Source organism: Lycorma delicatula, chromosome 3, assembly GCF_047948215.1.
Source record: "Lycorma delicatula isolate Av1 chromosome 3, ASM4794821v1, whole genome shotgun sequence".
NCBI classification, from domain to species: Eukaryota; Metazoa; Arthropoda; class Insecta; order Hemiptera; family Fulgoridae; genus Lycorma; species Lycorma delicatula.
In genome coordinates, this window is record NC_134457.1 from 38,350,647 (window position 1) to 38,494,825 (window position 144,179).

A 144,179-nucleotide genomic window follows, 5' to 3' on the forward strand; every position below is an offset into this window, starting at 1 on the left:
CGCTGGAGGCCTCATCCTAAATATCCTACATCGTTTCCTTCTGAACTAGCTAATTGAGTTTGCGGAAGCATAAACTTTGCGCCTAGTTCTACAATTTAGAGCCAATTTGTGCATAAATATTTCATAATATTTGAGGCAATTGAATAATAACATACCACCAAAAATGTTATACACAATAATGAAATTTATTCCTAGTTCGCTTAGTGAATTCAACTTTCAGTTCATACCCCTGACTTGGATTCATTTATGGACTTTGGTTTTGTCTACCAGACAGAGGCAGACAGTCCTCTTACTCCCACTTAGCTCCATCACGCAGTAAAAAAAAAGCAGAGTCCCGCGTGACATTTACTTTCACTTATCACCATCGTTGAGATGCCGCTATACCCCACCCCTACTATTCCTTGTAAAGGACTGAATGCCCTCGGCAGTGCAGTCGCCATCCCCCCCCGATAGTGATTCTTGCTCATTCCATCACAACACACAGGTGAATTTCTATGGGATCCTTAGCCATGTAGGAATTCTGGGTAACGAACATGTGGATTCCGCTGCTAAAGATGCTTGTGGCCAGCCGTCTTTCTCCACTCTAGTTACAAATACTGATTTCATCAGTTTTATTAAACATACACTTCAAATAAGATAGCAAGATGACTGTACTGCTACAGCGGATAATAAACTCTGACACATAAAAGACCCGGTGTTACCATGGGACTTTTCATGCAGGAAAATTCGCTGAGAGGAAGTGGTCCTGTGTTGATTGCGATTAGGACAAACCAAAGCTACTCACAAACACCTGATGTCAGCAGAGAGTGCACCACTGTGCGTTCGATGCAAATGATGCTTGACTGGGCACCACATTCTTATGGACTGCACATGCTGTGTGACCTTTCATCGCAAATGCTGAGAGACATACGGCACGTCCTAGGAATTAACAGGAATATACTTAAGATTTAACCCGTCAAAGTTTTGTTATTCACGTTTGCATTTCTTTTACTGTTTCAGTTTTATTCCTATTATTATCTTAGTTTTTATATTAGTTTTAACCATATTTTGCTAATATTTCAATATCCTAGAAGAAGTCTTTTATTATTTTAACCTTAATAAGCCTAAATAAGGAAATCTTTTAATTTAATTTTAAATAAATCAGAAGATCTTCTAGATTTCTGGTTGATTTATAAAAAATAGAAACTAAACCATAATACTCTTCTAGCCCATTTGAGCTGTACACTGAAAATAAATTATGTTGTCTTTTGATGTAACCGAATATTATTGTTTTTTGCAGTAATAAATTTCCTTTTTGGAAGAACTTATATTTTAGCAAAAAATAATACATTCGTAGATTTAAATGCGTGGAAATATTAAAATTATAATAAATTCAATATACGTAAGTCATATTTACTAGTAACAAAGATATATGGTGGCTCGTTTTCATTCCTGAAAACTTGTTTTGACTTTTTGCAGAAGCTCCAAGTGATAATATTATTCTTCAGACAGAAGTTTACGAATGAAACAGAACAATATAACTTGATCTCTTTGCAAACAAAATCAGTCTAATCATCTAACAAGATGACAAAAATGTGCACTGTGGACATTTAAGATAAGCTATAATAATTAATACTATTATTTAATTATTGGAATATTATTCAACTGATTAATTTAATTGTAAATATTTTATCCTTCTGGAACTCGCATTGTATTTTGTGCAACAGGTTTGATACTTTTTGTAGTTATAAGCGCAAAAGTGATTTTTTAACGTTTTTTTGCATTCCTTATGTGGTTCCTTGTACGTAATATGTTGTTACCAGATTTCACGAAAAATTCATACTTTCCGAGATACTGGAATTTAATTGGAGATGCATGAGAATGTTGTTTAAAATACAATGCGTGGAGTACCGATGTCACGCTGGAATGTTGTAAATAAACATTTCTTATGAACTAATAAACATTTTTTATTAAAAGTTTTGATTATACAGAGTGGAGCATAGAAACGGGAAATTTTGAATTTGATGATGGCATCCCCGTATGTGTACCATAAGTGGGAGAAAGACGTCAAACTGCAGAGCAGTAACGTACGTTTAGTTAGTTATGATGGAGCAGTGGAATGGTGTAAAATGTGTGGTTGCCGTAAGGCTGTTTTACCGACATGGTGACAATGCGGCAGCTGCTCAAAGAGTGTTTCGGCGATTCTATGATATCCCGACTCGCGGTCAAGTTCCTTCTTCACGCGCAATCAAAAGTTAGGTTCATAACATTGAAGAGACCGGTTCGGCTTTATAAAAAACCTAGTGGGCGTGGTTTGTCTGTACGTACGTCAGAAAACGATGCCGTAAAAGATGTAGTGTTAAGGAGGCGTACTTGTCGTTGGATGCGGAAAATTGCCTCATCATTGGAGCTCGGACGTCGGATTGTGCAAAGAATATTCCATAACCTGAAATTTAATCCTTATAAGATTCAAACTGTCTAACAACTGAAACCTAACGATTGTGTACTGCGTCTGCGATTTTGTGAAAAACTGTTGTCTAAAGTCAGTGGCAATGCTAACTTTAATGAAAATCGTTGGATGTCAGATAGCCTATTTTCACTTAAATGGGTACGTGAATAAGCACAGCTTCTGTTACTGGGCACAAACAACCCCTGCCCAGCTTTAGCAGCGTCTGTTACACAGTGGTAAACTTACTGTACGGTGTGCAGTTTCTTGTCGTAGGGTGACAGGCCCTTGCTTCTTTGAAGTTGAAGGGGACTCTGCTGTCATTGTGACGTCTCAACATTATGCCGACATGCTAGAGACATTTTTTGCTCCTAGGCTCCAATCTCTTGCAAATCTTGACCTTCAGCAAACCTCATTTCAAAAGGACGAAGGCATCTGACACACTGCCTGACAGTCTATGGCGGCAGTGAGACGTTTGTTTGGGGGTTCGTATAATTTCAAGGACTGTTAACATCGCTTGGTCGCCCCGGACTCCAGACCTTTCAGTCTCCGATTTCTTTTTACGGGGAACATCTGAAGAGCGTTGCGTACCAGACTAGACCAAGAAACCTTGCCCGGCTCAAAACACTGATTGAAGAGAAAATCGCCAACATCCCGGAGAACACATTACACCGCGCAATGCAACATTTTCAGAATCGACTTGCTGAATGTTTACGGATAGCACTAAGCGAAATAATTTTTAAAAAGTAATGTATTTAATTTCAACTCTTGTAAAACATATTTTCAACATCAAATAAAGGTTAGTAAGTTTAACTCATTTTTTCTAATTATTTAAAATTCTCCCGTTTCTCTGCGCCACTCTGTATTAGTAATTACACAAAGATACGATATAATTTTTACGATACAAATATCATTTGATGAAACTTAACATTTTTTATTAAGCAGTCAAATTTTATTAGTCATATATTAATCTCTTTTAAGTACGCGTCTTTGATTCATACTAAAATGCGCGTAATATTTACTAATATTTTTGTGAGTAGTCGAGTTAAATCTTTGGCGCGAGTTCGTGAAGGGTAATAGTTAACTATAATTAAACGTAACTTGTTTCTATAAGTTTTAAATTCATACCTCTTCTTATTCAGCCAGCGAAATGTACTTCACAATATATCAAGAACTACTGATTTCATTACTGGCCTAATAACAATCATTTGTAATACTGTACATACAATTTAATTATCATATAATTTACTGTCAATTATTTTGATGTCCTAATCAAATGTTTATTTTTCATATTGTTCTTAAAATATGCATCTGGGAACTGTAACGAATGACTGAGACAGATAATCAATATCAGGCTATGAAATCAGAATGAGGTCTTAATAATGGCCGTGTCAGTAATTTATGAAATGTTGCCTTTAATAAATAAACAAATATTTTACCAGATACATATTTATTTTACTGGCATCATAGCTCTAGAGCTATTTTGCAAGAAGGAAAGTATGATAATCAGTCAAAAAATTGTTTTTCATCTCTCGTGTTTCATGATCCAAGGACCCCCCAAAAAAAAAAACCGTTTGGGTGTTGTGGTGGGGTGGGGGTGGGGTAATGTATGTATGTTGGAATGTTTGAAGCTTAATAACTTTTAACTGGATAAACTGTGTTTGATGAAATTTGGCACAGATACTTGTGCTTACGAGGCAATTTGTTGGTAAAAGTTTGGGGTCAATATTTCGAGGAGGTGGAGTAGATTAGATAGTTTCTTTGGATCAATTTTCTCAAAAATTTGCTAACATAACGCCACTATATATATATATAATATATATATATATATATATATATATATATATATATATATATATATATATATATTTATATATTAAGTTCAGTACAAGCTTATTTTAAAATAAATGTTGCCCCTAAATTCCTCTTTCCCAAAAAATCGAAAAAAAGCTGTGATTTTATTTCTTGTATATTTTTCAACCAAATTTTTTTATGTCCTTTTTTCTCTTTTTCTGTTTAGCCTCTGGAACCACCATAAAGTATTACTTCAGAGGATGATATGTATGAATGTAAATAAACTGTAATCTTGTACAGTCTCAGGTCGACCACTCCTGAGATGTGTGGTTAATTGAAACCCAACCACCAAAGAACACCGGTATCCACGATCTAGTATTCAAATTCGTACCAGTTCCAATCTACTCTTCTTTTATCTAACTTCGAAAAAAATATGCTACGGTCTAATTTATTTGTATATAGAAACTTTGGTGTTATGGTTAGTATAGCTAACATTTTACGACTTATAAAGTGGCAAATCACAGTTATCAATCGTCGGTAGATAACTCGTTATGAAAGTATAAAAGGCCCAAGATTTTGATTCAAATAAAAAAGGCCAAAAATAAGTTTAGGTGGACTTGAATGGCGAAGTACAATAATAAGTGTAAAAGGGAATAAATCAAAGGCACGAATAGGCCTGTTTTTTATTCTTATATTTCCGAATCCATTTGGATATAAGTTGTAGGGAAATTATTTGTCAAATAATTTGATACAGAAGAAATCTTAAAATTTAAAGATATTAAAATTATTTTTTTCTGTAGTTTTTTTAAAAAATAAACTCAATTCGTTTGAAAATATAAGTTAAATTAAACCTATAATATTACCTTTATTTAATAAAATCTAAAAAGCAAAATTAGAAGGTACCTTACAAGATTTAGATATATTTGAAATTGTTTTATACCATCTAAGGTATCCACCAAACCCTGTCGAAATAACTTATTTACAGGAAAAAAATTGTTACCTGGACTTTTGTAAGTAGAAATGGTAAAGGGGTTTATAATAAACGTAAAAAAGATAAGTGCGTGAGCGGGGGTGGTGGAGGTTTGATTTGGGGGGCTGAAAAGGGATGAAAAATGGTATTGCGATTTCCGACGAAAGTTGACGTCAAAACAGTTTGTGGTTATTTAAGACACATAAAGGTATACTTTCACAAAGTTTCGTAAAAATTAAATTATTTTTGCGGAAATGAAAAGTAAAAAACGAAAAGATTTTTCTCGGAAATTTTGAGGGTTTTGTTAAAAAGTGACCTCTACAAAAGTTTTAGATTTTTGCATGATCTACAACTTTTGTATTGGAAAATTTTTTCAACCCCCAACCCCCAAACTCACGCCTCCACCACCTCCGCTTACGCGTTTATTTTTTTACGTTTATTGGTCCCTTTACCATTTCCACTTATAAAAGTCCCAGGTTACTTTTTTTTTAAGTGTAATTTGGTTGAACTTTATGGTTTGTTCACAATTTCGTGAAAGATTCACTATACTGCTTAATACCATTAAGCAGTATAAAATAAACGTTGATCTCTAGGCCGATAATAAAATTGTTCCACTAACATTATTAATAGAAATATTTCTTAACTTGCCAAAATTTAATTTTTTTTTATTTACTGTTATTATTTTTTTTTTAACCTCCGGAGCCACCGTTAGGTATTTCTTCAGAGGATGAGATGAATGACAATTTTGTAGCGTGTGAAATTGTCATGCCTGACCGGGATTCGATCCCGGCACCTCCGGATGAAAGGTGTCGGGTTCAAACTCACGGTGTGACCGGCATTCGCTTGAAAGGCGTTACCTCAGCCGCACCTATGAGTCGTGTTAGCGACTAAACCCTCCTTAGCTTGGGGCATTCTCAGGCCCCCCATCGGGGACCCCCTTGAATCGGCACCAAAACTTAATTTGAAACAATAAATTAATTTTAAGAAAATCTTTTAAGTTATAATTTTTTACCGTGTTACTCATTTTTATAGTAATTTATAGCAGATATTATTATGAATGTTTTTACCACTAATTTTAAATAAATTTGTTTACCAGGAGTTCCAAACAGTGTTTGATCCGTTTTGTTTTGTCATTCCGTTTTTGTACAAAGTTCTTGACTGTATTGTTTGCTATTTGTCAAAATAAAAATGTGTATATTTTACCATACCTTACCAATTTTACGACTTTTATAAACTGGTAAATCACAGTTGGTAGCTAAATCCTTCTGGAATTATGAAGGACCCAAGATTTTGATTCAAATAAAAATTACCGAAATAAGTTTAGGTGGACTTGAATGGCGAAGTACAAGAGCATACTTTCAGGATTATTTTTTTAATATGGTTAAATTGATCCGGTAAGTGTTATCGAAAAATGATAATCGCTCCCTAAATATGAGTGCTTATATTAAAAAACACAATTATACAACTTTGAACATCTAAATTTTGTTTCATAGAGTGATGGATGATGCTTGACGTTTAAATATCTTTTAGTAAAATAAAGTGGATAATAATGTAATACAACATAATATTATTACGTTAAATTTTCATTTCATGCTACGTTAATTTAAACTGCTTCTAAATTTAATTAATTTAAATTGAAAAAGTATTCTATTATCGACAAAATTAAATTAAATTAATTGTTAAAGTAATTAAGAATTGTCTGTTGTCTTAAGTTATTTTTCAACTGTTACGAAAATGAGATTAAATAAGGCGGTTAAAAAAAATTGCAAGATTTTCATAATTTAATAAGTTTTAGAGAGGTTTTCTTAGTTGACAGCAATTACGAGCGGCGTTAGGGGGTGATGAAGCGTGTTATGAGGGAGCTCAGGTTTTATGAGTGAGGTGGGTCTGCTATGAAAGCTGTTTGTTTCTATCGTACACATAACCAAACCCGCTGTAGCATTTAACCATGTCATGTATACTGGATCTCATCACTTTTTGAATACATCACGTGAACCAATATCTTGCAGATTATTAAATATGTACATTATCAATTTATATATATATATATATATATTTTTTTTTTTTTTGTCTTCAGTCATTTGACTGGTTTGATGCAGCTCTCCAAGATTCCCTATCTAGTGCTAGTCGTTTCATTTCAGTATACCCTCTACATCCTACATCCCTAACAATTTGTTTTACATATTCCAAACGTGGCCTGCCTACACAATTTTTTCCTTCTACCTGTCCTTCCGATATTAAAGCGACTATTCCAGGATGCCTTAGTATGTGGCCTATAAGTCTGTCTCTTCTTTTAACCATATTTTTCCAAATGCTTCTTTCTTCATCTATTTTCCGCAATACCTCATCATTTGTCACTTTATCCACCCATCTGATTTTTAACATTCTTCTATAGCACCACATTTCAAAAGCTTCTAATCTTTTCTTCTCAGATACTCCGATTGTCCAAGTTTCAGTAGTTCCATATAAAGCGACACTCCAAAGATACACTTTCAAAAATCTTTTCCTGACATTTAAATTAATTTTTGATGTAAACAAATTATATTTCTTACTGAAGGCTCGTTTAGCTTGTGCTATTCGGCATTTTATATCGCTCCTGCTTCGTCCATCTGTAGTTCTACTTCCCAAATAACAAGATTCTTCTACCTCTATAATCTTTTCTCCTCCTATTTTCACATTCAGTGGTCCATCTTTGTTATTTCTACTACATTTCATTACTTTTGTTTTGTTCTTGTTTATTTTCATGCGATAGTTCTTGCGTAGGACTTCATCTATGTCGTTCATTGTTTCTTCTAAATCCTTTTTACTCTCGGCTAGAATTACTATATCATCAGCAAATCGTAGCATCTTTATCTTTTCACCTTGTACTGTTACTCCGAATCTAAATTGTTCTTTAACATCATTAACTGCTAGTTCCATGTAAAGATTAAAAAGTAACGGAGATAGGGAACATCCTTGTCGAACTCCCGTTCTTATTACGGCTTCTTTCTTAGGTTCTTCAATTGTTACTGTTGCTGTTTGGTTCCTGTACATGTTAGCAATTGTTCTTCTATCTCTGTATTTGAACCCTAATTTTTTTAAAATGCTGAACATTTTATTCCAGTCTACGTTATCGAATACCTTTTCTAGGTCTATAAACGCCAAGTATGTTGGTTTGTTTTTCTTTAATCTTCCTTCTACTATTAATCTGAGACCTAAAATTGCTTCCCTTGTCCCTATACGTTTCCTGAAACCAAATTGGTCTTCTCCTAACACTTCTTCCACTCTCCTCTCAATTCTTCTGTATAGAATTCTAGTTAAGATTTTTGATGCATGACTAGTTAAACTAATTGTTCTGTATTCTTCACATTTATCTGCCCCTGCTTTCGTTGGTATCATGACTATAACACTTTTTTTGAAGTCTGACGGTAATTCCCCTTTTTCATAAATATTACACACTAGTTTGTATAATCTATCAATCGCTTCCTCACCTGCACTGCGCAGTAATTCTACAGGTATTCCGTCTATTCCAGGAGCCTTTCTGCCATTTAAATCTTTTAATGCTCTCTTAAATTCAGATCTCTTTATTGTTTCTCCCATTTCATCCTCCTCAACTTCCTCTTCTTCCTCTATAACACCATTTTCTAATTCATTTCCTCCGTATAACTCTTCAATATATTCCACCCATCTATCGACTTTACCTTTCGTATTATATATTGGTGTACCATCTTTGTTTAACACATTATTAGATTTTAATTTATGCACCCCAAAATTTTCCTTAACTTTCCTGTATGCTCTGTCTATTTTACCAATGTTCATTTCTCTTTCCACTTCTGAACATTTTTCTTCAATCCACTCTTCTTTCGCCAGTTTGCACTTCCTGTTTATAGCATTTCTTAATTGCCGATAGTTCCTTTTACTTTCTTCATCACTAGCATTCTTATATTTTCTACGTTCATCCATCAGCTGCAATATATCGTCTGAAACCCATGGTTTTCTACCAGTCCTCTTTATTCTGCCTAAGTTTGCTTCTGCTGATTTAAGAATTTCCTTTTTAACATTCTCCCATTCTTCTTCTACATTTTCTACCTTATCTTTTTTACTCAGACCTCTTGCGATGTCCTCCTCAAAAATCTTCTTTACTTCCTCTTCCTCAAGCTTCTCTAAATTCCACAGATTCATCTGACACCTTTTCTTCAGGTTTTTAAACCCCAATCTACATTTCATTATCACCAAATTATGGTCGCTATCAATGTCTGCTCCAGGGTAAGTTTTGCAGTCAACGAGTTGATTTCTAAATCTTTGCTTAACCATGATATAATCTATCTGATACCTTGCAGTATCGCCTGGCTTTTTCCAAGTGTATATTCTTCTATTATGATTTTTAAATTGGGTGTTGGCAATTACTAAATTATACTTCGTGCAAAACTCTATAAGTCGGTCCCCTCTTTCATTCCTTTTGCCCAGCCCGTATTCACCCACTATATTTCCTTCCTTGTCTTTTCCAATCTCCAACTATTATTAAATTTTCATCTCCTTTTACGTGTTTAATTGCTTCATCAATCTCTTCGTATACACACTCTACCTCATCATCATCATCATGGGCGCTTGTAGGCATATAGACGTTAACAATCGTTGTCGGTGTAGATTTTGATTTTATCCTTATTACAATGATTCTATCGCTATGCGTTTTGAAAACTCTACTCTCTTCCCGCTATATATATATATATATATATATATATATATATATATATACAGAGTGATTTAGGAGGATAGGGCAATACGTTGACAACTCATTCTAGAGGCTAAAAATAAGAAAAAAGTTCATATAAACATAGGTCCGAAAATGCTTCGTTAGCGAGTTATACAGGTGAAAGATTTCGCCTGAGTTTCAGTTCCTCCTGGTAAATTAAGGCTTTCTGAGATTCTGGGAAGGTCAATTAAGGGGCAAATTCAATTGTTTCTTATGGTTTTTGAGCTGAGAATTGAAATAGATAAAAAATAGGTCCCAGAACTGTATATCTCTTAGTTTCTAAGATATCCCATGGAAAACGCCAAAAATAGGGTAAAAAAAACACATTTTTTACGTTTACGTACAATAACATTGTTATATTGGCAATAAATCATACTTTTTTAAACATAAATTGTAGAGAATTTAATTATAAGAAGATTGATGTAAATAATGTCAACAAAAAAACCAAATAAAATTTTAAACATGTCGACTCTTATTAACAACAAAACCGACGAAAACAGGTTGGTAACACTGATTTATTTCATCACAATTTGTTTAACTACTACCCATTGTTGTCAGTTAATTGTGGTAATGTGGTAAATAACCTTTTGCTGATCAATCGTGTTTGCAATATTACGTCGAATTCTTATCGTAAAAATTTCATAAAACTGTTAAGAAGTGTAATTTTGTATTCATTTTACAGTGCATAAAAATCAAGTCTGTTAAAAAAAGTGAAATTCTGTTTAGTTTTGCTTTGAAAAATACCGCGTATCTTCACTAATGCCGAATATGCCGACATGATTTTCATCTATGGATTTTGCAGTCGAAGTGCTGCGGCAGGGGTTATCGACATAGTAATCCTGGTCGTGTTGTACCAAATCGTAAAGTATTTATTAGAATTTTTAATAATCATCTGAACGACAAGGAAATCATGCTGATAAAGGTGAAAACATTCTGCAGATGCTTCAACGTAGTCCGGCAACGAGCACACGATTAATTGCAGCACGGCTCAATATTTCACAAAGTAGAGTTGGAGGACATTAAATAATAATGGATTGCATCCTTTTCATATTCAGAAGTGCAACATCTCCAGCCTGGTGACTACGCCAGCCGGCTGCAGTTTTGTCTATGAGTTAATAGGAATCAACATTTAATTCAATTTATACTATTTTCGGATGAAGCTACTTTCACTCGTAACGGAATAAACAACACACGGAATGCGCATCGGTGGTTTGAAGAAAACCCCCATGCTACAGTGGTAACAAATTTCCAGCAACGATTTTCAGTGAATGTTTGGTGTGGTATCATAGATGACCAATTAATCGGTCCTTTCATACTACAACATCGTGTCACAGGGAGAAATTATCCGGAATTTTTACGTAATGAATTTATTATATTGCTGGAAAATATTCCCTTAGCAAAACGAATTGAAATATATTACCACCTTGATGGAGCTCCTACACATTTCACTAATAAAGTAAGGCAATGTCTAATACGTTTATTACCAATATATTTTATTTCTTTCAAAGAGATCTAAAACATTTAATCAGATATGTCATATGCCCTCTCATAGTAAAGATATATCATGTTAATTCTGTTGTATCTTGAAAACTGAATTTTTAATAAAAACAAAATTGGCAAACTGATTTAAAGCATTTCTACTTTTTACTTTAATATTTTCCATTTCAATATAATTTATAAGTGGCCAACAAATATTTTATATATTTGTCTGGTAAGAGTCAAGTTTGTTTCTAGGATTAGAATCAATTCCAAATATAAGTGAACCATGTTGAAATATTTAACAGAAATGCACATATCTGGTTTTATATGATTATAATAAATAAATTTATTTTATTTATATGCCATAGGCCAATTGAAAAATCAGGCGTTTTGCAATGGGCTCTGCTAATTGGAAATTATACATATAATGTAACCAAACTTAACCTACGCTCGATTCGCTTGCTAACCTAACTAGTGAACGAATTGAGTGTAGGTTAAGATTGGTTAGATTATAATTATAAGCAATATTGCAAATATTTTATATTTCATTGTTCAATTAGCTCGGAGCTTTGCAATAAGCCTGACTATTTAATTGACTTGTGATGTATAATAATATATATGTCATATATATATATATATGTCATATATATATATATACACATGGCTGGCTGAAAAGTAACTTACTCCTTATCCTCCTAATTAATAACTTATTCCTCTTTAATTTTTTTATAATTGAGATAATTGGATGTGGTTTGCTGCATTCTATCTTGCTTCGAGGACTATTTCAATAAATGCATATTATTTCACTTTCTGATATTTATTTGGACAGCAGGTGGTGAGGGGCGACTCAAAAATTTCAAGTAGGAGCAATGGTCATTTGATATTATCATTCTAAACAGTCATTTTGATATTTCATTCAAAATTAGAATGATATAAAGAAGAAGAATGAAGAAATTAAAATAAATTCTGATTGTCCAATGCAAAATGGCAGCTAGCAGTATGTTTCAGATAGATAGCATTAAAATTGAATGCTCCCCTTTAATTTTTTTGTTATTTGAAGTATTCTGATTCTTTACCTCTTTGCAAATTTTTTTCGATGAGAGAGACTAACTAGTAAGCCCCAATTTAGAATATTTGGCCTTAAGGAATGGTGGTGAGCAGGGGTAGCTCAAAAATTTTAAATAGGACATATGGCCATGTGATAAGTTATTTTTAAAGTTTTTGCGAGAAATAAAACCGTATCAAAAAATTAAATTCTTGTCAATTTTAACTAAAATGGCAACCACAAATATCAGTACATTAATTTAAAATTTAAAAAATTAATTACTTAAATGTTTCAATTACTTCTTTTAATTAAACTTATAGTCTTGGAACTTATAAGCAATTAAATAATAATTATTCTACTTGTTTTTTAACATTAAAATTTTATTTCCTAAGAAAAGTTTAAGGAAGTTATTTTTATTTCATAAGTTGGCAACATTATCTGATCAACAATTTAACATAAGGTACATTTTTTAAAAAAATTTATGTTCATTGTTAATTTTGTGATAAGTAATTAACAGTTATTGATGTGTAATTGCGTTACTGTTATTTCTGAAAGAAGTTTTATGTTTTTGTTACTAAGTTTAAAAACGTTTAAATTACAAAGGTCAGAAAAAAAAATCAAAATTAAAAAAAAAATTAGATTAAAAAAGTTTAACTTGACTTAGGAACCTGGTTTTGTTTTTTAACTTAGTTAAAAAAATCATAATCTATTACATAACCATATGTCCCATTTAAAATTTTTGAGCCACTCTGCACCCCTTGAGGACCAAATATTCTAAATTGGGACATACTTAGCCTAGCCTCTCCATCAGAGAAGATTTTCATAGAGAGAATTGAAATAGCTCAAATAATAAAAAAATTAAAGGGGAGCATACAACTGTGATTCTAGCTATCTGAAATAAACTCATTGTCTGGCACCATTTTGGATTGAGCTATCAAAATTTAATTTTAATTATATCATTTTTGTCATATCATTGAACTCTAAAAAGATATATCAGATGACCACTAATCACATTTGAAATTTTTGAGTTGCCCCTTCTCCTTCCAACATAAATTCAGTATATGTATATATTTATATTTAATGTAATGTGTATACATATAATTATAATGTTTTCAGAATGGTGTAATTCAGCTAATCTCATTAAAGAATAGGTCTCAGCTAACTATGATATCAAGTATATTTTTCTTTCACTTTAATATAACTGAGAATGAGGATATACAGATATATACGTGACATTTGGTTTAATAATATTTGATCGTTGCTTCACAGATGCTCCATATTCATTTTTTGAGAACATTGCTAAATGTACATTTTCATGAAACTTTTCAGGAACTGTTTTTTTATTTTTCTTTCTTTTGTGACAAATAATCTCTATAAATAATGTAATCATTGCTAAAGCTAATCCAAACAGCGTAGCTATAAAAACTCCACCTGCAAGTAATAAGAAATATATAATTATTGATTTTTGTGTTAAAATCTAAAGCATTAAATTTGTAGGATTGAATGTTTGTAGTATATATATGTTTCATTCAAAGAAATCAATATTGGTTCTTGTTGATTTTCATGTCTGACTTATCAAGTTATAATAAGTGATAAATTCTAAGATTTTTATATCTTTCTACCACAAATGGTACAAATTTAAAATAACTTTATTGATAGTTCATTCATTATGTATATAAAAAATCTTTCCTTATGTTAATATATAATTTTATTTAGGTGTCTTCTAACAAAAAAAAAAAAACACAATTTTAACATTGAAATATCCTGAAAGAATGTACGAATGATATATATGTATGAATGTTGGTTTTTTTTTTTAATCTATATCCAGACTAAATGATCAATTTGGGTGAAGTTAGGCTCGTGCCTAATCCTAGTTTATTACTAAATATTGATCGTTTTTAATTTTGATTACAGCCAGTCAAGGGTACAGAAATGTTTGGATTGACTTCATAGGACTTAAAAACTCAACATTAGCCAAGTAGTAGGTAAATTTTTTTAATGTAATTTAATGATACTAAGTTAAGGTACTTAGCTAAGGTATTTTACGATAGTGTTTGGCCTTATTCAAACCACCATAAAGAAGGAAGTCTAAAAACTACTTCCTCTTTGAAATCAAAAAACTTCTTTGAAATCAAAGTCACACTTCTGTAAAAAGTATAGGGATTTCATTACTTTAATATTTCACTTTGGTATGAATTAACCGGTTTCATTCAAGGGTATGGTTTAATAAGCCTAATTTTTGCAGTTATTGTTTTACTTGATTCTTCAGACTGAATCAATAGATTTTTATGAAATTTTGCACGACTTCTGAATTTGGATCATTGATGAAATTTGGTTATAATTGGTCAAACGGGTGGGGAGATACAGTTTCTATTGATTCCTTATTTCAAAATTGTGCTCAAAGAATAGAATGAGTTTTTTACATATTTCAATATTAGAACCCAGATCTGGATAAAAGAATCATCTCAGATTATACAGGCATCTGCTTGATTACAATAACAAATTGAGCATTACCGGCCATGGAAACTGGTAAAATATTAGAAAAAAAAAACAGAAGAAGCAGTTCTGCTTCAAATACAAGTATTGCACTTAACTATAAAAAAAAAGCCTATATACCTCTCACTAATGGGATTATGAATTAAGATGCGCTATTAGATATTTTAAAATCTAAATTGTTTTATTAATTAATAATATGCTATTGGAAGAACTAATATAACTTTTCATCCGGTGAGACCAAAGGAAACTGAAATCAGCTGTGAATTGGCTCACTGATGACAAATTTGATACTTTAGATTGGTAGTTAGAAAGCCTAGATTTTAATCCCAAAGAAAATTTGTGATTCCATTAAAACAAAAACTACTGATTAAGTGAAGCCACCAACAACACACTGATTAACATTATTTGTAAGAAAATCAGTGAGCAATAGGAATCCATTACCGATAAAAAGTAATAAAATTACTCTAGATTATGCTGAAGTGAATCCATAAAGTTATTAATGTTAAGATCTTATTAATAATTTTGCTTCTAAATAGTTTTTGATAGCAATTTGCATAACTTTCCTGATGAAATCTGGAAGCTTATCAACTCTCTCCTGGCTTTTTAAAATTTAGTCTCTAATAGATTTTATATTGATCAAGCTTTTGAGCTGTATACTAAGTAAAATTTATAGTTTTCTTGTTATCTTTTTTCATGTGTGCTATTTCTATGAAATCTTCAAAGTTTGATTCTGTTATTGTGTGAAGTATAAAAACATTAATCACAATGTGCAAATTTTACACAGCCTTTTAAAATCATTATTTCAAGATACTTGAACAATATGGAGTTTACAAATATAAGTAAATTTGATAAAACTATCAAATATTAATTTTGTATGTTATTAAATATTAATTTTATTTATTTCATTAATTATTAATGACAAAAATAATTTAAGATAGATGCTATTAACAACATTTCCCCAGTATCGCCATTTAAGAAGTAAATGCATAATTAGTTATGAAAAAATCTGGGAAAACAATTTTCCCATATTTTGAAAATGACTCAATAATTTTTTCAATTGATTTCACAATTCATCAAGCTACGTATTCAAGCTTGATTGATTACAAGCTTGATATATTCATGAAGCTAAGTATTCATCAGTAAACTTCAGATTACTTACCTTAAGTAGACTGGATACTTTTATATAATTAGTGTACCATACATACCAATTTAGTACATGATTTAGTTGAAAAGAGTTGTGTAATTTTTAAAAGAGCAATAATGCTAAATGAGCAATTTTGCCAAAGCAAAATATGGTCCATAAGTTTGTAAAACTTATAAATAATAATAATAATTATTATTAGTTTTTTGTTAAATGATGGCAACGTATGAAAGGTAGATTATCTTCAGTCATCAAAAGAATAGTTGATACTATTTAAAAATATTCCTAAAGAGTACTTTTACTCATTTCTGTTCTTTTTATTCATCTTTATAATGCAAGGTTAATATTAAACTGCCTGTCTGATGTTAAACTTTAAATTAGAGTAATTTGTATCAAACATGATAGAAATTTTAATTTATCAGTGAAAATGGTTTTTATATACATAAGACTGTTGCACTGATCATTAGCCAGTCATAAATGGTGAAAGGATTTTTTGAAATTGCATCCACTGTTTTTAAAATTTGGTGCTATTATGCCTTATATACCTTGTTCTGAAATAATTTTATTCTTAATTCACATCCTTTAATTTCTATGTTTCCAAGAAATTATATTATAGAAGAATCACAAAACTAAGTTTAAGACCCTGAGTATAATTTTAAATTTTGTTTTGTGCAATTGAATATTTTTTAACTTTATGAACATTAGAAAAAATATGAATGAAGGATAAGTAATCAATAACTAATAAACTCACATTAAAAGAAACCACATTCCTTAAAAAAATAGTTAACTAATTTTGGTTGATTTTTGTGTAACAGATTGCAGTTTCTAATATATTGAATATTAGAGATAGATTTAATGCTTGTAAGAAAAAAAATAATTAAAATACAATTTAAAAAGTATAGGCAAATGCTGCTTTTATTTTAATACAATCCAATCAATTTATTACGTGATGTAGAGGAAAATTGAAAGTTTTCTTCTTTAAAACAACAGTAATGCCAAAGCAACGTTATAGAGCCAGTGCCATAACTTTTGTCTCTTGTCACTTCAATCACAAAAAAAGTTTTTTTATAATAAAGTAAGTGTTTGAAGTGGTCTGCATTCAGATATTTTCTGAAATGAAAGAGCTAGACATTTTTTTTTTGCAAAGTGAATGTCTTAGATAAATATTATAAAGGTACTATTTTTTTGTAAAATCTAAACCTAGTGAGATGGACTTAACCATTCCTTTCTGAATTATACTACTTTTTTATATTCACCATATTTCCTTCAAATTCATTTAGTCTTTTTGTATTTTAATCTTTGCCTTTCTTTACAGATTTTACCTTCCACACTTCATTCTAACATTAAATTAACTAATTTCAGATGCCGCCAAGCTGTTTCTTCTTTTTAAGAAATATTACCACAAAGTTTTCCCTCTTCATCAATACATTTCAAAATCTGTGAGCATATAAAATTCTGGTATGTGTGTTAAGGTATTTTAAAACAATTACTGAAAGGACAGTAATACCTTCCTAGATGAAAAATTATTCTTTACTCTAGCTTTTCTTTGCATATCTACAACTATATTATCTGCTTCCCAATGGAACACAAACTCCTTCACAAATAGCAATTTCTTTTGATTTAAAGAAAACTCAAACTCATAGTTCTGTTTTTTATTTAGATCATATAAAATAAGAAGTTTATCAATATAAGTTACTGATTTTACCTTTAATTGTTATAAATGAATGCAAAAATAAGGATCTTACCTAAACTTTCTAAAGTAATTCCTTCATTATCATCAATGTTATTACAGGTACCTTTATTCGAAGAGTTCCAGTATTTTGCTGTTAATGATTCAAAGAACCGAACTTTTTGTAAGTCCAAGATTCTGAAAATATTTCAAAGATGATTTTAACTCAATCTGCTCAGTTTTTTAATAAATATTGCGTAAAAATTTATAAGCTTATATAAACTGTGCCTTAACATGAAGGTCATTCAATAATTAACTCCATAAATAACTGTAGAGAACAGCTGGATTGTGAGTTAAGACACTTTCAGAACAAAGTTAGTAACTCTATGATGACTTTTAATCAGTTTGGGTAAAATTGTTTTGTTTATAACTACAAAATCTCATTTTACAATGGCAATGCCCTCTTAAAGTTTGCATGCAGTGATCACACTTCGCTTTCCAAAGGTGAAAGAACATTAACATTTACTCTCATATGAACAAAAATTATAGACAGAGTTATATGAACTACAAAGTTGTTTACAATTTGAAAGAAAAATTTTAAAACAAACTTCAGTGATTTCCAATTGAAGTTTCAACATCAGGGGTTGAAAATTGCATAGACACTCTCATCCAAGAAGACAAATTGATTTCAGTTGAGATTAACAAAAAATTACAATTAAGTGTTGGTACAGTTCATACATTGTCCCCAACAAGCCCAAATACTGTGAAACAGGAGAGCTGACAGATCACCATAAGGAGACAAGATTTCATATGTTCATAGAGCTGAAATAACAATATCAGCAGGAAGGTGATGTGCTATTTTTGGACAGTATTCTAATCTGTGATAAGACATGGATTCACTATTATAAACTCAAATCAGAAACACAGCGCATAGAGTGAAAGCATATGAGTTCACCTCTCAAGAAAAAATTCTGAACCCAACCATCAGCAGGAAATATCACCATGATGCACTGGTGTGACATGCTTATCCACAAAGTGAAGCCAACACTATTAAAAAACCCTCTGTATCTCAGTACAAAGACATCATTCTGCTTCATGATAATGTCTGGTCTCACACAGCTCAGGTAACTCAAGACAAAACAATCAGCACAAAATAAAGCAGCAAATTGCAGTTGGAAGTATTACCTCATCAAACACACTTGGCCCCATTGAATTTTTGTTTGTTTGGTCCACTCAAGGTGATGTCACATGGTAAGAAGTTTAACGCCAATGATGACATGAAAGAAAATGTAGTGGTAAATTGGCTCCAACATCAAAACAAAGATTTCTTTTCAGCAGGGATTGTTTATCCTTGCTGTATGTAGTAAAAATCCATACAACTGTAGGGAAACACAACAACTGTGGTACACACTTGTCCCATTCAGAAATGGGACAAGTGTGTATCTCTTTTGCTGGAGATTGTGTTGAAAAGTGAAAAAAAAATATCACATTGATTAAATAAGCTGTTTTATCTCCAGACTTATCTTTGTCGAATTATTGAATGACCCTCTTATTAAACATATTGAAAAGAATCCTGCTCTTGATTTTATGTTATTTTAATTTAGAGTTGTGGCTACTCTGTCAACTATTGGACAAACCTTAAGATGCTGTAAAAAGCTACCTGAATGTAAAAAGAAAACATAATAGATTCAATCAAAAAGAAATATTTTGTTGAATAGTTACTTTATATAGATAGAATATACAGAAAATCACCAAACTTTTTATTTAAAGGCTACTGAGAAATATTAAGTTATAAGAAAAAAAGGTTTTTAGAAAGTTTTAATGTATGAATGTTTTATTGTAAATGCTGTAAATTATTTTTCTTATTGTTAATTAGAAATATTATTACTGGAAAACCAGATGAAAGAAGAAGGACAGGAAGACTAAGAAAGAAATGGTTGGATAAAGTGGAAAGGTTTAAGGAAAATAGGAGTGAGGAGATGGAAAAAGGTAGCTGAGAATCAGGGTGTTTGGGTCAGGGTCTTCCATAGACTGTAGTGTTGACTAGTAGGTAAGTTACCTAGAGTAATGAGAGAATGCTTAAAAAACTAATTTTGTTGTGTTAACATTAAAAATAACGTAAAATATTAACTATGAAAAATCATTCATCTCAACTAAGAATGAAACTAGACATTAATTAACATGGAAATCATAGGCTACTGTAATGTTAGTTTTACTTAGTAAAGTAAAGTTGGTCATCAATTTTGAACTGCAAAGTTAATATTTGAATAAAAAAAAAATTAATCGATTATATATTGAGAGGAATTTTAAAGGTTTTCAGAAAACAGATAATATTTTCATGTAACAATAAATGCTGCTATTATTGAACAATGACCAGGAATTATTTTTTAAATAGTAGATCTCAGTTAAGTTATTAATGCTTTAAAGAAGAATACTGGTTTGTAACAGATCAGTACAAGGATCAATAAATAAATATTTTAGTCTGATCACTACATATGGACATAAATATAAGATAAATAGTGACGTGATTAAAGACCATATTAGATATGTAAAAATAAACCCATGAAAATAATGTTAAGGAAAATACATTAAATATAAAAATTTCTACAAACTAATTCACAATGCAGAAAGCACTGCTGATATAATGTTAAATCATGTAATATAATGTTAAAAGATCTGTTTTAGTGGATCAGTAATTTATTAAAAAATTGCAACAAAAGCATTAGCTCTTTGTAGTACGTCAATGATCCTTGCTTTGTTGCATAAAAATAGTTGTGCATCCTGGTTTGATGAAGATTGATTTTTTTAAAGGTTTGTAGAGAGAGGGAGGTATCAACTGATGTGATAACAATTGAAAACTGTCCCCATAATTCCTCAGCTCATACATTATAGTACCAAACTCAGGCTACCTTAAAACATCTAGGAAACACAAAAGAATAATTTTTTTTTACTAATAGCAAAGCTTTCCATCTCATAATTACAGTAAAGTAAATGAATATTATCTTTCAGCTGATCATGTAAAAAAATAAGACAATGATGTATATACCTTCTGCTGATTTCTTCACTGAGTTGACTGCCTTGCTGTACAGCTATACCATAGGGTTGTTCTGCAAATACATCACCTATTTCAGTCAAATTGCAGTTTTGGGTAATTAAATATCGAATCTCAGGTGAGTCATGGATCAGTGCAAATTCCCCTTGTTCACTTTCTAGAACCTGTCAGTGTATTTTGATTTAATTATATAATAAAAGATTTAATATTAACAAAGAAATATTAATAAAATTCTTATGCTAATTTTCTTTACAGTTTTTCTATTGGTGAAGTATATAACATTAATTTCAAAAGTATATAATATTAATTTTGGTGAGAGGGGAATTTTCCCCATGAGAGGGGAAAGTAAAATTAATAACAAAACTTAAAAAATATTTTTATGAAAGGATATTTTATCATTAAATACTTTTTACAGATTACATCTGTTTCTGACATTTAGAGTGCTTTTTAAACTGTTAAACATTTTTACTTGTTCAGCTTCTCTGGTGAATTTGGATACTGGTGTGTGCAATGATTGTACTTGGTCTGTTTTTATTTCTGATTATGGACATTGATCTTGTCTGTGTGATTATGATCCCTTGTATGCAATTGACATTCCATATAATTTGAGGCAGAAAAGGTGATAATGTGATTTTAGAATCTATCTGTTTCACTTGACTATGACAAATCATGGTTTTCAGTAACAGATTCATATTAAAGAGATGTTCATCTGCAATAAAACCAGATGTTCATGTTGTCAGTCAGTGTGCACAATTGCTAGGTTTACATTTTGATATCAGACTCACTGGAAGCAGCATATTGATATAGTTTGTTAGAAACAGTAATATATCTGATGATTAAACCAAGGGAAGAGCTACGTTAAATGGATTTGATTATTGTTCGTCACGCTCTTTTCTGTAGCTATGTTATGTAAGATTTTTAATATGGGGTCTTGCAATTAGCTATGTAGATGCTTGAGCATCAGAAGATTAAATTGAATTTCATACCTGTTGTTACAATACGTTCATTATACGCCAATTCTTCATCGTTATATTTTTATCATTATAATTATTGACCATATCTTTGGTCACTGTATCTTCTTGTTTTTTGGATACATCTACAAGTATCTAGAAATTAGCTAGGAAAAAATTTTACTGAATATTTTGTCTCATAAAATTCTTCAAAATAAACTGAAATAACTCATTCTAGATATTGTTTAGAGAGTGTTTGCTGGACATTATTCTAAATGTAATGCCATAATAAAGTGTTAATCAAGCATTACTTTGTAATGAATGAGATTTTAGTTACAGCCTTCATTGGCGGTAGTGGTACTATTCCTAATCAACAGTGTGTATGTTAGTTTATCATAAATATTATCTTTAGTGTTGCATAATACAGAAGATATGGATTCTGGACAATGCAGTGATAATCTGTTTACATTATGAGACTTGTAAGAACAACATATGGTCTTAATTCATTAAAGATTAAGTTTACTCATTTACAGTAATCAACAGTTAACACTGTAAATAATGATTCTGACATCCCTGATATCTTTATTAATTGGTGCTAAAATATATTTGTTTATGGCAGTTCATATATTCAAAAATATTTTGAGGTTTTTAATAGTTAAAATTAAACCGTTTCTGTGAAAGAATATTTTGTATTATTTTTTTTACAGAATGGAATTTACTCTTTCAATTTATTTCTGTGTTAATTGTAATCATATTGACTTTTCTTTTTTACTATAGAAATTTTCTGAGTTTTATTCTTATAAATGTAAATTGTACATTCTATTACATTTAAGTAAGTGAATTTGAATTTTTTCATGTATTTCTGAAAGTTAACAAAATGTAATTTATATAAATGTTAAACCTTTTTAATCCCAACAGAAATATTAGGAAGAGGACCTGTTCTTTCAATTGCTTGAAGAATATGACCATATTGTTCTTTAATTGGATAATCCCATACACGATATTGTGTTTGAACACTTGAACTATCAAGTGTTATTTCTTTCCACATTCTGAAAAAGTAAGTGAAAAACTGATCATTATTATTATTATGACTATTATTTACAATTTTAATTTAATCTAATCATAAACATGGAGGATGTCTTGAAGTAAAAGACATCAGTATAATTATTTATCAGTTTTTTCCAGTGTTATTTAAATTTTATGTTTATAAAGAAACCAGTTTATAAACACTATTAAGATCACTCATTCATATTTTTATTATGTTTAATTCATGTGTTTTCTGACTGTGGTTTTATGACATAACATAAGAGTTACTTATTTTATAGAGTTGGTTATTTTTATTAATTTTTACTTCCTTGTATGAAGTAAAGGAAGTATGTGATCATGAAAATTTTCAGATTTCAACGTTAATATCCATTTTGACCATCCCTGAATCCATTTTGATTAGTTTTGGTGTGACATCTATACATACGTACGTTGTATCTTGCATAACTGAAAAACGATTAACCACAGGATGTTGAAATCTTGGATTTAGGACTGTTGTAATATCTATTTGTGCACCTCCCCTTTTGATTGCAATTGACTGGACCGAAAGTGTCCAAAAAAGGCCAAAATAAAAAAATTTGGATTTTTTCTTAACTGCAGTAATAAGCCCTCTTTGAGAGCTTTTCAACGATATATCTTTTGTGGTACGATTTTTCATTGGTTCCAGAGTTATAGCCAAATAAAATTTTAATTAATCAAATATTTGGATCTTACAAGGGGAAGGCTCAGGTCCAAATCAGACTTCATTTCCTTTTTTTTTAATTTAAATATATTGATGTATTAATAATTATTATCCTCTGATTATAAAAAAAAATACGATAAATAATTCAATAACAAAAAAAAGAAGAAAAATATCATACGTTATTAATGAAATAAAATTGTATGTACTTAATAAAAGTGTATATATAATTTAATAGGCGTATAAGGAAGTCATTTAGTGTAAACATTAGATTTTTTAAATGGTAAAGGATATGTAAATAAATTACAGTACCTTGATCAGAGCAGTATTACAAAATTAGTAAATAAAAAGGAGTAGTTATAGTTTTTATTAATCCATAAAAATTATAATTATTTAATGGCATTATCTGATAAAAATATCTGAGAACACACATTACAGGTACTCGTTAAGCAAGTATACAAAACAGTTCAGGGTTATCTAAATAATATTATTTAAGAGGATCACGACATGGGGAAAGTTGAAAAAAATCAATTTTTTTATTTTCGCGTCATGACCTCTGTTTATTTATGAATAAATGTAATTATTTTGCTTGTAAGTTAAATATTAATATTATTGCAAGCTGTTTTTTTTTTGTGAATTACTGGTGGACAAAAATTTTACTGATTTTTCTTGAGTTATTTTTGCATAAATAAATCATTTTTCTTTATAGTTTGTATACAACATCATACCTCATTTTTCGTATTCTAGAACGTAGCTCTGTTTTGTAGTATATTAGGCCTTGTTATTTTGCCGTCATTAGTTTGTAAACAGAAACATATCCAAAGGCGAGTCTTTTGGTTTAGTTAGATTTATAATGTATATTTTAGTTTAATTTTTTAATAATTGATATATATATCTGTATCGGTCTATTAACAAAATAAAAAAATTGGAATTTTTTTTGTTGGTAGAATAACCTTGGTTTTTCTATCAAAAAAAATCAACAACATGAACTGGTTGTTGCACAATTTAGTTTAAGTAAATGGCGTATAAGATCTAATGAGAAGCACATTATTCAGATTTTTGGATAGCCATGAGCATTTTTTTTGTTACTTTTTAATTATTTTTCAACATATTTAATTTTAGCTTGTTACACCTATTTCAAAAGTTTCAAGGTTAAGCCTTCTGTTATTAAAAGAAGAAATTCCATGATTTTCTAAAACCTACAAGATATTCATTTTTTGAGACTATTTTATTGTTTGATGAAAATCTTCGTACTGCATACCTGCCTTTTTTCATGTTTGGATACAAGAATAAGTCACGTGGTACTAGATTTGGAGATGAAGGTAGTTGAAGAAATTTGTCATGGTAATTTATGTGATTTTGCTTGTGTAAGCCGATTAATGATGAAAAGGTACTATTTTCTTTATGAAACATGGTAGTTTTTACTTGATTTGATTATTCAATCATTAAATATAATGATTCTCCTGTGTTTTGTTTTTCGTTTTTCAAAATATTCTATTTTTATTAATTCTTGGCTTTTCCAAAAATTACAAGTCCCCACTGTCCAGAATTCGCATCTCCATTGATGTTACAGGACCACCTGCATCTTATAAGCTTTTGCCTTTTCTAATGCTCCCGGCCATCTTTGATAGAACTATTTATTTTACTTCGAATTGTTATAAGCTGTAGAAATATCTGTCTTGTAACTATCAATCCTATACATCTAGTATTGCACCAAAGTGATGGTAAATTTTACCATTTCTCATCAACTACCTAAGACCTGTATTGCATAAAAAGAAACTCAAGCAAAGAATAGGATGCCTGATCATAGTCGTATTGTTATGTAGTCACTGTGTTCAAAACAAATATTTAATCGTTGCATAATACTTTCTTTTACAAAGATTATAACTTACTTCCTTAAAATGGGTATAACAAATAAATTAATCAGTTGGAATGGCCTGAAATTTTTATAGAGTTTTTAAAAAGTTTAATACTTGTCAAGAAATGTATCACTTAATTATTATTACTTTCATCTGTTGCAGTTCTGGTTAATTATCAAATTCCCCTTGTATGTGAAGAATTTTTTACAGTTTCGCTTTAAGAAAATTGTATATTATTTCACTGTATATCTTGCCCAATTGATGTTTTTACTATAATAAGTAGATCATTATAGCAAAGTATAAATATTTTTTGTTACCTGTACAGTGTATCTTCTGCATTTTTCATGTTCTGAAAATATTTTTGAGCGTCATCATTTTCAATTACTGTATAATTTATTCTTGATTGTCTTGCTAATTGATCCATTGACTGAACAGGTGACTAAAATGAGAAACAATAAATCACTGAAATATTTTAATATTATTATTTATATATAGCACACTCATATTATAAATATTTTAACTTTAATATTGCAATAAAATATTAAATAATCCCCTTCCATCATTCTTATACATACAGCAGATTAAATTATTTGTCATAATATTAACTACAAGTGGGGATATAGTCTCTGCCAAATTTTAAAACTTTACGTTAAGATTTAACATTCATATTCTTAATTTCATATCATTTTTTTTTAATTGCATGTGTAAAAGGACATAATATGATGGTTTGGTACTTCTGGAAACACGATGTTCATTAAAAACTAATAAATGATTATTTGATAAAGGAAGACTACATCTTGTATTTTATTGCTTAAGTAGATTCATTGATTAAGATTCTTCAATAAAATTATTTCCTGAAATTACCAACACCTGCTGTTACCATCTGTATATACTAATAACAATAATAATTTATTTCTTGTTTAACTGAATACACAATAAAAAAAAACAAAATACAAGTTAAACCCATATATTTATAAAAGAAATGGTTGAATATAATATTTTCCTTCTTATATAGTTAATGCAAAACAAAGTTATTGTGTACACTACACATCTATTATGAATCTTTAGCATTTAATAATTTTGCAATAACAATTATTTTTCTTAAAGTAGGCATACATTTAATGAATAGAACTTATTTACAAGGCATATTCATAAAGTAAGGGCCATTTGGTCATTAAAAAAAATTAACTCATGGGAAAAGGTTTTTACTTAACAGTTTTTGTTTACTACATATCTGCTTCATTTTTCCACATAATTGCCACTCAGGTCTAAGCACTTTTCGTAACGCTACACCAGTCTCTTTAACCTCTCTGCATAGAAGTTCGCCGCCTGGGAATTGAACCAGTTGACAATGACAGTTTTAAGTTCCTCGTCGTTTGCAAACCGTTGTCCACCAAGCTACATTTTCAAATACAAGAAGAGGAAGTAGTTGCTAGGTGCAAGGTCGGGACTACATAGAGGGTGGTCAAAATTTTTTAGACTAAATTCTTGAATCTTGTTGGTTAAGGCAGCGGTGTAAGGATGCGCATTGTCGTGAAGTTGGATTACACTGGACAAAAAGGTCCTGTATCATCGATTTTGGATTACACGTTTCAGTTTGATGAACATTTCGCAGTACATGTCAGCTGTAATTGTTGATCCATGTTCCATGAAATCAACCAAAATGATGCCTTTTTGACCCAAAAAATGGTAGTCAACATTTTTCGACTTGAGTACAGAGATTGCTTAAACTTTTTCGGTTTTGGGGAACTTGAATGGTGCCACTGCATTGACTGTTGTTTCGATTCTGTGTTTGTGTAGGATATCCATGTCTCATCGCCTGTAACAATGTGGAAAAACAAATCATTTCCATCTTGTCGATAGCAGTCCAAAAATGCTCATTCGCTGCACATTCTTTACTCTTTGTGTTGGTGAGCATTTTCAGTACCCACCTTGCACACAATTTGTGGTATCCTAGCTTTTCTGTGACAATTGTGTAGATAGAGGTGCAACCAACATGCGGAAATTCATCAGCCAAAACATTAATCGTCAATCACATCACAGTTTTTGGTTCACTTGTTCAATGATTTTGTCAGTCTGAATACTGGGCCTGCCACTCCACTCTTCATCATGCACATTTGTGCGGCCATTTATAAAGTTTCTACACCATTGTCTAACCTTTCCTTCATTCATTACTGTAGGTCCATACACTAGCAACAACTCCTGATGAATTTCAGCAGCTGAAGATCCTTTTGCATGCAAAAATCAAATCACGTTGTGATTTGATTTTTCCCAACTGGCGGGAGAAACAATTGACGTAGGCATTGTGATCTGCATTCACTGCCAGGCAAACGACTACTTAATCAAAACAAAAACTGCAGTGGCTTCATAAATAGCCAATAGATGGCCCTGCATGTGTGAGACTGTGTTCAGACTCGCTAATATCTAAATATAAGCTGATAGCCCTTACTTTATGAATTTGCCTCATACTTATATACAAGATTGTTCAATTGAAGTCATTGAATACAGTTTTCCTTCTTAAACAATTGACTAAACTGAACAGAACATACCAAAAAAAAGAAAAGAAAGTTGTCACAAATGTGTATGTAGAAAAAACAAAGAAAAACCTAGAAATTAGGTACCCTTGATATTTGCCTGTGTGGGAGTTATCATCCTTTACAATTATAAAAAACCAGAAGGGAATTAATTAATTAACAATTCATAATCTCTCTGTGTTTGTACATGTTATGATTGTGTTTTCTGTTTTCCCTGAATTGCAAACAGTTGTGCTGTTAAACAGTTGCTCTATAGGCTTGACATGAGGCTTCTAATTGGGATCAAGATTATAGTATATTAATATTTAGTATGTGCTTGAGATCTTGTTTGTTTTCATAATATCAAACTTATTCCCAGCTAGAGAATAAGTTCTGCATTATCTTATTTTAGTAGCCATTGCATTAATTCTTTTCTAAATTTACTAACCTTGCTAACATATTTGGTCTCTGTAGGTAGTGCTCCAAATATACAGAGAGTAACATAAAGGTAATCTACAATACATTTCTTTATTGGGTCTTGGGAGAAGTGTTTCACTCAAAGAATGCAAACTGTACTTGTAGATAAATAATGGTGGCCACTTTTAATAAAAAAATATTTCTAAAGTTTGTAAAAATATAGATATCTCACTGGAAACATATCCATTCTCTGAATAAAGGGACTGAAGGATGAGTACGAGATTTATGTGCCATTATTTTAATTATAAATTTCTGAACTATCAGATTTAAATTTAAACTATTTAATTTCCGATTATCAGTGGTTTCATTTCTGTGAGGTATGCTCCTCTTTATATCTCAATTTCATAATGTAATCTACTTTATACCAATGCATTATATAGCTTATTCATCACACAGCTTGGGCCCAAGCTACACATTAAATATAATTTATGACATATTATCAATAGTTCCTTTTTAAATTTGAGATTGTTGATACAAATTCAAATGTGAATGAATTGTAATGCTAAGGTACTTGGCATCGTTGGTTTTTAATCTCTCTACAACTACATGAACAGTTGAGCAATCCATGACATGCATTTTTGGAGGTAGAGACTAAAGTATCCTCCTTGAACACGCCTTGAATACCAGTATTTATAAGCTTATTTAACAAGATGTATCATACTGTATCGCACAACTTCCTCATATCAATGAAGAGGCTCTACCTTTTTGTTAGTATTTATTCTTTCATATCATTTCTAAAAGATTCAAAATAACAGCTATGTTTTTAGCCTCTTCCTTAATCCAAATTGATATTTACTTAGATAATTTAAATTAGTTAGATAGCCTAATCTAATCAGTTTTTCAAAAACAGGTAAAATCAATAAGTTCGTAATTGTTGGGACAGTCTTTCTTCCTCATTTGTAAATCGGACCAGTAAAGGCTTTTTTCAGTTGCTAAAGGTAAACACCAGTGATCATGTTAAGATTGTAAGTAAATGCTAAAACTTATGAGAATTGCTTGGCTACAGGTTTTGTTAATTCAGTTTTCAACTCACCAATACCCGGGCTTTCTTTGACTTTAGATATGTAATTATAATTTCTATTTTAGAAGGTGAAGTTGGGAAGAAGAGCATTGGAGGATGATTGCTGAAATAATAAATTTTAATGATTGGATTGATCTAGTAGTATTGTAGTGATTTATTCTACTACTTTGAAATACATTAGATATATTTACTAAGTGATCATTATATTTATTGGTTACTTCTAGGTATCGGTTATAATATCCTCATTTTCCGTTTGAAATAGTTTTATTTCTTTGTTAATTTTGTTTTTGCAGATAAGATTGTCAGTTAACTTCTACCCTTTCCTACAATTCCTTTTTACATTGCTAAATGTTTGTTCTCAATAACTGGCCTCGACAGCGATATGTAATGTTTTCGCTTGTTGCGATAATTATGTAATAATTATAAAGTCTTTCATGAAATTATTATTTTAATACCTTTTTGTACGATGCATTTTTTCCTGAACACTAGCAAATTGCTGTTCAGCCAAGGCTTTGGTTCCTGCCTGACATTTTTTGCTTTTAACGCTATTTTTTTGCCTGCTGTTACAACAAAATTTTTAAACATATTGAGAAAAGTATCGTATGCTAATCAATATCTTTAGAAGCATTCACACTGATCCAGCTTGTCTGAGATAGCACATTTTTAAGAATTTCATATCAATTTGGTTATAATGCAATACTTTATTTATTGAAATAGGGGAGAGTGTTACATGTAGCATTATCACTAAATGATCTGTCATGTTATAATGTTTAACAGTGGATCTAGGATAAATGTTTCCTGTTAGCTTATCAAAATGAATATATACGTTATCAGTGTACAAAACCCCTGGATCAACCGATTGAGGTGGATTCTTCAGTAACCAATTCCAAGCTAAGCCTGGACTAGGTGAATTTATACTTATTGTTCAAAACTTTGATTTTAAATAAGTCCACACCCATGTATATAGGAATCTTATCTTTTATAGAAGAGAGATAATCATTGAGTTCACTAGTAAACATATTGATTAGTAGATTGTGGAATCTAACCCACCGGGTTGGTCTAGTGGTGAAAGCGTTTTCCCAAATCAGCTGATTTGGAAGTTGAGAGTTCCAGCGTTCAAGTCCTAGTAAAGGCAGTTATTTTTACAGGAATTTGAATACTAGATCATGAATACCGGTGTTCTTTGGTGGTTGGGTTTCAATTAACCCCACATTTCAGGAATGGTTGAACTGAGACTGTACAAGACTACATTTCATTTACACTCATACATATCATCCTCTGAAGTAGTATCTGAACCGTAATTACCGGAGGCTAAACAGGGGAAAAAAAAGAAGAAGATTATGGAATCTGTAGAAAGTAATGAGATAGAATTTAGAATTATTAACTTCAAAGTTAATTTTAATGCAATCTGCAGAAATTAGTGTAATTTTGGGTTGGATGAAAAGTGATGTTTTTAGATTCAAAGTTAACATGGGATATGAACTGAACTGATCTCTCAAATTTTAAATAGTCCTCATAAAGGAAATGAAGATGTTATGAAATGAGCAGTATATGATCTTAACAAACAAGGTAAGAAATGCATACATTTTTATGGTGGAATTTTTCATTTGAAGTTTAGTTAGTTTTATTTTCAGCAGAATCTGTAAGATAATCAGTTAAACTAGTTGGAATATTGATGATTTTATTTTTACTTGTATCAACACATTTTTGCTTGTATTTTTTTGTATCAACACATCTTTGTAAGATGTCATATCATGATAAATAGTTTTACTTACTGGCACCTCTTTTCTTTTGTTTCTACTTTTTCATTTTGTGTTAGTGTTCTTCTTGCCTTTGTTGGTGTTCATTCTCTTTTTTTTCTTTTCTTTCTAGAATTCTTCACATGATTTTGTTTTTGTCTGAATGTGTTTTGGTATGTGATTTCATTTTTTATTTTTTCTACTTTTAGATCTTCTTTGACCTGTTTTAAATACTTGATAGTTGTCTCTCTTTTGTTATTCTTGATCTAAGATTTTCTTAGTCTTTTTTTGTTCATTCTAATCAAGTGTAAGTAGAAGGGAAGAATGCAATTCCTTGGCGTGTGATAATTTGTCTAAATTACCATTAATTTGTCTACTTAATTAATGGTAATGTTCACTATTTTTTTGTAGTATCCAACTATTTTCTGCTTTTTTGGATTCTAATATTAGATTGATAAAGTATTAATTTTTGTTTGATTATTATTTAAAATCATAAAAATGTTTGCCTTGATTTTTTTTTTAGAGGAGGGGAAACCTTTTATAGGAACCATGTTGTTAACATTTTGAATGTCATGTAATTAATAAAATAAAATGTAATTTAAATAAAATGTAAATAATATAGGTTAGTTATTAGTAATATGTATTAAGTGGTGGGGAGATTCTCCCTTTCATTATGCTAGTCGCCTAACGACAGAGGCTCCGCACAGATGTGTGTAAACATTAAACTTATACGTATGTTATACTTTATACTTTGTGTTTAACTTTTATACTGTATACTTTATACTTACTGTTATCTCAACCTTAAATAAACTGTGAAACTTAAACTGTCTGAATTTAAACTGTGGATCTTATTCCATATTTGCCTATTTTATTAACACATGTGGTCTCATAACCATATTATTGTGGGACTCTCCCCTGCTGACCTACCCACTAAACCCCCCTATCTACAACATAGGATATCGGGCCGACCTTATGATATTACAGCACCCCATGTCTCTTGTCTTTATCCACACCTCCATTTCTTGCCATATTCCTTGGAACTTTCAGGTATCGTGTGGTTTTCACTCAATTTTTCACTCTTGGGGCCGGGGACTTGCCCCAAGGAGACTCAGAGGACATGTGTGTATTCACTCCTGGACATCTTCTGCCAGCTTAGTTCAGATGATCTTAACCAGCATCATAGATACCGCGAGCCACAATCATTCGGTAATTTTGAGTACTACTTTCGGCACTTACACTTTGATGTGTGGGTACCCCCGATGTTGGCCATTATCCGACTGATTGTGAGAGCCGTTTTTTCAGCTTTGACTAACACTTCTTTTACGTGCCTCTGAATCGTGGCGTTCTTGTCTATACACACTCTGAGGTATTTTCATAGGGTGGATTACTGTGTTACCGACCCTAAATGAAATCGAGGTGAGCTTAGCCTAACCGAGACTGGTGTAGGCATAGTCTGAAGTAGACCACTTGGGTTTTCTCTGATGAAAGCTGAAGCCTGAACTGCTAGTAAGGGAAATTTCCCTTACTAGTATGTGTTCTTGTAAGCATTATCTAAATAAATTTTCTCAGAGTTAGATTCTTTAAAACATTGTTACGTAGTATAATAATTGGCAATTTAACAAAAAACATTGTAGATATAGTTTGGGAACTATTTTTAAATATAATTTTCAGGCCTAATTACACAAAAATACATTATATGTAGTTATGTATAGTTTTACAATGTTTTAGAGAAATAAAACTGATACTAAAACTGATAATAAGGCTAGTTACAACTACTATTTTAAGGTTTGATCTTACGTTAAAAAATGAACTTAATAATAGAAAAAAAAAATTCTTACTTATATCTGTTGAACTAGTTAAGAACTTTCAATTAAAAAAAAAAAAATATATTAGACTGACCTGCATTCTTTCAACAGTAAGAAAAGCAGCAAGATTGGCTGTAAATGTGGCCAGCATTAGTACAACAAACAACCAGTAAGCTGCTACTAATGTTCTTCCACTTAATGCCTTTGGTGCTTCACCTCCACCCTGAGGTGTAAAAGAAGTTAATGCAAACCAGAAGCTTTCTTTCAGTGTGAAATTCCTGCTGGTAAAATAATCATTAATTTCTATCTCATAAAGATGTAATAAAATATTTGTATTTTTTTCTGCTTTATCAAAAATGCTGTTGAACTGAACTTGAATTTTTTTAAATTATATTATTTCTTAATGAGGGAATTTTACTTAAACAATTTTTTAAATGTTGGTCCCAATATTAAATTATTTTTATGAAAAATTTAAAAATAAGCCAAAACTAGCATCTTTTCCTTATTTTTGTGAAAAAATTACCGAAAAATGTTAAGGTATAAATATTGTAAAGTATTTCTTACAAACATATTTTTGTAAAAAAGAAATTGATAGTAATTGTAGGCTGAATTTTCAATAAAAATGATAATATAAAAAAAAAAAAAAACTACGCTGTGTAGTATTTGTACTAAATCAGTTGCTGATATTTATATCAAAATAGTTTCAATTAACTACTTACATTTATTTCAAAATAATTTTAACTAACACTGTTGTTCCATAAATTAATAAATTACTGGTACTCACAAAATTCAGTTTTTTACATTAACTGTTCAAATTGTTAATAAACAGCCTCAATACACGCAGGGGAAGAAAAGGTGTTCCACGAACATTGTTTTATAGGATCTAGGCAAGCAACATAATATTAAGCAGTAATTGAATGTTCCCTGGAATTAACTAAAGTCACTAATCCTTCTAAAACCAGAGCACTAGAGGAAGAAAGAAAGGAAAGTAAGAAAATAGAAGAAATACAAAAATGATCCTTTACAAGGTAACCCCTGGTGACAACTTCAATGAGTATTGAAAGTCTATCTGCAAATAAAGAGATTTTATTGAGTGATATATATAATTTTAGCTTTACAAGAAACCCATAAATGGTCACTTAATAGAGATAAAAAATCAGTGGAATGAAATTAGTTATTGGAAGACTGCATGATCAATTGGGCAGCACTATTATGACATATCAGAAATTATTCAGCACAAAATGGTGACTGCCATCTGCAGTGGTGTTGAATTAATGATTGGAATTCTAATAATCAAAGTGAATTCATATACAGTGATCTCAATATATAAGCCACTGAAGTTGGGGGAGTAGCCACTCAATGGAAATTTTAAATTTGATGAGCTTAATACCTTCCAAAACCAGAAGATTAAGTTCGACATTGGTGATTTCAATTGACATATTACATCATGCTGGTACTATGAAAAAGATCCAAATGGTGAAGAGCTTGAAAACGTTAGAACAAAAGAAAGTAAAACTAATCTATGACCCAAAGCTAATATAATTTTTTAACTGCAGCAGATTGCAGCAATGGTATAACATGTTCATGAGCACCATGATTTCTCAGCAAGTTGTCAAACGTGTAGAAGACCCCCATTTGTCAGATTTCAACACGGAGACATAACCTCCATAATTACAGCATCAGTTAGACAAGAATACACTTTTGAAGAAGTGGAGAATAAGTTGAATAACCCATTGGGTTGGTCTAGTGGTGAATGCGTCTTCCCAAATCAGTTGATTTGGAAGTCGAGAGTTCCAGCGTTCAAATCCTAGTAAAGTCAGTTATTTTTACATGGATTTGAATACTAGACCGTGGATACCGGTGTTCTTTGATGGCTGGGTTTCAGTTAACCACACATGTCAGGAATGGTCGAACTGAGACTGTACAAGACTGCACTTCATTTACACTCACACATATCATCCTCATTCATCCTCTGAAACATTATCTGAATGGTAATTACCGGAGGCTAAACAGGAAAAATAAAGAAAAAAGGCAATGGAAGAACTCACCAAGTGTTATGATTTAAACCACCACAAGCTGAATCCTAGTAAAATTCAAAAGCTGTGATTAATGTGGAAAGTAAATGAGCTGGAACACTGTACTATGACAAAATACTTGGGCTTGAAACTCAATAAGATTGTATTTAAGCAACGCTGTAGGGGCACAAACTCAAATTCTGTACTACAAAATTATCAGGAAACTGAAAGCATATCATGGTGTGCCTGACAGGGCATCTTCCAAACCTTAGCCGTGCCTCTCAGCTGTGAAATGTGCAGTGCTAATGTAGAGAATCTCAGTCATATGAGACAAGTGGATGCAGCAACTGATGAGATGACTTGAATCATTTCTGGGTGTCGCTAGACCTACACCTATTGGGAATATCTATTCCTCATGTTACAATCGCCCCACCACAAATACAAAGAGATGTAGAGACAGAAGACAAACAAAAGAAACAAAATACAGACTCCTGTGACCTTCTGTTTGGTCATGAAGAACAACACAACTGCTTGAAATTGAAAAAAATCTTTCTACATTTTTGCAACCATTTATTACCTCTTCCAAGGCATGAAAACTAGAGATGTGACAAAATCTAGTTCTGCAGCCCCTATGACTACAAGAAATCTCAGCCAAGCTCACATTTGCCGTATCCTCCAAATCAGTGATTCTCAACCTTTTTTTTTGCTAAGAAATACTTTCTAATATTTGAACATTTTTGTAGCACCTAAATTTCTGAACAATAATTTAAAATTAACAGTCAGTTTTTAATATGGTCATTGTATTTGTTGCTATTTTATAAGGCATAATACAATTTTATTTTAATGAAAAATTTAAGGTTGGAATTTTTTTATTATTTTAATTATATTAGGCTGCATAAAAGGCAGTGTGACTGAGTTCATTTTCCCCATTAACAAGTTTTGATCTTTTTTCAATTTCACATTTTTTAACGCCAAAAATCCAAATTTGTATGGATTTGTTGTAGAAAAAATTGTAGTAAAATTACTAAAGCTATGCTTGATACAATTAGTGATATCCAAATAGCATAAATTGACATTTCGGAATATTTTTTTTCCAGTTTCTATCTGTCGATAAAGAAATGGGTTTCTCTTCTTCATTCAATGAGACTAATAAAAACAGAAAATATATCTGACAAGTATGCAAATTTAGCATATTATATTTTGTTTTTTATAAATTCACAGAAAAGAAGATTTTTTCTTTAAAAAAAGCTGTTAATTCATTTTTCAGTTCAACTATTCATAATAAAACTTTTCTTTGTGATAGCCATCTAACCTCATTATGCAATAATAAAGATTCATGTTTAGATTCCATCACTTGGCACAATTGTGTGAATAGGTGACTTTTTAATGATCTTGACTTTATAAAATTAACCATATTAATTGTTTGATTAAAAACTATTCTCAAACCATCTGAAAGGCTTTTGTCATAAGAGCTTCTTGATGTAAAAAACCAGTGGGCAAATAGAATATCTGGATTCTGCTCTTTTACCATCTACTAATAATTTTATTGAACTAGTCATACACAGAGCACCATCTGTGCAAATTCTAACACAGAAATTCTATGAAATACCTATTTCATCAAAATATGAATTATTTCACAAAAAATATTTTGTCCTGTGGTTTAATCAGATAATTCTTGACATCACAAAAAATAATTTATTATTGCATTTTCTGAAAAAAACGAACAAATGCTGTTAATTGAGCTTTTCCAGAATATCTGTACTTTTTAAGTACTTTGGCAGTATTTTATTCGGTGTTACATGAAAGATCAACAATTCTTTGATGTACTTTTTAATTGGAAACTGGTATTTTAGAAATATCAACTTCTGCTTCATTGCCTAGAATGGTTTTAACAATTTTTCAACAAGCAGGTAAAATTCTTTGGCAATTTCTTTGGCAATATTATAAAGTTTCATTTTTAAAGCAATCAATTCATACATTTAATAAGAAGCAATCTGAGCTTTTTCGGAAACACTTAACTTTCTTTCAAAAAATTTGGCTTGTTTTACTGATGTTGATATAATTTTTGAAAATTATTTTTATCATTTGATATAAGATTTGCATGTTTAATATTAAAGTGATATTTTTATTTTCTTGGTACCATTGCATTGTTTTATAATTTTTTCACATATGACACAAAGAGGAATTCTCCAGTCCACGTGAGCCCAAAGTTCAAATAATCTTCTGTGTATTGACGATTACTTATACTTTGTAGTTTTTATTTGTTATGCACAGAGTTTACTTTTGTTTCCTGGATTTACTGTTTCTGTTTCGCATTATTTTGTTTTTTAATTACAGATTTATCCACTTTAAATTCTTTAAAAAAAAAATCAAAAAATACATATATATATATATATATGAAATCTGAAACAAGTATGAAAAATATGAATAGGTGTACGTACTTTAAATTGCATTAAGTTCAAAAAGGCAAGGTTGAAAAAACATTGGTATTTAAAATGAACATAGAGTAACTGAGTATATTTCTAAAAGCAAACTTGTGAGAACATCAACAATTGGTGGCTTCTTTCAATATGCAATGCATTCCTCGAATAATAAACTATACAGCGACTGCTTTGAAGCTCTGGCCAATCAAATTGTATGGCTTAGTTGCCATCTACATTTTTATGGCACTACATCAAAGGTTTGGGCACACTAATGTGCTGCGGCACAGTGGTTGAGAATGCTAACTCACCTACAAACAGGTGTGATGGATGGAAAAAACTTTGTTAAGTGGCGATGTATTGAAAGGGACACAATATACCACTGTTAACTGATCTAAGACTACAAAAGCCTTCTAGGATGCCCTCTGATTACTCACTCCTGGACTTATAATGACCTGATAACAAGCAACGACAAGGCTATCGACACCTCAATTTTGTAGGAAGAATCCAGCAAAGATTTAATTCTGGACATGAAAACTAACTAGTATACCCGTACTACTTACATTAAACATGCATGTTGTGTATTGTTTTAACGTGAGATGTTACATCACACACACACACACACACAAAAGTTACAAGTATATATAGTATTATACTATTATATAGTATTATAGCATATCTAGTATTATATAGTGCATTACTGGATTGGTAATAAAAACAGACAGCCAATCCTCAGCATAATATTTCAATTTTTATTGAAAATATAACCCTATTTACTTTTCTGCAAGGTATAATTGAGTTGCTTACTCAAATATACTCTCTAATAAATATTCTACAGGATTTATAGCAATCTTTTTTTTTCAAATTTAGTAATTTTTAAAAATAAATGTGAAAAGTTACAATTTTTGGCTATTTTTCTGTAAAAAGAAACAATTGTAATTTAGCTCATAAATTGGATTACCATAAGAGTGCTATTGTTTAATTTTTGGCTGGCATTAACATGAAAACAAAGTTGCTGGATCCATGTTTTTATAAGTTTCTTTTTTCATTATTTTAAGGAGATGTATATTCTTGTAAATTTCAGCAGGAATCTTATTACTCTTTTCATATAATAAATATTCTATATGAAAGTAAGGGTTATTCCAAAATTGACTTTTAACCAGTAGTTGAAATAAACTGTTGTTGAGCTCCTGGAGCACATACATTAGCCATAATAAGTGCATCATTTTTCAAGACCACCTGTAATCCATTATATTCAATTCTTGTAAAGCACTTATTCAGTGAAATTTAGAATTTTTCATTGTCACTGCTGACAGCAGTGTGCTGAGATTTGTCTTTTGAAACAGACGAACACTGACACAGTTCATATGTTTATAGCAATGATAGTATAAATGATAGTTCTGTGGAAGACGGTGCTAGAAATTTTTAGATAGATGAACTGATAGACACAATGATGGGAAAAGAGCAAACCTTCAGTAGTGATTAATGAACTCATGAAAAGTTGAATAAATCGTACGTTATAACAAATTGTTTTTTCAAATTTGTAAACTTTTAAATGAATTTCCACAAATTTTAAGACTGATTATACAAATCAAGTGAGGGTTTATCCAGGATTAGGATTTTTAAAAGTATTATGTAAGGCAACTTCCTTATCCTGGTTTTACCTACACTAAACCTGGATGTGCCAGGTTTACCATCTAGTGAGAAACAGTAGGTAAGCTGTATAAATGTTACTAGATATAATAAAAATGATTATTTATTTTATTAAGTGAAGGTATACCGTAAATTACTCAACATTTTTTATCATAAAGCAGAATCAAAAATAAAATGAAAGGTAATAAGAAACTTACTTAGTGCTATTTAAATTTACTAAAAATTTATAAATAATAAAACAATTTATTTACAGTACAGTCACAATAATTTGAACACGTATGGTGTCAGATTCATTTGAATTATTAAATATTATTTATAATATAAATTATTGACTTAATAATACATATTCTGCACCATATATTCTTTTCATTTTATAATGTTATCACTATAGGTTACTTAGCCTTGAAAAAAATCTTGCTTTTTGTGACATTTTTATTTTTAAAGAAAATACAGTATAGCAAATACTGCCAAACTAATGAAAGATTGTTCTCCATAGCCTAAGGTGCTTAACTGAATTACACTAAACTGTACAATACTAAATCTGTGTTTCTTCATTAGTTATACTGTTTTCACTGTCATTTTTTTTTGTCACTTCTTACATCTTACATCTAGATAATAATTTCTTCTTTGGTTAGATTTTTGTTGCATTGTCTTAATTTGCTGAAAGCTATTGATCTACCAACTTCAACTCAATATCTTTCAGTAGTTATGAACCTTTCATCTATTGCAGTCAAATTGTTTATAATATGATGTTTGTATAATTCTAAATTTTTTTTCGATGTGAGTAGATTTTATTTTATTTTTTGTATCCTAATATTTTAAATAACATTTTAATTATATTAAATATTTTTTCAAATAATATTTTATATCCTACAAATAATATTGTATTGATGCAATAAAACTGAACAGTGATAAAATTAATTTAATATTTTGCGTATTCTAGATTTTTTCTTTATAAAGAAATATATAAAAAATGGTAATTTTTTTTTTTTTTTTTTTTAAGAATAATGGCGTTTAGATTACTGAGGATTCGGATTACTGTGACTGTACTGTATTAAATTTTAAAATCATACCTGCAAGGATAAGGATATAGTTGTTTATTATTCTGTGCACTGTATGGAGAATATTTGTCAAGAAACCAAATCATAATGCCTGTTATTGTAAGTGATGCTAGAATACTTAGCCAGACCTCTAATCTTAGTACAGTCATAAATTTGAATAGAGATGTTTTACGGACTGGTTTCCTCATTACTGAAACAAATTCAATTGGTGCATATTATTTCACTGTTAGTAAATGTGGATTTTTAAAAAACTTAATGAAATATTAAAAAAAGAACAGATTGGATTAATTGTATAATTATAGTGTTTGTCAGGTGCAGAAATGCAATATATGCAACAATTTGTTGCAAAAATCTAAATTCCTCCTTAAAATAGTGTAGTCATTCTTTAGAATAACAAGTATCCATAACAGATGTATTAAGGAAAATTTGAAGTGATTTCCAGTTGCTTTCTTCATTTAGTTGGACATTGTGTTGGACAACAGCAAATCAAGTCAATCAAAATATAAGTGATATCAATGCCTGTATGTGACATCACTTTGTTAACTAGAAAAATTGGCTGTATAAAACAGCTTAACCATCAAGAAAGGAACTGACTGGTGCCTGTTATATCTCTGTACATAGCTTATTTAATATAATCATAAAATGATTGGTGCAGAAAGTGAAAACAAAAAATTAATGCATTCATTTCTACTTGGTAACAATATTATATACATTATATCATATCTGCTCAGTCTGTGATAACTTCATTTCATCATCCTCTAGTTTACTACATGGTAACAGGTCCCTTATGCCAGTTTTGCCTCCTCCATCCATCACTGTCTCAAACTTTTTTCTTCATCATTTATAATATCCAATCTTCACCTCATTTATTAACTTTATCCTTCATTCTCTTTCTCTTCCTTCTGACCCTTCCATTGCAGTTAAGACTCTATTCTCTCGACCCCATGGCCTAACTAATTTTCAGACGAAAGATCTCATTCGTCTGTAATCCAATTCATTACTTCTTCGTTACTCACTTTATCCATCGATCTTATTTTCCCCATCCTTCTCCATATCCACATCTGAAAAGTTTCAATTCAGTCCCTCTTTCTCGTCAACCATGCTTCAGTTCCATATAACAAGATACTCCCCACAAAACAATTAGCACTTCTATGTTGAAATAGAATAATTTCCATTTATAGAAATTTTTTGAGTCATTTCAAATATTTATGTTCTGGTTCACAGATATCATTGAAAATACAGGACAACAAACTTACATCATCTAGAAATTTCTTTAAATTTTTTGTTTTTTTTTTTATTAGTGTGAAACATCAACATTTGCAAAAAACTCTGATACCCAAAATTTTGGCCAATCATTATACTTTATACTTTAGATCTATGCTGCTGCAGCAGAGCCAAAACCAAGAAAATTAAAATTATATAGCAGTTTTTTTTTTTTAGACAATTATGTATTTTGAAGAGCTAGCATATATTGTGAATTTTTAAATGTGAACATATTTCATGTAGATTGTACGTGTATTAAATAATTTTGGTGAAGTTAAAAAAAAATGACCAATTCTTGTTGTACTACATAATTTTGGCAGGAAGAATGCATTTTATATAAAGTATTAGTAGTATTTATATAGTATTAGTAGGAAGTAGTGAGGTTCGGTGGGAAGAGGAAGGCGACTTTTGGCCAGGTGATTTTAGAGTAATTAACTCAGCGTCAAATAATGGGCAGGCAGGCGTAGGTTTCGTGATGAACAAGAAGACAGGGAGGAGAGTGGAGTATTTCAAGACGCATAGCGATAGAATCATTGTAATAAGGATAAAATCAAAACCTAAACCGACAACGATTGTTAACGTCTATATGCCTAAAAGCGCCCATGATGATGATGAGGTAGAATGTGTATACGAAGAGATTGATGAAGCAATTAAACACGTAAAAGGAGATGAAAATTTAATAATAGTTGGAGATTGGAATGCAAGCATTGGAAAAGGCAAGGAAGGAAATATTGTGGGTGAATACGGGCTGGGCAAAAGGAATGAAAGAGGGGACCGACTTATAGAGTTTTGCACGAAGTATAATTTAGTAATTGCCAACACCCAATTTAAAAATCATAATAGAAGAATATACACTTGGAAAAAGCCAGGCGATACTGCAAGGTATCAGATAGATTATATCATGGTTAAGCAAAGATTTAGAAATCAACTCGTTGACTGCAAAACTTACTCTGGAGCAGACATTGATAGCGACCATAATTTGGTGATAATGAAATGTAGATTGGGGTTTAAAAACCTGAAGAAAAGGTGTCAGATGAATCGGTGGAATTTAGAGAAGCTTGAGGAAGAGGAGATAAAGAAGATTTTTGAGGAGGACATCGCAAGAGGTCTGAGTAAAAAAGATAAGGTAGAAAATGTAGAAGAAGAATGGGAGAATGTTAAAAAGGAAATTCTTAAATCAGCAGAAGCAAACTTAGGCGGAATAAAGAGAACTGGTAGAAAACCTTGGGTTTCAGACGATATATTGCAGCTGATGGATGAACGTAGAAAATATAAGAATGCTAGTGATGAAGAAAGTAAAAGGAACTATCGGCAATTAAGAAATGCTATAAACAGGAAGTGCAAACTGGCGAAAGAAGAGTGGATTGAAGAAAAATGTTCAGAAGTGGAAAGAGAAATGAACATTGGTAAAATAGACAGAGCATACAGGAAAGTTAAGGAAAATTTTGGGGTGCATAAATTAAAATCTAATAATGTGTTAAACAAAGATGGTACACCAATATATAATACGAAAGGTAAAGTCTAAAAGATTTAAATGGCAGAAAGGCTCCTGGAATAGACGGAATACCTATAGAATTACTGTGCAGTGCAGGTGAGGAAGCGACTGATCGATTATACAAACTGGTGTATAATATTTATGAAAAAGGGGAATTTCCATCAGACTTATAGTTAATGATACCAAAGAAATCAGGGGCAGATAAATGTGAAGAATACAGAACAATTAGTTTAACTAGTCATGCATCGAAAATCTTAACTAGAATTGTATACAGAAGAATTGAGAGGAGAGTGGAGGAAGTGTTAGGAGAAGACCAATTTGGTTTCATGAAAAGTATAGGGACAAGGGAAGCAATTTTAGGCCTCAGATTAATAGTAGAAGGAAGATTAAAGAAAAACAAATCAACATACTTGGCGTTTATAGACCTAGAAAAGGGATTCGATAACATAGACTGGAATAAAATGTTCAGCATTTAAAAAAAATTAGGGTTCAAATACAGAGATAGAAGAACAATTGCTAACATGTACAGGAACCAAACAGCAACAGTAACAATTGAAGAACATAAGAAAGAAGCCGTAATAAGAAAGGGAGTCCGACAAGGGTGTTCCCTGTCTCCGTTACTTTTTAATCTTTACATGGAACTAGCAGTTAACTAACAGTACAAGGTGAAAAGATAAAGATGCTACGATTTGCTGATGATATAGTAATTCTAGCCGAGAGTAAAAAGGATTTAGAAGAAACAATGAACGGCATAGATGAAGTCCTACGCAAGAACTATCGCATGAAAATAAACAAGAACAAAACAAAAGTAATGAAATGTAGTAGAAATAACAAAGAAGGACCACTGAATGTGAAAATAGGAGGAGAAAAGATTATAGAGGTAGAAGAATCTTGTTATTTGGGAAGTAGAACTACAGATGGATGAAGCAGGAGCGATATAAAATGCCGAATAGCACAAGCTAAACAAGCCTTCAGTAAGAAATATAATTTGTTTACATCAAAAATTAATTTAAATGTCAGGAAAAGATTTTTGAAAGTGTATGTTTGGAGTGTCGCTTTATATGGAACTACTGAAACTTGGACAATCGAGTACTTGGACAATGGAGTATCTGAGAAGAAAAGATTAGAAGCTTTTGAAATGTGGTGCTATAGGAGAATGTTAAAAATCAGATGGGTGGATAAAGTGACAAATGAAGAGGTATTGCGGCATATTGATGAAGAAAGAAGCATTTGGAAAAATATAGTTAAAAGAAGAGACAGACTTATAGGCCACATACTAAGGCATCCTGAAATAGTCGCTTTAATATTGGAAGGACAGGTAGAAGGAAAAAATTGTGTAGGCAGGTCACATTTGGAATATGTAAAACAAATTGTTAGGGATGTAGTATGTAGAGGGTATACTGAAATGAAACGACTAGCACTAGATAGGGAATCTTGGAGAGCCGCATCAAACCAGTCAAATGATTGGACAAAAAAAAAAAAAATAAAGGGTTGTGGGCAAAATAATCAGAAAATCATTCTTATAAGAATGTATAACATTACTTCTGCTTACCAATACTAAAACCACCTTGTTCAAAGTATGGGGCAACGAAATCGATAACCTCTTCTCTTTCAGAAGTCATAGTTAATTGTGCCATTATGATATCTGTTTTCTGAAATAAAGAAAAAAGATTATTGATTAAAGGTTTTGTAAGTACTGTAGCATGCAGATTAATACAAACAAAGAGCATTTTTTGTTTAATTCTATGTTGTGGCTACACTGTTTAACCAAATCCATTCTTTAAGTTGTCTCTGTAATGTGAGATTATTGTTCTTTCATTATTTTGCAATTTTCATGTTAGAAATAGTCCTTTGTGAAAGTTGATTTCATTTTTTATTACAAAATCCTATTTTTGTATTTTTTTCTGTATCTTGAATATGTAATTATGGACATAACCCCAAGAAAGCATTTAGAAATTGTTTCTCTTTCTGAGCATACCAATGTGATAATATGACAAAATAGCTTCTGAGTGTGGTATTGGACTAGGTTGGTCAGTCAATGCTATTTTAAAACTTACTCGTACCTTTTCACCTCAAGGAAAGGCAAATGTGGCCATAAAAGAAAAACTACTCCAACACAGGATTGGTTATTGCTGAGAAAAGGTAAATCTGATCCAAACTATCTGATGTAAATTTAAATAGAGAATTAGCAGCTAGTGGAATAAATTTATACATGACAACTGTTTAGATACCGATTTCTTGCAGCAGGACTGAAAGCTCACTGGTCAGTTAAAAAGAAGCTGTTAACACCAGCAATGTTAAAAAGGCTCTTTTGGGCCAAAGAACATGCTAACTGGACAAAAGAAGACTAGAAAAATGTTATGTTTTCAAATGAGACACATTTTTATATCCAGGGGCAAAGCTACCAAACTTTACAAAAAGCATCAGATGAAAATGCATCTCTAAGTTCATACCCAATAATCAGTTAAACCTCCCCAGAAAAAAATTTTTTGGGTTATTTAACATTTGAAAGCTTGTTCATTACTTCCAGTAGATGGCATGTAGAAAAGTATTGGATTTATCAGTATTCTGAAGGATGGGTTGTGACAACTACAAAATAAATTCTCACAAGGCAATGGAGAGTTCCAACAAGATTTGGCGCCACACCAATTATTGCCAATAAGTCGAAAAAGTTATCCTGTGGCCAGGCAATTCCCCAGACTTAAACCCGATTTTGGGGAATAGTCTAAAAAAGACTCAAAAAGTAATCATGCCACTAAAATTGACCTCATTAATCTTTTCAGGATAAACGTTCCTAATCCTAGTTAATGCTCAGACTAGGTTATTTTATTAAAGTTACCCATCTTTATGTAGTTATTCTCTATATGATTTTTCACTTCACATTCACTAGGGATGAATATTATTTTAATTCATTTAAAATTTAAAACTATTTTTTTTTAATTTTTTGTAAACAAATTTTAAAACTCAATTTTTATTATTGAAAAAATTCGGAAAATTGGAAAAAGTGGCAAAAATGGCTGTTTTTACCTGTTGCCAAGTTAGAAAATAGTCTATTACGCAAGAAAATTTTTTTTTTAAATATAAAAAAATATTTTTTGGCCACTACAAGGTGGGTAGTTATCATACACAGATATCAAAATGAAAAATAGTGATTCACTGATCATTTTTTGAATTAAAATGGAATACCCCAAAATGAAGATGTAGGAAAACAAAACACAGCAAATAAATAGCAAAACATTGGCAGAAAAATACTAGATTTTAAACCAAAATAAAGCAAATTTCTTTAACTCTTCCTCGTGTTCAATTGGCATTCCCTACACGATTCTCAGAATTAAAATCTTTATAAATTTTGTTGCAATGTTTTTTGTTTTTTTTTTTTACTTGCAATTTAACAAAGTTATTTATTGTACATTAAATATAAAAAAATGATATTTTGTGATATCAGTTTTTTCTGTTTTACGATAAAATTTTCTCAAAAACATTTCTAGAAATACAGTTCTGGGACCTGTTTAATTCAATTGTTCAAATAAAAAGCCACATTGAAACACCAAATTTACTTCTTAAGTTCTAAGTATCAATTTTGTTTCATTTTACCTTTAAAGCAGAAATCGGGGAAAAACTTTTCACAATTAATAACTTAAAAACAAAGCATTTCTGGACCCATGTTTATGAAGTTTTTTTTTTATTTTCACTTGTAGAATATGTTTCTAAATTTTTTGCAATGTATATATTATATACACATACCTTTTTTAAATTTATGTACCTTGGGCCTTAATCATTTTACTATCTTTAATGCGTAACTATTATTTTGGTGGATTGAAATTTTGGATGCAGTACTATTAATCTAATTTATTTTACCAATTAGCATTTTAAACTTATTACTTTGATATTTAAAAAAAAAAGTAATAAAATGAATACAAAAGCATTTTATTGGATTTTTGTAATAACATTTTTAGTGATGCACTGTGTTAAACAAAAGAAATGATTTTTACTTACTCCAGTACTAAGGTCACCAATAACGCCATCCCAAGAACCATCAGGTGCCCTTGATCCAAATTTATTATTAATTACTAACTCATATTCAAAATTCATATCCTTTGCAAGTTGTTTTGTAAAATCAATGCAGTATCCTTCCCAGATTTCTGCTCCATTACTGTCAATCTTAACTTTTCCTGTCAGTGGATCTCTTGATGGATATGCCCATGGAACTGACTAAAAAGAAAAAGAGAGATTTTTTTTTCATTTTAATAAAACAGTTATATTATTTATTATATGAAAGCATTTGTCTAAGTATTATTTTTTTTAATTGTTTTATTTCAAAAGACTAAACAGTTTCCTTTGCAGTCTGGTCCTTTAATTACAACATTTGTAATATGTAGGTAGGCATTGACTGGTAAAGTTAAAGTTTATTATAACTGACCCTTTTTGATAATAAATAAAAAAATGACACTATACATATTCTGATTTGTATTTTATAGATATAGAGTATAGATTATGGTAATAATTTTAGAAATGTTGGATTATTTTCAAATGAGCAAGAGATTTTGAATTTTTATGTAAGTAGTAATTTGTGGAGAGCCAATAGAAAATCTTAGAATTAGTTAATTATCATCTAAAATCAATGTTGATTACTTAATAAAATATGTCAAAATGAGAATATGCCAGTACACTAAATCAATAAATTATTTTTCCAATTTACAAGATAAATGTTATAAATCTCAGTAGAAAATTGCAGACGCATATCATGAATGAAATTATTAAAATTTAGTTTTAATAAAACCAAATTTAGTTTGGTAGAATCGAAAATGGGTGTCTAGGAATGGAGTTTTAAATGATCAACTCTGCTTTAGAAGGGATTATTCTGGAGTAGGTAACATTTTTCATTTCTTCTGTGTAATTAATATGATTTTTAATTATAAAAGTAAAAATGTATGTCTTTTTTTGCAAAGTTTAAATCAGCACTTGACTATGTAGATTGGCAGACACTTTTTTGTAAATTAAGTTTATATTTAAGCTGTAAATCTGTGAAATTTCTGAAACAGGTTTATTTAGTAATATTGTTTTTTGTTTGTTTTAATGGGAGAGGAAGCTGACAGAACACTTTGAAATACTAAATGGCTGCTTTGAAAAAAGGGTGTTTCTCCTAATCACTTATTTTATTTATTCATTCCTAATTCACACAATGAAGTTAGGAGAAGGGTAAAATTTGGTAAGTTAATTAAATTATTAGAGTATTATTGTATGCAGATGATTTGGTGATGTTTCCAGTCATATAAATACTTTTTTTTATAGAGGTAAATTTGGAGTATGTAGAAAAGTAATATTTGTCTCAGATATGAAGAACAATCATGCCCATAAAATTATATTATGCAGATGTATGTTATGTTGATCAGTATTGACACAAAGTCACACAAAACTATGTGAATAATTATATATTTATGAGGGGGGGCTGGAATGTAACGCACAATCACTTATATCTTGTAAATGGAAAGTGCAAATACAAATCAAACAAATACAATATAAAAGTAAATTTTACTTGCTACAAAAATTTTAATTATAATCTTGCTTGTAGTCACCATTTATAGATACAAATATCTCTCACTGTCACTGGTGAACCAATTTACTCATTCTGTCAATGAAGAATACTGGTGGTCTTTTCTTGATCCACATCACTTCATTCTTCAGTTCATCTTCCATAATGAAATGAATATCCTTAGTATCCCTCTTTCATTGTGGAAAGAAATGAAAATTACAGGGTGCCAAATTTGGTGAGTATGGAGGGTGTAAAATAGACTCAGATTTCAATATCAGAAGAACCTCGATAGTTGTAAATGATATATGGCCAAGCTTAGTGTTGCAGAATTATCAGCTCTGTGGATAGTCATACCTGACTCACACTTCTAAGATGTTTTAAAGTCTCTGTGTTTCGCATCGAATTTACTGTTGACCCAAGTAATCAGTCATGTACCACATGTTTGGAATCACAGATCGCTGATAAGAGATTGTTTAGCAGAGGGTTTATTATTGGCTTCATTATTTTTTAATTGTGGTGAACCAATGATAATCATCTATTATCTGCTATTTTTCATCACCATAAATGTCTTTAAGATGACAATGTATTCCCTTTTTTCATAGTTAAACATTTGATTACTGCCTGTTGTTTTACACACGTTGATATAGCAGATGTACTTTTCTCCATAACAATGGCTACTGGCAGAAAATGAAAGGGCATGGATCAACAAGTTCTGGAATGTTTGTAATAAAGAAATAAAACCAAAAGATGGCAGTACCTATTGCTTTGTGCAACATTTTATTCTCCTGTTACGTTCCATTGCGCATTACATTTCAACTGCCTCATGTTTATGCAGATTTTATTTTACAGCTGAATTGCAACATAATAAATAAATAAGTTCTTTTGATCTCAGCAATACATAAAGTTAGCAGCATGAATATTTTACAAAAAAGTGAAAAAAAAAAAAAAACGCTGCTTAGAACACATCAAATCATTTAGCTTCATAAAAACTGTAGTATTTAGAAGCACAAGACACAGTTCATACATCTGTATCATCTAAAATCATGTAAATGAACTTTCCTTAAAAATGGAAATGTTGGCAACCAAACCAAGTTATGCATTACATTAATCTACTTAAACTGGTAAAACTATAAAAGAAATGCAGTGATGCATAAAATAGAATCAATTTTTACCAAAACAGATAAGAAGCCCTTGAATGTTTATATAAAATTGTTCTGTTTGCATGTCTAAATTGGCCAACAGTATACTGCTTAAAAAATAAAAAGGACATATAAAACCGTAGAACATGAAGTTAACCAAATCCAATGATACCAACACAAATTTAACAGCAACCCATTAATGAAAAAGATTTAATTTCAACATATTCAAACATTATGGAATGTAAAAAAAACATACAACAATAATGTACAAAATGAACTAAACTCACTGCAAATGTAACACATATTTCATCCATATCATCTATCTATCTATCTTATCTTCCTAACTCATAAAAACTGCCAACAATAACATCAGTAGTAATTTTTAATATTTATAATAAGTTTTTGTAGGGACCAAAAATATCACATTAAAAGCTTATTTGTTCTACAAATAGTATTTTTTAATATATATAAAGCACCAAAACACAGTAATTAGGTAAAACTTATATTAATTTCCAATATCGATTTTCACAGGATCCCTCATCTTCAATTGGTATTGAATTCTATTGAAACATATTCATTTTATAATTTGTCAAAATTGTTTTCTGTTTTAAAAATTTTGAAATTTATTATGAATATACATGCAGATTCTGCTATCTAGTAGTGGAATAATGTAATATTTAAAACATAGTTTTTCCTTTGTTCTATTGTCATTATTGCCTTCCATTAGATTGTATTTTTATTATGTTTTTAATTAAATCGCTATCTTCGAATGTGGTATAATAATTTATCACTTTATATATCTGTTTATATTTATAAATGTAATATTTCTCAAGTATATTCATTTTTTTAATCATTATTACAACATTAAAAATCTCTAAATTATTTCTGTAATTAGTAATACTATGTTTGCATTCTAACAAATGGTCAGCTACATTAAATATATCTCTTTTTTTGTGTGCTGTGTAATTTTCAATAAATCCTTTTTTAAATGATAAACAGGTTTTACCAATAAAAATATTATTCCATTTGATGCATTTAGTTTTGTATAATCCTCTTTTATTTTTATTTTTAAATATTTTATACCGTGATAATTTGGGTTACATGCTTTTTATATTATTTTTATTACATATGTTAATAATTTTTCTTTATTATTTTATTTGTGCAATTGTATTTTAAGTATAAACTATTAATCTTTGTGTTATTTTTCTGTTGTGTTTTAGTATAATTATCATGGCATTTTTTATATATTGTTTCTATAATTTTATCATAAAACCATTAAATATTCTATTAGTTTTATTTCATCTATTCCTTTTGAGTCTATTTTTATTGTTTTTTTTTTATAATGAATAGCTCTAAATATCATGTTTATATATATATATTAATTTTTTGTGACCATGGGTTAGAATTTAAATGTATTATAATACTTTTTTTGTGGGTTTCCAATAAACTGATGTTTGTATTATATTGTATATGTTTTTATTTTGATATCAATATAAAAAAAAAAATATTTTTCCGTTGTCTTCTATTTTGAGTAAATTAAAATTTTTTATTGTAATTAAGCTTATTTAAAATTATCAAATGTTCGTTATTTATAGTAAGATTATATATGACTAAAATATAATCTACTTATATTATGCACAATAATAGTTGCTGTGTATTTAATATGCTATGAATTATGTTATTTTCAAAATTTTGTGTAAATATTTCAGAGATACTTTGATAGCAGTTTTAGCTGATCCCAATGGTAAGCTTTCAGTTTGTGAATAGCAATTATTCTATATATAAATATTTTTTGTTAAAATATTTAGGCTTGTGTTTCACTGTTAACAAGTAGAATTTTATATTGCTGCACCAAATTGAGAAATGTGGTTTGCTGTTAATATTTTCTTTAAGTCGTAATTTCAGCTCCTCAACAAACATGGGTAGGAGGTATGTGAAGTCCTTTCTACTTTTTGTAGACCTGTATCTGTTGTTTATTACACTATCCAATTATCCAAAAATAAATAATAAATTTTAATTAAACTATGTACTTTCATCCTGTATACTTCTGTAACTATCATTTTCTTATCAAACTCAAGTTTTTATTTTTTCCATAGGACATATAATAAGAAATGCCTTGAAAGGCATTTCTGTTTTACTGCATATCAAACTGATGACTTTCATTTAACATTCATTAATTCTTTGATCTATTCAAATTTTTATGAAATATTATATTATAATTCTTATTATGCAAGATTTAAAATTAAAAGTATTTACTATGAAGAATAATTATACTGTAATTAAAATTTACCTTTGATGTCCCAATTCGAAAAAAGCGTTTCACTGGATTGACAACCAGTCCTGGGGCAGTTTGAAGACCATTTTCTGTATCCCAATTAGCCAGTTTGGTATCACCTGCAGGATTATCTTCTAAGGAAGATGGTCTGCTAGGTGTTACTGTGATTAGAAATTCTAACTGAGGATAAATTTCTAAAGAATTAGATGAAAAATGTATTCCCGGATTTCTGTTTACCTATGCATGTGACATAAAAATTATTATTTACTTATTTATATTAATGATTATTATTTTTTTATTAAATATTGATTTAATTTGCTGTCACCTAATAGCAAAGCATACATTATTTAGATAGAAGCGATAATTATTAGTTGTTTTATTAATGTGAATATTCAATAGTAATATGGGTGTATTCTTTAATATATGTGGTCATTGTCATGCTTATTATGTTATAGCCATTGTCTGTAACCAATCAATATGTTGAACTAAAAAAAAAAAATTTATTAATGGTATAAACTCTTATTTATGATATTACATCCTACATACTCAATCAACGTTTGTCTTTATGTTTCAGCATTTATTTTATTTCAACATATTTACCAAATCATAATTATCATTATTAAATCCATTCTTTCTTCTCCTTTTGTCTTCTTGACTATAGTTTTTATCTTCTAAATGTTCCTCCATTACTGTACTGGATGTCTTATAAATTAATCCCTAAGCAAGCTTATTACTATAAGAATCTGACATTCTATCATCTTAAGAACTCTTCATTTTGAATTTTATTGACTGACCTAATTTTCAGTATCCTCCTGTAACACCACATTACAAAAACTCTCAAAACTCCTATTTTTCATTCCCATAAGATGTTGCACATGAAACTTTTTTAAATTTCTTTCATAATTGATCAATATTTGAAAATAGCAGACTTCTTTTGTGCATAAAAGCTCACCTTGCTTTAATGAAAAGCAAGAGTAAAATTTACTCTTGATATCTACTGTACTTGGTTCTTAGTTTATTATTTAAATAAAATACTTCAACTTCTGATGTTCAAGAGATGTGATAATTTAATTTCTGGGATGAGCAATATTCTTGCCTTTGTAATGATTTGGGTAGAATCATGTAAGTTGTGATAATAAAAAGTATCTAAATGTCAAGGTGATTGACTGAAAATGTGCTCAAAAACTATACCATAAAAATGCTCTAAAACAATCATATGCTTTTGACTGGCAGATTAGATTCAACGATAAATAAAGTGTGGTTACCAGAAATGGGCAGCCAAAAACAAAAATAGTAGATAGAAATGTGAATACAGTACAAAATTTATTATAGTCTATATTTGGTGGTGTAATTAATATGAAATTGAATGATGCTGAAAAATTATGTGACTTCAGAGGAAAACATTTGAATTCTGTTGATCATGTGTCATTAAAATTACAAATCTTAGAACATGAATCATATCACCTTCTGGTCCAAAAATTAATTATTAGGTCATTCTCCTTATTTACCAGACTTATCCTTTATAATTTCTGCTTTTTCTCCCAAAATTAAAGACTGCACTGAAAGAATAAAGAGTTTCTGAAATTAATAGTATCAAGCATGATAAAAAACTAAGATGTATTTCAGAAAAAGAGTTCCAGACCTTTTTCGACTGTCAGTTCAAAACGTATGTTTTTATAGGTGCATTCTCTACTTAATTTCTCATTATTCTTCTTTCTGCCATTCATAGTTTGTTATAATCTTATTTATTTTTAAACTGAGTTTCTCTTATAATAAATCCATGCAGCTCAGAATTTCTTCAAACTTCTTGTTCTTCATAAATAATATTGTCATCAATGAATCTTATCTTTGTTTTCCCTCCTTACAAGTTATTCTAATCTTAAATTTATCCAATTCCTGTGTTACTTTTTCTATGTATGTTCAATTCTATATTCTCTTTGAAATTTTAAAGTGTTCCATTCTAGATCATTTAATGCTTTCTCCATATCAGTAAGACAGTTTTATTCTGTTTTAGTCTACTGACTTTTTCAAACCCAGAATGGTCTCCTTTATAGCTGACCTCTATCAGAAAGTGAACTATATCTTGTTCATCTGCACCTTGTTCTACTTCACATTGTATTCATCTGTGAACTATACTAGTGTAATTTTTGTGCATGGGTTGTTAGACTGATAGTGCAGAACATTTGTATAATATTACTTTTTTTTTAATTTGATGATACTTCTTTCTCCAGTCTCAAAAAATTGAAATGCTAATCTTTATATCCAGCCCTGCTTCTCTTAAACAACAATAACAACTCTGATGGTACATCATCTACCTTTACCGCCTAATTCCAATTATTATTTTCCAATTACACTTAACTTAATATCAATTTCTGTTATTTTATGATTATTAAAATGTAACATCAGTTATTATCTTAATAAAAAATAGCATACATTTATTTTTCAAAATGTTGCTAATAAGAATCATATATACAAACAAATTTTTTTAACATTATGAAGAATTTTTGTGGATATTCTATAGTTAGTTGTCTCTTGTAAAAAAATTCCTCTTGATATAAACCTTGAATTCTGAAATTCATGTACTTTTTTAAGGTTATCCAACAAACCTTATTTTGATGGTTAATGTTGGGATTGTAGTTTTTTAAGTGATTAATTTACCATGTAAGCTTAAGATTTGTGTGTAGGAAATTTATATGTTATGTTTTTAATGTTTGAAAAATTATCTTTACAGGATTCTAACATATAATCTTTTGGTGAATGAAAAAGACAATACTATTTTGCCACACATGTTGACAGTGGGCTTTATTATTGCTTTAGAAAATTATAAATGAATCTTGTGCATAAAATTCTTCTCTTCGCCATTATAAATCATCCAGTAAAGTCTTATTGAATCCCTAAAACAGTCCTCTAAATTCTTACTGATTGTAACCATTAATTTAATTGTATTCCACGTAACGTACAAACCAATATAGAAGTACAGTAGCATTCCGATTTTAAAAACTTTCACCCACTTCATCTTTTTACCTTAAAAAAATGAAGTGGGTGAAAGTAAAATTAATGTGGCTGATAATTAAAATTAATTTTTAATTAATTTTAATTATCAGCTACATTGTATACAAATGTTAATTATTAATAGTTTTATTACCTGAGATACAGAATTATAAAACTTTGTAGCTAGATTGTTTGGAGTTTTTATTTCTGCTAAGAGACAATCAGATTTCAGTGGTTCAGTATAACTTTTATTTTTTATCATATCTGCAAACACTTCACCTATTGTCTTTGATAACAAACTAATAAAAGCTGGAGTTACCTGTAATTCATGTAAATAAAATTATTTATAGTCATAATTTATGGTAAGATTTTAAATTACACATAAACAAGCATATATAATAAATTGCTGAGTCTTTCCCCAACACTGGGACATTAATGGCTAATAGCACTGTATATTTAACGTAGGTTTTGAACATACCTTAACAAATTCTGGACAGGCACAAGTTTCTGGCAGTTGAGCTAGTGGGCAGCAAACAGTTTTTTTCATGACATATTTTGTTATTGATACTGATAGAAGCCCTGTGTGAAACTTTTCATAATTAAAGTCAGTAAATACTAAATTCCAGCGGTCGTCCTTCTTTAGTAAATTCGCTTCCATTGCCTGTAAATTAAATTTCAAATTTTATTTTAATCTGTAATAACAGACTTAGAGATATATTTTATTTTATTTACTTTTCTACTAGAACTGTTACCCAAGTACTATTTGCTGCCAGACGATCTTATATAAGTAGCAATAAAATATATGTACTTTTTTTTAATGACTATTTTTTTTTATTTATTACTGTTCAATACGAAACATAATATAAGTAACAAGAAATGTGATCAAAATAATCTAATTACAATAAATAAAATTAAAAAAAGAAAAAGTGTCAGACAGAGGAGTGGGTAACAAAGAGAGTGAGTAAGTTACAGAGGGAGAGTAAGAGAGAAAATGAACAGAAGTTTTAAATAGAAAAAGTTAAATAGTTATTATTTAATAAAAAAAGAAGTTACCAGATGTAGCATAACTTTTCTGACAAAGCTGGGAGAATAGTGCTACTCTGGCTACCAAGGGCAAAACTCTCGAAAGAGGATAAAAAATTGTTTTTTCTCTTGTATACTTATATTAAAATATTTAAGTATTCAAGAAAATAAATATGAAAAAAGATTATTTTACTTTTGAGTAGAATTTTGAAATATGAGATCTATGGTAACCGTATCTCCTAACTCAATTGACCAATTGTAACCAAATTTAAATGGCTCAATGAAGCATATCCAGAAGTTATCGTACAAAATCTCATAAATCTGTTTCATAAATATCCAGTTTTTATGAAAGGATGTTTGAAGATATTAATTATAACGATAACTGACAAAAATAGCAAAAAAAAAAAAAATAGTTCTAATATCCCTTATTCCTGACTAGCATACAGCCTTTTTGAATTTTTCTATGTTAAAATTGTGTTTTTTTTTTATTGACGCAAGACAGAATGTCAAGCTCTGCAAAAACCAAATTAATAGAATATGTAACAACATTAATCTTTATGCATTTTTAATACTTAAAATGAATATAAAATTAATTAAATATCACCATTTACACTTACTTGAGAAAATATATTGTTGATATGAAATGTGTCTGCAATAATGACAAGAAATGATGGCATGGGAATCATATTTGCTATAGTTTTCGTTGTTGTTACATTTAAACCATTTAAAGCTAGTACTCTGAGACGAGAGTATTCTACCAAATAATAAAGGCTTTGCTCCAGCTCTAAAAAAAAATTAGTAAATATAGATAAATTAATAGAAATTTTATTTTATTTGTGAAGTTATTATTATTAATAGAAAAAACTGATGAAAATCACAGTATAATTTACTAACTGAAAGCGCATTCATGTTAAGAAAATTTTGTGTTTTTAGTACTAAGTGTTTGAGTACATACTCATATAATCGTTTAAAATAACACCATAAAATCATGTATTGAAGATATATGTAAAGACTTTTTACTAGTACAATATAGGCATTTTCAAAAAAAAATTATTTAGAAATCCTAGACAATATTTAATTTTCAGTTTCTCATATTAACTACCAGTAACTATTTTTCTGTATTCAAGTTTTAAATCATAACTAGTTATGCTCATTACTACTGAGTTATGAAAGTCAACTGAAAACCAAAATAAATAAAACATTTTTGAACATGAAGAAAATAAACTGTTAAATTCAGCCAAAATATAAATTCTATATAAATTTGTAGCATTCTACCACTCTGAAGTGAAGTCAGCTATAAATAAATATTTATGTTAATATTTATTTTAGTAACTGGATTTGTTATATCACATAAGTTTTAAACATAACATAATTTTACTAATGTAATTTCATACATATTTTACATAGAAAATTAAAAATTATATAATTATTTTTATAAATACTTATAAAATTATTTATGTTCTTCAATTTACAAATTATATAAAAATTATATTCTTACTTAAGAAATTAATGATTACTTACGTATATCATTTTCAAAGATTAAGACAGCATCAGTAGCATTACGAAGTGTAGTAAGAGTATCATCTACAACATGCAAAAATGGGTGAATTGATACTCCAGCTCTAATGTAAGGTACCCCAGCTGCCTGAGACAGCAATTTACCCTGTTTCCAGCCAGTCCAACTGAAATCCAAAATGAGGCTTACACCTGTTGCAAATTCTCTGCAAACTATAAAAGATTATATTATTAATAATCCCCTTCAAAAACAACCGTTCATACTAATTATTTTATATACATATAATCTCTAACAAAAATTACCATACACATCCAAAATGATTAGCAAGTTCAATATAAACTTAGCAGTTTACATAATAAGCTACTTTTTGAATCCATTGATTCATCAGATGTTTAAATAAGATATCTCGGGTAATATAAAATTAATATTTGGTGTGTTTATGGCGGTTTTGTTGGAATTATTAATTGAAACATGCTGGACAACATGATTAATAATAAAAAATATATATATATGTTTGTCTTTTTCATATAAGTTACACAGTATTTTTTTTTTTTTGTCTTCAGTCATTTGACTGGTTTGATGCAGCTCTCCAAGATTCCCTATCTAGTGCTAGTCGTTTCATTTCAGTTTACCCTCTACATCCTACATCCCTAACAATTTGTTTTACATATTCCAAACGTGGCCTGCCTACACAATTTTTTCCTTCTACCTGTCCTTCCAATATTAAAGCGACTATTCCAGTATGCCTTAGTATGTGGCCTATAAGTCTGTCTCTTCTTTTAACTATATTTTTCCAAATGTACAATATATTACGTACATTGTATGTATATATATTATTTATATTGTGTATGTATGTATTTATATTCAGTAGTTATTTTCTAAACTCCTAGGGGCCAAAATGTACTTGTGTCTCTGCCAAAGACAAAAATGTTTTCTTTGAATCGTCATAATATATTGATTGCCTAACTACACAATTGTCAATAGTTATGAATATGCCACTAGTTTACTGAACAAAAGGACATAAAAGAATGTATGAATGGTTTAAAGAAAAAAAAAATTATTTGGGTTTATTACTTGCAGACAAATTTTGAATAAAAATATACTAACCCAATATTTGAAACAATTGAGTTGTGCAAAAGTAGACAACTTATTAGTTGAGGTTAGAAACCGTAATAATCATGAAAATTCTATGATTTATAATAACCATTGTTACTTTTGTTTAAGTTGTACGTTTTTTAAAAAAATAACTGAACTGTAATGTGGTTTCTTTAATAGAGAAATTTGCTATTATTATTTTAATGTCATTATGTAGGGTAAAATATGAATTTTTTAACTGATTTCTTTTTTCTTTTTTGTACGAGAAGGAATTCCTCATGAAACGTTATTACCCAAATGTATTATGTAATAACATGAATTTTTTAATACAATCTCATGTATGTTACATATGTTATTCTTGTTACATGTTAAAGTACTTGTCTTTTTTTAATGATAAGTATTTTAATTTAATCTCACATTTGCCTTTACATGTATTTTAACCAGGAACATAAGGTGGATAAAATCGCAATGAAATCCAATATGGCAACCAAAATTTTAAAATAAGTTAAACTACAATATTATATGCAAAATCAATATGGCATTGGTTAGGATTCTCCTAATTAACAATTTTAGGGGAAAAATAGATGGATCTTTCTTTGTATCTGTTGATTAATTTTTAAATAATAGTAATTAAAAAATTAAATACCCCTAGATTTTCTGCATTCCTTTCAATGTGCACATAAATATGTGCTCAAATAATTTTCAATAAAATCTTTTTAATTATTTTGTAGTTTTTTTTTTTTTTTTTACTTAATATCTACATGTATTTACTTTAATATTATTTCATGTAATGATATAATCAAGTAATGATCTGAGTACATAGTCTAATTGAAGTTAGATATGGGAAGAGTTTTTGTATGAAAATCTTTTGGTGTTATAGGAAGGCGCAGGGATTGCAAATCGGGTAATTTGATAGTTGAAGGTTATAAGTTATTGTAGATGGTCATGGTTGGAAGAGGCCGTACGAAGGCGATGGTAGGTAGTGTAAATACACTAATAGAAGTGTGCGCCTAAGCATTTGCATTGGTGGTATCCTGACAGAGGCCAAACTGATGACTGTGTTGTGTTATCGTTTAGAGGGTCTAAAAGACGACTTCTGGTAAAGCCCTTCAGGGCTAGGAAAAGAGCAGGTTGTGTGGAAACTGGGATTGTTACAAGGCAGGTGGTGTCTTTCCTTACAGGGATCAGGATGATTATTTCATGCATTTGTATTTTGAATAATTAATATGAACTTTTAATTTCATGTATTTTTGTTAATAATTATTTATGTATTTTGTGATGCTGCTCTGTTGAAGGTTTTACTATAATTTCCCTTGATCCTTTCTGGCAAATGCTGGAAGATTCCCTTATTATCTATGGAGTATCATATTTTTCAATTTCCAATGACACACAATTTATATATATTAATTGTATATATATAAAATGTATTATTATGTACTAATAAGAATAAATGGTTTATTTAATTAGTGATTCACATATCAACAAAATATGAGTAATTATGATCCCCTGGAAACAATGTGTATACGTTGCCAAAGTCAGTGTATAGATACTAAATTTTGATGTTTCTTTTTATCAGGTAATTTAATGTTTACATTACAATCTTTTTTTAATTTTGTTTGGAATAATTTTATATTTATTTAGTATATGTTTTAAAAATATTTAAATTATTACTTAATGTGTTTAGTAGACATAAACATATAAATATTTATACTGATTGAAGCCAATGCTTGTGTAAAAATAAGTTTTTTTGTGATCTTTCTATTGATATAAGATTAAATAAATACTTGGCATTTTTATATTTAATAGGTTTTCATTAATGCTTGACCTAAAGCCTGTATTCCCTTAAACTAATGTAATTTAACACTCATATATGTCTAACCGATATTGAGCATTCTTATTACTTCCTTGTACAAAGTAAAGGAAGTATTGTGATCGCAAAAAATTTCGGCTTTCAGATTTCAACGGAAATAACCATTTTGACCATCCCTGAATCCATTTTGACTAGTTTCGGCGTGACGCCTGTATCTCGTACTACTCAAAAACTATTAGCCGTAAGATGTTGAAATTTTGGATTTAGTATTGTTGTAACATCTAGTTGTACACCTCCCCTTTTGATTGCAATAGACTGAACCAAAAGTGTCCAAAAAAATTGGATTTTGGACTTTTTCGTAACTGAGTAATAAGCCCTCATTGAGAGCTTTTCAACGATATACGAGGGCTATCCAGAAAGTAACTTATGTTTTGAAATAAAAAACTAACCAATTAAAAAAGAAATGTTATTATATATATTTGAAAGGGACAATCTTAAACTATTTTTCTACATATTCGCCATTTAAATTGAGGCATTTATAACGATGCACAAGCTTTTCAATACCATCTCTGTAGAAATTTGCCGCTTGTGATAACTAAGCTTCCCCGATACAATTTCATGCAGTAAACTTCATGAAATTTGGGGTAAATGAAGCGAGAGTTCCATAATAGTAATGTGGCGATTTTCACGAATTTTTTCGTCGATTTTTATCATCAGTCAGAAGACTAGGTCGACGCTGTGGTCCTCATCATGAACATTGGTGGGCCATTTTGAAACTGAATGCACCATCACTCATTATTCCATCTCACAAAGTTGCCGATGAATTTCAATTGGTTTGAGGTTTTTTGGCAGTAAAATGTAATCACTGAACGCACCTCACAACTCAAGGGATTTTATATTGAAGCGCAAATTTCAATAATTCGCAACGAACAAAGTAGAAAAATCGCAGTCCACACGTTATGACAGCTTTATGTGTACCGAGTTAGAAATGTTTTGACGCCAAGGTGGCGGCTGTATCCCCAACTATCTCTACGCTAGGTACAAACGTAAGTTACTTTCTGGACCGCCCAGAAAGTATTATCATAAGTAATACTTATTTTCATTGGTTCCAGAGTTATAGCCAAATAGGATTTTAATTAATGAAATATTTGGATTTTACAAGTGGAAGACACATCGCATCGATTCGAATCCGACTTCATTTCCTTTCTTTTTAATTTAAATATATTGATTTATTAATAATTATTAATCTCCGATTGTAAAAAAATTTGTGTATGTAATTTAATAGGCGTATAAGGAAGTTATGTGATGTCCACATCAGATTTTTTTTTATATTAATGGTATGCAAGTAGATGGGTTTATTAGATAGGTTTGGTTGAATAGAGAAGTAGATTGCATGTCACCAATTTCAAAATTACAGCAAACCCCAATACTAAAGTGTGGTAAAACTGTCTTATTACCAACCAGATGACTGGAAATTATTTTAAAAATAAATGTAACATTGTAAAATATATTAACCCACAAAGTAGTTGCGATCCTGCGCTATGGATAAACTGATACTTAAAAGTAAAAGCAGTTTAATATACATATATATATATAAAAACACTACACTTTACGCAATGGACAAAATTTATAATACGAGGGTTATTTTTTTTCAAGGTCCGATCGGTCACGAAATTAAAACCACAGTAAAAATAAAATTTTTTTTATTTGTAACAAGTACTTACACAGTTACGCTATTTCTCTACATAGTCCCCGCTCCGATTTAGACATTTGTCGTAGCGTGGTACCAACTTTCCAATACCCTCGTCATAGAACGGAGCCGCCTGCGTTTTCAGCCATGTTTCTATGCTGGTCTGCAGCTCGATGTCTGTGCCAAAATGTTGTCCTCCTAGCCAGCGTTTCATGTGAGCAAAGAGGTGAAAATCGGATGGAGCCAAGTCCGGGATGTTTGGTGGGTGATCAAACACTTCCCAACGAAAACGCTGCAGGAGCTTCTTTGTTACAGCTCCAGTGTGCGGCCGAGCATTGTCACGGAGAAAGACAGTGCCTGATAAGAACATTCCTCTCCGCTTACTCTGAATTGCCCTTCGTAGACGTTGAAGAGTCACGCAATATGAGGCTGCAGTGATGGTCGTGCCACGTTCCATGAATTCCACCAAGAGAACTCCATTTCGGTCCCAGAACACAGTAGCCATACTTTCTGTTGGAGAAGGTTCGCTTGAACTTCTTTGGTTTACTGGGAGAATGAGAATGCATCCACTGTTTGGATTGTTCTTTTGGTTCTTCAGTTTCGAAATGGACCCATGTCTCGTCCCCTGTGACAATTTTGTTCAAAAAATCATGTCCTTCATTGTGGTAGCGCTGGAGAAACGTTAGGGAGGCGTCTATTCTCATTATTTTGTGATGGTCGGACAGCATCTTTAGAACCCTTCTCGCACACAATTTGTAGTACTGAAGTCTCTTACTCACAATGTTGTAGAGAGTTGACCTTGAAATTTCAAGGAAACGAATCGTTCAATACAGAAATTGTGAACCGACGATTTTCTCGAATTGCCTCATCCACTCGCTCAACGAGATCATCGGTTGACACTCGCTTCCTTCCCTGACCGCCTGCATCATGGACATCTATACGTCCTGCTTTAAAGTTCCTGCACCATTGTCGCTGTCATTCATTGAAGTTTCACCGTACACACTTATTCGTCGATGAATTTCAGCTGCATTACAACCCTCAACTTGAAGAAATCAAATTACCGCACGCACTTCACACTTGGCGGAAGATGCTATTGTTGTACACATTTTTACGTGCTAGCTGCGTGTTCAGAACTAAACGAAGTGACGCTGCGTGATTGAAGACCATACTAGAGACGCTGCGCAATACATATGCGCAAAGGTTCATCCGATTTTTACGCGGGTTTTTATTTCGCGACCGATTGGACCTTGAAAAACAAATAACCCTCGTAAATTGGTTTCTCTTTTTAAGAAAATTAAATTGTAAATTACCACATAAAACTTGCAACAAACTTAAAAAACCTTTTACTGTAGTAAAAAAACAAAACCTCCCTCTCATTTATAAGGTTAGTTGTGACCCACCCTTTGTAAAGGACTGGTAGATCTTTTAATACATGTTTCATAAATAATTTAAAACACTTGAACAAATCCTTACACACACAAGTACAAACAAACTATAAGTTATAAAGGGTGGTACAGAGGAAACACATGTTTTTCACTACTGAATAACTGGTTGTTTTAATTATAATAAAAAAGGTTTACATTAAATAATAATATTTTTATTGCATTTTTGAAATCAACATATCTTAATTAGGTTCAGAAAATAATATCAGATGACAATGTTAGGTTCAGAAGATGATAAGTCCTTCTTGTTGGATGCAGATTCAGAGCCTCTCCTCAAAGTTCTGCGTGGCTTTATCCAGCATTTCACTCGACACAGCTTCAGTTTCTTGACGAATGGAAATTTTCAGGTCTTCAGTTGTATGTGGCTTGTTCACGTACACTCTTGATTTCAGGTAGCCCCACAAAAAGAAGTCACAAATCGATAGATCGGGGTAATGTGGGGTCCAAGAAACATCCCCGAAGCATGAAATGACATGTCCAGGAAAAATTTGTGGAACCACTTAAATCGATGCTCTCGCCGTGTGAGCTGTGGCACCATCTTGTTGGAACCACATTTCTCTCTTGTTCAGTCGATGCCTTTTCACTTCTGAACACAGAAAGTTGTTTAACATGTCAATGTAGCACTCTGATGTCACTATAAGAGGGTTCCCACCCTCTTCAAAAAAGTAAGGACCAACAATCCCTATCTTGGACAAACCGCACCACACTGTTACTTTTGAGCTGTGGAGAGGTTTTGGTGTAGTTCACATGGGTTCTCTGACGCCCTGTACCAACAGTTCTGTTCATTAACATAGCTATCGAGCTGATGGAAATCGGCTTCGTCATTCATCATTAAGGCGTTGCATCTTCCACAAGAAAGGCGTTCATTATGCCATAAAATTCTTTGCGTTGCACAAAATCCCTTTCAGTTAGCTGCTGGACGATCATTAGTTTGTGTGGGTGAAATTTGAGATCACCGTATGAGATACGATGCCCATACGATGAAGCAAACGACGTGACATACCCAGTGCTACAACCTGTCACCTAGCGGATTGTTTGGACTAGCAAGAACTGCCTTTCTCACTACGTTTTCCGGAGTTCAAACTGAACAGGGAAGGCCATGTGGTTTTTTCTTCAACACAGATCCAATACTTCTAAACGCCTCAACCCATTGAAGTATGGTGTTTTGATCTGGAACTGTACCTCAACGTTCAACATTAAAATTTCGATGGAAAAAAATGTTGAACCGTGACCTCAGAATCATTGTTTCTAAAAAACTGCTCTACATCATACACACGATTTTCTATGCTCCATAGCGAGTGAAACTACGTAGTCAAAGCTGACCACCAGAGGTCACTGCAAGTCAATACCCCATTTGCTGCTGAGTACTAGCTGTTTAAAAAACATGCATCTCCTTTGCTCCACCCTCTATTGGTACTTATACTATTGGTTGTTCATATGCACAGCAATTCAAATTTAAACGTTACATGTAGTATATAAAGGATTATAACTCCTTACGTAGAATAATATGAATTATACATATACCTCAAGCACAAAATACTCCTCTAAATGATCTGTCATAATTTAAAAGACATCTTGCAGTCCATTCACAGATTCAAAGTTTAAAAGTTCTCTTCACCTTATACAACCATGTTTACTGTATAATTTTACCTAAACTAATTCCTAAATTATTATAGGTATTTTAATCTAATGTCCTTCAATATTAAAGAGGGTTGAACAGTTAAGGATATCTGTTCATAAACCATCACTTTGTGCTACATACAAAGTGTACCTTCTTAATAAATATTTAAATAATACTTATATAACCTTATAATACCTTTATAATGCAGTAATATTTCTTTAGATGAGTTTAATACTACATATTAAATGTTTTAAAATAATAAAATTAATGGATTAAAATCCCTCAAATGTGTTTGTTGTAAATTTATATTACTAATTTAAATTAGTAATATCTACTTTAAATATCAACTTTAAATTTTAATTTAAAGTTATAGAGCTTTCATTGACAATAATATAGTAGAATTATGATTCTATTATAAACTAAATTACGTGGGATCTTTTTATAAAATACAAAGTAATGAAAAATTATCAATTTATGGTTATAAAAATAAAAAATTACTGACCTTGATGAAAAGTAGATTCCTCATCTTGTCTTGATAGAGAAATTGCTTGCTCTGATATTAAAATATTGTTTCCAATTCCAGCTTCTGTTTTGTTAAGAGTATTTGAAAATGTGGCTGCCAGAATGTCATTTTCTTCATGTATTACCACTGCAGAGTGAAAGAGACACAATTAAAAAATATCCCTCCATTTTTTAATTTCATTACGCTTGTTGAGAAAAATAAAAGTTTGTAAAATGTAAATAAAAATACATTAATTTCAGTGGGACTGTAAATTTATAACCTACCTGTAAAGACTAGTCTAAATTTAACTTCTAACTTACCAAAAAAAATTGGGACAATATATTTACATAAGATAAATACATATTATTTTTTTTCATAATCACTACCCATTCATTTTGTTGTGAAACAAGCTTTTAATGATAGTTATTGAAAAGTTCTATCATTAGGTTTCCAGTCAGTTATTAACCCAATTCATGAGCCCCTCATGGATTTCAAAACATGGTAGTTGGTTAAATATTCATCTCAAATCACATGACAATTCCTGGGTATAGGAGGATGATTAAAAAGTTTTCACCTGAATTGCTCAAGTAAAGCCTGTGTGTCATCTACAGAGTGGATTGGTTCACTGATGTACGCAGTTACATCACCTTTTATGAGCATTCCATGTTATTTGTATTGGATCAACTTCTAAAGAATTTTTAATGTTACATTATATATTTTTCATGTTTCTGTGGTCCCAGTTAATATGAATTATCTTAGCAAAATTCTTTGTGATAGTAAAACACTATTGCCATGTTTTTCAGTTCCTGCTTCCAATTTTTAAGTGAATTTCTTTCATCGAACTCTCACAATGCGTCTTCAAAGCTTTTATCATAAAAACAATGTGACCTCTGGTTATCTCAATCATATTGTTTTCTTCAGCTTGAAAAATACTAAATTGTACCTCATAATTAACAGTAGAAAAAAAATATCAGCTTCCATCATGCTTCATTTATTGTAATTTTTATTTAAGCTGAACAGAATGGATGGCAGATGGCCTTGTAACAAGATTATAAGTTACTGGTTGCTACTGCGCAAGTGCCTTGATGCTTTGTGGACCTGTCTTATTTTCAACAGACTCGGTTTAGAATAGCTTCATAATAAACTTTATAATAGCATCCTGTTTATGTTTAGAAGTAATCTAACATGGTTAACTGCTTTGTTGTCTCTACTAAGGACAAGTTAAAAATGAATTAATTTCTTTTTTTTATATAAATTATAAAACTAAAATTAATAATATTCTAAATACAGCTTTCAGCAAATCAAGTTCTCTTCTTAACACTTAATTATGTGGTTTCACCTATTGGAGATATCATTCATGGTTTCATCTCTTTTATTTCTGTCATTTAATAGTGTAAACAAGGAAGTTACAATTCTTCCTATTAAGATGTTTAGTGTTGTCAAATTAAATTTTTTTATGATAATGTCAGAGTAATATAGATTATAATAACACATTGTAATGATCTATTACCAAAATATTTTACAAATATCCAATCATTTCTTTAAGTTCAAATTTTTTAACCTGCATTAAACAAATAATTCTATTTCATTATAATATATGAGTGTATATGTTTTGAGAAAATTTTGAAATGCTGTACTATGATTAGATTCTCTTTAACGTGAACGGAGGAGTATTTATCAGTTATTATTCATAAAGAATTTTTGATTTTACCCGTATTTATATTATTGATATATTCTTTACTTTTTTACTAATTTTTAGTAGTTGGAAATGTAATCTTATTTTGTATTATATGAGGCAGTGTTCATCTCTAATTCTCTATCCTGGGCATTTTCATTTTCACAACCATTTACTTCACTTACCAATTTCTTTTTCACAAGTACTGTGAATAAGAAATTGCCACTCAACTTGGGTCTTCCTTTCTTTCTTTTCACTGCTACTTTTAGTAGCAGGATAGTCATTCATTTCTCTGGTTTTGGGTAGTACACAATTAAAATTTCTGAATTTTCTGTTTGAATACACATGGTCAAATACAAAAATTGTATTGAAATTCATAAGATAACAGTTGCAGATTATGCAATGAAGAACATTTTTTTTTTAGGTTATGTAGGTTGTGTAAAAAATCAACCAATACTTGCTAAATTCTTAAAAATAATTTTTAATAAATTATTATTGAATTTAAAGCAACTATACAATGACAACTCAGTCACAAACTGTTAATTTTAATTTTCACAGGATTAGAATAAAGTTTGTATGTTCAGGAGTATTTATGTATTATTATTGTAGATGTATAAACCCATTGATTTTAATTTAAATTTTAGAAGTCGGATGCCTGACTTTCCCAAAAGTAGTTTGGCATTTTGTACAATCTTTAGATTACAAGCAGAGATCTTGGATAGCCACATGTACAGGTAGGCAGGAAGTCCTTTTATACTGTAATAAATCCAGCTTAACTGGGCTGTACTGCTGCTAGTTCTCACTATTGATATCACTAATTGTTGCTGGAAAAGGTGAGGAGGATAAGTCATGGTGGGGATCGTCCAATGTCTTCATGGTAGGATGATATTATTTGTGGTTGAATATGGATCGATGGTGAGTACGAGTGTGTTCACTGTCAAAGATTGTTTGTTAGTTTGTGTGCGGGTCCACTAATGTCCACAGACTGGTACAACATTGGAGAATATTATTAATGACTTCTTTGTGCATTTCCCAAAATGCACAAAGAATGTCACCTTCAAGGTAAACATTACTGAGATGGGAGAAGTAGGCTTATGCAACAGGAAGTATTCTTAATGCACTATGTAGTGGAAGGTCGAGCACTTGAACAGAGACATGTGCTGATGTGGAGGCATCAATTCAACAATCACCAATCAAATCAGTGAGTTAGTTGTTTTGATGTTTACTAAAAGGTACCACTGAAGAATCATAGATGAGGATAAGGAATTGGCTAACACAATTTTAATATAACATACTTAAGAAAAAACAAAGGAGAATATGAAAAAATTGGATGAATAACCTACAGAGCAACTGCCTCTGATACGGGTTTGTCTTAGATAGGGTTGTTTACTGTCTTGTTTTGCATGAATAAAATAAAAGATTATCATATTATGCATCTTTGCAAAACATTTAATATAAACTGAACTTGTTTATAAAGGAAATTAAATTGCAATACAAAAATATTGCAATTATATATTTATCATAAATTGAAAATTCTGTAACCATTATTATGACTTTGTTGTAGAAGGTTTTGTTCATATTTTAATGGTTATGAACATCTTGCTGAATCCATCAAGTTCATATTATGAAGATTAAACCACATTAAATCTGACAAAGATTGGAAGCTAAATGAACAGTAGTACAATTTACACATAATAGAGAGTTACAAATTGTCCAGGATTAATATAATGTCTCAGACTGTAATGACAGGAGAGTAACATGTATATATAGGCAGAGAACCCAGCTAATAAAGTTATATACTGTGTATAGTAGATTTTCATTGTAGATTATGTAGAAAATTATTTCTATAATTTTCAATTTAATTAAAAATGAAATAGAACAAAACAAATCTTTGTTCCCAACACAACACTTCTATTATTAATAAAGGGGATGTCTGTAAATCAGATGATCAAAAATACACCTGGCTTATTTTATCAAAAATAGAAGTGTTTTATGTCAACAATTTATTATATATGAAATGAAAATATTATGATATTGACAATTATTTGAAAACATCATGATGATGGTTATTATTTTGTTTCACAAGAATCTTGTGTTTGTAACCGATTACTTTGTAGTGTGACTATGACTTCAGGCCACCTGTTCTCGGATCTGTTCTTTAAATTCCTGGAGGTTGCGTGGTGGTGGTGGTATGATTTAAAGTACAGCAAAAGAAAAATTACATGCTTGTAGATTTGGTGATCTTGCATGCCACAGAATTTCCTTATTCTTTGAAATGACATGACTAAATAACAACTTCCTTACAACTGCAACAGATGCCCTTGAAGTATGGCTTATAGCTTAAGCTTAGTATGGATTTGTTGAAATAAACTTTTTGATTATTATCAGGTTGATTGTCAATGAGTTAATTCAGGTCAAAGGAAGTTTGCTAACATGTAAATGTTGTGAATTTACTGCAACTGCACCCCCACCACCATCCTCAAAGAAATATGGCCCTATAATTTAAAATAATGGAATACCATACCAGACTGTCTTTGGCTCTACCATACTTTGACTCTATGGAATGACTTTTTATGTAATCTGTGAGGATTTACACTTTTGACCAGTAGAGTAAGTTTTGCTTATTGACAAAGGTGGAAATGAGCCTCATTTTCATCGTCAAACAATTGTTTAGATGGTTTGGATTAACATTCATCATCCAAATGAAACCGAATAAAAAGCAAGTTTGTTTGTATGATTCACATCATTTGGTGCATGCTTGATTTGAATCTTAAAACAGATGTTACTGGAAGTCTTAGTGTAAATACCTCCTTATACTGGAGTCAAAAATGCCAAGTTGTAGTTAAAAAATAAAAATAAACATTTAATATAGTTAAAAAGATAATTCAAAAATGCTTAGTTGTAGTTTTCTGTACTATTGTGCTGACCAGGAAGAATTTTGTCATAAAGCAACCTCCACACTCACAAAAGTTTATGGCATTAGAACACTTTTAACACTCTTCTTTTCAGTGTAGAGTCTCTTTCCTTGAAGATTTTAACTGATATTTTTATTGCATGGGTAGAATTACAAGGAATATTTAAGTGATTCATAAACACTCACTGCGTGGTCATGGTCACATATCTGTCATTGTTTTTATAATATGCTTTAACAGCAAAAGCAAAGTGTACACAACTCCATATCCTTATCATGGCTGAATGGTAAAACAAGGGCTATAAGATAACCCTTGAGCATATCTCCATTCTCCTTACTCTTCGATGGTAGATTTTACATGTGTTACCATATCTCCAGATTTGCTGCTGAACGCATTATGTAATAATATTGTATAGAATTGTTTATAGAATATTAAATTAAAATATCCTGTTACAATAAAAATGAATAAAACTGCAGTTGTACCTGCTCTACTACAATAGTAGTTCTATTGTATCTTGCTGGCTATTATGTCGTGATAATAGTGTTATTTTTAAATGCAAATATAAGTTATGTAATTTTTATTGCCAATTATCATGAACAAAACATCATACATTTTTATGTAAAATTGTACTTTGTTCATGACATGTAGTAAGGACCACCACTTATATTCTAAGGACCTATAAATTCTTGTAAAAAAGCATTTTATTTGCAACAGTAAAAAGAAGTTAAATTACTGCAACTACAATTGCTTAAATAGTCTCACAAATTTTAATCTATTTTTTAAAATTAAATTTTGTTGTTTTGGAGAAACCAAAATTAACTAATCAACATATTTTACTTACATATTTTTACTTTTGTTTCGCTGAATACTTTTACCAAAACTATCAATATAAAGTATATTTTCACGTGTAACATTTTCACCATTTAAATCTGAAACAATTGCATAAAACAAAGTTTTAAAAAACTGTTAATTGTCAAAAAATTACTAAGTATAAATGAATTATTTTTAAATGGATGTGAATTAGAAAATAAAAACAGAAATATCCTGCCAGTATTTAAAAGAAGTCTTAGATGATGTTATCTCTAATATTAATTTAATTAATGAATCTTTAAACAGTGGATAACATTTCCTAGCTGTCAAAAAACTTCCTTTATCATTTCTCTCCTTGAGAAAGATTCAGCACTTAATTAAAAAATTATAGGCTAATTATATTATTGTCTGTATTTTCGTAAGTGTTTGAAAAAGATATAAAAAATGGATTTTATATATGTCAAAATCTTCTGAAAAGTAAACATATTGACAAAACATTCACTATAGTTATTGGAAAACAAATTGTCTACTAACACAACTGACATTTGTCAGTTTTAGAAAACATTTTAAATTGCACAGATAAAAAGTTCCCATTTTCAGTTTTTTACAATCTCAGTAAAACATTTGATTTAATTCCTTGTTTTTTATTATGAAAAACTTAGTACCAGTGGTGAAAGAGGAGAAACTTACTACTGGTTTGTCATACTTTACCAACTGTGTATTACCATGTGTATTCTCACTTCAAAATGCAGTACATGCAGTACCTTAGGGAAGTGTCCTTGGTCTGTTGTTTTTCTTATTATTATTAATATTCTAAGTTGTTTCAGTTGATGTAACAATCATAGAAAACCTTGGAGAACAAGATATCAGATAAACAAGGTATTACTAAATTTGAAGTAATGAATGAAAACAGAAAGTATTAAGGGGACCTGGAAAGTAAAAAAATAATTTCTTGTTTTTTGCACCATATGAAACAGTGTAATTGTGTGAACATTTTGAATCTGAAGAATTTAATGTTATTAATATTGTTTTGTGCTAATTGTGTTTGTACCATTGCTAAATTGATTACTAAATACATGGTGCTTTGTTTATGTACGTTTTGTATTTACTACATTGGAAATTATAATTCTGTTTGAAGTTGTGGTATTTTTTTTACATAAGTTTTGTTTTGAGGTGCTTTGTTTTGTGTTTTATTTTAAAAATGCCTAGATTTAGCAGAGTTTTTAATAAAAGAGTAAACTACAGGAAGAAGAGACATAAGCTGAAAAAGAAAGCTGTGTGGGCAATGTGTTTTCATAAACTGTCAACAGAGAAGAAACCGGCTCATGGTTTGGGCCTTCCTGGTGCAAGATATAACAAAGCACTCATAACTGGAGGACAATACCAGCATAAAAATAGAATTCCTGGAACAGTCATGGAAGTAATAAAGCCCATATTTAGAGACCTGGCAGATGATATTTTCCTGAAAAATGTACACGTGGAAAAACGCAGAATGTCAATGAATGTGTGAACAATGTTATATGGACAAGAGTTCCTAAGAACAATTTTGTTACATTCAGTACATTGGAGTTTGATGTATATGATGCTATAGTAGCATTTAATGATGGTAACATAATTAAATGTGAAGTGTTGTTATGATGTGGCTTGTTGTGATGAAATAGGATGGTGGATCTATGAAAAGACTGGATCTTGAAAGAGTAAGAAATTAAGAGAAAAAGGTTTCACAGTTTGAAAGTGCCAGACAGCAAAGAAGATTCAGAGGGAGGACCAGCCTCTAATACTGGAATGTATTGAAGTAATGACAATTTTTTTTTTAATTTTTGCCTTTTTCTGAAAATTTTTTTTTTTTTTTTTTCATTTAAGGAACATTTTCTTTAGAACTGCTGGATGGATTTTAATAATTTTTTTAATTTGCTCAGCTAGGTGAGTTACACCATGCTGAAATAATGATATTAGGGAAGAGTGTCGCTTAAAAATATGGGAATTCAAAAACTGTTATAAATTTAGTTTCTTCTAGTACAAGATACAAAAATTTATAAAAAATTGTAAAACAATGTGTTAAAAAAATTCATTATTTCAGAAGGTGTACAAAGGTACTAGGAAGCTGTAGTAAAAGTTTCATAATGTTTGATACATTCAATCATGACAAAATGTACCTTATGTTAACATTAGGTTCATAGGGATTCCCTTAAAAACAAAATCATAAAGAAGAATATAGGAGCGATAAAGGAAAAAATATTAAAAAATATACCCAAAATGAATTTGGTATAATGATGGAAATTATTACTGGAGGGTTTATGAATTTTGTGATCTTAATAATTTAAAATTTTTATAGTAAAATGTTAAGGTTTTTAAATTATTTTTTTGCTGTATGTTTAGTTTTTAATGGTTAAATTAAACTGTATTTTTCATCAGATAGATAATGAAATATTTTTTTTGTGATCGGTTTAAATTGAAAGAAATTGATTTGAATTATGGAAATGGTTTTCTTTGTCTTCATATAAAATTGGCTTTTATATTTAGGTAACATGAAAATCTTCATTTATTATTCATCCTGTTATTATTTTCAATCTTATATTGTTATAGTAAAATAAATAATTGGGCCTGTAGACATTTTAAGCATATATTTTGCAAGTCACTGAAATATTGACTTTAGTATAGAAATAAAATTTCTATATTCAAGTATCTAATTAGCTATATTCATTTATTTATGAAAACTTTTGATTGATAGCAACTTCAGTTTGATTTAATAATGAACAGTCTAATTGATAACGAAGCTTTAATAAATTGTCTTTTTCCAGATTATCTTTTAAATTTGTTTTGTATGTAAAACTTTGAATTAATTTTTTTACTTTTTTATTATAATTTTTATTTATTTATTTACTTATTGTGTAATTTCCAGCCTTTTCTAAATTTTTATCAGAAATTTTTAACAATAAATTTTGTTTTTATAATTTTTTTCCATCACCAAAAAAGAGTTTGATTTTTATTTACATTAAATAAATATTTTTATGACAAATACAGCAGTGTACTGTTTCTAAATAAAATTGAAATATTTTAACTTCCCTTTTTTCATTCAACTTATCTTAAACTATTTTATTCATTATTAAATTTTCCACAAGATTTGTTTGTAATTTTTATGTGTTAATTACCATTTAACAAAATTATTGTATGTCAAGAATAAAAAATGCAATTAAATCCGTCCTTAAAATACTAAATATTAAATAAAACAAAACTTGAAAAATTAGACCCGTCACTTAAAATAAACCTTTAAAAAAACACGCCCGATTAGAATCATCCAGCAGCAAGGGACTCTGTCCAGGTTCTGTGATCCGTAGGGAGAAATAAACTCTCGCCAACTTTGCATTCCATTCCATTCCAAGCATAAAAAACAGGTTTTTTATTTCAATTTGATGGTTTTCATCTCAGATTTTACAAAAACTACTGCAGATACGGGACCTACTTCATTCGGTTTTTCAGGTCTGATACCATAAAAATCACTAATTCTGCCTCCTTAATGAATGTCCTCAAAATTTCATTACAACCTCATTTAAGCGAGGTAGTGAAATTTCACTATCTGTAACTCAGAAAGGAAGCATTTTAGGACATTTGTTTATCTTAACTTTTTCCATTATTTTCAAGAGCAGAATAGGTTACGAAAGTTCCGGGGGAATTTCGTGATATACACTTTAAATATAATATAAATTATCGATACTTTACAGCTCATACATACAGATACTTTGGCAGCTCATTTTTCGTGTAAAAATAAATAAAAAAGTACATATAAACATACATCAGGAAACTCTTCGTTATCGAGTTAACGGTTGGCGAAAAATTTCGCCCAGAAAGCGAATTTGATGGTTTCTAACGAAATTCACTCTGACAAATTAAAAAAAAAAATGAGTCCGAGAACTGTAACATCTGTATTCTCCAGTTTTGAAATATAAATTTGTTATCGACAAAAATCATTTTCCGGTTAAGTTTAGCTGTTATTGCTCTAAATAAAAGTTTATTTTATTTAACTGTAATTCGCTTTCTTTTTACTTAATACTGTTCTGTTTAGAATTAAATTTCCTATAAGTTTTATTAGAGTTTATTGGCAATTTAATAAAGTTATTACAAATCTAACGTAAAAAAGTGCGTTATTCGACTTCCGTTTTTCGCGTTTTTTGCCGGTTTTCTAAAAAACTACAGAAGTTACAATTCTCGGACTCATTGCTTTTAATTTGTCAGATTTAATTTCGTTTGAAACCATCAAATTAACTTATATTTTTACGTCACAAGAATTTCTGTATGGTTTCATTTCAATGGAAGAGATTAAATCTGGGCAAAATTTTTCACCAGCCTTTATTTGTTAACGAAGCGTTTCTGGACCTATGTTTATAATTACTTTTAACTTTTAGAATCAACTGCCGAAGTATCTGCATAACCTGGTAAATCGGTGTTTGTGTAAAAATAACAATTATATAATATAATAGTTTACTTCATAATTCAAGGCAATAATAATAATAATATAAATATAAATACTTTGATCAGAGCTGAATTACAAAATACAAAATCGATAAATAAAAAAATAAGTGGTTGTAGCCCATATTAATATGTAAAAGTAACAAATGTTTGCAATAATAGTTCCCTTCACAATTACGTCAAAGCAGTAATAGTAATACAGTAATGAATTTGGTAAATACTATTTTAAGGCATGATTGTTAATTACAATATTTGATAAATATTTAAGTACAATTTAAATTAATATGTAAAAAAAATTCATATTAATCTAATTAGAAGCTATTTTTAAAAAATAAAACTGATCAGTATTGCTTGTAAATAAGGAGATCTTTTAATTTAATTAATCAATCTGAGAATTTTCTAGATTCTGGGTAACTTATAAAAAGTAGAAACTAAACCAAAAAATTTGTTGTCTTGTTCGATGTAGGTGAATATTGTTTTTGCAGAAATAAATCAATTTTTTAACAGGTTACACTTTCATAATTTGAATGTATGGAAATATTAAAATCCATAATTTATTAAAAGTCAGTATACATAAATAATTTTTGCTAGTGACAAAATTCTGACAGCCCATTTTTGCATCCTGAAAACTTGTACTGGCTTTTTGAATAGCTCCTAGTCATAATATTATACTTCAGACCTTAATTTATGTTAAAACAAAACAATATGGCTTGATCTTGTTGCTAACAAAATCAGTTTAATCATCTAACAAAATTTTTCATTTCAGATGACAAAAAAATGTTACAATCTGTACATTATAGACAATAAATATTAAGAGTGTTTGTAAGACATTCTTAAAAGTGTTATTGTAAATTGATTGTAATAATATTCCAAGTGATTAGATTAATTGTAAATGTTTGATGTTTAACTGTAATTTAATGTGACTTTTTCTAGATGTTTTATATTCATACCTCTCATTCAGTCAGCGACATATACTGCACTACATAACAAGAACAACTGATTTTGTTACTTACCAAATAATAGTCCTTTGTAAATATATATATATATATATATAAAATTCTAATTTACGGTCAATTCTTTTGATGTCGTAATCAAATGTAATTTGCATATTGTTCTTAAAATATTCATCTGGGAACTATAACGAATGACTGAGACAGGTAATCAATATCAGATTATGAAATCAGAATGTGACCTTAATAATATGTAATCATTTATTTATTAGCCATGTCAATAATATATGAATATTACTTTTAAAAAATAAACAAAACTAACTTGATTACCCAGCATTCCCTGGGATTTGCGCAGAGCACAGTAAGGAGGCTTCATTTAAATATTTTTATTTCTTGAGCGTATGTAATCGGTGAAGGGGGATTAGTAGATGGCATACTGACAACAGTTTTATTTGTCTCAAAGCTTTTATTGTAAAGCATGACTGTTCATTACATTTTTGTTTCTTGTCCAGAGCACAGACAAATAAATTATTTGGCGTGCCAACTCTTGAGCAAGCTGTGTGTAATTGGCCATGTGAAAAACATTAACTTTCCAAGTTAATGCTTGCCACACAAAGTATTACCATTGTACTGATATTCATAGCGAATGCAAGCTGGATGGAAAACTGCAATCATTTGAACAGACATATTTGTGTCACTGTCATATTAATGGAATGCAAAGGATAAATACATCTTCTACTGTGGCATTCCCCATGATGATCATGGCTTCTGTTACAGTAGGCAATGAGTCTTGTTCCATTGCAAAGTTGTGGTGGGTCGATGTTACATAATAGAATTAGGGTTTTTTTAAATCAACTTGTGTGGTGGCATTTCTGGTGGTTCTAGGGAATTTAAAAACTCCGTAGGGTATTAACAGCTTGTTCAGTATCCATTACTGTATCAATGGATGAATAGATAATAGAGTTGCCTGGAAGTATATTCTGTGATATTTACCATTGTCTTTTTGTGAGCTAAAATGGCCTTTTGCTCAGCCGTTGGTGTGAGTTGTAATATATGTATATATCTGGAAACACTTTTGTTATAAGTTCGTCAAGTGAAGTGACCGTGTCGCAGAAATGTAAGGAAAACTAAATTACACCGGTAGTGGAGTCTACAGGAAGTTTTCCATTTGTTGTGCAAACTGTTCTGCACTTGTTTCTTCTTATAACTGAACCCACATTTTTTTCTTGAGATTCATTTTACGCACATGTCTTCATAAGGCTGATGATTTAAGATAGGCTTAAATTCATCAGCTGGTGTAGACCACAGAATTACAAACGGGGTTTGTCAAAAATTTCCTACCAGGACAGCAGCACTACCCATAATTCACCCACCTATTACTCTGTATATCTTGCAAAGTGCGATCAAACCCTTCTAGTGCCCTTTTGTGAGCCATGGTGCCTTTGTCCCAAACAATTAATTTCCACTGCTTGAGCACGTGTGCTTGACTAGAGCCTTTGCTAATATTGAAAATTGGCTGATCTGAAACCTATATATTCAGTGGTAGTTTCAGAGCTGAAAGAGCTGTTCGGCAGCTAACCGTGTGTAGATGCTATTCCAGAGGACGCTGTAGCCAAGGTAATTTCATTTCTTTGGTGGATCTCATCAGTAAAATGTTTATCAGAAATATTTTTCCAGTTTCCTCAGGAAACAACCTACCATTTCTAGTCAGAATAAGACTTAGAATAGGTGTCATATGGTTGCCTGTCGTCTGTGACCGATAGGAGTCTGTTATCTTCAATAAATGTTTGGAGAGCATTAATTTTGTAATTCTTTTCCCTCCAAATAGCCCTATCTAGGGCTTCTTGACCATTACGATTCAGCACCTAAAGATCCAATGTAGAATTTATAAAATCAATAGTTTTCCAACACTCTTTTTCCAGTGTAGTATTTTACCAATATTATTATTTTTCCACTTTAATTCTTCTACTATTGAAAATAATTTTTTCAATAATCATTGACTTTCATAGTAATGACTTTATTTTCCTGCTAAGTTTTTATAAACTTAATTGCAAAATTTGAGATTCGTTAGAGGCTACACTTAACTAGTGAAATGGTGGTGGGAGTGGTTTTTCAAAATGAAATGCAGATAAAACCTTTCCTCCTGTTTGGAGCAGTTAGTGTGCAAAATTTCATAACAATCATAATAAAACAGTAGATCTGTATAAAAGGCAAACAGACACAAATTTTCTTCTTCATATATTTATATAAGGAAATGTTAAGTTAGACTAAATAGTTTTCTTCTGAAATATAAAAAAAGATATTTCACCAGCTATATTTTTACCGACTCTTGGAATAAAAGTATGGTATTACTTTTGGTAGCAATTTAAGTAAATGGTAAAAATACCATTTACTTAAATTGGAGTTTATATATTTATAAAATTTTGTGTACACACAATTTTTTCGTCAAACAACTTTGCTTTGAGGAATTCTTTTTGTTTAAAATGTAGGTATAGGATTGTCTCAATTAGAATCTGATCATTGAATATTTTGAGAAGTTTAATATTCACTGAACTTAAATTCTTTATAATGTATACTTAAACAGTAAACATAATATTGTATTGCTAGACTTACCACAACAATGTAATTACTACAGTTAGTTGTGAAATAAGCTGTCAGATCACTGTTTGGTACGCATACTATAAATCAAGTTGACTGATATTTAAAAGGATTAAATGTGTTAACTTATTCTTGAATTTATATTTATGAATGTGTAATCTTTGTTAAAAAAAATAGTTACTTATTCTTAATAAATAACAATATTCATCTCTAGCAAACCAGACAATAAAACTGTTTTTTGTATAACAACACAGGTTTTTTTTATGAGAAATGACCTTTTTCCCCTTCCCTCTGCCAGAGCAGAGCAATACAGGCATTTACGGAGGATAAGACATCCAGAGACCTGTTTTGCCAGATGTGTCAAATTCCTACCGACTAAACCACCCACCACCCTCGTCTCTCTAGAATTGCTTTGGGCATAATATCTGGGAGTGCAGGCACCCACACAGAACAGAACAAACTTACGCAACAAAATAACACTCCCAACAAACAACTAACATACCAACTTACCTGGAGAGTGCTCCAAACACCTGCTGCACAGCTTCGCCCCATGAGCTTCACATGCCCGTTCCATGTTATCGGTGAGAAAACAGCCATGACCGGTGAGGAATTTGGTAAGGAAGTAATCAAGTTCTCCCACCCCCTATTCACCCAGCCACCCACATCCGGTATTAGCCACCTGGTCCAGTGGCATCCCGTACGGGTGTCACTTCTCTTCGCAGCCACCAGATCCAGGGGTGGAATTCCGGTCAGAACGAACGACACCGTTCGATAACCGGAGATGACGCGGATGGCCGTCTCCTCCTCACTTTCTCTAGCATGCCCCTCCATTCCAATCCGGTACTGCATCCAAGACCGCGAAATCAACCACAGAAGCGAGCAGCCTTCTTTTGGACTGGCGCGGCCCATCGACGTTCATCACGAGCCGGCTCAGCGCCAGAGCCAGCCTATCTGCCTTCTCCACCATCTCCAAGATGTGTACCCGGAAACTCAGCCTCTTGTCGAGCCACCCCAGGTACTTAACAGCGGAGGTGGGTGCGATGGATACGGCCCCCTGCAACGAACGTCGCCTCCTCGACCGGTCTCCTGCCCGCGAAGACTACTGCCACGGTTTTACGAGCGACCACCAGGCCCTTATTCTCTACCCAGCCTGCTACCGTCAGGAGGGCGAGGTGGTCCACATACGTGACCATTGACACTCCCTAGGGCAGATCCAACCGGAGGACCAGGTTCCACAGATATGGACCCAGCACCGACCCCTGTGTCACACCTGATGTTATTTCTCTGCAGACCAGCACCCCGTCAGACTCATACACGATTCTCTGGTCGCTCAGATAGTCATGAATGATCCTCTGAAGGTAGTCGGAAACTGCTCTTGTCCGAAGAGCGTCAACCACATTATGCCACGGCAACAAGTTTAAGGCGTTTTTAGTATCGAAGAGGACCAGGTCCGCCACCTTTCTGGTCCTACCCGTTCTACTTAACGCCTCGCCGATAGTAGTGACGACCTTCCTGACGGCATCAGTTGTGGACATCCTTTCTCCGGAATCCAAATTCGTTCTCCGCAAGACCATCCGAGGCTTTGACTTCATCCATTAGCCTAGCCAATAGGCACCGCTCAAACAGCTTAACCGCGGCATTTAGTAGACAGATGGGCCTATACGCCGACGGGTCATCTATGGCCCTCCCCCGGTTTGCTGAGGAGAACCAATCGGCCGGGAATTACTCCCTCAGGAGCAGACCACTAAAACAGTCGGTGACCAGCCGAGGTGCCAACTCAACTAACACCCTGACAACCTCGGCAGGCACCCCGTCAGGACCCAGGCGCCTACCACGGTTAACCCTGCTCGCCGCCACCAGGATTTCCTCCGCCATAAAATACATGTATACATGCGCGACCAGTACGAGAAAGGACCTTATTTTGCTTCCATTGTCATCTTACTTTTATTTTATAGCTCTAGGAGGAAAAATTGTAATTATAATTGGTCCACTTTGAGCATATGCGGTTTGTACCAGATTTTATGTGTTGTTCAGGTTTTGGTACTGTTCGCTCCATCTCTTGGGTAAAAACTAACTAGACCTCAGAAAAGACTCATCATACATGCGCCACGAAGACCAGCCAACGCCCAAGAATTATTATTTTTATATATTATTACGTTTGACATACGTTTTGGCGTCTCTATGTGTTATTTGTTTTTTCTTTCATTCTTATCTGTTTAATTATATTTAGAATAATCTGCATTTTTAACCGGCATTGCTCGTAACTTTAATTTATCGATGCTCTGAGATAAACTGTTTAATCTTTTGGGTATACCATTAGTAAAATTTGACTTTAATAAACCTAGTGTTACACACGTGTTGTTAGTTTCAAGTGTAAAACGGATTTGCTTAACATAATTAGGTAATTAAGTTTAGGGGATTTTGGCTAAGCTTATAATTTAATTACTTCAGTATAATTTGTTTTTTGTTATCTATTATTTTTCATAAACAGTTGATTACTTCAGTTTTTGTATTAATGCCTAAATTGTTAATTATGTATGAACTAGTTTATTCATAAGTTATATCAGTCAGCTCAGTTATTTAGTTAACATTACAATTATTTTGATTTAAATTTTTTAGTAAACTCATCTACCTAATATTCTCTATCAGTTTACTGCCATTAACACAGATTTATCAGTATTTATATGATTATTATCATATTTTATTTAGAGATAATTAATTAATTATTAATATTGTTTGTTTGAAAACAAAAATTGTTATTTTCGAGAATCTTGAAACTAAATACCAAAATTATGTGATATTAATAAAAAGTATCAAACTTAAATCGTGTTGAATGTTAATCTGCTTCATTATTTTTTCGTAATCACTACCCAGTCCTAGACCCTCAGATCTTCTCAAAACACTGTTAAATTTAAGGATCTTGAACATTACACCTAAGGAACCAAAACCCATTGGACATTTTCTGGATGTTAATGTTCGCATGTACGTGAGTGTGTACTCGGGGCTGGCCTCTAAATCACCTTATATCAACAGAACTACTGGACCGATTTTGACCAAACTTGGTCAGATTACTTTTATGTATGGGGCATTGATGACATTATATTTTTAACTTAAAAGGTCAAGGGGGTGAGGCTGTAGAGTAAGATCACCCTTAGTATCTTGAGATATCATCTAATTAAGGTGAAATCTCAAGATACTAGTTTTCTTAGGCACATTTGTTAATAATTAAAAAATAACAGTACTTGCAAAAAAATGTTTTTGCAAAATCGCACCCCTACCCCAAAAAAATGCTGCAAATTAATGGCTAAGTAATACTTTGTCAATATACCCCCTGTCGCCATAAGGAGCGCTAGTATCGCTGTCCGCAATCTTCAAATGATGGAGGACGAAGGAAATTTGAAATTCCACAGGGTTGCCAACCAAATTATATTTTACATTTAAAATATTATATATTTAATGTAATTAATATTTCAAATGTTGGTAGTACTAAAAAGTACAACTGCTGTCGTATTCTGCTATGTTGTGTCGTCACAGGTGAGCTGTAGAATTAAATAAATCAATAATATTTAGAATGTAATAAAGTAACTCGATCTGGCTGGGTCTCGAATTCGATCGCGCGGTTTATTCGGTACCTGGTGCGTTAAGCCTAGTGGCTATACCAGTCTGCCGACCGTACAAATTACATTAGTTTTGTTAATGCCGACCGTCGCCGCTAGTACCGCCACACCCACGCGAACTAAATACGGTATGCGCGCGCGCTTTAGTTAGAATCATTGAATTAAATAAACGAAGAAAATATATTTCAGTAAAATGATAAATATTTTTAATTAAGTTGTATGTGTAAGCCGTGCATCAGAAACAAGCCACAGTTTTAGGACCTTCCTGGAACGCGGCTTTAGCCGTGTGACGGGAAAATCCTACGACTGTGTTAGCGTTTTTAATAAATTATCAAATCTCTTAAAAAAAATCATCTCACCTATCTATTTAAAATTCAGTTAAATGATTATCTTTTGCAGAAACATTACTCTATTCAGTTTTTATCTCTGGATAGTTTTTTTTTCCAAAATTTGACCTAGAATCATACAACTTTATATATTAATGTAATTGATTGTGTAAAGTTTTTGAACAAATTTGGCGAAGGGTTGATACTTGTAGAACTGTAAAAAAATTTTTTTCATGGTTTTTAGTTTATCAAAAAATATCATCGCAAATACGAATGAAAAGATTATAAATGTAAATTAAAATAAAAATTTTAAGAGCCCTAATTACGAAGAGCCCTAAATTAAACATTTTATTTTTATATACTTTGCCAAGTTTTACTATCCCTACAAACCGATTAGAAATTTAATATATATATATTTTTTTGTAAATGAGCCATTATCAGGATGAAAATAGTTTTAAGCCTTTATCGCAGAGATAGAGGGACATTTTAGATAAAAAAATAATAAGTTTATACTAATATCGCAGAATATTAAGGTGTTTTGAACTACATTTTATGGTATTTTAAAGAGATATTGCCTTATATTTTTTTTACTGTTAAGTCAGATTGTTTGATTCTATATTTCGTTACTTTATTTCTGTGCTAATCTTTAAGCTCAGCATATTTACTACATATTCAGATATCTGAGAATGAGTTTATTTTCAGTATTTTTTATATGCTTCACTAACGTGAGCAAACATTATATACAAAGTGTTTCTAAAATGGTGGGCTGGCTATACTTTTTTGGATTTTAATTGTAAAAGTAAACAAAAAATATCCTTAGGATAAATGACAATTTCTCCTTTGTTCTCTCACTATCCGCCATTTTGTTATTTTTATATAAAAATTTATATCTCAAGTTCGGATAGACGAATCACATAAATATTTAGTAAGTTTCTTGATAATAAAATTAGCAAAAAATCAGGACTTCATACTTTTGAAAATTACAAAATAGCGGCAATGTTTATTTTTCAGTCCGTTATATCTCACATAAATATTACTTTTATCAAAATTTATATTACTTGCTAAAATATTAAGCCTTTGGTTTTGAACAAAGTGCCTTTTTTTTTTTTAAATCTGTTAACAAATAGCCGAGTTATGGCAGAAAATTGATGTAATTTTGTATCTGTTTTCATGTCCTCCACTTTACGTTCAATTCGATTAAATATTATTTTTTTTTTATTTATTGTTATTTTTAGTATTGTAAATCAGTATCAAATTAAATAGTGATTTGAAAAATCAAGTTAAATAATAATTTTATCTCAATAATAAACCTAATAATTATGACAAAATTTGGAATAACAAAATGGCGGACAGGGGAAAAACGAAGGAGAAATTGCCATTTTTCCTAAGGATATTTTTTGTTTAGTTTTACAAGTAGAATACGAAAAAGTATAGCCAGTCCACCATTTTAGAAACACTATAATATATATATATATAACCATATCGACGTAACATTTTTCACTATTTCCATTGGTGCTATCGAAAAAAGTAACAGCATTTGAAAAACCTCGATAACCTTGGAACGACCTCCAAGGGGACCTCAAAGTTATGGTCAAGATCACCGTCGGATTGACCCCTCCTGTCCACATAACTTCTGTAATCATGTTTATGCTCTTTCCCGTAGTTTGCGAGGTAAATGCCCTGGGATATGAATATTACGTTGTATGATCTTCAAAAACGTGCCAAGGTCGTATGTGTGACCACATATTCCACGGTAAAATTGTCCACCCTTTTTATTGGTGGGGCCAAAAATAGGTCATTAAATTTGAAAAAAATCTTGTTATCCTTGAAATAATAGTCAAGTTCAAGGTCACAATAAGGTGTCCCCCTCCAGTTCAAGTAACTTTTGTTTAAGTCATTTTTTTATGTTTTACGTACTTATGAGAAAATCGCCTGGGGGGATTAAAATGAAACACCCAACATATATATATAAATTATGATTAAACAACGATGTTCTCTTTAAAAAAGGAACATTTATTTATTTCTATTAATATTTTACAAATAATATGCATTTGCTTGATTAATATTAATCGTGCAACTGTTCATTATTCGGCGTACATGCTAATAAGTAAAATAGGACGTTAATAATTTAACGAACAAGTACAATAAAAAATACATCCGTACGTGGAGAGATCTGAAGTAGTACTGAATAATTATTACAGTATTACATTTAGAATAAAGAGACAAAGGCTGCAGCTGCATTACATTCTTTCACACGGTGGGTTTTCCTGGAAACTAGCGACTGGCAATACACGTACCTTATGAAATCTAATGCGTAATCTATTCTCAGGCTGTTCTCAAAAATATTACTCCTCCCCCTCAGATAAAAATTCGGGGGTAGATCGGCGGCCACAGGAGGTTTTCCTTTTTAAATATCTTAATATACAATATAACAATAATAATTATTGCGCAGTACAATATTATAATCCAAATTGATATATCCCTGTGGCAATATTATTTTTCCTGAACATTGACAAATTATTTATATTCATATTTTTAAATTCCAAAGTCTTTAGATTAATCGATAAGTCTGAATGCTGCACCTTTTCTATATTTATTTAATTTATATCAATAAATATTTATTATATATTGTTATTACAATTATTATTTAATACAATTATTTTCAATCTTTCTAACGTATTTTAAACACAGATATTTTTATACGTAGTCTCATTCACTATTAAATCATTTTTGTTGTATCGCATAATAAATAATATTTTCATACAACATTTCTAATTAAATATTTCATAATTGTATTTTCTAAATGTTTAAGTTCCAGCTAAATTGTTTCCTTTAAATCTAGTCTTTAATGATAATTAATATAATAATATATTTTACAATTATAACATTTAAAACATATAAATATATTTAACCTGGTTCAAATTCAATGTCACAATAACTATTACATCCGTTCCTTTACAAATAATATATAATATTTTAAATAATCCTTATAGTAATAATTTAAAAAAATAATATATTTTAAATAATTCACATAATAATCAACCATACTTTACTTGGTTGATTTATTAATTAACCATATATGGTTGATTTATTAATTAACCATATATGGTTGATTATTAAATCATCTGTATTAAAACATATTTTATTATGTATATCGTTTTATTAAAATGTGTAATAAATTATTTCATAATTATTTATTATTCATTATCATTACTTTTATTTCAGTATTAACTTCATTATTATTTATTAACTATTTGGTAATCATACTATTTTGTTTAACAATTTTATTTCTTATCTTCACTTATTACCAACGTCTATTACATAACTCTCTCTGTTAACATTATACAATTCTTTGCGACTTGATATTTCAATACAAGTTCATATAAATCCCTTTAATATAATCACATAAATATTATCCAAATTCTATATTATAAAACAACTTATTTTTAACATTATTTAATACACGTTCACATACATAATTTTAATACAATTACATGAATATTATTCAGATTCTATTTTATAAAAACTTATTTCCATAATAAAAATATATATAAAATTATGATATGCATTTTGCTCTAGGAATGGGAAGGACCAGCGACAGGATTTAAGTAAGGATTACTTTCTATATTGGAAGGTTGATTTACTCGTCGAATTGTCTTAAAGTTTTTAGGACGTTTTATATTTGAGATTTGAATTTTATATTTCGTTTCATAATGTCTTTCTTCAATCTGCGCTGTTTTTCTTTCTTCATTAATCGACGTAATTTTTACTTTATTATATTTATTTTCGTTTTACAAACTTTGTTTTTGGACCGATTTAACATATATTTCCTGCGATTTTAATTATATATAATTTAATGTTGAATTTTATTAGTAGCATATCTATTGGAATACTTCTTCAGAATTACCGTTAGTAAAATAATTATTTTAGATATTCCTTTATATTTAAATTATTTAATACGTTGTTTATTAAATATAATTGTTTTGTACGACATTACAAATTATCGTGCTAGTTTTAAATAAATCGTATGCAACTGTATATTATTTTATTTCAATCGTATATATATATATATATATATATATATATATATATACACACATTTTTATTTTATTCCGTTGAGTATTATTGTAATATAACTTATTTTTATTATCTAGCGTAGAGTATTAGTATTCAGAATTATCATTATCTAGATTTACTTTACTTCTTGAGATTACGGGGAACTATGTATCCTTCCATACTATATCTTGTTCTACAAACGACTTCATTCATAAAATATTATTATTAAATTACTAAATATAATTATTCGTTTTCAAACATATTTCACATTTATTACTATAATCCTGTACGAGTGCTTTTAAATTCAGAGCATAATGTTTTCTTTTAGTCTGTTGATACGTTTCTTTTATTCCACGATGATTTGTTTTTCCTACATAATAATTATTTATTATTTCTTGTAACTCATCATTATTAACAATATCTAATAATTTACTATTACATTTAATTAATTGTAGTTGACTTTTAAAATATTCGGCGACAGCAGTTGTAAATTTTTCATAAAAATTTATCTTCAAAGTAAAAACAATATTTTACGTTTGGTATCAAATATTCTTTAACATAATTAATTATATTATTATTAAAATTATTTTCAGCTATTTCTACATTCATTCTTGCCTTAGTATTTTCAAATAACTTCGGTATTTTAACTTTACGTGTTTTATTTTCAACGAATTTTAATATTACTTGATCTTTATTATAATTAACAGATGACAATATCTGAAGAACCTGTTGTTGGCGGTTTTATTCTTCTTTTCTTTTTATACACTCTTTTATAATCAAATTCTTCTGATTATTTATTTATAATCTCCTAATCATTTTTTTAATCATTATCATTGATTATTACTGTTTTTTAATTTACTTTATGTAGTTATTTAGGACTAATTAAAATGGAGATTACAATATTATTCATAACATGTGTTAGGATTTAAGCATTTAATATATCCTATTAGTTTATTTAATCTTAACCTAGACCGTTTTCAACGTCATTTACGACTATAGCATCATTTCTCTTAATTTAAAAAATTAATTATTTATACAATTCTTCTAACTAATATTTGTTCATTAATAATATATAACAAACATTTTCAAACGACTTTTATACTAACACTTATTCGTAGTAATACGTTTATTTCAAATACTTAAACTAGTTATCGATTTCAATTAGATCTGTATTAAAATTATTTGTTTCGAGGCTCGTATTCCCTAAAAAATTATCGGTAAAAATTCCTTCGTAATAATTATATAAACTTATTTCTCCGAACAAGGATTCATAATCTTCATCTAATTCAACATCACCTACATCTACTACAGTCCATGCATTTTCATTACTATATTTATTTTGTAAGCTAAAATCATTTATTTGTTCCAAAATATTTTCATGGGATTCTACTTCTTCTTCATATAAATTATAACCTATACTTTCCGATATTTCAACGGTTTCGTATTCGTCATCTGAATCGTCAAATTAATCATTTATTACAATAAATTCATTTCGCGGATTAAAATAACCTAATTCATTATTCAAATTATACTCGTTTGGTGAATAAATATCTTCTAATTTATCATCAGTTACTACTAACTTAAAAATGTCAGTCAAAAATGCAGTTTCAAATTCTTCGTCTGTTTGACAATCTTCATTGTCGGGGTTAATTGTGCATATTTTGCCCAAAAAATATTTTTTCTAGGATCTAAAGATTTTTTGTTTTTAATTTTATTTCTTATAATTTGGTTTAATTTTAATCGTTTAGTATTATTATTATTATTGTTTCCTAAATTAACTCTACCCATTTTTCTAGTAATACTATCATAAGGTTTTTTTAAATTTTTGCTTCTGATCTATATTACTCGTCAGTTACTACAATTTTGGGTGTTTATTTGGGTGTTCTATCGAATTTTGGAAGTAATTAAGGTATTGATTAGGATATTCTGGTGTTTGTTTGGAATTTAAAATTATTTGGGTTTCGGATCAGAGCAGTTTTTTTCATTTTGACTATTACTATTACTATTATTTACAAAATTAAATTTATTTTTGTTTTAAATTTGAAGTTTTTGGTAGACATGTTGAGTGCGTCTTATATAAAGAATAAAGTTTGTTTTAAGTTATTCCATTCATTAATACTACCTACCACCTATCATTAATTTTAAATTTGGTACTTTAATTTTTTCTAAAATTCTGAAAATTAGATATTCATTTTGGAAATCATCAGGGTTTTCCTTAACATAAAATTTAGCGACTAATTCATCACGTAAAGTGATGAATTGGTTCAATTTTAACGGATCTCCTATAAAATCAGAGACCTTGTCTAAATCCTCTTTTTCTAACATTGGCGTTGCTGTTTTAAATCTCAATATTTCTTATATTACACATACAAAAATCATATATATCACAAAATTTCTTATATGTTATTTAAATATTTTCTTACTTACAGTAATACTTTTATCATTATATACATGGTGATTGGTTGGGTTGCCTACGTTGACTGTTGAGTTGTCGATATAGAGTTGCCTCCATAATCTGTCGTTGCCTTCGATGATCGGGTTGTAGATCAGGATTATATTCACTAATTCTGCCGACCGGAACAGCTTGTAGAGATCTCTTCTACGTCACTGAAATTTGAAGATTGATTCGATCATGTATTCCCCCGTACTCTGCCGATTGTCGTCTTCACTGTTGAAAATGCTCGTTTTCTCGTTCTCCGTTGAACCTCGTAATCGATTCGACGGTCGAAGAAATTGCGAACATTAATTTCTCGAGATGACTATTTATTTAGTTCACCTTGTTAGCGGTGTGAAAGCTAAAGTTCGATTATATTTTCTAACCGTCCTCAAAGTGTCCTACCGACTGCGCCAGTTATGGTTAAACACAACGATGATCTCTTTTTAAAAAAGTAACATTTATTTATTTTAATTAATTTTTTACAAACAATATGCATTTATTTGAATGTATATATATATTTTTTTCACCCTTTTTTCAAGAATCTCTTTTTTAATACTTATAACTGTAGTATTTGTTAATAATACACTTTTCGCGTTAAAATTTTACTTTTCTGTGCCAGTTTGCTTTTCAAATCTAGATTATTTTGCTATGTTTTGCAATTTTACTACCTAAATAATAAAAATCCTCCCATTTCTGGTATATTGTTTTTCTCTATTTTTATCATTATCATCCTTCTGTCACATAATCACTATTGCTTTAGTCCTTTTTATTCTTAAAGTAAATTTTTGTTGTAGTTATATAATTTATCTTTTGTTTTTGACCAAAAAACAAAAATATGGAGTAAAGTAAAGATTCATAGAATCTTTACTTTACTCCATTCTCAATGTTTTCCTTTATTTTCTGTACCACTCTTTCTAACCTCACTTTCCTTAATAAGCTTAGAATGGGATACTTGTTATTCTTGATAATGTCTATATTATTTTATGAGTAACTTGTGTTGTAGTTCAAGTCAGCTTCAATCATTGTAGTTGTGTCACTTTAAATACATGCAAAGATAATAATAATAATTTTCAACACTGTACGGCGTGTAGGGGTAAATTTTAAACTCTTATGTAATGTTAGATAATCAGCAATATTGATCCAGCTCTTTTTTGTTATATTTGTTTCATGTTTGAAAATATTGAACTTATTTTATTTAGAAATCTTGTTACAAATAAATTACATATATTTATTTCATATTATCATTTTTCCTGTTAAAAATATTTTAAATATATATTTAAAATCACATCAAGGTTGTTGCATCACCTAAAAACTTTTTTTTTAATTTTCACATTATATTTAATAATGTATATGATGGAATTATTTATAATATTTAATGTTGTCTAGTTTACTATTGAAAAATTATTCGTATAAACAAATTGAGATATTTTCTTTGAAATAACTACAAATTAAAAAGGGGAAAATTGAATGTGAAATGAATTTCTCGTTAATAAAATAGAAAACCATATGAAATAAACTGTAATGATATATCTGTCTAGTTGTATTATGTAATTAATAATTAGATGTTGGTTAACCGTTTGATATAATAACATGACTATTGACGCGGGTGGATAATTTTTCGAATTCAAAATGGAGATGTGTTCTGTTTTTGGGTGGAATAACAGTAATAATAAAAAAAAATAATATTTATAAACTTGATAAGAAGGTTGTGTATGATACATTTATTCCCAAAATATAGTATACAGGAACTGACAGTAGATTAACAGGTTCAAGCAACGTACAAAATGAAATTAGAGAAAGGAAGAAACGAGTAATTGAGGTATTATTAAATAAAAAAACTACATCATCATCAAAAAATGACGAAAATTGTTTAGTGAACGCTGAAGAGCAAAATATCACCATGATGGGTTCTCAGAGAGTCGAAAGCGTTGTACTAAGTAAATCTAAAGAAGGTGAAAACCATAAGAATGACAACTCAAATGAAAAAATGACGATCACCTCAAATATATTTCGTGATTTCATTGACGACGTCGTGAAGGTTAATGAAAAGTACAAGGATATCGCCAAAATCGTATGCGATGGATTAGAAAGTATTGACGGATTCATCGTGAACAAATTTAAAAATAAATATCCGGAATTGGGTAAATTTACTTTTAATTTGGGGAAAGATACCCACGTCGAGCAACTGTCAGAGAGGCGGTTATACAAACCATCTACGGATTTTTTATAAAACGTTTCAAAATTGTGTAACATTTTTCAAAGAAGAGACGGTGCGTAAAGAGAATTTTATCAAATCTCTACTTGAAGAATCAAAAGATGTTATTGCCCCAGAAGACGTAAAAAACGAATATCTTTTTTCCTGTTTAGCCTCCGGTAATTACCGTTCAGATAATACTCAGAGGATGAATGAGGATGATATGTATTAGAGTAAATGAAGTGTAGTCGTGTACAGTCTCAGTTCGACCATCCTTAGATGTGTGGTTAATTGAAACATAATCACCAAAGAAACACCATTATCCATGATCTAGTATTCAAATCCGTGTAAAAATAACTGACTTTACTAGGATTTGAACGCTGGAACTCTCGTCTTCCAAATCTGCTGATTTAGGAAGACGCGTTAACCACTTAACCAACTCGGTGGGTTCCCTAACAAATATCTAACCTTTTCAACATTTACTCTTAACGGTGCGGCGTGTACTGTTAATATAAATTAGATTTTCATTTGTGTACTTTTCTTAGATTTCAGTTATGCATTTAACTCTTGATGAAAGAAATTGTGATTGATGATAATGAAAACATAATAGTAGCATATAGTCAAAAAATATTTAGAATATAGGAGACGAAATATAAGCCTACTTGTAACTAGGACATGAGATGTGCACTTTATTTGTTTTCCCTTGGATATTTTCAAGAATAGTCATTCATCATCATTTATAAATAATATGTAATAATTATAAAGTAAAATAACAATATACATGTAGGATAACGATAACATGTTTTGTCTGTTTCATTTGAATCTGATCTTATAATAAATAATAGCTATTTTCCTCTTATCTAATTAAAAAGGGGTACGTTGCAAATTATAATCGTATAAAACCAAAACTTTAACAAACATATACACAAGTGGTGATAAGCATAAATACAAGTGGTGAGTCAATCTTCGTCTGGCGACGAGTTTATAGGGAATGACATCAAGTGTAGGAGTGAGATAGAGTTACTTGTACGCAAGAGACTATCTGTAGTAATAGTCATGCGAATGGCTGATTTGCGAAGATCACCTTTTGACTGCGGAAGAATTTCATGAAATCTGTTCAGAAGTCATTCGACCTGTGTTATATGAATTGGTAACCTACTGTTTTAATTTTGAATAGTGTGCGTGCGGTGAATACTGAAAATTTTAACAGAAGAACACAGAACAAATCGAGTTCATTGTGCTTGAAGTTTCTCAACCATTATAAGTTTGAGGATGAAGAATTCTTCGTCTCAATTTTGATTGTATATAAAATCTGGGTGGCTCACTACACACCTGAATCCACAAGGCAGTCTATGCAGTGACAGTATACTGGTTTCCCCTTTGCAAAAAAAAATTCAAAACGCAAAAGTCTGCAAAGAAAAGCATGGTGACATTTATTTGGGATTGAATAGAAATTTCGGTTATAGATTTTTTGTCTCCAGGTCAATCCAAAAATGCCAGTAGATTCTGCAAGACCCACCAAAAGCCTTTTTGGATCATTTAAAACAAAAGAAGGTAGCAGCTGTCAAAGGGATTGTGTTTGCTGCGTGGTAACACTTGGGTCCACACCACAAGCAAAACGGTCAATCTCAACAGCTTTGGTTGGTATATTCTGAACCATATCTGATCATAGTCTCAACCTGGGACCAAGAGAATCTTTCTTTTTACCCTTTTGAAAGACTATATTAGTGGAAAACGCTTTTCAACTGATGCAGAGGTAAATAATACCTTGTGTAAATGGTCAGAGGACTTTGTGGCAGGGACACAAAAGCATCTCAAAAGTATCTCAGGAACACAAAAGCTGATGTCCCAGTTGACAAAATGCTTAGAACTGAATGGCAGATAAGCAGAAAAAATACTGGTATACTTGCGTAATATGTTATATAAGTTTCATTAATAAATATGCATTTTTCAATTTTTATAAAATGTTGAAACCTTTCTTACCGAACATATGTCATAGTTGAAAAATATCATAGTTAGAAAGGTCTTATTACAATTATAAATATTTTATAAATATCTGTATTACAAATAACAGTAGAAATATTACAGGTATTTGTAATATTACAATAACAAAGGTAAAGGTCTATTTGAAAAGATGGATGACTGAATGACGAGTTATAAAAAATGAATAATTAATTGAAATGACCAAGGTGTGTTCTACAGGTAGAGAGCTGCAAGAATGTAGGCTGAGATAATGTGGACACATAATGGGAAGAAATTCGATTCTTGTTTCTATGTTATAAACAAGATTTGGAAGTTGAAGGTGCTACAGAAAATAAAATGAGAAAGAGAGCAGTGGAAAGATAAGGCAACAGACCTGAAAGAGTGATTGGAAAAATGAAGAAAGCTAGGATTGAGAGGATGTTAGAGAAAACTTAAACCCTTCCATATACAGCAGAATAAAGTGAAGATAAAGAGCATTTATTGTAGCCATTTTTATTAGGATTCTTTAAATTTTAATTAAATTTCATAATGCACTCATTATGACTTATCAATTTTTTTACAATGTAAATATGTACTTGTTTATTTTTTGTTATTTATAATTAAGTTCCAAGTAACTGCATGCAGCAGATTCCAAAAAGTAGTAAATTTATTATATTTGTCAATTCTAAACCTTTTAATTTGATTGTAGTATATTCTTTGATTATATGGTCAGATGGCAAAGCGTTAATAATCTTTAAACTTTTTATGAAGTCGATTTATTAATATACATTCATTATATATATATAAATTTTTAATGTATTTATTATTAATACATTTTATTTATTTCTTTGAGATCTAAAACATCATCCAATTAGATACGTCATATAGCCTCTGACAGTAAAATTATATTTCATGTTATACATTGAAAAATATGAATTTTGAAGTAAGAAAAAATTGGCAAGTTGATTTAAGAATTTCTACTTTTTATTTATTTATACAGTTCAATATAATTTAAAAGTGACAAACAGACATTTTACATACATGTCTAGTAAGATGTCAAATCTAATTCTAGGATGAGATTCAGTTCTAAATTTAAATGAACCTCTTGAAAGATTTAAAAAAATTGCTTATATCAGTTTATCAAATGACCAAACTGTATAGATTAACTTTTTAAATAAGTCCAGTGTTTTCAGAACAGTGTAATTCAACTAATCTCATTTAATAAATAATCTCAACTGGCCGTCAAATATATTTTTATTTCACTTTAATATAACTGAGAGTGAGGAAATACAGATATGTATGTCACATTTGGTTTAATAATATTTGATCGTTGCTTCACAGGTGGTCCAAACTCATTTTTTGAGAACATTGCCAAGTGTACATTTTCATGAAACTTTTCAGGAATCATTTTTTTACTTTTCTTTCTTTTATTATAAATAATTTCTAAACACAATGTGAACATTGCTAATCCCAATCCAAATAATGTAGCTATAAAAACTCCACCTGAAAGTAATAGGAAATATACAATTATTGATTTTTGAGTTAGCTTCTAATGCATTAAAGTTTTATAGGATGAAATGTTTGTAGAATATGTTTCATGCAGAAAAATTAATATTGATTATTTTGGGTTTGACTGTCAAGTTATGTTAAGTGATAAATTTTAAGATTTAATTTTTTTATATCAAATATGGTACAAATAAAAAAAAAAACTTTATTGATAATTCATTATGAATATAAAATTTTCCTTAGTTTAAACAATTTTTAGTTTGGTTGTTTTTGAACTAAGATATCATAATTATATAGTATATGAATAGTTAATTTTACTGAGTAATCATTTAATAATTATTAAAGTTGGATAACTTCAATGTACAAAATAGAAAAAAATATTAATGGCTCATTCTCAAAATTATATGAAAACTGTTCTTCCAGAGAATGGTTTCATAGCTAATTATGAAGTACTATTTATAGTGGATTAACTGGTAACACTTTTTTTAATAGTACACATCGGAAAATGGTTAAGAAACAACCCCTCTATTATATACAGTAGTGATTGGGGGGGGGGGGTGAAAAAACATAATATTCACTTATAAGTGAATAATATATTTGAACTATATATATTTGTGGGCTGTATAGCTCTACTGCCTAGTAATACAGTATACCATACAAGAGAAAGTATCCTAATTGGATCAGATTTTGCATGCTGGAGTTTTACAGATCTTGATGTTTCATGATCACCTTAACAAAAATACAAAAAAAAACAATTTTAGTATTGACGTAATTTGAAAGGTTGTATGTATGAATGTTGGATTTATTTTTACTTGATATCTTCAGACTACATAAATCAATATGGATGAACTTAGGTTCATGCCTAGTCATAGTTGATTACCATATACAGAGCATTTATTCCATTTAATTTTGTTATAATCAGTCAAGGGGGCAGCAGAAAAGTATGGAGGTATAAACTTCACAGGTCCTAAAACTCAAAATTTTAACCAAAGGCTAGGTGAAATTTTTCAAATAATTTAATGGCCCTTAGTTAGCTAAGGTATTTTCTGATAGTGTTTGGCCTTATTGAAATCCCCATAAAGAGGAAGGGAACTCTTTTTCCTGTTTTGAAATTTCAGGACTGAAGTCACATTTCTGTAATAATAGGTGATCTCATTTCTCTAATATATTACTTTGGTTATGAATTAAAGCAATTTCATTCAGGAGTGTGGGATAATAAGCCTAATTTTTTGCAGTTATTGTATCTCTTGATATCTTCAGGCTGGATCATTTGATTTTTATGAAAGTCTGTATGATGGGCTTCTGAATATTGGGTCATTGCTGCAATTTGGTTACAATTGGTCAAAGGGGTGGGGAAATACAGTCACTGTTGGTTCCATATTTCAGAATTTTACTCAAATAATAGAATAATATTTTACATAATTCAATATTAAAACCCAGATCTAGGCTGTATAGTTGCCAATTTAAAGTATTTTACCCAGATCAGACAAATTAGTAAATTATCATCTCAGGCTACACAAACACTTGCTTAACTATAATAAAAAACTAAGTTTATTGGCTATTTAAACTGGTAAAATTTTAGAAAAAACAGAAGAAGCAGTTCTTTTGCTTCAAGTATAAGTAATGGACTGGACTATAAGAAGAAGCTTAAATATTTCTCGGATGGGATTGTGAATTAAGATGTATATTTAAATTATTATATTAACTAATAATATGCCATTGTAAGAAACAATATTATTTTTCAACAGGGTTGAGGCCCTAAAAGTACTGAAATTAGTTGTGAATTGGCTCAATGATCACAAATTTGATACTTTAGATTGGCAACTACAAAACCTAGATCTTAATCCCATACAAAATGTATGGTTTTATTAAAATAAAAGCTACTTATGTGAAGCCATAAACACATCGATTAACATTATTTCTCAGAAAATCAGAGAGCAATGGGATTTCATTAGCAAGAAAACGTAATAGTTGATAATATGCTAAAGTGAATCTACAAAATTATTAAAGAATCTTAAGATATTTGAAACAAAATAGTATTATTAGCAATTTTGCTTCTAAGTGGACCTTGTAGCAAAAGTTGCATAACTTACCAGGCTTTTTTTTAATTTAGTATGTTAGTAAATTTTATATTGTTCAAGTGTGTTGGCCATGCATAATAAGCAGAATTTACAATTTTGTGGTTATATCTATTCATGTGTATTATTTATTTGAGAAGATTTCCAAAGGTTGATTCTGTTATTGTGTGTAATATAAAAACACTGCTTTTTAAAATCATAATTACAAGATACTTGAACAATATGGAGTTTACAAACAAAGTAAATTTGACAAAAATATGACATATTCATTTCATTTGTTATTAGATATTAATTTTATTTATTTGATTGAATCTTAATGATAAAAATAATTTAAGATAGATGCTATTAACATGTTCCCAGTATTTTCACTTAAGAAGTCAATGCTTAATTAGTTCTGAAAATGGGGAAATAGTTTCCCCATATTTTGAAAATGAGTTTATAAATTTTTCAATTGTTTTCGCAATTCATCAAGCTGATCAATAAACTTCAGATTACTTAGCTTATGTAGTTGAGGTACTGTTATAATTTAATCATATACCAACAGTACATGATGTAGTTGAAAAGTAAGATTTGTGTCATTTTATAAAGAGCAATAATGCCAAAGAAAAATATGGTGCTGTAAATTTGTTAAACATATAAATAACAATAATTTTTGCTATTTAATTAAGTGATTTTTATTTTTTTATTTTTTTAGGGCGAAAAACGATTGGTCGTTATCATCGCCCGGTTAATTAAGTGATGCTAGCCTATGAAAGGATAGATTATTTTCAATCATAAAAAAGATATACTGCTCTTTAAAAATACTATTACTCATATGTGCTCTTTTTTTTATTTTTAAAATGCCAAGGCTAATATTAATTTGCCTGCCTGATGTCAAAATTTAATTAGAATAATCTGTATCGAAGATATTAAGCGGTAGAAATTTTAATATCAGTGAAAATGGATTTTATATACACAAGTCTGTTAGTGTTATGATTATTAACCAATAATAACCCCGAAGCAAAGTTATAGAGCTACTGCTGTAACTTTTGTCTCTTATCACTTTAATTATAAAGAGAAGTTGCATTTTTTCTATAATAAAGTAAATGCTTGTAGCAGTTTGCATTCAGATATTTTCTTTAAAATATCAAAACAGAACTCTTATTTTGTCATGAAATTGATGGACATTTATGCAATTTGAGTATCTTAAATAAAATTAGAAAAGTAATCTTTTGTTTTATAAAAATCTGACATTACCCTGCTGAGATACACTTATCCATTTCTTTCTGGTCTATATTTTTTTTTTTTATGTTTACCAAACTTATTTCATCCTCATTTAAAGTCTTTATGTATTCTAATGCTTGCTTTTCTTTGCAGATTTTACTTTATATACTTCCTTCTAATGTTAAATTATCTAACTTCAGATGCCTTAAAGCTGTTATCTTCTTTTTTTACAGTTTACCTCTTCATCAATGCATTTAAAAATATATCAGCAAATAAAATTCTGGTGTATTTGTTAAAGTACTTTTATACAATTACTGAAAAGACTGTAACACCTTCCAATAAAAAAAACTTATTCTAGCTTCTCTTTACGTATCCAACAACTATAACATCTGCTTGTCAAGGAACACAAGCTCCTTCACAAATAGCAATTTCTTTTGATTTAAAGAAAACTCAAACTCATAGGTTTGTTTTTTATTTAGATCATATAAAATAAGAATATTATCAATGCGAGTTACGATTTTACCGTTAATTTTTATAAATGAATGCAAAAATAAGAATCTTACCCAAACTTTCTAAAGTAATTCCTTCATTATCATCAATATTATGACAGGTACCTTTATTTGACGAATTCCAGTATTTTGCTGTTAATGATTCAAAGTACCGATCTTTTTGTAAGTCCAAGATTCTGCAAATATTTCAAAAATGGTTTTTAACTCAATTTGTACAGTTTTCTGTATAAAAATTGCTTACAAACTTATTTATAAAAATTGTGTCTTAATACAAGGGTCATTCAATAATTAGCTACACAAATAGCTGTGAAGCCAAAACAGTTGGGAGTGGATTTTGATACTTTCAGAAAGTTAGTAACTCTGTGATGACTTTTGATCAGCTGTTTGAGTAAAATCTGTTCTGATTTTGCTTTCTAAAGGTGATAAACCAATCAATATTTACTCTCTTATGACCAAACAATATGGACAAAGTTATTTGAACTGCAGAAATTTTTACAAGTGAGTAAAAAAATTTAAAGGCAGTCAAAGTTCAGTGATTGATGTATATCATTCTGGACATCCAATTGAAGTTTCAACACAGGGCTTGAAATTCACAGGGCATAGACTCTCTCATCCAAGAAGACAAACTGATTTCAGTTGGGACTTTAGCTGAAAAATTACGATTGCATGTCAGTACAGTTCATAACATTGCTACCAACAAGTTGAAGTATTGTAAAACAACACAAGATGGGCTCCAAGAGAATCAACAAATCACCATGAGAAGACAAGAGTTTGCATGTGCACAGAGCTGAACAACAATATCAGCAGGAAGGTGATGCTTTTTTGGACAGTACTGTAACCTGTGATGATTTATGGATTCACCAATATGAACCCAAATCAAAAACACAGTGCTTGGAATGGAAGCACACAAGTTCATCTGTCAAGAAAATCATCAGCAGGACATATCATGATGACATATTATTGACATGTTTATCAGCAAGGTGAAGCCAGTAGTATTAAAAAATCCTCTCTATCTCAGCTCAAAGGCATCATTCTGCTTCACGATAACGCTTTGCCTCGCATAACTCAGGTAACTTAAGAAACTATCAACAAATTGCACTTAGAAATACTACCTCATCACTCATACATTCCTGACTTGGCCCATTGAATTTTCACTTGTTTGGTCCAATCAGAGAGGTGCTGTGTGTAAGAAGTTTAATGGCAATGACGATGTCAAAGAACATTATAAATAACTCAAAATATTAACTATAAAAATCATTCACCTGAATGAAACCAGCCATTATAAATATTGAAATCGTAGATTGCATGAGAGTTAGTTCTATTTCAAAAAGCAAAGTTGGTCACCAAATTTTAACTGTTAATATTTGAAAACAAAGATTAGTTGATTATAAAATGAGAGGAATTTTAAAGGTTTTCGAAAACAAGAGATATTTTCATTTAAAAATATGTTGCTATTATTCTGACTGACCAGGAATTTTTTTTAAATAGTAGATCTCAATTAAGTTGTTAATGGTTTAAAGAAGTACACTGGTTTGTAGCAGGTCAATATAACAATCAATAATTACAAATTTTTTTATGATCTGAACATAATACAGACAAAATTTATAAGATAAAAAATAGTTGTGATTATTTTTCATATTAATACCAAAGCTGTCCATTTCATAATGCTGTAAAATAAGTGAATATTGTACTTTCAGGTAAACATGTAAAAAATAAAAAATAAAAACGATGATGTAAATACATACCTTCTGCTGATTTCTTCATTAAGTTGACTGCCCTGCTGCACTGCTACAGCAAGTGGTTGTTCAGCAAATATATCACCTATTTCAGTCAAATTGCAGTTTTGGGTAATTATATATCGAACCTCAGGTGAGTCATGAATCAATGCAAATTCCCCATCTTCACTTTCTAGAACCTATTAGTGTATTTTGATTTAAATATACGAGTATAATAACAAATTTAGTTATAAAAAAGGAATATTAATAATATTCTTATGATAGTTTTCTTTATATTTTTTCTGTTTGTGAAGTTTATAGTTTAGTTTTAAAAATATGATGTTCTAGATGCTCTATAATTATGACATTTTAATACTATCACTTGATATAGTCTCATTTTGCCATGTATTAAATATGACCTTATTTTGTGGGAGGCTTCATTGTGTTCTAACTCACAAAAAGTTTTTAAGATTAGAATAATTCCTTAACCACTTCATTAAATAAATATGAAAAATTATAATAATTTAGCCCCATCATTTCAGGGATGATCAAAATTAATACTTTAAAATTATGAAAAATACTTTTATGAAACTCATTTTAAGTAAACACTTTTTAACAGATTACATTGATTTCTGACATTTAGAGACCTTTTAAACTGTTACTTGTCAGCAGTCTCTGGTAAATTGGGAATATGGTGTGCCCCATGACTATACTTTATCTATTTCTATCTCTGATTATGGTCAGTGATCTTGTCTGTATGATTATGCTCTCTTGTAAGCAATTGACACTACTTTATTGAATAGAGGTAGAAGAGGTGATAATGTGATTTTGGAATCTATTTTTTTTCACTTTACCATGTCAAAGCCTGGTTTTCAGTAATAGATTCATATTAAATAAAGAGCTGTTGATTGCAAAAGAAACCAGATATGCTTATCATGCTGGTTAGTGTGCACGGTTTTTAAGTTACATTTTGATTCCTAACTCACCTAGAAGTAGCATATTGATACTGTTTGTTAGAAATTGAATAAATCTGGTAAAAAACAAAGGGAAGAACAGTCAAGTAGATTTATTGTCTGTCATGCTGTTTTCCATAGCCATGTTATGTATGATTTTTGATACGGGACCTTGCAACTAGCTGTGTGTGTGTACCTCAGAAGGCTAGGTAGAATATTATAGACTATATTGTAACCTGTTGTTGCAATATAGCCCACTATCTGCCAATTCTTCATCATTTTAATTTTTGTTCAATGGATACATGCAGAGGTATTTAGGAATTATTCAGGAAATAATTTTACTGAAATTTTTGTCCCATAAAATACTTAAAAATAAACTAAAATAATTCACTCTAGATTTTATTTGGAGAGTGTTTCCTGCACATTATTCTAAATGAAATTCTACAACAAAATGTTAAATATTATTTGGTAATAAATGTGATTTAGTTACAGCATTCATTGTCAGTCGTAGTAGTGCTCCTAATATGTTAGTTTATGATAAAGTATTATCTTTAGAGTTGTTTAATACAGAAAATATGAATTCTAGAAATGCAGTGATAATCTGCATTACATCATCAGTGATAATCTGTTTACATTATGAAATTTGTAAGAATTACATATGGCCTAAATTCAGTAAAGATTATATTTACTCATTTACAGTAATCAAAAAATAGTTAACACTGTAAACAATAATTCAAACATCCCTGTAATTGGTTACAAAAATATACTTTTGGTTTTTGGCAGTTATGCATATATTCAGTTATTTTGACCAATTTAGTAAATATAATTAAACTGTTTCTGTGAAAAATAACTTTGTATAGATTTTTTTTTAGAATGGAATGTGTTTTTTCTGTGTTTATTGTAATCATGTTGACTTTTCTGTTATGTAGATTTAATTAGTTGTATTCTTATAAATGTAAATTGTACATTCTATTTTATTTAAGTAAGCAATTTTGAATTTTTTCATGTATTTCTAAAAGTTATAAAATGCAATTTATGTAAATGTTACCTTCTTAATCCCAACAGAAGAATTAGGAACAGGACCAGTTCTTTCAATTGCTTGGAGAATATGACCATATTGTTCTTTAATTGGATAATCCCAGACACGATATTGTGTTTGAACACTTGAACTATCAAGTGTTATCTCTTTCCACATTCTGAAAAAAAATGAAAAATTGATTATTATTATAAATATTATTTATAATTTTAATTTAATCTAATCATAAACATGGAGAGTGTAACTTAAACAAATGGTTAACATTACTTTGTTTGTATTTCAATTTTTCTTTCTAGTGCTACTTAAATTTTGTGTATATAAATAAAGCAGTTTAGATCTGTTCATCCATCTTTATGATGAGATAATATGTTTAATTTGTGTCTTTTCTGATTTTATTTTATGACAACATTGAGTTGGCCATTTTTATTCAGTTGATTTAAATGGTAAAGAGTAAATAAGAAAATGTCAGAACCTTGATTACAGCAGCATTACAAAATTGATAAATAAAAATAAATGATTTACAATTTTGAGCATAGTTATTCATTAGTGATGCCATTGTGACAGTTCAGGATAATTATTCCCCTGGTATTTGAAGAATTTCTGACAGTTTAGCCTTAAGAAAATTGTACGTTATTTCATTTTTATACTTGCCCTATTGATATCTGTTTCTTATAATAAGCAAAGCATTACAATACAGCATTAATATTTTTTGTTACCTGTACAATGTATCTTCTGCATTTTTCATGTTCTGGAAATATTTTTGAGCATCACTGTTTTCAACAACTGTGTAATTTATTCGTGATTGTCTTGCTAGTTGATCCAATGACTGAACAGGTGACTACAATAAGAAACAATAATGACTAAATATTTTAATTTTGTCAATATATAATATACATATTATATTAAATATTAAATAATCCTTTTCCATCAATAATGTACATACAGCAGATGATATTATCTGTCCTGATAACAACTATGAGCAGGGCTGTAATTGCTACCAGACATTAAAACTTTACATTAAAATTGAACTTAAATTCATATTCTTAATTTCATTATATCATTTTTTTTAAATTCTGTTATTTGTAAAATGATATAATATGATTGTTGTGGTACTTCTGGAAATGTGTTATCAATTAAAAAATAAAGAATTATTTGATGAGGTAAGACTACCTTGTATTTTACTGCGTAAGTGGATTTGTATTTGAATAAGACTATTCTGTTCAACAAAATTATTTCCTAAAGTTTGGCCAACATCTCCTGTTACACTCTGTATATATTAGTAATAATAATAATTTATTTCTTGTAAAACTTAATATATATATAAAAAAAAAAAGTTTAATCTATATATGTATAACCAAAGTCATTGAATACAGCACTTTTCTTGTTATTTAGTTAAAGCAAAACAAATTTATTGTGTGCTGTAGCAAATAATAATACTATAAGACAATTATTTCTCCTAAACTGAGTACATGCTTACCAAAACTTATTTATTTATGTACAAGATTGTTCAGCAGAAGTCATTGATTACAGTTAACCTTCCTTCTCACACAATTAACTGAACAGAACACACTAAAAAAAAGGAAAGTAAATTCTTATAAATATGTTAGAAGAAACAAAAAGAAAATCCTGAGAAATTAGCTTTCCTCATTGTTTGCCTTATGTGGGAGTTACCAGCACTAACAATTATAAAAAAAATAAAACCTAGTAGAATTAATTAACAATTCATAATCTTTCTGTGCTTGTATATGTTTACATACTGTTCTCCATTTTCCCTAAATCCAGCTGCGCTCAGGGAGTCCAATATCTGTACTTCTTGTGTCTTGTTTGACAGGAAACTGGCAAAAGAATGGTTCCACACTTTTTGTACACCTACATTATTCATAAACTTATTTAACAATATGTTGTGTCTTACTGTATTGAATGCCTTCCTGTTTTCAAGGAAGAGGCTAGCAACCTTTCTGTTGGCATTTATTCCCTCAAATCATTTCTAAAATACCATGACCAAGCTTTCCCTCAGCGGCAGTTGGGTCCCCCCCCTTTTCCTCGCCGAAGCAGCAGGCCGACCAGGCCTGCTGCTTCGAACTTCTGTCTTCTTCCATCTTCTTCTTCTTGGTCTTCTCCAGGTGGAGGTCGACGATAAATTGAAAATTCACTCTCGTGCAAGCTCTTTTATTGGAGCATGAGAGTGGTGGAGCCGCAGTGCCACTGTGGTGAAAGAACTGCGCAGCGGTAGTGATGCTTGTATCAGTGCATCCGTATACTGTGCACCAGCTCACATTAAGTTGCTACAGTGTTTGTCTGCCGTTATTAAATTAAGCATATATATAGTAACTATTTATATATATATTAATGATTTTTCAATATTTACTTTTTTGATATTCTCAATACTTACAAAACCCTTATTCCTCTTACCTTATTCCTTATTCCTTACTTCTTCCTTATTCCTCTGTACCAATATATTGTATTTTTTATAATCAAAAACCAAGTTGAACAACCCAAGTATAGAATTACAAAGTAAATGAAATGACACTTACATAATTTTTTTTTATTCCAATAGCACTTTCGCAGGATCCCGCATCATCAGTTGTGTATAAATTATATAAAATTACATATCAAAACTTTTTTGATTTCTAATTCTAATGATATTCTGATATGATAGTTAAGAACTTTCAATGTAAAAAATAATTTATGAGACTAACCTGCATTCTTTCAACAGTAAGAAAAGCAGCAAGATTAGCTGTGAATGTGGCCAGCATTAGTACAACAAACAACCAGTATGCTGCTACTAATGTTCTTCCACTTAATGCCTTAGGTGCTTCACCTCCACCTTGAGGTGTAAAAGAAGTTAATGCAAACCAGAAGCTTTCTTTCAGTGTGAAATGCCTGTTGGCAAAGATTATTAATTATTTCTTTCTATTTCATAAATTTGTAATTGAATATTTGAGTTTTTTGTCTTATCAAAAATTTATATAAGAAATACTGTTGAACTTCACTAGAATTTTTTTTTGTAATCTATTTCAATAATGAAACATGTTCTAGATCCTGAAAACTATTATTTTAAGTTACCACTAGTCAAAAATTTTCCCCTTTTTGTCCTCAAAGGTTAAAACAGTATGTTGCCATACTTATGCAAATTTAGTTTATAAGGATAATTTTATCATTTTAAGTGTAATTTTACATAATAAATCTAAAAAGAGTGGTTCCAGTATTAAATGATTTTTTATGAAATACTGTAAAAAATGGCCAAAACTTTCATATCTTTCTAATTTTTGTGAAAAAAATTATAGAAAAATGTCCTGATATAAATATTGTGAAGCATTTCTTACAAATATATATGTATATATTTATATTGAAAAAAAAAATGACATAGTTGTTCCATAGAAATAAGTAGGTTGAATTTTTAATAAAAACTATAATACAAAAACTTTATGCAGATATAGTATTTATACTAAAATCAGTTACTGATATTTATATTAAAATAATTTTATCAAACTAACATTATTTCATAAAATAATAAATTACCCACCAAGTTTTTTTGTACATTAACTCTTCACATTGTTAATCAACAGCCTCAATACACATGCAGGGGACACAAAAGAGTTACACGAACATTGTCATAGGTGATAGACAAGCCATATAACTTTAAACTGCAATCAAATGCCACCTGGAACCAACTGAAGTCGGCTAATCCTTCTAAAACCAGAGCACAAAATGAAAAAAGAAAGAAATAAGAGTGAAGATAGTAGGAGTACTAAAAACGGCCTTTACAAGATAACCCCTTGTGACAACTTCAATGAGTATTGAAAACCCAAAATCTGACACAGCCATCAAATCAGTAGATATGGATTACAGTAATTATATTGAAATTCTAATCATCAAAGTGGTCTCAATATATAAGCCATTGAGTGGAGATTTTAAATTTTATGATCCTTGTAACTTCCAAAACCAGAAGATTAAGTTCATGATTTCAATTACCAGAGCATATTGTGGAGATACAGTGAAACAGTTCCAAGTGGTGAAGAGCTTGAAAACTAGGTATAACAAAAGAAACTGAAACTAATCCATGACTTGAAGCTATTGTCGGTTTTTAACTGCAGCAGATGGCAACATGTCTATAACTCAGACAACATATTTATGAGCACCACGATTTCTCAGCAAGTTGTCAAACATGTGGAAGTCCCATTATTCAAATCTCAACACACAAAACAAGTGGATGAAGCAACTAATGAGATGTCTCAGATCATTTGTGGATGTTGTTAGACCTACACCTGCTGGGAAGAACTACCACCTCACTGGAATACAAAGAGATCCTGCACCATAAATACAAAGAGATCTAGAGACAGAAGGCAAGCAAGAGAGACAGAATTCAGTCCCTTATCATCCTGTCTGTGGTCATGAAAAGCAAAACACCTGCTTGAAGCTGAGAAAGATCTTTCTTTGTTCATCAGAACCATTTCTTGTCTCTTCAAAGATACAAAAAAGAGATGTGACAAAATCTAGTTCCCACTACCCTTCATGACATTACAAGAAATATCAGCTCAAGCTCACAATTGCCTTTTAAAATGTCTACAAACAGAAATGATGGATGGAAAACAAATTTCACTAAATGGTGGTATATTGCAGGAGGCACAAGATACTGCTGTGGACTGATCCAAGCATGGATTACCTTCTGACATGACCTATGATTAATCACTCCTGCACCCACGATGACCTGATGACAAGCAACGACAAGACTATCTACACCTTGATTTGATTGGAAGAATCAAATCTAATCCGCTCTGAACATGAAAACTAATTAGTATACATGTAATACTTACGTTAAATGTACATGTTCTGTAGTGACACACACATACACACACTAACAATAATAATATAAGATATAATGTAATATTATAACATCCCTAGCAGCAAACTGATGCATTACTATATTAGTAATATTAGTGACAGCCCAACTGCAGTGTAATATTTTAGTTTTTTATTCAAAATACAACCGGTTTACTTTTTACAAGGTAAGATTGAGCTGTTTACTCACAAACTAAGTAGTTTATAAGATTTATAGCAAATTCTCTTTTTTTCCAATTTTATTAATTTTTTTTTTAAAGTGTGGAAAGTATTGGCTTTTGGCTATTTTTTATAAAAAAATAAATAAACAAATAAATGTAATTAAGCTCATAAATTGGATTCCTATAAGGGTGTTACATTGTTTAATTTTTTATTGGCTTTAACTTGAAAACAAAGTTGTTGGATGCTTATTGTATATTCAGTAAATGTGTAAAGATTGTTCAGAAATTGATTTTTGACTGGCTGTTGAAATAAACTGGTTACCATAGCATATAGAGTACATACAATATCCACAATTACTTCATAATAATCTTTCAAGACTACCTGTTATCCATTTCATTCAGTTCTTATAAAGCATCATCAGTCAGTGAAATTTAGAATTTTCCATCACAACTCCTGCCAGCAGTGTGCCAAATTTTGTATTTTTAAAGCAGAAGAATAAACTATTGCTGGAATCCATTGACAGTCATCATGTTTATAGTAATAATATTAAATAAGAGTGCTGTGTAAGACCGATGCTAGAAATTTGGAGATGGCTGCACTAATGAACACACAATGATGGGAAAAGAACAAATCCTCAGTTGAACTCATTCAAGCTGAATAAATGAATAAATTATATATTACATTGAATTTTTTTAAAATTAAATAGATTTCCAAAAATTTTAAGAATGATTTTACAGATATTTTATTTGATTTCAATCAGGAATGATTAGGATTTTTGTAAGCTCTATGTAAGACAATAATGGTACCTCATCATCAAGTTTATCTAAATTAAACCTGGATGTACCTGTTTACCATCTAACCAGAAACAGTAAGGTTAGCTGTAAATATTAATAGAAAAAAGATTACTTATTTATTTATTAACATTTAAATTAGATGAAAACACATGGGTAATTACTCAATTTTTTTTATTTTACATTCACAACTTACTGATGTACAATTTATGCTTACTAAAAATTTGCAAAATAAAACAACTTATGTATGCTACAGTCACAATAACCTGAACACTTATAATGTCAGATTCATTAGAATTAACAAAACTATTAAGATTTTTCTGGTGTAAATATATTACATAAATTGATAAATTATTGACTTAATTTTTTCCCTGATTAGCCTCCAGGAATCACCATCAGGTATTACTTCAGAGGATGATATGTATGAGTGTAAGTGATGTGTAGTCTTGTACAGTCTCAGGTCGACCATTTCTGAGATGTGTGGTTAATTGAAACACAACCATTAAAGAACACCAGTATCCATGATCTAGTATTCAAATCCATATAAAAGTAACTGCCTTTACTAAGATTTAAACATTCGAACTCTCGATTTCAGAATTGTTGATTTGCAAAGACGTGTGTACCACTACACCAACCTGGTGAGTATTATAACTTAATATTTATCTTATACAACTGCACCAGATATACTTTTCATTATATAATGTAATCAGTATAGATAATTAATATTTAGGCTTCTTTGTCTTGAAAAAACCTTGTTTTTTTATTTTTTTATTTTTAAAGAAAATGCAGTACAGCATATATGACAAAGTAGTGAAAGATTGTTTTCATCTGTTCCAGATAAACAATTCTTAAGTGCTTTACAATAACCTGTACAGTATTAAATTTATGTTTTTTTTTTCATTATTATATTATCATCATATTTTTTATTATTTTTATCTAACACCCAGATAACTGGGTGTTAAATCTAACTCTTTGGTTAGATTTTTTGTCTTCATTTGTTGAAATCTATTAATATATTTTAAATCAATAATTTTCAGTAGTTATGAACCTTCACTATTGGTGTCAAATCAAATATAATATTAATATTGTGTAATATTAATTTTTTTCAATGTAAGTAGGATATTTATTTTTATTATTGTTTTTTATTATAGAAATAACATTATTCTAAATAATAAAAACAATTATAAAAATTAAAAAAACATGACTGCCAAAAAATAAATTGAACTAAAATATGACAACAATAGATCGAACTAAAAAAAAGAAAACAAGGTATGGAAATAAAGGACTAAACATTGTTATGAAGTATTTAATTAAATAAAATAATGAGTGACCAATCAATATTCAGGCAGTTTTAATTTGTTTTTATATTTTTTCATGTTGTTGAAATAGCAATATATTTTTCATGTTGTTGAAATAGCAAGCATTTAAGGTTGTCTAATGATTAAGTACACACCAGCTGCTATGTTGATAAGAAAATTTTGTCTTTCAATGGATATATTTAAATGCAGTTGGGTGGCTCTTTAATACAAAATAATTACTATTCAGAGTTCTTTAATGTAGGACAATTACTATTCAGAGCCCTCCCCCCTTGACTGCATTTAAATATTTTCTTATCGATGTAAGACCAGATGAGAACTTAATCATTAGACAACCTTAAGTGCTTGCTGTTTCTTTAACAAGAAAAATATATTTAAACAAATTAAAACTGTCTGAAAGGTGAGATTGGTCACCCATTATTTTATTTAATTAGATAGTGGATAACGATGTTCAGTCCTTTATTTCCTTTATTTTATTGTTTTCTTTTGTTTGTACAATTTATTATCTTATTTTATTATCTCAGTTTATTTATTTTTTTGGCAGTCGAGTTTTTAAAATATTTTTTAATTGTTTTTATTATTTAATACTTTTTAGTGATCATCAAGAAAAATACACTATTTGAAAAATTATGGATATAATATATTTAACGTACTGAGCCAAACGAGAAAAACTAAACATTTCAGTTTATTTATTTAATCGGCGTATACCAATCTAAACTTACAGATTTCTCAAGTGATTGAGTTCCTCAAGAGACTTTATCGTGCAGATCATACTGCAATTTTCTGGAATCCAAACATCTAATGGCTAAACTCTCCAATTTTCTAATGCGATTCAGTGCTACATAGACCCTTGGCAAAGATTTGGGCCCTTGGCAAATATGCGAGTGCCCAGATCTATGAAAACTCTATCTAGGATAGTAGTCCCTTGTAGTTTATGCACCGTCAAAAGCCCAGCACAATATTAGTGGTGGCATATGTCGTTCCACTTTGCTGTGACCCCTAAAGCATCAAATTCGACAATAGTGGGTTCGATCTTCAATCTGATGGCGACAGCATTAACTCTAATCGTACTGTCATCAAACTCTAGGAAGACCATTTGCGGGAGCTCACCGGGCTCAAGCTGGTCTCGGCATAGCGCAGGCCACTCGATTTTTATGAGTATATTAGTTAATTTTTGTTCTGGTTAGGTTCCTTTGTGATTTTATATTATGTTAGCAAATGCCCCATTTGAATTTTGAAAATTGGAAAGTTTATTGTGAAGATATAAGAACATTTCCAAATAACTGTGATCCAAGAGTGTACCTGACGCATGCAAAAGTTAGCATTCAACCTATTAACAAATACTGTTTGAATTTTGAAAATTGGACAATTATTTGCAAAGATATTATACGAGCACCCCATTGCACCTCCCAAAACAGTGCCCCAGGGGCACCATGTTTGTTACCTGTTGATGGTTATGATTGGTCTAGCCTCATACGAAGTGTTTGTTGCATCACTTTACCACTATAGTCTCACACACAGTTCCTACAAGAAGCCCATTATTATTAAACAGAAATTTTTTAATTTAATTTTATTCTATTTAACATAAAGTTAATTCTCTTATTTTTGAAATATTATTTGATTGATTTGAATCATTCATTTCAAACCCAGCGAACACAGTGATAGAGGCCCACAGTTCACAGTTCATTAATTCAAATCATTAAAGTTTCTGCTTGAACCAGCAAATCTTCATGACTACATTTATTTATAAATATATATATACATACATATTTATATAGCCTATGACACTCGCGGCAATGTAAGTAAGTATTTGGGGTCATTCATCTAAATCAGTTTGGCCATTGAGGTGTTATGGTGGAACAAACATACATAATACATATACCCTAAATAAATTACACTCCTTTTTGAGCAGTCATGTAATAATATTAAATATTTAAAAAAATAGTATTATTTTATATACTAGAAATAATATTGTATTAGTGTAATAAAAATGTACAGTCATTAAACTAGTTTAATATTTTGAATATTCTAGGATTTTTCTTTAAGAAAGTGTATTTAAACAATGAAAAATATTTTTTTTAGGATAATGCTTATTTAGATTACTGGGAATTCAGATTACTGTGTTTATACTGTATAAGTTTTAAAATCATACCTGCAAGGATAAGGATAGAGTTGTTTATTATTCTGTGCGCTGTATGGAGAATATTTATCAAGAAACCAAATCATAATACCGGTTATTGTAAGTGATGCTAGAATACTGAGCCAGACCTCTAATCTTAGTACAGTCATAAATTTGAATAGAGATGTTTTACGGACTGGTTTCCGCATTACTGAAAAAAATTCAATTAGTGCATATTATTTCATTGTTAGTGAATGTGGAATTTAAAAAAAACTTAATGAAATATTGAAAAAAATATGTATGAAAGAACAGATTGAACTAATTGCATAGCTGTAATGTTTGTCAGGTGCAGAAATGTAATATATGCAACAATGTGTTGCAAAATTCACTCCGTAAAATGGTGTAGTTACTCTTTAGAATAACAAGTATTTATTCCAGGTTTACTAAGGAAAATTTGCAGTGAAGTGATTTCCCCATTGCCTTCTTTATTGAGATGGACATTTTGTTACATATCAGAAACTCAAGTCCATCAAAACACAAGTGATATTTAGGTCTAAATTTGACACTTTGTTAACGTCTGGTTTATTTGCATATAGTCATAGAATGAGCGGTACAGGTAATGAAAAGAAATAATAATTGTATTCATTTCTGTTTAGAAACAATGCTATATACATTATCTCTCCTTAGAAGTTTCTAATACTAGTTTAGATTTTATTGAGTTTTATCTCATTCTGTGGTGATCTGCCTGGTAGCAGTAGGTCCCTTTCTGGTTCTGGTTGTCCTCTACTGTCCCCCTCCAACCAGCTCTGTACCAAACCTTATCCTTTATCCCTTGTAATTTCCAATCATCATCTCATTTTTAAATTTATCCTTCTTCTTCTTCAGATCCTTTCTTGTTAATAATCCTTCCAATGCAATTGTCAAAATTCTATTCTCAGTGACCACATGTCATAGTTTTCTTTTTATTCTTCCCGCATAAGTAATCCTTATTCTTATCCAGTTCATTGCTCACTTTATCCAACCATCTCTTTGTATTCACCTTTCACCTTTCTCTGTATTCACATCTGAAAAGCCTCAGTTCAGTCCTATTTCCTCGTCCTCATCATTCTTGCTTTACTTCCATACAATAAAACACTGCACATAGCACTTAGCCCATCCAAAATTGAGTATATCCATATATATATATATATATATAAATTGTTGAGCCATTTAAAATATTTATGTTGAGCTGGGAACATATTTATATTGAACTTTGAATAATATTATTCAAAGTACTGGCCAACAAGCATACACCTTCCAGAAATTTCTGTAAACTTTTTGGATAAGGGTATCTTGAAACATCAATATATGCAAAAACCCTGATACCAAACATTTTGGCTGATCACTATACTTTACTATTTAGAGCTATGCTGCTGCAGCAGAGCTATAGCTAGGATAGTTAAAGTTATATAGTAATCAAATATATTTTTTTAAACTATTATAAATTTTGAAGAACCAGCATATACAAATATTTTCTGCATTTCTAAATGTGAACATTTTTCATGTAGGTTGTATTAAACAATCACGTGTTGTGTAAAAAATAATGAAAACCGATTCTTGTTGACTACATAATTTACACAGAAAGAATGCACTCTATATGAAATGTTAGCCAAAATAATCAGAAATTCATTTTTATTAGTATATGAACTACTATTTTTGCTTACCAATACTAAACCCGGCTTGTTCAAAATATGGTGCAACAAAATCAACAACCTCTTCCCTTTCAGAAGTCATAGTTAATGATGCCATTATGATATCTGTTTTCTGTAATAAAGAAAAGAAAATTACTCTCTGCATTATACATTAAAAGTTTAGTAAGTAATATTGAATTAAGGAAAAAACTGTAAATTCAATATCACAGTTTAAGAGTGGTTTGCCATAACTTAAGTCAACTAGTCTTGAGATGGAACCATTAATTAAACCATTTTAACTAAAATATTTTGATAACATGGACATTTATTTTCAAATAAAATTAAACTGTGCAATCTACTGTACCATGGGTTTTAATAAGTTTATTTATCTGTCATCTGTATACTGATGTTAACTGCAATCTTAGTATTATGTATTATTTCAAGTTGTATCAGGGTACATAAGTGTTTTCATAATCATGCAACCCACGTGTTCCACAAACTATATTTATTAAACAAGATTAATTTAATTGTCTGATACAAGATACTAAGTAAATTATATTGAACCTTTTGTTCTATTTTTGTGTCACAATGAATGCACAAAATATCCACGTAGAGGATTAACACAGGCGTCAGCTCAGTTTTTTATATTTACTACAAATTTCCTAAAAGTATGTGAATTCTTGAGACAGTATCTGGATTCTTGAGTTTCAGATAATCATAAATAACAAAATTTGTTTCTTAGAGATCTGAAGGTAATGGAGTTCATAGTTTGTTGGAAGTTATATTTTCATTGATAAATTCATATAACAAATTCATAGTCAAATTGGCATACAGTATCATTTTGTTTGTACCATCAGTCTTGCCCTTCAGACCAAACAAGGCTACAAAATTTATAATAATTTCTGAATAACATTCTGCATTTAATATTTCTGTGAAAAAATGGTTCAACTACTTGTCATTGTGAATTCACGCACCAAATACCAATTTTAAAGAGTGCAATGGTCTTTCATAATAAATTTAAAGGTTCTCAGAACTCTTTATTCTATTGGTTTGGTTGTTAACATACCCAAAAAATGAAACCACACTTCACTTGAATGTAAAACATTTTTAAGGTGCATACCACTTTGAACAAAATGTTTGAACCACTTACAGTACTTAAGTTATCAGTTAAAATTCAGATACTTTCAGTTCATGCACTGCTCAAATTCTGTAGGGAAATAACTTAAGCTTTTTTGCCGCCTTGTGAATAACTCTGACCAAAAATCCAGTCTGTCGAGAAAGTTTCCTAATTGACTTTCTTGGAGAATGTACAAACTACTGATGATTGTCACGCAAACTTCATCACATATCACTAACAGATAATCACTATATTTGTGATCAGCTCCATTTTTTATTTCATGAAATTTAGAGTCTAAATGAACAACAGTCGATTTATTTGGAACATCATTGTTGGAAAGATTAATCATATAATAATTTTGTCATTCAGAATAAGATTGATTGATTAAATAATGTTTCATGATACATATATAATAGGCTCCTGAAAAAAAAATATGCATGTACTACCGCAAAACTATTGTCAAAGATGGAGAGGTGATAAATCAAGTGATCTATGGGTTTTGACCTTGTTTAGTTCAGTCTTAAGAAAAAATCTATCAAGCCACAAACCCTATAACATCAAACTTACAAGTGTAGGATTATATCTGTTTTGGGTGACATGACCTTTTGTATACACCACACAAAAATTAAATTTATCAAAGTCGACAATAAAATACTGTAGATAAAAAGTTCAAAACTAATGCACTTGAGAGAGTTTATTTTTTTAAGATGAAAACTGCAATTTTATTTCTGTAAATACTCTTTTTGATCATATCTTTATTATACAAACAAACAAAACTACAAACAAGGTCAGCAGTTTACCCATCTATCTAGGACAACTAAGTGGAATTAACTCCCTTCCAATTTGATGGTTCTGCTACTCCTGAAAGACTTCAGGGAATAATATTCTGGAATTCATAGCTGTGAAATAAGGATAAATTATCAGTGGCTGAAGCAATGTTTAATAAATTATAAATCACTCAAGTTAAAGAATGCTGGATGCAGTTTACTGCATCCAGCATTGCTGCTGGTACCTTTTTAGTATTAATAAACATAGAAGTCAGTACCAATTAAAATAAAATAGACAATTTAAAGTTAAGCAGATAATTTATAACAATATTCTCTATTCTGCACATTTTTCTTGAGTTATTCACCACTGGTCTAATTTATAGGACTACTGTAATAAACTAAGGAATGAGTACTACTGCCTAAAGCTCTTGATAGTAGTTTCTATTTATCTAGGCAAAGTATGTATCAGAAATAAATCTTCCTGATAAATGTTCTCTCATTCTTTTTTGGTAATTATTGTTGATTTCAAAAAAGTAGTGCTTTATTTCTTCCCATGTATTTTTAACATTACCTGACATACCCAGGGAGATTCATGTCTTAGCTTCTAGGTAGCTACTTCATTTTGTACAAACCTAATTTCATGAATAAATATTCTATGGTAAAAACTTATAATTTTGTTTATGACAATTAGTGAACAATATGTCAATGGGACCTAGCCAAAACAATCAACTACCCTTATCAGACCCAATCTCTCGACGGGTTGATTATCCCCTTTTTCTTTCCTCCTCATTTCTTATCCTTTATTCCTCATTGCTTGGATGAGTACCATGGGAATTACCATGGTTTCATCTGTGTCATCATACTTCCAGCTGGAAGTAATCAGTAGATTATGCTGATTTATTGGTGTTTCCAAGGAGATTTCTATTGGGAATCAGTATTTTGGTAACACCCTCTCTGTTTCTATGGAACTGTCCAAGGATTCTGGCCTATCTGGAGGTTACACAAGAGAGACTAGTGGTTGAGTTTACTACTAGGTAACACAAAAGATATTCTTATTCCTGTTCATCCATTATAATCTAATCTGATTTGGATCAGTACAGTTTTCTAAAAATAAAATAGTACTAATTCTACGTTATCTGTATTAAAGTTGAGAAAAATCAGAAACTATTAGTTAGATAGGGAAATTTTGCACTAAACAATGCATGTTGATCAACTGCTTTTATTAATCATGTTTTTACGCCAGCCAGCTACAGTCACTATAAATTCATATGTTGTCCATCTAAGGATGATATTTCTAAAATAACTTCTGTAGTTATTTAAGTTATAAAACAGTATTATTGCTTACATTGGTTTGGATGTTTTCTTAGTATTATGGTTGAATATGAATCTAGTCTTATAATTTTATTGTTGTTTTCTTTATTTTTGTGTTTTTACCAGAACACAAAAAATTAAAAATTATGACTAATGCTTACATTGTGTACATTCTATCTGATTTTTTGTTTTTTTATAGTATGTTAAAATACCTTTAGTGATATAATAAAACATAGTTTGGTGATACTAAAGTAATTTTCTAATAAACCCAAAATGATGAACACCAGACAGATATGCCACAAAAGATGGTCATTAAATTTTTAAATAGACATTATGGATGTACTTCGAAGTAAATATAATTACAAAGTGAGTCTTTTTTAAATAGTAAAAAATTTACTTTGAAAAAAATTAAAAATGAAGATGATGCAGGATGTTCTGTTCCTAGTTTGACCCAGCTAGTGCTGCGCTCTAGTATCTACTAGCGCTGGCCTGCGAGTCAGTTTCATACTTCCATTCGAGAGACGAATCCCGTCTGGCGCAGTCATGTATTTCTTGGTCTAATGTGACTAGTGTTATTTAGTATTGTACAAAATAAATTCAACAGTCCTAGAAAAACATGGTTTCATCATTACATCTGAATACCAGTACAGTCCATACTAGTTCTAAAGACTTAACACAGGAAAACAAAACAGAGCAAAACATGGCAGAATAGTATATTATAATTTAAAACTAAAATAAAATGAATTTCTTTTACTCTTCATATTAACGTTGAGGTTACTTAGAGTATTTCAGAATTAAATTCTCAACAAATTGTATTGAAAATTTTTATTTGTTTACTGGTAATTTAACTAAGTTATTGTACATTAAACTAAAATATGTGTTTTGTGATATCAATTTTTTTCTGTTTTATTATCATTTCCCTAAAAAATTACTAGAGATTAAAAATTCTGAAAAAAATTACTAGAGTTCTGAAACCTGTTTAATTCAGTTTTTCAGATCAAAAATCATATTCAACCACTAAATTTACTTCTTACTTTATTTAAGTATCAAGAATCAGAATTGTTTCATTTTACTTTTAAAGCAAAATCAAGGCAAAATTTACACAAGTGATAACTTAAAAACAAAGCATTTCATAGGACCAATGTTCATGACTTTTTTCTACATTTTCACTTGAAGAATACATTCCAAAATCTTTTCCAATACATATGAATTATATAAAAGATATATATTTTTTAAATTTATTTAAATACCATGAGCTCCTGTCTTTCCAGCTTAGCTACATATTGTTTTGGTGGATTGAAATTTTGGTTGTAGCAAATTATAAATTTACATTATCACTAAGCATTTGAAACTTACTGGTTAGCTATATAAAAAAAATAATAATAAAATGAATACAAAAGCATTTATTATGATTTTTATAATACAATTATTTGCGAAGACCTGAATTAAAGAAAATAATGATTCTTACTTACTCCAGCACTAAGATCACCAATAAGGCCATCCCAAGAACCATCAGGTGCCCTTGTTCCAAATTTATTATTAACAACTAACTCGTAATCAAAATTCATATCCTTTGCAAGTCGTTTTGTAAAATCAATGCAATATCCTTCCCAGATCTCTGCTCCATTACTGTCACGCCTAACTTTTCCTGTCAGTAGATCTCTTGATGGATATGTCCAAGGTACTGCCTAAAAGAAAAAGTGAGATTAATTCACTTAAATGAAATGTATTACTATTTGTTATCATATGATACCATTTGTGATGGTATCATTTTCTTTATTTCATGTCAAAGGACTAAACAGTTTTCTTGGCAGTCTGGTCCTTTAATTACAGATTTGTAATATGTAGGTAGCATTTACTGGTAAAGTTGACTTTATTATAACTGATTGTTTTTGATGATGATAAATAAAAAAATGACACTATCATTTTTCTGATTTGTATTTTATTGATATTAAATATAAACTATGCTGATAATTTTAGAAATGTTTGATTATTTTCAAATGAGCAAGAAATTTTGATTTGTATATGAATAGTAATTTGTGGAGAGCCACATCTTAAAACTACTTAATTATCTTCTAAAATCAATGTTGATCACGTCAAAATGAGAATATGCAAGTTCAGTATAACAATAAATTATTTTCCTAATTTATAAGATAAATGTTATAATCTCAGTAGAAAATTACAGAATCATATTACGAATGAAATTATTAAAATCTTTACAGGGATTTAGCTTGGTAGAATGGAAAATGGGTGTCTAGGAATGGAGTTTTAAATGAGTATCAGCACGGCTTTAGAAGGGATTATTGCGGTGTAGATAACATTTTTCATCTCTTCTCTACAATTAATCTTTTTAATTACAAAAGTAAAAGGTTATACATTTTTTTTGCAGACTTTAAATCTGCATTTGACCATGTAGTTTGGCAGGCACTTTTATATAAATTAATTATATTTAAGCAGTAAATTTATGAAATTCCTGAGAGAAGTTTATTTAATAATATTGTTTGAAACTTTGAAACACTGAATGGCTGCTTTTAAACAAGGGTTTCTTGCCTTATCACTGTTTTATTTTATTTGTTCATTCCTAATTCACATAATGAAAGTGGGAGAAGGGTAAAATTTGGTGAGTTTATTACTAGAGTACTAGAGTATTATATTGTATGTAGATGGTTTGGTGTTTTTGCAGCCATTCTCATATTTTTATCAAGAAGTAACTTTTGAGTATGACGAAAAGTAATATTTATAAACACGTGAACAGAATCATGCTCAGAAAATTGTTTACAGGAACAGATATGTTGATCAGTACAGAAAGTCGCACAGGACTTTGTGAATAATTGTATATATAAGAGACATGAAAAGTAATGCACAATTGCTCATTACTAGCAAATGAAAAGAGGTAATCAAATGAAATGAATATGACATAAAAATAAATTTTATTTTTTACATAAAATTATGTTTAATTTTTCATATAGTCACCATTTATAGCTGCATATTTTTCCCATTGGTGAGCCAGTTTTCTGAATCTGTTAATGAAGGCAGACCTTCCTTGATCCACAACTTCACTTCATCCTTCAGTTCATCTACCATGATGAAATGAATATCTTTAATATCCCTCTTTCCTTTCTTAATTATGGAAAGAAGTGAAAATTACAAAATGCCAAATCTGGTTAGTATGGAGGGCAAAATAGACTGAAATTTCAACTTCACAGGAGCCTTGATAGTTGGTAGTTAAGTTTTTTATGGACTCCTTAGTTTTTACGCTTTTTTGTATTTATGGTTAAGATAGGTTCAGTTTATTGTCTATAATTTCAAGAACTTCTGTTTTTGCATGTTTCCTCTCCTTCGCTGACATTAGTTATGTTGTTTCCTGGTAAATCCCCTCCCTCTTGCCCAAAGCTTCACAGTCAGTGTCCTGCATTTTGGAACTGTCATTTGTCTCAATTGCATTGTTTATCTCGGTTGTGTGATTTATTATTCTGTTTGGTATTGTGTGTTCACTGTTTTGTTGTAATGAACATGCTGATGATAACAGAAACCCATTAATGAAAAGGATTAAATCTTATCATGTTCAAACACTTGGAATATAAAAAAAAACATACAACAATAATGTACAAATTGAACTCGACTCACTGCAAATCTAACACACATTTCATCCGTAACATTTATCTATCTATCTTATCTTCCTAACTCATAAAAACTGCCAACAATAACTTCAGTCAACACAAAAGTAGAGAACAGCAGCACCAGTCATGGAAGATAGCAACAAAATTAACTGTAAAAGAGTTTTAAAATAAATTTGTTTCAGTTTGTTATTAAATATTAGTTTCATGATTTTTACTACTACCATGGGCAAAATATTTTAAATATCTTTAGTGTAGTTCCAGTTTTAATGAAATAATTTGCAACAACTGATTCTGAATAAGCAGTAATTTTTGATATTTAAAATAAGTTTTTGAAGGAACCAACAACATCATATTATAATATAAGCTCATAAGAGCTTATTTGTTCTACAAATAGTATTTTGTAGATACATTAGATATATCTCTTTTTTGTTTTGTGTGCTGTGTAATTTTCTATAAATCCTTTTTTAAACGACTTACTTACTTACTAGCCAACGTCCGCTCTTGGCTATTGAGCCATTCTGTGACGCGCTGATCAGTATAGACGGGCTTCTATGTAAATGGGGTCTTCAACATCCCTCTGCGAGTGGTCCAAAGCTCTGCAGGTCCCCAGATGGTCTGCATCCATAGTTTTGTAGCTGCAGAGTTGAAATGCTGGAGAGGTCAGAACCCATATCCAATGTAGGTGCGAGGCCAGATAATCATGTCTGGTTTTTAATTTAAATGCAGCAACACTGACTGCTCGAGGGAGGCTATAGATTATAGAGCCGTGTGTAACAAGGCTCTCCCACTTCTTTCCTGCCGCTGATTCTTTGCAGTTTTTGCCAATCTATTTATTGACTGCAAAGTTTATTTGCACTTTGGTTGAGTCAAAAGACGTGTTGCATGGCTGGGGCAGAGAGGTTCTCAGCTTTGCCAATTTGTTAGCCATTTCATTACCATATATGTTAACATGGCTGAGAACCCATTGGAATTTCAACTGCCAACCTTGACATCCCAGTTCATTTTAAGGTCTTCCTGCACTCCAAAGTTCTTGTGCAATCAGTTATAGAGTTACATGACAAGTTATGGCTACTTGCGAATCAACAAAGAAAACTGCCTTCCATGTGGTAAGGATTTCAAGTTGGGTGGCGGCTGCTTGAATCACAGCAATCTCTCCATCATAATTGCTTTGTGGAGCGCAGACTAAAAGATGCCCCTGGAATTGGCGGCAGTAGTACGCGGCTCCTGTTTCTCCATTCCCAGTATTGATGACCAGTCTAACCATTCCTGCTCCAGATAACCTTCATGATTGGTTTGGAGTGCAGCCTATTTTAATTCCACCTCAAAAGAGGTGAATTTTGGCAGTTGATGATTACTTAAGTTTTATTTGGCTTGCAGTAGCTGGTCGAAAGAATCTTGATAGGTTTTAAGTGGTGTTACACCTACATGTGTCTAGGGTCATTTTTTAAATGATGAACAGGTTTTATTAATAAAAATATTACATTTAATGCATTTAATTTTGTATATTTCTCTATTATTTTTATTGTTGTTATTTTTAAATATTTTATACTGTGATCAGTATAAAATATTTTTTTTTTTTTTTTTTTGGTTTATATGATTTTTTATATTATTTTTATTTTTATTATATACATTAATAATTTTTCTGTATGATTTTATTTGTGTAATTGTATTTTAAGTATAAACTATTATTAATCTTTGTGTTATTTTTGTTGTTGTATTTTAGTGTAATTATCATGGTATTTTTATTCTGTTTTTTTTTTTTATTTTTATATATAAATTGTTTCTATAATTTCATCTTAAAACAAATTAAATATTCTATTTGTTTTATTTCATCTACTTCTTTTTTGAGTTTATTTTTATTGTGTTTTGTATGATGAGTAGCTCTAAACATCATGTTTTTATATATATATATTCATTTTTTTGTGACCATGGGTGGTTAGAATTTAAAAGTATTATAATATTTTTGTTGTGCGTTTTCTATAAACTGTTGTTTGTATTATATTATTTATGTTTATTTTGATTTTTTTTTTGTCTTCAGTCATTTGACTGGTTTGATGGAGCTCTCCAAGATTCCCTATCTAGTGCCAGTCGTTTCATTTCAGTATACCCTCTACATCCTACATCTTTATTTTGATGTCAATATAAATAAAAAAATATTTTTCTGTTATCTTCTATTTCATAAGTAAATTAAAAATTTTTATTGTAATTGTTAAGTTTATTTAAAATGATCAAATGTTCGTTATTTATAGTAAGATTATCTATGACTTAAACATAATCTACTTATGTTATCCACAATAATATTTGGTGTATATTTAATATGCTATGAACTATTTTATTTTCAAAATCTTGTATAAATATTTCAGCCTTACTGTGATAGCAGATGTAGGTAATCCCAACGGTAAGTCTTCTGTTTGTGAATAACGATTATTCTATATATAAGTATTATTTGTTAAAAGTATTTAAGAATGCGTTTCACTGTTAACAAGTAGATATTTTATATTGCTGTACCAAATCGAGAAATCTAGTTTGCAGTTAATATTTTCAATGTCATAATTTCAGCTCCTCAACAAACATGGTTAGAGGTACGTGAAGTCCTTTCTGCTTATTGTAGATTTGTATAGATACATTAAAAAAAGACACATTTTAATTAAATTATGTATCTTCATCAGTAAACTTTTGTACCAATCATTTTTTTATCACATCAAATTTTATTTTTTCCATAGGACTTACATTAACAGAAATACCTTCAAAGGTGGTCTTGTTTTACTGTAAATCAAACTGATGACCTTCATTTAACATTCATTAATTATAATAAGTTATTGAGGATGCCATTCAAATGTAGTTTGTGATATTTTATAATTTTACTATGCAAGAATTACGAGTAATCACAATGATGAATAATTATATTGTAACCAAAATTTACCTTTGATGTCCCAATACGAAAAAAGCGTTTAACTGGATTGACGACAAGTCCTGGGGCAGTTTGAAGACCACTTTCTGTATCCCAGTTAGCCAGTTTGGTATCACCACCAGGATTGTTTTCTAAGGATGATGGTCTGCTAGGTGTTACTGTGATTAGAAATTCTAACTGAGGATAAATTTCTAAAGAATTAGATGAAAAATGTATCCCTGGATATCTGTTTTCCTACATATGCAACATAACAATTATTTTTATTAATGATTATTATTATTATTATTATTATTCTAATTATTATTTGTTATTAAATATTGATTTAATGTGCAATAACGTAACAGCATAGCATAAATTATTTAGGTAGATTATTCTACAGTTATTTGGCTATGGATATTTCATATTTTACATGATGAGTCCCATGCTTATTGTGGTATAACTGTTGTCTGTAACCAATCAGAATGTTGAACTAAAACAAAAATTTAATTTTAGAAGAAAGTTTAATTTTGATTCATTGATATCTGTTGCTTCTGTTATGGGCCAATTTTGCAACCTTCCTATCCAATTTACGTTTGATAAATCCTACTTCCTTAATCAGTTTTATATAAATTACATTCTTTGACTTGTACAGTTTTTATCTACTAGGTATTCCTTCTTTACCAGATTGGTTAATCATAGACACCTTAAATGTAGACCACTAAGTTAGCTCATCATTGTAAGATTTTTGACACATATTTCTCACCCCTCCAATTCATTTTTATATTTCTTCATTTTGAATTTTATTGACCAACCTTCAATATCCTCTTGTAACATCACATTACAAAATTTATGTTTAGTTGTGTAACTAATGTCTAATGGAATGATATGAAAAATTATGTGACTTCAGAGGAAAACATTTGAACTCTGACCTGCAAGTTGATCATCTCATTACAATTACAAACCATAACTTTGAAAGAGTTTCTGGCCAAAAATTTAAATAATAATTAGATCATTCTACTTATTTGCCAGACTTACCATTCATAATTTCTGTTTTTTCTCCAAAAATTAAAGAATACACTAAAAAGATAAAGATTTTCTGAAATTAATGATATCCAGCTTGATAAAAGAAATCAGAAGTATTCAAGAAAAAGAGTTCCAGACCTTTTCATAAAGTAGGTAACAGTTTTTAAAACAGTTTGGAAAAAAGTAAGGGAGTATTTCAATATGATGATGCTAATTTACAATTCAAAACATTTGTTTTTTGTAGGTACATTTTCTATGTAATTTCTTATTCGTTTTTCTGTCCCATTCATTAGTTTGTTATAATCTTATTTATTTTAAAACTGAGTTTCTCTTGTAATAAATCCATGCTACTCAGAAGCTCTTCAAATTTTTTGTTTTGTTTTGCATAAATAATATTGTCATCAATGATTCTTTGTTTCCTTTCCTTAGATAGTTACTCTAATCTTAAATTTCTCCTTCAATTCCCGTGTTGCTTTTTCTATGTATGTCTTGAAAAGCGGTAGGGGTAATTTCATTCCTTTCTGATAAAGAGCTACCTTTCATTCTTTTATCACTGATTACTGTCTAGGTTGTGTGTAACCCTTATACCTCAATTATATGCTTCCTTATATACTTCAATTATATATTCTCTTTTAAATTTTGAATATTTTGTTAAAAAAATCTATTCATTCTAAATCATTTAATGACTTTTTTTCATATTAATAAATCAGTTTTATTCTGTTTGTCTACCTTAGTTTTGAAACTGAGAATGGCATCCTTTATAACTGATCTCTACCAGAAAGTGAACTGTACCTTGTTCAGCTACATCTTGTTCTATTTCACATTGTATTCAACTATGAACTATCCTAGTGTAATTTTTATGCACGAGTTAATAGATTGATATAGGTTCCTATTATGATATTTCCTATAGACTGATTTCCTATGGACTGATACTTTTATATTTATCTTCTCCTATTTTTATAATTATTACTCTTTTTTTAAAATTTAGTGATATTTCTTCAGTATCATAAAATCTAAACACTTATATTTATATCTAGCCCTACTTCTTTTAAATAACAATTCTGATGGTAAATTATCTACCTCTACTGCTTAATTTCAATTATTATTGTTTTCCAATTACACTTATATAGCTTAATTTTCTGTTATTTTATGATTATTAAAATATAACATTAGTTATTATTATCTTTGTGAAAAATAGCTTATATTCATTTTGAAAAAGTTGCTAATATGAATCAAATACAAACATAAAAATATTTAATGTTATGAAGAATTTTCTGGCTATTAAATATTTGTTGTCTCTTGTATAAAATATCAAACCTTGAATTTTGAAATTCATATAGTTTTTTAAAGTTATCCAACAAATCTATTTTAGTGGTTTATAATGGCATTTTAATTTTTTTTTATGATTTTTCACCATATAAGCTCAGGATTTGTACAAAAGGAAACTTATAAGTTACATTTTTAATATATAAAAAATTATCTTTACAGAATTCTAATATATAATCTTTTGGTGAAAGGCAAAGACAATACCATTCTCCAATATAGGTTGACATTAGGCTTAATTATTGCTTTACATTATACAAATTAATGTTGACCTAAAATTCAGTCCTATACCATTATAAATCATCCAGTATAGTCTTATTGAATGACGACTGTGAAGTTTTTGAATCCCTAAAACAGTCCTTTAGAGTGATTCTTAATGACTCTATTTATAACTTTATTTTATCAAACAGATTTCAGAATTCCATTGAAAAATTTTAGCTCAAATATTCCATTAATTGAATTCTCTTCCATTACAACATACAAACCAAACCTAAGTACAACAGCACTCAGATTTTACACAATTTCACCCTCAATGTTTTTTTTTTTTATTATTCAATAATCAAACATTTAATTTTAATTATTAGCTACATTATTTATGTACAAAATTCAGAATTTTTCAGTTTTTTATACATTTGTTAATTAATTAATAATAATTTTATTACCTGTAATATAGTATAAAATCTTGAAGCTAGAATATTTGGAATTATTGTGTCTGCTTTAAGGCAATCAGATTTCACTGGTTCAATATAACTTTTATTTTTTATCATATCTGCAAATACTTCACCTATTGCTTTTGATAACAAACTAATAAAAGCTAGAGTTACCTGTAATTCATATACAAAAAAATTCTATTTATAGTTATAATTTATGGGAAGATTATTTATATTACACATAAACAAGAATACAAAACAAATTGGTGAGGCATTTGCCAAGCATTGATACATTAATGGCTAATAGTATTGTAGTATACAATAGCGTGCAAATTAATCCAAACACAGGGAATGTTTTTGTTTATTTTTATGCTGTGGCTACACTGAATGACCACACCCATTCTTTAAGTTGTCTGATTTATGTGGGATTATGTTCTTTGGTTATATAGCAATTTTTATTATTTAGAAAATTAAATTATTTAACAATCATATTATAAATTCTGTTTTGTGAAAGTTATTTAAATTTTTATTACAAAATCATGTTTTCATATTTTTGTTCTGTGTGTCTTGTATGTATAATAATGGACGTAACTCCAAGAAAGTGTTTGAAAAATGCTTCTCTTTCTGTGTGTACCAAATTGACACAATAACAAATAGGTTTTTGAGTGTGGTTTTGGACTAGGGACACTAAATGTTATTTTAAAACAATTTAAAGAAAGTGGTTCCTTTTCACCTGAAAGGAAAAGGAAAATGTGAAATGTGAAAAAAAAACTACTCCAACACAGGATAAGTTATTAATGAGAAAAAGTAATCTTTATCCAAAAATATCAGCTGTGGACTTAAATCTAGCGTTAGCAGCAAGTGGAACAAATCTACAAATTACAACTGTTATGAACTGTTACAACTTAAAAAGCAGCTTTCAACACAGCAGTGTGTTGCAAAAAAAGGCTCTTGTGGGCCAAAGTACATGCTAATTGAACCAAAGAAGACTGGAAAAATGTTGTTTTCCGATGAGTCACATTCTATGTTCATGGGCAAAGGGTTTAATACATTAGAAAAGCATCAGATGAAAATATGTCACCGGCTCATATCCAATAATCAGTTAAATATCTCCAGAAAAAAATGTTTTGGGGTTGTTTCATATTTGAAGGTCCTTGTTCATTACTTCCAGTAGATGAAATGTTGAAAAGTGATCGACATATCAAGATTCTGAAGGAAAGGGTTGTGACACAACTTCAGAACAAATTCCCACAAGACAGTATTTCAACAAGATTTGGCGCCATGCCATACTGTCAAAAAAAGTGTAAAAATATTTTTAAGAATGAAACATTAAAGTGCTTCTGTGGCCAGGCAACTCCCCAGACTTAAACCCAATGAAAATTTCTGGACAAGAGTAAAAAAGAATAAATTGTACCACAAAATTTAAACTCATTAAAGAAATAATATTAGTATGGTTTCATGATGAAGAAATAAAAAAAAAATGTGTAGTTCACTTGTTGAATCTATACCAAATTGTGTACCATTAAGTGATTAAGAATAAAGGAAGTCATATTAATTACTAGTTGTTCACGAATTCTACAGATATGATCTCTTTTTCCAAATAAAGTTAACTTTTATTAAATAACAACTGTGTTCAGATTATTTTCATGCTACTACAGGTTTTGAATTATCTTTTATTAAATAACAACTGTGTTCAGATTATTTGCATGCTACTACAGGTTTTGAATATACCTTAACAGATTCGGGGCAGACACACGCTTCTGGCAGTTGAGCTAGTGAGCAGCATACAGATTTTTTCATGACGTATTTTGTTATTGATACTGTGAGAAGTCCTGCATGAAATTTTTCATAGTTAAAGTCAGTAAATACTAAATTCCAGTGGTCATCTTTCTTTATTAAATTTGCTTCCATTGCCTGAAAATTAAATTCTAGACTTTATTTGAATTTGTAACAACAAAAAGAGAAATTTTATTTTATTTATTTTGCTAACAGAACTTACCCATGTACTATTTACTGTCAAACAAGTCCTACAAGTAGCTTATGTAATCCATAAGTATTATGTGTAATAATTTGTTTAGAACATTTTTAATTTCTAAACAAAAGACCCTAAATTATTAGCTGCTTTTTTTTTAGATATTACTTTAGAGAATGAATGAGAATGAGAATGATATGTATGAGTGTAAGTGAAGTGTAGTCTTGTACACTCTCAGGTTGAGCATTTCTAAGATGTGTGGTTAATTGAAACCTAACCACCAAAGAACACTGGTATCAACAACCTAGTATTCAAAACCATATAAAAGTAACTGCCTTTTCTAGGATTTGAACATTGGAACTCTTGACTTTGAAATCAGCTGATTTGCAAAGACATGTTCACCACTAGATGAATCCGGTGGGTTAAATTATTAGCTGCTTAACTTAATTCAAAATGACCACCTTCAAATCATTCTGGTTTAGCAAAATTATTATTAATAGTTTATTCTTATTAATAGGAAAACCTAGAGTAATAGTAAAAATAATTTCACAACATTAAAATCTAAATACTAAATCTATTAGAATTTATAAAGTATTAATTTTTATGTTTTTAGTACTTTAAATGAATGTAAAATTAATTAAAATATTACCATTTACACTTACTTGAGAAAATATAGTGTTGATATGAAATGTGTCTGCAATAATTACAAGAAATGATGGTATGGGAAGCATATTTGCTATTGTTTTAATAGTTGTCGCATTTAAACCGTCTAAAGCTAGTACTCTGAGGTGAGAAAATTCTATCAAATAATAAAGGCTTTGCTCCAGCTCTAAAAAAACAGTTAATATAGATAAATTAATAGGAATCTGTTTTTATTATTTTTATAAATTGTTTTTATTATTTTGAAGTTATTATCAGTTTTTTCTGATGAAAAAACTGATGAAAATTATAGTATTTACTAATTGAAAGCACATCCATGTTAAGTAAAGTTTGTGTTTTTAGTACTATGTGTTTGAGTACATACTCATATAATCGTTTAAAATAACACTATAAAATCATGTATTAAAGATATATGTAAAGACTAGTACAGTTTTCAAAAAATTAATTAGAAATCCTAGATAATATTTAATTTCCAGTTTCACATATTAACTACCAGTAACTATTTTTTCTGTATTCAAGTTTTAGATCATAACTAGTTATGCTCATTACTACTGAATTATGAAAGTCAACTGAAAACCAAAATATAAAATATTTTTTTGAACAAGAAGGAAATAAACTGTTAAATTCAGTCAAAAATATAAATTCTTTGTAAATTTGTAGCATTCTACCACTCTGAAATGAAGTCAGCTATAAATAAATATATATGTTAATATTTATTTTAGTAACTGGATTTGTTATATCACATAATTTTACTAATGTAATTTCATACATATTTTACATAGAAAATTAAAAATTATATAATTATTTTTATAAATATTTATAAAATTATTTATGTTCTTCAATTTACTAATTATATAAAAATTATATTCTTACTTAAGAAATAAAATTACTTACGTATATCATTTTCAAAGATTAAGACAGCATCAGTAGCATTACGAAGTGTAGTAAGAGTATCATCTACAACACGCAAAAATGGATGAATTGATACTCCAGCTCTAATATAAGGTACCCCAGCTGCCTGAGACAGCAATTTAACCAGTTTCCAGCCAGTCCAACTAAAATCCAAAATGAGGCTTACACCTGATGCAAGTTCCCTGCAAACTATAAACATATTAATAATCCTCATGACAAAAAGCAGATCATAGTAATTATGTTTTATTCATATAATTTGCAACAAACATCACCATAAACATCCCGAATTATTAGCAAATTCAACATAATCTTAACAATTTACATAATAAGCTATGTAAATAATCCGTCTAGATGGATTAGCTAGATTATATAAATAATCTATGTTTTTGAATCCATCTTCATCAGCTACTTAAATGAGGTATCTCAGATAATATATAACTAATATTTAATGTGTTTATGGTTGATTTTTGTTGGTAATTATTAATTGAAACAACTGGACAGTATGATTAATAATAAAAAATGTTTGTTTATGCATTCTATACATGATACCTATCAGCATGCAAATTAATCCAATCACAGATGACATTTAATAAAAAGTAATTTTTTTAAGAAAAAAAATCATACCTATACAATTTGTGAATATCTAATATAATATGACTTCTTTTATTCTTAATCACTTCATGGTGCCCAATTTGGCATCAATTCAACAAGTGTGCTACACATTTTTTTTATTTCTTCTTAATGAAATTATCACAATATTACTGCATTATTAAGGTCAAATTTTGTGGTACAATTCATTTTTAAGAGTTGTTTTTTGATTATTGTCCAACGATTTTTAGTTGTGTTTAAATCTGGGAAGTTGCCTGGTCATGGGAGTACTTTGACGATTCATTTTTTGAAAAATTTTCCCACTTTTTGGCACTATGGCATGGTACCAAATCTTGTTGGAACACTCGTAGCCATGTGGGAATTTGTTTTGAATTTGTGTCACAAATTCCTTTCCTTCAGAATCTTGATTATCCATAACTTTTCAACATACCATCTACTTTAAGTAATGAATATAGGCCTTCAAATGTGAAGCAACACCAAAAAATAATTTTCTGGGATGTTAACTGATTATTGGATATGAGCCGGTGGTGTATTTTCATTTGATGCTTTTCTAAATCATGGAACCCTTAACCCCTTAACATAAAAATGTGACTTGTCAGAAAACATATTATTTCTCCAATCATCTTTGGTCCAATTAGCATATGCTTTGGTCCTCAAGAGCCTTTTTTTGTAGTACACTGCTGATGTTAAAAGGTGCTTTTTAGTGGGCCAACAAGCTTTCTGTCCAGCTGCAAGAAGTGCGCATCTAGCAGTTGTCACGTGTAAATCTATTCCAGTTGCTTCTAATTCTCAAGCAGATTCTTCTAAGTCCACAGCAGATAATTTTGAATCAAGGTTACTTCTTACTAATAACCAATATTGTACTGGAATAGTTTTTCCTTTATGGTCAAATTTGCTCTTCTTTTGAGGTGAGAAGTAACCAGTTTCTTAAAGTTGTTTAATGGCATTGCAACCATATATTACACCATGTTAAGGTTTTGCTGGTTTTTCAAGTACCATAGGCAATAGAACCCTATAATTTTTTTAATTAAATTTCACATATTTTTCTGGTGACTAAGCTGAGTTTTTTTAAGATAACATAAATATTTTTAATTTTGTTTAAGTGTCATTTTGATAGAAAAGAAAGTATAAAATAAAGTTATTAAGTATAAGAAAATATCTTTTTCTACGTGAAATATTTTAATACCTTATCAGCAACTTACCCAAAGTGTGCTGAAAATTTCTTCAAAATCTGGGTGTATTAGTGTTAAAAGTTTCTGAGAAAAAATGCATTAAATTTAAAAAACAGAACTTTTGGGAAATCCAGTAAAAAAAAAAAAAAAAAAAAAAAAAATCCTAATTAATTTTACTCTACTTGTCTAAAGACCTCTACTCTATGAGGTTTAATCTGAATCCTCTTGACCTTCATGTAATTTTTCTAGTTTCCTGTTTGCTGGAGTCCTTGTCTCTCTAACTTTCTTCTTAAGGTCTGTTGCGTTCATTTCTACACCCGCATTTTGTTATGATTTTTCATAGCTGCTACCATGTTCTTTTCTGACTTCATTCCCATTTCCTCCATTAGCATTATCTTATTCTTACAACCATCATTAAAAGATCATGCAACATCTCAGACACTTAACTATAAAGTATCAATTTGAACAAATGATCACTTGCAGCCAAGTCCAAATGACATTATTTAACAATTCATTTGGATTTTGCATTCTGCCCTTCAGGCACTTTTCCAATAAAATAGTAGCTAGCAGGTCTCAAAAAATGGCTTTAACTTTTGATTTATAATTTTAGGCAAGTGGAAATGTTATGAGTGGTCTTATCTCTCTGGAGTCAATTTATTCTTATGAAATTTACACCGTGTATAATAGGTAAATACGCACTAGGTATATCTACATATGTAGATATATATATATATATATATATATATATATATATATATATATATATATATGGTAACTATATTTACAAACACAAACATATAAACTCTATTGAAATTACAGTCCAAATTTGGCTCTGTGCCATTTATAAAAATAAAATTTTAAACTTCAAATTAGTACCAGCAAAATTAAGGTTAGGTCCATCCATTTTATAATCTGTCCTCCTTTGGTCCACCTATGCTAGAGCCATCATGATTATAAGTGTATTAGTTGTGTTCCGTAAACTCTACATGTAATAGATATATGGTTATTGAGCACACTAATAATATCAGATACAATATATATATATATATATATATATATATACAGACAATAGTACACAATATACAGACAATACATACAGTACAATATATATATATACAGATTTAACTATTGTTCATTTAAGTAATTGTTCACCTTCTACGTAAAGAATGTTTATATTTCTCAAATGTTCACTCAAAATTTCAGATGGCATTTTTTTCTGGGGGTGACTTGTTACTCCAATGCTAAATCAGTTATAATGCTCAAAAAAAAATTGTGAAGCTGATCTTCATAAAAAAAAAGTTGGTGTTAAAAGATCTGATCATATATTCATTTAAAATAGTTTCTTTTGTTATAGTAATTTAAAATAGGCTCCTTTGAAAAATATAACTAAAGCCTTATTAAAATGGCTACAAATTGTTTTAAACTGATGATGTATTATAATTGGTGTAATTTAGTTCTAATTATTAAACATAAGCAGTGATACAATGTCTGTTCCTTTATTTCTTGTGATGGTATCTCAATGCAAAGATTAACGTTTTTAATAAACCACCTACCACCTTTCTGTTTATTGAATTTCACTTATTTTACATTCGTTGACTAATTACATTTCCACTTTACTGTTTAACATTTGTAATATTTCTACTAGTTCTTATTATAACATTACCCTTCAAATTTTTACTTTAATATTGTAATTATATTGTAACATTTCTAGTTTACAATTGTATATTTAAATATTTATCATTTTTGTGTGGAATTATGGAAATAAACTAAACAGAACTGAATTGTAAACAGCTCGAGACTTTTCAAATATTGTTTTGCACCAGCCACCACTATACAACCATTTGTTCCTAGATAGTTAGCCTCACACTTCCCTAAATGTTGATTATTTCTCTTGTTGGGGCATTAACATGATTTGCTTATGACTGTGTTGTCAAGCCTGCCTGTATCAACCGATGTGAGTGATACAACTCCAGTGATATGTATCGGCCTTTTCTGCCATGAGTTGTCAAGGTCAACACACAAAACTCTACTATTGCATATATTTACAGCCTCTTCAACTGCTTTTCTCATTAAATAGTTTACAAATTGTCTCCATAGCAACTAACAGGATATTCTCATGCTTTATATTTAAATGGTGGAGCTGGAAGATTCATTATTCCACGTAAAATTATGGCTGCATTGTATCCCTTTCCCATAGAATGCAACCCAGATACTGATCTTGTATTTACACCATAGAAAGTTTTTCTCCATTGGCATACTGCTTTACAACCTTATGGCTATTATAAAAAATTTTTACTATTATCAACATTTTTACAAAATAATTAAAATTCGTAAGTTACCATTTCTCTCTACAGTTATACAATACTTAGAAACCACCACATCTGTTATTTCTGTTTGCAGCAATCCAAAGTCAACTATTTCATATTGATTTTCATCATTATTATTCTCATAAAACTCAAAATTAGATCCAAGTTTTTCTTTGTTACAGATTCCTTCACTGTACTTTTAGCAACACTATGCATAACCTTACTTTGGTTTTGTTTGCATACATTCACACTTTTATTAAAAACTACTTCTGTTTCATGTAAATACTGTAAAACTTTTACTCCAACAAAGAATTCACAAAAACAATACTTAAATAAATCATAGTCAGTATTTAATTCAGATATTGTTAGTATTGATAGTATTATTGAAAATTGGTTAGACAATAAAAACCTCGATAAATAGATACCAAGTCCACAAAATTTGGTCTAATACAACTTTAGTTACAGGATTCCAAAGTTTTCATTCCAGCAAAAGAAAAATAAGATAAAATTACATATGACACTGAGAATATTTTAATTATTTTCATAAAAAAATATATTACATAATACCATGAATTACATATGAATACACTAAGGAAATCATTTACTTTCACATCATGCCAAACAGTAAAAATGCCATAAAAAACCTTCTGTCACTTACAGTCCATTTAAAATAGCATTCACTGTTAATAATTCAACACCACACTCAGAACTATTTGTCGTCTTATACTGGCATGCTCGAAAAGAGAAACAGCTTTTGAATGCTTTCTTGTAGTTTTTATGTATTTAAGAATTATTATTATTATGTATTTAAGAAAGACAGAACAATAAATATGAAAATATGATTTTGTAATAAAAAATGAAACAAACTTTCATAAAAGACTATTTATAACATGAAAATAGTTAAATAACCAAAGAACAGTGACCTCCCATTACGCAAACAATTTAAAGAATGGTTGTGATTAGTGTAGCCACAACCTAAAAATAAACAAAACATTCTCTGTGTTCAGATTAATTTGCTCAATACTCTATATATATATATATATATATATATAATATATGTATGCACACACAGTGGTTATTTTCTAAACTCTGAGAAGCCTTTCTTTTTCCTGTTTAGCCTCCGGTAACTACCATTTAGATAATTCTTCAGAGGATGAATGAGGATGATATGTATGAGTATGAATGAAGTGTAGTCTTGTACATTCTCAGTTCGACCATACCTGAGATGTGTGGTTAATTGAAACCCAACCACCAAAGAACACCGGTATCCACGATCTAGTATTCAAGTCCGTGTAAAAAAACTCTGAGAAGCCAGAATGCACTTGCCTCTGCTAAAGACAAAGAAATCTTTTTTTGGATTATCATAATGTATAGCCTAACTATTCAATGTCGGTAGTTATGAATTTGCCACTGGTTTACTGAACATAAGGACATAAAAGAATGTTTGAGTGATTTAAAAACAATAAAAAGAATTAGATGGTTCATTAACTACAGACAAATTTTGAATAAAAATGTACCAAGCCAATAATTAAAACAATTGTGTTGTGCGGAAGGAGACAAATTAATAGTTGATTAGGTTGTGGTTAGAAATAGTATTTATCAAGGAAAACCTTGATTTTACATAACTAATGATACTGTTTGTTTAAATTGCACTTTTTTTCAAAAGCAACTGAATGTTAATGTGGTTTAACAGGGAAATTTGCTACAATTATTTTAGCTCCAGTAGCTATGGTTTAATTTGAATTTTTTAACTGGTTTTTCCTTTTTTTATGCTTACAGCAATTCCTGGAGATTTCAAAGAAGCAGAAGAAAGATGAAGGGAGTTTAAAACTAACAAGCAATGTCACTATCTAAGTAATGTATTATTATACATAATATACCTAAAAAAAAAAAAGGCAGGCCTATGGCCCACAGCAAACATGTGTTGCATGGTTTATGTTTCATCACACATGATTTTTTAAAATGTTTTTTACCAATTGTAACTAAATAATATTCATGAATTTAGAGAACTAACAACAAAAACATTTACAACAAAAGCTTCAAAATTCTGAACATTTTTCAGAACTCAAGCTATTCCTTGAATTGTGATTTTTTAACACAGCTCTAACCCCAATGTCTTACTCTTTTATTCCCAAAACACAAATATAATATTAAATAAATCGTTCATATCAAGAAGTATAAATCATTCGAATGAATGAATAGTCCGAGGAGTATACATCGTTCGGACGAATGAATCGTTTGAGAAGTATAAAAGTATAAATGAATGAATTGTTCGTGCCTTGCACACTGCCGCCTGGCACACCACCAGTCTGCTCTGTGCTAATAGCAGCTAAAATAAAAATGTGAGCACGTAGAACAAACAAACCATGCACTATCCTTTTTTACAGGAAAAGATAACGTGAATTTTTAAAAAATTTAAACACTTAGACACTTACCTGGGTTGTCCTTAGTGTTATTTTGTTTGCCGTAGCCATAAATAGTAAACAAACTACGTGCAAAAACCGGTATGTGTTCTTTATTTGTAGGTGATTTTTTTTCTATTTATGTAGCATGTAGAACGTTAGCTACAGGAAAGAGGCTGCTTCAAAACACAATAACCCTCTTAGATTCGTGGAATAAATCTAATGGATTTACGTGGGTAACACATTTGAAGGAACTGAAGATAAAATGTCTAAAAATGTGACATGTTGGGAATTTTATCTAATACTCTTCGGGGAGCTGATCTTACATGCATGTTGCGCTTCTACTGAACTCTGATCTGTTCCCGCTTAGAGTACAGCTGCGTAGCTAATTCGTCAGCATGGGCCTTCGCTTTAAAGACACTCAATTCAGTCCATCATTCATTCATTCGTCTTGCCATGGCTGTGTTTCGCTCAAACCTCATAGTAAGTCTGTTGTTGGGTAGTGGTGAGCCGTCTCTTTGGAATAGGCGGAAGCAGATTATATGCTCCTACGTGGCTCAGATTAAAGTGTAACCAACTCATCGAACCCGTCCAACCAGCATGTTAATTGATACCAGGAACAGCAGAGATCTACTGCTTCGCTAGGCATCAGATCTCAGCTCTAAATATACAATTACCTCCACACCTTACTATTACTCCATGTTTTCCCCTCCTTGGCAGCCTTCTGTAGTTAATTACTGCTTTGATCTTTGTCAGTATGATATAAAGAACACAAATCCAGTTGTCTTATGAAACAAATTTTATAATATTACAAATAGCATGAATCCTGATGTTACAATTTATATTGATGGCTCTGGAAATGTTAATTCTCTTGGTTGTAGTTGGGAACATAACATTCATGTTTGGCCTTCCCAGCATTACCAGTATTTTCGTTGCAGAACTATATGCCATTAATAAGGGCTTGTATAAGGGCTTGTATGGTTAGCCCAAAATTTTGACATGTTCTTGTTTGCTCAGATTCCTTGAGTTCCTTACATGCAATTATTGACATGTTCTCCAGATACCCTGTTGTTTGTGAGATTCATCGTGTTATTTCGCAAATGACTAGACGTAATACAACGGTGAGCTTCTGCTGGATTCCCAACAATATAGGAATTTCAGGTAATGAGTGTGCAGATAGTGTGGCAAAAGAGGCATGTTTTCAGCCTCCTTTTACCAGTTGCGTTGCTACCAGCAATCTTGTCTGTTTCCTGAAGTGGGTAGATCATGATGAGCGACATAGAGAATGGGATGCTACCGCAAACAATAAACTTCATTTATTTAAGAACACTGTTTCACCATGAAGCTCCTCATGCAGATATAATCGTGAGAGGAGGTTATTATCTGCGGTTTACAAATAGGGTACACAAGGTTCACTCATGGATATCTGATGACTCAAACAGGTGCACCAGTTTGTGCTCGCTGCGACTGCCAACTAACAGTGCACCACATCCTTGTGAATTGTATCTGTTATGCGGGATTGCATCGCAGGTTTAAACTAGGGCTCATATGAAAACTATTCTAGGGGATAATGAAATGTTAGCTTCTGTTGTATGATTTCTTAGGGCCGTCCGTTAATATTCAAACATATAAATTATTGTAGTATGTTTCAAATATTCATGTCATTTGCTATAAAGCAGATGGTCATTTTATTATTTTGAGATATATAATATGATATAGATTTATGTTTTTATGTCGCTTTTAGCATGCGTTACAGGCTTTTTACGTTGATGATGTATTTTTGCGTTTCTGGGTTTTTAATTTTTAATTGTCGTTTTTTAACATATATTTTGTACAACAAATGTATCATGTCCAGGCAATGATAACACAAAAGTGTTTTTCGCTCTGAAAAAAAAAAAAAAAAAAATCAATTTTTAAATAAATCTAATTAAAAATTATCAAAAAACCCTGAATTTTCTGCATCTCTTTCAGTGTGCAAGTAAATATGTACTCAAATAATTTCCATCAACGTCTTTTGAATTGTAAATAATTTTGTAGTTTTTTTTTAATATTTTGTATTTAGTTGTATTTCCTTTAATATTATTTCATATATTTTGCATGTTGAATATATGAAATGAACTTTTAATTCCGTGTATTTTTTTTTTTTATAATGATTTATTTTGTGATCTTCAGCTGATCAGAGTTTTACACAATGATTTGCCTTGGTCCATTCTGATAAATGTTGGAAAACGTTTTTTTTAATCTGTGAGGTAGTATATCTTCAATACGTATGAGGGTGAGTTAAAAAGCTATCCACAATTTCGTCATAACCTTCAAGGTTACCAAACTGCCTTCTGTGTATGCATGCTTAGATCGTGAACGCATCATTTGTCTTCTGACTATTACAGTGTAAACTTGTCCACTATGTTAACAGTTTCCACCAAGTAGGAACAATGAGCAATTATTCAAATTTTCTGGTTGGATGGAATGAAAGGGGCTGAAATTCAATGTACATTTTTATTACTATATGGGGACAGTTCTTTAACACGTGAAAGTGTTTTTCTGTGGATCAATAAGTTTAAAGCTGGCCAGTCAAGTGTGACGCACGAAGAGGTAGCAGGATGCCCATCAACTTCACCATGGATGACAAGATTTAGCTGGCTAGGAGATGATTCTGGTGAATAGGTGAGTTACTGTTTTTGAGGTAGTGTCATCTTTGAACATCAGTCATGGTTCTGCCCTTCAAATCATCCACGATGAGCTTGGCTTCGGTAAAGTTTGTGCACGATGGGTACGAAGACAGCTTATTGCAGAATACAAACTCAAACGTTCAAACTATCAACCAAGTTGATGAAGTTGAATTTTGAGGTACTGGAACACTCTCTACAGCCCAGATCTTGCAACTTTCATCTGTTTGGACTGCTCAAGGTTGCTTTGCAAGGTCGTTGATTTTCCAGACTTAGATATGCAGAAAACGAAGCAAAAGTGGCTTCCCGAGTAACCGAAAACCTTCTTCTTGGAAGGAATATGAAAGCTTGTGGGCCACTGGACCAAGTGCATTGACAAGTGAGGTGACTATCTAGAAAAATTATGTACATGTTGAATACCTCCTTTATGTAAATAAATTGTATAATGAAAGGGTAGATTATTTTTTATTCACCTTTCAGTTTCAGTGTGACGTCTGTGCATATGTATCTCACATAATTCAAAAACTATTAGCCGTAGGATGTTAAAATTTTGAATTTAGGACTGTTGCAACATCTAGTTGTGCACCTCTCCTTTTGATTGCAATTGACAGGACAAAAAGTCTTCAAAAAAGCCCAAAATCCAAAAAAATTGGATTTGGACTTTTTCTTAACTGCAGTAAATAAGCCCTCATTGAGAGCTTTTCAACGATATATTATAAGTGGTACTTATTTTCATTGATTCCAGAGTTATAATCAAATAAAATTTTAATTAATGAAATATTTGGATCTTACAAAGAAAGGGAAGGCACTTGGTTCAAATCCGACTTCATCTCTCTTTTTTTTTAGGTTTTTTTTAACTTAAATATATTGATTTATTAATAATAAATAGATTTATAATAAAAAGATTTTAATAAAAAAAAAATAATAAAAAGAAAGAAAGAATTAATAAAAAGATTTAAGATGATTACTTATGTTTACTAGCTGTAAATATTTTAACATATAAATATTTATACTTCTAGCAGACCCGGCATTGCTTTGCTATTGCTAGATTTGAGTATATATATATATATATAATTGAAAGTTTGATAAAACATTAAGAAAATGAACATTACGGAACTTCACAAAATTTAGCCTTTCCCTTTTCCCTTTTACCCTTTCCCCATTTTCCTTTCCCCATTCTAAATTTTCCTTTTTCCTGTTTCACCTTTTCTTCTCCCTTTTCTGGTCTTTTCCCCATTTCTCCTTCCCTTATTTCTCTTTCCCCTTTTATTTTTTCTGCTTTTTCCTTTTTCTTTTTCCCATTTTCCCCTCTTACCATTTGTGATTTTTCCCTTTTCCCGCGCGTAAATAGGTCCAGTAGTTTTTTAGTCTTTTAGTCTTTAGCGGAACACATATCGGAAGTATTGAAATGGAATCGTAATATAATTAGTATAGCATTTACGTGAACGGATAGCGCTGTGTTTTTTTAAAAAAAGCATGTTTTTACCTGTCACATTTGTGACATCTTAAGTATATAAAAACACGTGTATTTGAATGCAACATTGTGTCAAAATTTCAAAGCAATCTGTGAAGAACTTTCAGAGATTTAAGATTTAGAACAAATGAACATTTATCATTCTTATTTATAAAGATGAAGGTAATGCTTATGAGAAAATAAGTTTTCCTGTGATCTTTCTATTGATAAAATATTAAATAAATATTTGACATTTTATTACTAATAAATTTTTGTGTCTAATCCGTAGTTGAGATGAAAACCTGAATTTCTTTTAATTAATAAATTGAATTTCTGCTGCAATTCTTGCTTACTTAAAAAAAATTTCCTTTTTGAAATTGAGCTTTCTTAATTGTTATTTTTATATTTATTAATTTTGATTTTAATAAATTTAATGAGAAGAAAGGAAGGAGATGGGTATATTACATAGGATTTGTTGAATAGAGAAGTAGACTGCAAATCGCTAATTTAAAATTGACAGAAACCCCACTACTTAAGTGTGATAAAACTGTCTTATTACCACCCAGATGATTAGAGATTATTTTAAAAATGGATGAAACACTCTAAAACACATTTACCTACAAAGTAGTTGTGATCCTGCACTTTGGATAAGCTGCTAATTTAAAGAAGAAACAAATGAATGTATATGAAATAACAAAACACCATATATTACACAACGAAAAAAAAAAATTAAATGGTGTTTGTCTTTAAGAAAATTAAATCTATGATTAGCATATAAAGCACACAACTAGCTTAAAAAAAGTTTTTATCCTATTAAAATAATAAACAAACAAAACCTTCCTGTCATTTGTTATGATTGCTCTTTCCTTTATAAAGAACTAGTTGATTTTTTTTTAATACATGTTTCATAAACAATTTAATACACTTAACAAATACACAAGTATAAAGTATAAATTACACAAGTATAAGTTTAATACACAAGTATAAACAAACTATAAGTTATATTTGTTAACCACTGGTTGTTTATATGCACAACAATTCAAATTTAAACATCTTACATTTAGCATATAAAGGAATATAATTCCTTATGTTAAAATAATATGAATTGCACATAATCCTTAAGCACAAAATACTCTTGTAAATGATCAGTCATAATTTAAAACACATATTTTACTGTTCACACACTGATCTGAAGTTTAAAAGTTCTCTCTGCCTTATCCAAACACATTTACTATATCATTTTACCTAAACTAATTCCTAAATTGTTATAAGTAGTTTAATCTAAGTCCTTCAATATTAAAGAATTCTAAAAATGTTGTTCAGTTAAGGATAACTGTTCAAAAAAAATCACTTTGTGCTACATACAAAGTGTATTTTCTTAATAAATATTTAAATAATACTTAGCTTTCTTGTTTTTTCTTTATTCATTACAAACACCTTAATAATAATATTTCTATAGATGAGTTTAAAACTAAATATTAAATGTTTTAAAATAATGACAAGGTTAATAGATTAAAAGCAATCAGATGTGTTTGACAGAAATCTATATTGTTAATTTAAACATTTAAAATGATAGAACTTTAATAGCCAATAATATAATAAAATTAAAATTTTATTATTAACAAAGTTACTTAGGATTTTTTTATAAAATACAAAGTAATGAAAAATTATCAATTTGAGGTTATAAAAATAAAAAGTTACCAACCTTGATGAAAGGTAGATTCCTCATCTTGTCTTGATAGGTAGATTGCTTGCTCTGATATTAAAATATTGTTTCCAATTTCAGCTTCTGTGTTGTTAAGAGTATCTGAAAATGTGGCTGCCAAAATGTCATTTTCTTCTTGTATTACTACTGTATAGTGAAAGAATGACAATATAAAAAAATACGTTTATAAATTATGCTTGTTAAGAAAAAGAAAAATTTGTAAATATAAATAAAAAATTATTGCTTCTCAGAATAACTATAAAATTATAACTAACACCTTCAAATGGCTAATCTAAATTTAACTTCCAACTGACTAAAATAAAATTGGGATGAAATATTTAAATATATACAAAAAATACCTATATATTATCTGTATTATTTCTCTTCATAGTTGCTATCCACTTATCTTATCATGAAACTAGTTTTTTCTAACACAGAAAAGTTTTTTCATCAGATTCCCAACCAGTTATTAACCCTATTCATGAGCTTCTCATTGATTTCAACGTATTGGTAACCAATCAAACATTATTCTCAGGTAAAGAGATGGTAATCACTTTAGAAAGATGATTGAAAAATTTTCAACAGAATTGCTGAAAGAAAGCCTGTGTGTCTCCTACAGAGTGGGTTGGTTCATTGACATACACAATCACATCATCTTTTTTATGAATATTCCATGCTGTTTGTATTGGATTAACCTCTGAAGATTTTGTAAAGTTACATTATACACTTTTTATGTTACCGTGGTCCCCATTGAATTATGCCAGTAAAATTCTTTGTAATAGCAAAACATTATTACCATAATTTTTCAGTTAATTATTTTTCAGTTAATAATTTCTGCTTCCATTTTTTTAAGAGAATTTCTTACCCCGAACTCTCACAATGCTGTTTTCGAAGCATTATTATCATAAAAACAATGTGAACTTGTTCATCTCAATCAGCAATGCTTTCTTCAGCTTGAAAAAAAATTAAATCATACCTTACAATTGGTAGAAGAAAAAATGGCAGTTTCCATCATGCTTCATTTATTCAAATTTTTAGTGCAGCTGAACAGAATGGGTGACAAATGGGCTTGTAACAAGATAACTTACTTACTGGTTGCTGCTGCACAACTACCTTGATGCTTTGTGCACCTGTCTTATTTTCAACAAGTAGTTGAGTGTTAGTTCTGGAGTAGCTTCATAATAAATTTTTATAATAGCATCATCTATATGACTTCTGTGTTCAGAAGCAATCTAATCTAACATGATTTACTTCTTTGTTGTCTCTATTAAGGACAAGTTAAAAATGAATTAATTTTTTTTTTTACGTAAATTATAAAACTAAAATCAATCATATATTCTAAATACAACCTTCAGCAAATCAAGTTTTCTTCTTAACAATCTCAATTATGTGGTATCATCTGTTGGAGATATTATTCATGGATTCAGCTCTTTTATTTCTCTCATTTAATGGTGTAAACAAGGAAATAATAATTTTTTCCTTTTAAGATGTTTGAAGTTGTCAAATTAAATTGTTTAATGCTAATGGTAATGGTAATGTAATGAGTAATATACATAATTATAATAAATTACATTGTAATATTGTAATACAAAAAATCTAAGTCAAATAGCTACCCTTTACAAACATCCAATCATTTCTTGACAGGCAAATTATTTAAGTTGCTTTAAACAGTTAACTCTGATATTGCACTATAATATATGAGTATATATGCTTCAAGAAAAGTCTAAAATGCTGTACTCTGATTCTTTTTAACACTGTTTTATTCTGTATTACATGAGGTGGTGTTCCCATTTCTAATTCTTCTTTATCCTGGGTCTCTCATTTTCACCACCATTTACTCCCACTTTCCAATTTATTTTTCATAGGTACTCTGCCATCTTAGACTTAGGTCTTCCTTTCTTTCTCTTCCCTGTACTTTTAGTAATAGGATATTCATTCATTTCTATGGTTTTGAGGGTAGTATACAATTAAAAATTATTGGATTTTCTGTTTAAATACACATGGTCACAATGCAAAAATTGTATTGAAATTGGTAAGATAAAAGTTTTAGGTTGTGCAATGAATTTACAACAGAAATGAGTTTGATTATGTATTTTTTTACAACAGGTTGTGTAAAAATCAAGCAGTAGATGCTAAATTCCTAAAAACAATTTTAAATAAATGATTATTAAATTTAAAGGAACAATGATAACTCAGTCTCAAACTGTTTTAGTTTTAATTTTCATAGGGTTAAAATAAAGTATGTTCAGCCATAGATTTATAAACAAATTGATTTTAATTTAG

General features: G+C 30.0%; 3 protein-coding genes across 3 annotated transcripts in view; all 3 read right to left on the minus strand.

The window, feature by feature from the left end:
• Positions 1-13,637: 13,637 nt before the first annotated feature.
• LOC142321116 (uncharacterized) lies at positions 13,638-79,420 on the minus strand. The gene is made up of 18 exons (XM_075359108.1): positions 79,357-79,420; positions 70,863-70,950; positions 67,295-67,440; positions 65,435-65,581; positions 57,280-57,486; positions 56,376-56,542; positions 55,214-55,396; positions 54,899-55,054; positions 51,760-51,981; positions 46,794-47,009; positions 44,350-44,449; positions 40,052-40,229; positions 32,985-33,168; positions 25,653-25,774; positions 22,655-22,802; positions 20,798-20,967; positions 17,828-17,949; positions 13,638-13,876 (listed from the first exon to the last, which is right to left on the minus strand). The coding sequence occupies exons 1-18, from the start codon at positions 79,418-79,420 to the stop codon at positions 13,638-13,640; spliced, it is 2,859 nt and encodes a 952-aa protein (XP_075215223.1).
• A 15,204-nt stretch (positions 79,421-94,624) lies between these two features.
• On the minus strand, positions 94,625-126,180 carry LOC142320873 (ionotropic receptor 25a-like). The gene is made up of 11 exons (XM_075358851.1): positions 126,052-126,180; positions 123,077-123,298; positions 118,006-118,221; positions 113,372-113,471; positions 111,702-111,879; positions 105,138-105,321; positions 103,155-103,276; positions 102,451-102,598; positions 100,480-100,649; positions 98,789-98,910; positions 94,625-94,941 (listed from the first exon to the last, which is right to left on the minus strand). The coding sequence occupies exons 1-11, from the start codon at positions 126,154-126,156 to the stop codon at positions 94,703-94,705; spliced, it is 1,806 nt and encodes a 601-aa protein (XP_075214966.1). The 5' UTR covers positions 126,157-126,180; the 3' UTR covers positions 94,625-94,702.
• A 1,557-nt stretch (positions 126,181-127,737) lies between these two features.
• The window catches only part of LOC142321117 (uncharacterized), a 29,927-nt gene continuing 13,485 nt past the window's right edge, over positions 127,738-144,179 (minus strand). Inside the window, exons 2-5 of the mRNA XM_075359109.1 lie at positions 141,897-142,043; positions 129,566-129,772; positions 128,674-128,840; positions 127,738-127,953 (exon numbers count right to left, since the gene is read on the minus strand). Coding sequence (XP_075215224.1) covers positions 127,738-127,953; positions 128,674-128,840; positions 129,566-129,772; positions 141,897-142,043 — 737 coding nt within the window. The remainder of the gene's footprint in view (positions 127,954-128,673; positions 128,841-129,565; positions 129,773-141,896; positions 142,044-144,179) is intronic.

Bases quoted from the DNA above. Each gene is read 5' to 3' on its own strand.
- LOC142321116 (XM_075359108.1), bottom strand. From the start codon at position 79,420: ATGGAACGGGCATGTGAAGCTCATGGGGCGAAGCTGTGCAGCAGGTGT. The intron at 55,055-55,213 runs GTATGTTCAAAA...CATGAATTACAG, and splicing joins CCTGTCCAGAATTTGTTAAG to GTAACTCCAGCTTTTATTAG. The intron at 25,775-32,984 runs GTCAGTCTAATA...TTCTCATTTTAG, and splicing joins TTACTGTTGAAAGAATGCAG to TCACCTGTTCAGTCAATGGA.
- LOC142320873 (XM_075358851.1), bottom strand. From the start codon at position 126,156: ATGATAAAAAATAAAAGTTATATTGAACCAGTGAAATCTGATTGCCTT. The intron at 113,472-118,005 runs GTAAGTAAGAAT...TCTTTATTACAG, and splicing joins TTGGTGATCTTAGTGCTGGA to AAAACAGATATCATAATGGC. The intron at 98,911-100,479 runs GTATGTATTTAC...AAATATTTGCAG, and splicing joins AATGAAGAAATCAGCAGAAG to AATCTTGGACTTACAAAAAG.